This window comes from Archocentrus centrarchus, chromosome 2, assembly GCF_007364275.1.
Source record: "Archocentrus centrarchus isolate MPI-CPG fArcCen1 chromosome 2, fArcCen1, whole genome shotgun sequence".
Taxonomy (NCBI): Eukaryota; Metazoa; Chordata; class Actinopteri; order Cichliformes; family Cichlidae; genus Archocentrus; species Archocentrus centrarchus.
In genome coordinates this window covers 2,703,770-2,847,948 of record NC_044347.1, presented here as the reverse complement: position 1 = coordinate 2,847,948, position 144,179 = coordinate 2,703,770, and the positions used below count along the sequence as shown (strand labels likewise).

Here is a 144,179-nt window from a genome sequence, read left to right as displayed (position 1 = left end):
GCACTGTTGGCATCGATACTGTTGCATCTTGATTCAATATCAATTTTAGTATCAATATCTGAGTATTGATTTCTTGACAACCCTATTCTGGGTGTTTGGAAACAATTTTGATTGTCTCTATTAAACTGTGGTATTTATCTCTGTGGTATCTTGAAAAACCACTTTGAATGGTTTTTCAAGAACCTATCAGTCAAAAAAATAAACACAAAATTAATATGTTAAAACTTCAGCTCAAATTATCTCCAACAAACACAGTGAGATTTTATTCTGTGTAATTCTCCTGCTTCAAACAGTAAATTTAACCAACCTGCTGTACATGTTCACAAACCTCTTGAAAAGTAACAGTGAGCACATGAACATCACATTCAGTTACAGCTTACATGGATGGAGAAAAGTCGAACTGTGGCTCGATGAACTCATCACTTAGAGACAGACAGCCGGACTCTGGGTCAACAATCGTCTGGTCTATGCTGTAAGTTGAAAAGGGAGGCGAGCAGGAACTCTGAGCGAGTCTGACAGACACACAGAGAGAGACATTTATTAGTGATCATCCACAGAAGCTTTTCTTCTCTGCTCCTCCCTGATCCTGGTTCTGTTGGAGCTCTCTTCCTGTTAAAAGGGAGTTCCTCCTACCCAGTGTCACCAAATGCTGCTCATAATGGGATATCTGATCGTTGGCTTTCTTTCTAATATTCTACAGCTTTACCTTACAGTACAAAGTTAGATAGCTGTCATTGTACCTTGTGTTGCACAGAAAATGAGTTAAAGCTGTTTTAGAAATGTAATGGTGCTCTTGTGTCTCGGTGGGGCAAAAAGACCATAATGAGAATCTGATTTTTCCTCATCTACATGTTTTCCTGCATTATGAGGACCTCTTGGGTGAGAGTCCGGAGTTTCTGTATATTTTAAGCTTTGTGTGTGAATAATGATGCAGCAGTGATGTGAGTGCTGAGCTGTGACATGGAGAAGAGTCATGGACAGTTAGAGATGGTCATCTCACCTCTGAGCTTTGGTCTGGCTCTCATGTTCCCCACACAGAGTGGTTTTAGAGGGAGGGACTCCCTCCTCTCTGTCCTCACACTGATCCATGCTGCTGAATTCACACCAGCTCACACACACTTTCTACCTTCACCTGCAGAGGAAACACACATCATTCATGGTCACAACCTGCAGCCCACACATGATGCATTCACTGACACACACTGATTTTCTTTGAATGGAAGCTTCAGTTCATTAATATTCACTCAATTCAGAGGATTTGTCTTCAAACACAAGAGTGATCCAAAGTTTGTCCTGAAATCAGAGCTGAACATCTGCTCCAAACATTCCAGAAACAAAGAGGAAAGTTCCTTTAAAGGAGGAAACAAAGCAAACTTTCATTTCCTGCAAACAGAAGAAGAAGTTCGACACTCACAGGCTCGATCACATGATCTGTTTGCAGGGACGAATCATTATTTTTTATGTTTGTATTTTTAATATCACACTGAAGATTTCTGAATGTTTGACTTGGTCTCATTCCTCCAACACTTTAATGTAACAAAGGAGAGTCCACATGCACACACAGAGCTGCAGAGCTCACTTCCTGTAGTGAGATTAAAGAATGTTTACTGTCTACGTACATACTAAAAAGATTTGTTTGTTATAAATTGTTCCATTTCCTCTTTTTCAGACAAAAATATAAAGGGACTGAACAACATCTGTAACATCTGCACTTTGACTCAAATTATGTCTGAGTACACATACAAGTTAATAACTGCTATTTGGTGTTATTTTATAAATAAATATAACAATATTGTACATATTATGTACATGATTAGGGGTGTGACTAAAGAATATTTTGGTAGTAATGTAATCTATCAATTATTTTATCGATTAGTCAATGATTATTTCAATCTTACCTCACCTGTTCAAGCCTGCCCACCTGTTAACATCACCTTGTCTCTTATCACAATAAAAATAATGACCCATAAAAATATAAGTTTGATACAATGTATTTTTAACATTAATTAGATCAGGCTATGTTCTTCTTTGTTGGTAGAATCAAGAAGAATTTACTGTCATTATACGTCAAGACATGAAATTACATTCCAGAACATTCATCCAAGAGCACAGACAAAACACACACACAGGGGAGATAAGTGTCTGCGGCCCAAGGGCGCCGCCGATTTAAGCAGGAAGGAAGGCTCAGGATAAACATGTTGTTATTTATGTTTTTTCCACTGGTCTCATTTTGTTTCCGTCATTAAGCTGCTGCAAACTGCTGTCATTTCCAGTCACGCTGCTTTAGCCTTTTCTAGCTTCCTCCATGCTGTGTCAGCACTCCTGCAGCATCACATGATGAACACCACAGAACAACCTTTAGCTTCATTTACAGTTTCTCAATTGCCAAAACACATTTCTTGAAAGCATCCCTCCATGTCTCTAAACTGTAAACACAAAACTCAATTTTCAAACTACTTTCACAAAAACCTCTGACTGAAAAACCAAACTACTGCCTCAAAACAGTTCAAACAATGTTGTCAGATCAGAGCCGGAGTCTATCAAAATGAAAAATACCACTGAACAGTCATTACACACAACATAAAGAAAGAAAACAACAACAATCAGATCAAGTCTTTAGAAATAATCTTTACTGTTCACAAAAATGCTTCTACTCCTCTTCCTCTTCTTCTTCCTCTCTGATTGTTTCTGTCCATAGTGAAATCTCAACAACCAGGGCTCCTTGTACTGGCTTATATTGGTTTCTTACATCATCAGCCACATGTGTGATTAATTTTGAGTTGTTGTGTTTAAGTTGAGACAGCTGTGCTTTCACCGAGTTTCACTTTTGCTACCTGTGCTTATGAAACCCAAGTGCATCATAGTGCAAAATGTGTTTTAGTCAGTGAAAATGTGTTTGAAAGTTGTGTCTAACAAGGTGAAACAAGGTGCTTAAGGTTCTGCCAAAAATGTGACCATTTCAATAAATGGGTTCAGGGCTCTGAGCATTTGGTTCAGACAACAGGGTTTAATGTTTTGGCAGTTGAGAAAAACTAATGTATCAGCTCTTTACCATCTGTTGTCTCCTGGGACTAAATCAGTCTCCTACACTTTAATGTAACAAAGACAAGAGTCCATACTTCCTGTAGTGAGATAAAATGTTTAGTTTGGTTCAGTCTCTACATGTGAAAAATGTTTGTTATAAATTGTTCCATTTTTCCCTTTTCAGACAGAAATAACAACATGAACATCATCTGTAACATCTGCACTTTGCTGCATCTGCACAAATCTGCACAAATTATGTCTGTTTTGAATGAATGAAGTTTTATTGCCATGTGGGTGAACAAGTTCACACATTGGAAATTGCAGTTACAGAACACCATCCAAGAATACACAAACACAACACACATAGGTTTATAGATACAACAGATTTTTGGTGTATGTATACTACTTTACACTAATATTATCTAAATACTTTAATACTCATGGGTTGGGGGAGGGGTGGGGTAATGTTTTGTTTTTTTCAATTCAGTTATTGTTGTTTTAACGGTTTCATCATCTGACTTCTATTCAAATAAAAGTGTGTGTGGTATATAACTGTATATAACTGTATATAACCGTATATAACTGTATATAACCGTGTATAACTGTATATAACCGTGTATAACTGTATATAACCGTATATAACCGTATATAACTGGTTTGAGCTGTTCAGACTGAGTAGCGTCTTCTTTGTCTCGGTGGAGTCAAATGTCTTGCTGTTGGAGCTGCGCAGCAGTTTGTGGTTAAGTATTTTTAAGCAGATGCCTGCATGCTGAATCTTTAAGCTGCATTTATAATAAGCTAAATAATGATTTTATAAGCTCTGTAACCTCTCTCTCTGAATCCTGCAGTACGAATATAAAGACCCGGAGCTCAGATTCTCTCCAGCGGCTCTCCAGCCGAGCTCAGCCCGCATTCAGTTCGTCAGTAAGCGGAAGAGCAGCGGCTCCTTTCCAGCTGTGAGTCCGTTACCGTGAACTATGGAGCGGCAGATTTGTGCTGTTTCTAAGCTGCACACAGCTGATGTTAGCCAGGAAAACATTACAGACTGATTTATTACCTTCACACGGAGACGATCAGAATCAGCAGGAGAAACACGGACGTGAAAGTGAAAGTAAACTTTGAGGGGAAAGGAAACACCCAGAGAAGCGTTTGAGGCAGAGGTGGGAAGTAACGGAGTACAAACACTTCGTTACTGTACTTAAACTATATAATCTATGCATCATTTATAGCGCTGTAAAAGCGCCTTGAGGAGACTGTTCATGTGATTGGGCGCTATATAAATAAAATTGAATTGAAGTGTATCAGGGGTTAAAGTGAGTGCAGATGTCCGTGAGTTGTGTTCCCGGTACTTCAGCATCTAGTTAGCGCTATAGAAGAGAAGCATAAGTGTTGCAACTAATTTTGAAATGCTGAACAAATCTGAACAAATATCAGCAAACACACAAACTGTTTGTGTGCAGTTTGTCACACAGTGTGTCTGCGAGCTAATGGACCAGCTGCTGTTTCCCAGAATGAGAGAAAAGTTCACTCAGATGGAAGAAAGAGGAAGCAGAGAGGTTAGATGTAAAGGGAAGGACTCAGGCACAGCTGATAAACTATAAACTGAAAATTTTAAATCAGATATTGATCTGTGTATGACGTTTCTATGTTTATGTAATAATTCAAGTGGTTGTTGCGACCTTGAAAGATCCCTTTTAATCTTATTTGTATTTTCAATTATTTAGTTGGCAGTAACAGATTTAAACAATAGGTAAATATTTTACGTTTCTATTTTATTTTGATGTTATGCCAAATATTACTGTGATTAATGTTGCTACTATGGGGTCAGAGTTCAGGATGTGATGTCATCAACTATTGTGAGGTTGGTGAGCGGTGCGACCTCTGGTGAATGTTTTTTTTGTTACTTTCTCTCGTTCATCTGTGCTCATGTTTGTGCCTGCTTTGTGGAGCCATTCAGAGAATCGGGAATAAAAAAAGTTGCTGAACTGAAGATGGAATCCTGTCTTTTTAAGAGGGCAACATGGTCACCAAATGTAATTAGGTACCTTGGACTGATGGTAGATAAGAACATTAAAAATCTGTATAAACAATTATTTGGCATTACATAAGATAGTAGAAAACTTACAAAAATGGAAAAACTTACCAATTACTTTAATTGGCAGAATAAACTGCATTAAGATGAGTATACTACCTAGGTTGCAGTATTTCTTCCAGTCACTACCAATTCCAGTACCTCGCAGTAAACATAAGAACATCCATATGGAATGGTAAACCCCCCCAAGGATCTCATTAGAAAAACTTATGTGGGATTATAAATATGGTGGTCTTAAGCTATCGAATTTGGAAAAGTATTATTTAGCTGCTCAAATAAGATTTTTTTCCTTTTACTTTGAGAAAGAAAATGTAACATCCTGGATTAGCATGATGTTAAAGAAAGTTCACCTGTGGATTTTTTCTATAAATGGACCCCCACAAGTATCTCTAACAAAGCAGATAACTCTGTTTCAATTCATTTGATTAATATGTGGCATAGAGCACGCAAAGCTATTGGACTAGAGAACATTAGTTCACCTCTCACACCTTTGGAACAGAATGGACTCATACCTGTCTCAATGGACAGCGGGGCTCCAGAACAGGGGTGTCAGAAAGGGGTCTGCTGTTTGGAGGACTGTTATGGGGACGGGTCTCTGATGTCCTTTGAGGACATGAGGAAGAAGTATGATCTATCCAGTAGGAACCTTTTCTTCTATCTCCAGTTGAGATCCTTTCTTAAAACTTCTTTGGGTCCAAATATGGCCCTCCTCCTTTAAGCGACCTAAAAAAACTGCTTCATGAAGGGAACTCGCCTCATTTTATTTCAAAGATGTATTCTGTCTTAATGTGTACTGTTTCAAAGCCAGGGTTACACAAGTCAAGGGAGAGATGGGAGACCGACTTACATGAAGCAAGTGATCCAGAACTATGGTCTGAATTATGTCAAAAATGTGAAAATGTAACCATTAATAGTAGATACAGGTTGACCATCACAATTTTCTCCATCAAACCTATATTACGCCACAAAAAAAAAAAATATATATATATAAATACAAACCACAGTTATTGCATCTATGTTTTAGATGAGGCATTCAAATGAAATTCAATTCAATTCAATTTTATTTATATTGCACCAAATCACAACAAACTGTCGCCTCAAGGCGCTTTGTATTGTGGGTAAAGACCCTACAATAATACAGAGAAAACCCAACAGTCAAAACGACCCCCTATGAGCAGCACTTGGTGACAGTGGAAAGGAAAAACTCCCTTTTAACAGGAAGAAACCTCCAGCAGAACCAGGCTCAGGGAGGGGCAGTCATCTGCCGCGACCGGTTGGGCTGAGGGGAGAGAAAGACTTGCTGTGGAAGAGAGCCAGAGATTAATAACAATTATTGATTAAATGCAGAGTGGAGTATAAACAAAGTAAATAAGGTGAATGAGAAACAGTGCATTATGTGAACGCCCCAGCAGACTAGGCCTATAGCAGCATAACTAAGGGATGGTTCAGGGTCACCTGATCCAGCCCTAACTATAAGCTTTATCAAAAAGGAAAGTTTTAAGCCTAATCTTAAAAATAGAGAGGGTGTCTGGGTGATATGGTACTATGAGGTCTTTGAGATAAGATGGGGCCTGATTATTCAAGACCTTGTATGTGAGGAGAAGAATTTTAAATTCTATTCTAGATTTAACAGGGAGCCAATGAAGAGAAGCCAATATGGGAGAAATCTGCTCTCTCTTTCTAGTCCCTGTCAGTACTCTAGCTGCAGCATTTTGGATCAGCTGAAGGCTTTTCAGGGAGCTTTTAGGACAGCCTGATAATAATGAATTACAATAGTCCAGCCTAGAAGTAATAAATGCATGAATGAGCTTTTCAGCATCACTCTGAGAAAGGATGTTTCTAATTTTAGAAATATTGCACAAATGCAAAAAAGCGGTCCTACATATTTGTTTAATATGTGCACTGAAGGACATATCCTGGTCAAAAATGACTCCAAGATTTCTCACAGTGTTACTGGAGGCCAAAGTAATGCCATCCAGAGTAAGTATCTGGTTTGACACCATGTTTCTAAGATTTGTGGGGCCGAGAACAAGAATTTCAGTTTTATCTGAATTTAGAAGCAGGAAATTAGAGGTCATCCAGGCCTTAATGTCTTTAAGACATTCCTGCAGTTTAACTAATTGATGTGTGTCATCTGGCTTCATTGATAGGTAAAGCTGAGTATCATCTGCATAACAATGAAAATTGATGCAATGCTTTCTAATAATACTGCCTAAGGGAAGCCTGTATAATGTAAATAGAATTGGTCCTAGCACAGAACCCTGTGGAACTCCATAATTAACCTTAGTGTGTGAAGAAGACTCCCCATTTACATGAACAAATTGGAGTCTATGAGATAAATATGATTCAAACCACTGCAGTGCAGTACCTTTAATACCTATAGTATGCTCTAATCTCTGTAATAAAATGTTATGGTCAACAGTATCAAAAGCTGCACTGAGGTCCAACAGGACAAGAACAGAGATGAGTCCACTGTCAGAGGCTGTAAGAAGATCATTTGTAACCTTCACTAATGCTGTTTCTGTACTGTGATGAATTCTGAAACCTGACTGAAACTCTTCAAATAAACCGTTCCTCTGCAGATGATCAGTTAGCTGTTTTACAACTACTCTTTCAAGAGTCTTTGAGAGAAAAGGAAGGTTGGAGATTGGCCTATAATTAGCTAAGACAGCTGGGTCAGTGATGGCTTTTTAAGCAGAGGTTTAATTACAGCCACCTTGAAGGTCTGTGGTACATAGCCAACTAATAAAGACTGATTGATCATTTTTAAGATTGAAGCATCAATAATTGGAAAGACTTCTTTGAACAGTCTAGTAGGAATGGGATCTAACAAACATGTTGCTGGTTTGGAGGAAGTAACTATTGAAGTTAACTCTGAAAGATCAACTGGAGCAAAAGAGTCTAAACAAATACCAGCAGTGCTGAAAGCAGCCAAACATGAATAATCTTTGAGATGGTTATGAATAATTTTTTCTCTAATGTCTAAAATTTTATTTGTAAAGAAATCCATGTAGTCACTACTAGTTAAAGTGAAAGGAATACTCAACTCTACAGAGCTCTGACTCTTTGTCAGCCTGGCTACAGTGCTGAAAAGAAACCTGGGGTTGTTCTTATTTTCTTCAATTAATGATGAGTAGTAAGATGTCCTAGCTTTACGAAGGGCTTTTTTATAGAGCAACAAACTCTTTTTCTAAATGAGCATCTTCTAATTTAGTGAGACGCCATTCCCTCTCCAGCTTTCGGGTTATCTGCTTTAAGCTGTGCGTTTGTGAATTATACCACGGAGTCAGGCACTTCTGATTTGAAGCTTTCCTTTTCAGAGGAGCCACAGTATCCAAAGTTATACGCAGTGAGGATGTAAAACTATTGACGAGATAATCGACCTCACTGGGAGCAGAGTTTAGGTAGCTGCTCTGCACTGTGTTGGCACTGAAGAGCATAACAATGAAGGAATTAGATCCTTAAACTTAGTTACAGCACTTTCAGAAAGACTTCTACTGTAATAAAACTTATTCCCCACTGCTGTGTAATCCATTAAAGTAAATGTAAATGTTACTAAGAAATGATCAGACAGGAGGGGGCTTTCAGGGAATACTGTTAGGTCTTCAGTTTCTATGCCATATGTTAGGACAAGATCCAGAGTATGATTAGAATAGAATAGAATAGAATAGAATAGAATAGAATAGAATAGAATAGAATAGAATGCCTTTATTGTCATTATACAGGATGTACAATGAGATTGGAGGGCCACTCCTGTTCAGTGCCATGCAACAGAAAATCAAACTCTCTAAAATAAAAATAAAAATATTATAATCTAGTATAATCAATATAATCAAGAAATATACAGAAAATAAACAATGTATAAAATATACAAAAAATAGAATGTATAAAAATATATACATACATTCATTGGTGCATCTGTACATTGTAAGAAAAGTAAATAAGTGTATACATATAATAATGAAGATGATGAATATTGCACTTGGTGAATGAATATTGCACTAGTGAATGAATACTTGATATTTCACAATATAGGAATGTTAGATATTGTTCAGTATGAATGATATAATATTGCACAGAGACGTGGGTGTTGCACAGTTACGGTGGGTGAGTGTGTGAGTTCAGGGTGGTGATTACTCTGGTGAAGAAACTGTTCTTGAGTCTGTTTGTTGTGGCTTTGATGCACCTGTAGCGCCTGCCAGAGGGCAGCAGGTCAAACAGGTCAAAGCCAGGGTGTGAGCTGTCCTTGATGTTCCTGGCTCTGCTGATGCAGCGGGAGGTATAGACGTCCATCAGGGAGGGGAGAGGGCAGTCAACGATTCTTTGTGCTGTCTTGACTACCCTCTGAAGCCTGACCCTGTCTGCCTCAGTGCAGCTGCCGTACCATACTGTGATACAGTACGTCAGCAGGCTCTCAAAGGATGAGCGGTAGAAGGTCAGCAGCAGGTTTGAGTCCAAGTTGTTCTTCCTGAGCACCCTCAGGAAGTGAAGTCGCTGCTGAGCCTTCTTGATAACAGCTGTGATTAAAGTGGTGGGTGGGCTCCTTTACATTTTGAGAGAAGCCAATTGAATCTAACAATAGATTAAATGCAGTGTTGAGGCTGTCATTCTCAGCATCTACATGGATGTTAAAATCACCCACTATAATTATTTTATCTGAACTGAGCACTAAATCAGATAAAAAGTCTGAGAAATCAGACAGAAACTCTGAGTAGGGACCAGGTGGACGATAGATAATAACAAATAAAACAGGTTTTTGATTTTCCCAATTAGGATGGACAAGACTAAGAGTCAGGCTTTCAAAAGAATGAAAACTTTGTCTGGGTCTTTGATTAATTAATAAACTGGAATTGAAGATTGCAGCTACTCCTCCTCCTCGACCTGTGCTTCGAGCATTCTGACAGTTACTGTGACTCGGGGGTGTTGATTCATTTAAACTAACATATTCATCCTGCTGTAACCAGGTTTCTGTAAGGCAGAATAAATCAATACGTTGATCAATTATTAAATCATTTACTAATAGGGACTTGGAAGAGAGAGACCTAATGTTTAACAATCCACATTTAATTGTTTTATTCTTTGGTGCAGTTGATGAAGCTGTATTATTTATTGTTTTTGAATTTTTATGCTTAAATAGCTTTTTGCTGATTTTAGCTTTGGTTTTTGGTGGTCTGGGAGCAGGCACCGACTCTATGGGGATGGGGTTTTGGGGGGATGGCAGGAGGAGAGAAGCTGCAGAGAGGCGTGTAAGACTGCAACTCTGCTTCCTGGTCTCAACCCTGGGTAGTCAGTTTTTAGGAGGGTTAATAAATTTGGCCAGATTTCTAGAAATGAGAGCTGCTCCATCCAAAGTGGGATGGATGCCGTCTCTCCTAACAAGACCAGGTTTTCCCCAGAAACTTTGCCAATTATCTATGAAGCCCACATCATTTTTTGGACACCACTCAGACAGCCAGCGATTCAAGGAGAACATGCGGCTAAACATGTGGCATTGAAATGGGTTCATTCCTGCATAACACATGGAACTACACAAAGGTAAACACATTCTGGCAGGACTTCTCTGATATTATGCCAAAACTTATAGGGCTTTCATTTCCATCCAATCCTCAAATATGTTTATTAGGAGACTTTACAAATCTGGGTACACAATTAAGAAAATGTCAACAGAAGTTTCTGGAATTGGCTCTATGCGTAGCCAGAAAGTATTTAGCCATTAAATGGAGGTCTGATTCCTAACTGTTTGTCTTCTTGGATGGTGTTCTGTTAACTGTAATTTCCCCATTGTGGGATCAATAAAGTATCATCATCATCATCTATCTCCAGGTGGTTCTCAGGGATGAACAGCTGTGTTCCATTCGAAAAGATTACCTACTCTCTTAGAAGTGATTATAAAACCTTTGCTAAAATCTGGCAGCCTTATTTGACTTATGTGGGCACTGTGCCAGTGCCTGATATTGATGTTGTTTACGTTTTGTTAATGTTCTGTGAATTTAAAAACTTATAAAGTATTTGAAAACAAAAATATTGTTATTGTAGTGGCAAGCGAACCACCAAAAGTCCACTTGAGGGAATTTCCAACAGGGTGTGGCGAAAAGACTGAGGTCTGTGATGTCTGACACTTTCAATACTTTACCATTTAATGCTTAAAAACAGCTACAAAAACAGGGAATGCAGGGTTGAAAAACTGTGTGGCTTCCTCCTGGCTCTAATTCCCTACACCTGTGCCCCTAAAGCCTTCCTTTTATAGAGCAAGCATGCAATCTAAAACCTGTGCCCCCTAGTGCCCAAGTGACACCACTAAATACCAAAATTGGGGACAACACACCAGCCCCTAATTGTTACTGTAAAATAACATAATTCAGTGTTACACAAATAATGGAGCCAATTCCAGGTCTATAATATGTTCTCAGTCCATAATGTCCATATATTCAGTAACTCAAATAGAAATCTGAGTTCTAATCAGTTTTTATTCATACAGCTTCCAGTAGAAGACAAATCTTTGTGACAGGTCGCTGTTGTATGTTACATTTGGTCTGAATTTTAACAGACCGCACCAGTCCTTGTGTGTCAGGAAAGATCTGCAGTATCTTCCCCAACAACCAAGATCCTCCAGGGGCAGTGGAGTCAGCCACAATGACAATATCTCCTGCAGCAAGCTTCTGTTGTTTTGACCACTGTTGTCTTTCCTGTAACAGTGGTACATACTCTTTAATCCATTGATGCCAAAAGAGATCTGCAAGGAATTGAACTTGCCTCAGTAGTATAGTAATGTGGCACCATAAAACCATAAATCATGATTTATGACTGGCTGGAATTTAAAGAAGCAATGCACGTACATGTGAAGGCGCCTGCATTTGTGTCCGTGTGACCCCCACTCAAAGCCTTATACGCTGCAGTTTAGCGGGGGATTACTAAGGTGATTTTTAATTAAAATAGGTTTTTAAATGTACAGTGTACAATGAGGAGTGGTACAACGTCTTTTTCAAAGTTAAAACATGGATTGTAGGCAGTCCCGTCGCGAGATCTCAGTCTTAAGGGGGGCTTATGAAATCCAACGGGGGGGGGGCACCACTATTATTAGCTTGATTAGTGATCTGGCTTGGGTGGGTGGGCCAGGGTGGGCCCAAGCGTATCGGTGGGCGGGCACGGCCCCCTAGGGCCCGCCCATAGCAACGGGTCTGATCGTAGGACGTGTGATTAGCTGACACGGTGATTTTTTGTTGTTGTTCAGATGAATGCGCAAAGGATCATGGGAGTTCTCATTTCGGTGTTTATGTGTTTAGTTACAGAGTTATCAGTTATGTTTTGCTGCTCTCTCATCGATATTATTAGTTTGAGATGTGAATTACACACGTTGTCTGGTACGGAGGCTCGCTAGTAAAGGAACACAGTGACCGAGATGGCTGTAGCAGCTAATGGCCTAGGCTCACCATGACTGTTTTAGAGCACGCCTTTGCTTCGTGTCAATAAAGTTGCACCTTCCTATCTATGACCAGCGAGAGGATGTCAGAAAATTACAAAATTAACTCAAAATCTCTGGTGTTTCTTGTACTTGAGCCACAACCTTTGTGTTGCTGTGTTAGTGGATTGTGCAAACAGTTTTATTATGAAGAAAAAAACAACTCCTGATTGTATTATCAGATTCTGCATTATACAATGAACCTTTATTATGTATGCTTCATGATAGCTGTTAGGTTCCTTAAGCACACGTAGTGTATCAAACAGCAGCCATCTTGGTTGATTTATTATATGTTTCACCAATACCTCAAACATAGCGCAGAATGTGCACCTACTCAAACAGCTGTTTTACTCCCATATTCACCTATCTATTCATCTGTCCGTTTTAAGCAGGAATTAAACGTGTAGTCCTAGTTTCTGTTTTAGCACCGATGCTGTTTCACTGAGCTTGATAAAACCAGACAGTTTGGTGAAATCATAGCTGCAGACTCTCATCCTTTTCTGACCGTTCCACACAGCTTAGCCAAAACACGATTCAAAGTCACAGCAGAATATCACACAGGAGGAAATAATGTCTCAGTGACGTGTATAATCCTATTTTTGTGTAAGTCAAAACGATGCACCACTTTACCCATTAACCATGTTTCTGTTCTTTTTCATCATTAACAGAGGATCTTAGCTTGTTAGTGAAACATCTCTGCACAGTTTGTCTTCATCAGAATCAACTCAATAGACTACAGCAGAATAAAAGTTTTATTACAGGGTGTTGTTAAAACACATCAAATCGACTAACATGTTTAAATCAACTTACAAAAAAAAACTCCCACTCCTAAATAACCTTTTATAAAATAATAATGCTAACAGCCCCTGTGTCTGCATCATGCAAAAGGTTTAGGGTGTTGATAAATCAGATCATACAGACTAGCACATTTTTTTCATGTGTAAACTTTGTTTTTTTCTGTATCGTAGTCTGCATAGTGCACACAGGGCTAGCGTCAGTCAAGGATGGGCCCGACAGAACAAAGGATCATGGGAGTTCTCATTTTGGTGTTTGTGTGTTTAGTTACAATGTTGTCAATTATGTTTTGCGGCTCTCTCATCAATATTATTAGTTTGAGATGTGAATTATGCACATTGTCTGGTGTTGAGATTTGACCACCGTGACCGAGACGGTTGAAGCCGCTAATCACCTACGGTCACTGTGACTGCTGCAGAGCACGCCTGTGCTGTGTGTGAATAAAGTAGCAGTTCCTGCATCTGACCAGTAGGATGAGGCCTGGATTTCAAGAGTTGATTATAAGCTTGTCCCTGCAGAGTTTGCACAGTGTGGGGATTTTACAATGTTAGAAGTACGATCTGGTGGAAGTGTGTAACTCCCCTGTGGAGACGTGTCAGCTACACGCGGTCGTGCTCGACTTTGTGAAACTTACCGTCAAGTCTGTTCTAAACATGATTATTCAAAAACACAGAAGAGAGATTTGCGCAGGATGTGAAACCTCACAAAGAAGACACACCTGTGGGGCTCCTTTAGAGAGGCACTACTTTTTCAAGTATTATGATCACCTATCAAAGATTTTGGAATGGACATTTCATCCCTATATTGATACAAATTCTCCGTTTGGGAGGTTTCACCCCGGACACACACAGACTTATGGGCGCTACGGAGGCTTATCTCCATGAATTAAGAGAGGTCAAAGATACTGAACGTGCGCTTTTTGAAATGGATGACAGTGTTATTGGTGTCAAACGATCAGCTGTTGACCAGGTGTTAAACCAGAAGCATCATCTGTGGATTTAACTTCATTGTATGCATTTAAATCAAAACTGCATACTTTCTGGCTGATTTCGTCATTTGTACTTGATTTACTTAATTTATGTTATAAATTTTTAACTATTTTATGTCTATGAACATGTATTTTAACTATGTGATGTTTGTATTTCTGGTTTATATGCTTATATTCTGCTGATGCTTATCTTAGTCTGAACACCCATGAAAATAAGAGATTTTTAAGCTCAAGGGATCCTTTCCTTGCTAAAATATCACCTTAGTCTGATTTCACTATAGTGGACTTAATTATTTTTCACAGTATCATATCACTGTTTGTTGATGCACAAAGTCTGCAACAAGATGTTTTTAAAATAAAAGTTTGTAGTGCAGTAGTGATGAGACACAGCAGCGTTTTTTTACACAAATCTGCAAACTGTCTCCTGTCAAAGTATTGATCAGACACTTGATGGGTCGTATAGTTATGATCCATGCTACAAAGACCAAAACATAATGTAATTATATATTTTTGTGTTTCAAGCGTGTGTTACAGTCGTGTCATTGAGCTTAAAAGGAAAAAAGTCCACACAACTCTGCTCATAAACCCTAAAGGTGTTAAAGCATCTTTGTACTTCAGCACATCTGTTATCAACATTATTCTTAAAGATAATTACCCGTCTATTCATCTGAAGGTTGATCCATAAAGACTTTATATGTTCATATATCACACCAAGCATTTCACAAACTCCATGGTGGACACGCAGGACTAGTGAACGTGTAGACACACAAAGTATTTTGTGTGTCTCCACAGTTTGTATGTCTCTCCTATTGTGGTTTTAGTTTAAAGCAGCTGTACAAGAGAGAGAGAAAAGCAGCAACTATATTCTAACAGCACACTTGAAAGAAAGCTCAAAGTTTTACTCAAACCAGCGCTGCACCGCGCACAGCTACTATGAAATGGGTGAATATCAGTTAGGATTAACTATCAGGCTTTGTTTTGTGAGTAAAATCATTTGTACTGAATTATATTACTTAAAACTATGAGGTGAAATTAATACCATCACACAAGGTTGTGATGTTTATGTATCCAAAATTCAAAACATTCAGCGCTCTGAAAACATTATTGCAGCAGGTTCATTTATACACACTTTACAAGTTTGTCCCAATAAAGTTCACAGATTAAGCAAAATGGACTCTAAGCAGTTCAAAATCCCACAGACTGAAGGAGATAACTCAGAAAACCTCATCCACACAGATCAACAACTACCCACACTACTGCAAATCCTACCAACACCAACAGTAGTCCACCTGTTGTAACATCCCCCCCCCATCACACCCCACCAGACCAACAACACCACTTTCTCCCCCATCAGGTCTGTACTACGGTTTAATATTTTTCCCGAAAATGACATGAATCAAATCCCGGGAAAAGACGAGCCATTTCCCAGGAATCCCGGGAAAAAGTTTTTCTTTTTTACATTTTAATTAGGCCTTCTGTAGCCTGTGTCGGCCTTAACCTATTGTGATATTGTAGAGGTAGCTTTCCAGCTATGTCCTGTTATGGCCAGTAGGGGGCAACGTTAGCTTGATTAATGCAATAAAACCTACATCTCAGCATTCGAGTGCTCGAGCTATGCGGTGTTGTATCGTTCCTCAACACTCCCTTAACAAATATAATTCAAATATTTCTGCATTGTACATGGAATTATACCAAGATATTTTACAACTGCTGGTGCAAAACAATACGGTTCATCTCCACACAGCATTGATAAAGGCTCGGCCACTTACACTGTCGTGGCGACATCTGTTGCACTATATCTCCACAATGCACACCGTTCCTCCAGTGGAACGCTGTAATAGTCATTGAAAAGTTAACTACCGTACTACACTATAATATGACATAACACAGGGCCTTGAGTAATGCACTACGACTTGGTCATTCTGGCAACAGCAAATTTATAACACCGTGTCTAAGGGTTAAAGTAGGTTCGTTGTGATCAGGGGCGGGGTGGCCATAGGGAGGTTCAGGAGGTTTCCCGAACGGCCAGTCGTTTCTAGGCCGGATCGGCCGGTGATCAGAATTCTTTTTTTTAACCCAATTCAGCACAGCAGCGCTCGCGCGGGCACAGGTGCAGGCAGTGATGGTCGGTCACGAACGTTTCGGCTCTAAGAGCTGCTCTTTTTTCATCAGGAGGGGCTACAAACACAACAGCCCAGCAGTGTTAATTTTGTTGATGAAATATTTTCGTCATAGTTTTCGTCAACGGCCCTTTTTTTCATGACTAAAACGAGACGATAACTAAATAAAAACTACCTAAAATAATAAAAACAATGACGAAATTAACTGACACTTTCGTCAATGAATGGAAACGAGATGAAAATGCTTGGCGGGGACGACATCCAATCACAACTGATTTAATTTTGTGACAGGGCGGGACAAGTTAGGAAAACATCCAATCAAACGCACAGTTGCACAAATTTGCTCTAAACCCGGGAAGACCAAACTAGCCTGTGATTGGTCGATACTTCTGATAGAACTAAGTTATGTAAACAATGTCAGCAGGGAGAAAGAGAAGAGCCGATGTATGGACACATTTGTCCTTTGATGCTGTGACAAACAAATCGATGTGTAAACCATGTGGGGCGACTATCTCGGGTAAAAACACGACAAATCTTAAACATCTGCAAACCAGTCACCAGGGTTATTATAGTTAACGAAAACGAACGAAATAACGAAAACTGAAATTGAAAAAACATTGTCGTTAACTGAAATAAATAAAAACTATAATTAAAAGGAAAAAACGATAACTAATTAAAACTGAATTGTGAGTTTACAAAAATAACTAAAACTAACTGAAATTATCGTAAGCTGACTTTCATTTACTTGTTTTTTTTTTTTTAAGCCTTGTGGATTGATATGAAATCATTGTTTCCGCTCTCCGAGTTTAAGCTGGGAGCGCCACAGGACAACTGTGTGAGTGCGCATGTGCGTGCGCTCACCGCGCTGGTCCGCAAAGTAATGGCTGCGGTCTGCCGAGAAAGCGGCAGAGTCCCGTATGGAGGTTCTTTGAGTACAAACACCTGCACACGACCACAAGGTAATTAACACACACAATCCAGCTACACAAGCATAAATGTGGACATGAGGTCGGCAACTTCCGTAGGTTGTGTACAGAGGCTGCAAAGACCCTGCAGGTTTAATTAGCAGCATCTAACCAAGCTAGCTCCAAAACAGAAGCAGCTTCAGGTGGTGAGAACATCAGGATGCAGCTGGATTTGAGCTTTGACTCCTTCAAAGAGTTTGTTTTTGTCAAACACCACATGTAGCTGTTGTTAATCTGCTGCACTGATGCTGAACTTTATTGTGGAGTTTATTGTAGAATTTATTGAGTTTGGGAGTTCATGTTTTTCTTTGTTTCTCCCTGTTGATGTTCATGTGTGTCCTTAATATTACACACATTTAGCATGTCTTGTGAACAGTTGGTTGTTGAATATATTTCTTTAAACTGTATCTTTTGTCAAGTTTTCATTACACAACAGTCACTTTTGCGCCTTGAATCTTGCACCTGATCAGGTATGAAAATACTAAAACTAATACTGAAACTAACTGAAACTAAGCATGAAACCAAAAATAAAAACTAATAAAAACGAGAAAATCCACTCTGAAAACTAATTAAAACTAACTGAATTAAAGAAAAAAAAGTAAAAACTAACTAAAACTAAACTATAATGTAAAATCCAAAACTATTATAACCCTGCCAGTCACCCAGATCTCCATGCAAAGTGTGATGGTTTTCAGTTGTCTAGGGGTGCGAGCCAGGTATCTCTCCTGACATGTTAGATTTTTTTTTCTTTAACCCTCACAAAGGATGCAAAGCACAGCGTCTTAACACCCTCTAGCACTGAATAAAACAAAACACATTTAAAGGTACTTATGCACACAATGAGTATATTAAATACAGGAAAAAACACACAATCATTCAACACAGGTAACACAGTTCCCACATGCCCCACAGCTCAGCAGAGTCCTCCAGGTCATTCATTCACAAGAACAAAACCAAAACAAAATACACCCGTTCTCCCCAATGTCTCTCAGTTCGTTTCAACATAAACCCAAACAAAAGAAGCCCACTCCGGGTTTTACTCAGTTCTAGTTCATAAGCAAAAAGAAAGAGGAAAACAAACCAAATCCACTCCGGGTTATCCCTTAGTTGAGTTCAGTTCAAAACGGATGCAACAAAAGGCAAAGAAAGATCCCACTCCGGGTTGTCCGACATCCACAACAAGACAAGAAAGCACACTCCCGACTTCCTACAGGCAGCGTATACCAGCTGCTGCTGTCAACAGTTCAAAAACAAAAGAAATCCAGTGCGTCTGACCAGCTGGAGACTTACAACACCGCGGCACGTAGGAGAATGTCCGGTCCCGGGTCGTTCCCGTCAGATGATCCTGGCTGTTCCTTGCCGATAAAGTCCAGTCGTGAGGCTAAGCTACTCGCGGTGCCACTTAGCGAAGGCGAACTTTGCCGTGTGTTTGGCCGAGGTCGCGGATAACTCACATCCGTCTTCCATGCTCTCCCTCATCTACACTGAGCCCTGGCCCATAAGTAAAGTAGTATGGGCGGCGTTGGACGCTACAGCGCCAAAACTGTCTCATCCCATTGGTCAGCATCCAGAGGGTGTGTGGGTGAGTAAAAAAACAACAACACGGGTGGTCATAATTTAAGGGACAGCCATCCGGCTGTTAGAAAAGGTCAGCATTTTAATGTCCTGCAGGGTAAAGTGTTTTTCCCAGTTTGTGTTCAGAGAAAATCTCCACACCGCGGTGGATTATTTATAATCTTAGTCCTGAACACCGCCCTGTACCTTTCAGAGCGTCCTGCTGTAAAACGCTGGATTATCTCAGTAAGGTGGTGTTAATGATCAGGTGTGTGGGAAGCAGGTGAAACACTAATGTTAATATTATTAATAATATTCCATAACTTTGAATAAATGTTTATTTTTGTGTAAGTGTGTATAATGACTAATTCAAGGGAACTGAAGAAAAAGCATTTACATTTTACACCCTTTATATTGTAGCGATTCTCTTAGTTAGAGAGCGTGTTGATGTTGTGGGATTTCGGACTGTTCGGGAGGTTCGTGAAGGCAGCATGGAGAGAGAGAAAAGACCGAGAGCTTGCCTGTGTGTGTGTGTTGCTGTTCCGTTGTTGTAATTGTGGTTGGCGTGGCTGTGGCCTACAGCAGCCGTTTTTCTGGTAATAAAGACGACCTTTGTTGTGAACATCGCCGACTGTGGAAGTGTGTTTACAACGTTACATTGGTGTCAGAAGTCAAACTGCTAACCGTCGGCTAGCCCTGCTTCGGCTACCTCAGTTGACAGCCTGCGCTAACTATGGCAGCGCAGCGAGATGTGGCCGGGGCCCGCCCGAAGATCAAGAGAGAGGCTATGGACAGTGACTTTGGGGGCACGCTGGGTCCTGAGGGAGCGGACAGTGCCGGAGAGCGTTTGGCCCGCCTCAGACGGACTGCCGGAGGCCTGGCGGCTGCCGCTGGCTTTAGCCCATCGACTGCAGGAATATACGCGGGCGCGGAGACGCCCGCCCCGAACAGCGCGGGGCCCGTGCTTGGCGATAGTGGCGCCCGGCCCTGCCAGGCAAATGTGAAAACCCCCAAGTACTCCGGTAAGGCTGACTGGGAGGCCTTCCATGCTCAATTTGAACTGTTAGCGCATGCTGCGGCCTGGTCCACAGACACTAAAGCACTCCAGCTAGCCTTGTGCCTCACTGACGACGCTTTGGCATGCCTGCTGCTGCTTAGCCCAGCGGAGAGGGGTGACTACAGGGCTCTGGTTGGTGCTCTGCAGCGGCGGTTTGGGCAGTGTGGCCAGCCTGCTGTCCTGCGGTCCGAACTGACGAGTAGACGGAGACAACCGGGTGAGCCGCTTCGCGCTTTGGCTAATGACATTGAGATGCTAGCGAAGAAAGCATATGCCCACATGCCCATCGACGTGCAGAACGAGCTGGCCAGAGACCAGTTCATCCGCGCCATTATCCCTGGTGAGCTGCGCATCCAGACTCAACTTTCCCACCCCCGCAATCTGCACGAGGCCCTGGAGATGGCCTTGGAGAGGGAGGCCGTGGTGGCTTCTGCGGGGTGCGACCATAGCGAGTATGACCCGGTGGTGAGGGCTGCGGTGCCGGAGGCCCCGGGCCAGGGGGTGCCAGCTTGGGCGGCCGAATTGACCGAACTGGTTCGAGGCGTGTCTCTACAATCTTCACGCCGCGGTGCTCGTCCTCGCCGAGACCCTCCTGTTTGCTGGACGTGCGGACAGCTGGGCCACATCAGCGTGCGATGCCCAGACCGTGCCGGTGTTCAGGGAAACGCCTCAGGGCCTGCGTAGGCGGGACGGCGCAGGCCCCTTCTTCTGTGTCCCAATCCGCCGGGGCGCCGGTGGACAGAGCCCAACGGTACAGCTGGGGGTGCGGGGCTCAGCTCCCCCCAGAAGCAGACGACAGCACAGAGTCCGCGAGGGTGGTGGGCTGGACGCGTGCAGGGGATTTTTGTCACATCCCCATCACCCTGGCAGGGGCTCCGTGCACAGCTCTGGTCGACACTGGCTCCACTGCGACCTTGATGAGACCTGACGTGGTGCCGGTGGGAACCCAGTTGGAACCAACTACAGTAAAACTGCGTACAGTGACTGGTGAGTTAGCCCCAATGTTGGGAAAAGGACTGGTCCCTATTCAGGTGGGGGGCCTGGGAGTGAACTTGGAGGTGTGGGTGGCAGCGGTGCAGGACGTTTGCATATTAGGCCTGGACTTTCTGCGGGCCTCACAGAGTGTCTTAGACCTGGGGAATAACACGCTGACCTTTCCAGGGGGCCCCATGGTTGACCTGGTGCGCCCCGCACAGGCCCCGAACCTACACCCGCCAAAGTCGAGAGCAGCGGGGGTGCACCATGAGGCACACCTTCCGCCCCCGATCTACCCCCCTGCACCCCTGTCCCCTGACCCTGATTTAGCCACCGTGGTGGGTTCTCCTGCCTCAGACCAGCACACTGTAATGGGGGAGGGGGATAGACTGGCAGTAGTGAGGGACATATGGACACGTAGCTGCCAAGATTTAGATCATCCACAGCGGGAGGAGCTGTGGCAGGTGCTGCTGGAGTTCAAGGACATTTTTGCTCTGTCAGAAGACGAGGTAGGCTTAACTCACCTCCTGCAGCACGACATTGACACGGGAGATGCACGGCCTGTGAAGTCACGCCCTCGCCGCCTCCCCCTGGCGCATCAGGCTGCGTCTGATAGTGCGATCGGGGAGATGCTCAGGGCTGGCGTCATTGAACCCTCCGACAGCCCCTGGGCCTCGGGGGTTGTGATGGTTAAAAAGAAGAAGAGCCCCAAAATGAGATTCTGTGTCGATTTTAGGCCGTTGAACAGTGTGACTAAGAAAGACTCATACCCGCTGCCCCGCATCGATGAGTGCCTGGATTTGGTTTCCGGCTCTTCCTGGTTCTCCTCGCTGGACCTGCGTAGCGGGTATTGGCAAGTGCCCCTCAGCCCCGCAGCCAGACCAAAGACTGCTTTCAGCACAGGCAGGGGGCTGTGGCAATTCCGTGTTCTCTGCTTCGGCCTATGCAATGCGCCGGCCACGTTTGAAAGGTTGATGGAAAAGGTGCTGGCCGATATTCCCCGACAGGAATGTTTGGTCTACTTGGACGACATCCTGGTCCACGGAAGTTCCTTCGAGGCAGCTCTGGCATCCCTGCGGCAGATTCTACAGCGGATAGCGGCAGCGGGCCTGAAACTCCACCCTGATAAGTGCTGCTTTATGAGGAAAGAGCTGGAGTTCCTGGGACACAAAATCGGGGGTGAGGGTATCAGTACGCTGGAGGAGAAAGTGCAGGCGGTGAAGGACTGGCCAACCCCCACAAACTTGAAGGACTTAAAGAGCTTCCTTGGTCTGGCGTCCTACTACAGGCGGTTTGTAAGGGGGTTCTCCTGTATTGCTGCGCCCCTGTTCCGCCTGCAGAAAAAGGATAGTGACTTTGACTGGTCAGCAGGATGTGAACAGGCTTTTGAGCGGCTGAAAAACGCCCTAACAGAATCTCCCACCCTCGCCACCCCGGACCCCAGTCTGCCGTTTATTCTAGACACAGATGCCAGCGATGTCGGAATGGGGGCAGTGTTGAGCCAGGTGGGGCCAGCGGGGGAGAGAGTGGTGGCGTACTTCAGCAGAACCTTTAATAAGGCTGAACGACGCTACTGTGTGACGCGAAGGGAGCTCCTGGCCATAGTACGGGCAATAAGTCACTTCAGGTACTACCTTTGTGGCCTGCCCTTCACTGTCCGGTCAGACCATTCAGCCTTGCAGTGGCTAATGGCGTTTAAGGAGCCAGAGGGGCAGATTGCACGCTGGCTGGAGGAATTAGCGCCATACGTCTTCGAAGTGAAGTACCGAGCGGGGGCTCACCACGCCAACGCAGATGCCATGTCCCGCCGCCCCTGTGCTCCAGCTGGTTGCCGGTACTGCGAAAAGCGGGAAGCCCGGGAGGAGGAGCTCCGGGCTGGGGGAGAGCATGATTCCGGGTGTAGCGGAGGTGAGCTGGCCTGCAGAGTGGCACAGGTGATTGACCCACTCGAGTGGAGAGCGCAACAGGAGCAGGATGTTGACCTCCGGCCAGTGCTACAATGGGTGGAGTCTGGTCAAAGACCGCAGTGGAGCGGAGTGGCTGGATACTCACCTGCAACTAAAGGACTGTTTGTGAAATTTTCAGCTCTCCGAGTAAAGGACGGAGTGCTGCAGAGAGCCTGGAAGGAGCCAGCTACGGGGGAGGAGAGGTGGCAGGTGGTGGTCCCCAGGGCCCTGAGGGAGGCAGTTTTGAAGGCCTCCCACGGAACCGCCGGGGTGGGGCATTTTGGAGTTTCCAAAACCCTTCGGCGGCTCCGGCAGAGTTTCTACTGGGGGCAGCTCAGGAGGGATGTTGAGGACTTTTGCCGCCGGTGTGACCTCTGTGCAGCGCACAAGGGTCCCTCAGACCAGTCCCGGGCCCAGCTACAGCAGTTAGCAGTGGGAGCCCCGATGGAGAGAGTAGCAGTGGACGTGATGGGGCCTTTTCCACGCACAGACAGAGGAAATCGTTATGTCTTAGTTGCCATGGACTACTTCACAAAATGGCCGGAGGCATATGCCATACCCGACCAGGAGGCGGAGACGGTGGTCGACAGGCTGGTGGAGGGCATGTTTGCCAGGTTCGGGATGGCAGAAACCATTCACAGTGACCAGGGAAGGAACTTTGAGTCGGCTGTTTTCTCTGTCATGTGTGAGCGCTTAGGGATGCGAAAGACCCGGACGACACCGTTACACCCGCAGAGTGATGGGCTCGTCGAGCGCTTCAACAGGACCCTGGCGAAACAGCTGGCCATCCTCACTGCAGAGCACCAGCGTGATTGGGACATGCATCTCCCCCTTGTTTTGTTGGCGTATAGGTCCGCTGTGCAGGATTCCACCTTGTGTACGCCTGCCCTGCTCATGCTGGGGCGAGAGCTACGGACGCCAGCGGAGATGGCACTGGGGAGGCCTCCGGACGCTCCGGTAGTCGTACCGGGTCCGGAATACGCCAGGAGACTGCAGGACCGGCTGGAGTCGGCCCATGCTTTTGCCCGTGATCAGCTGGAGAAAGCGGGAATGAGACAGAAAAGGAATTATGACTTGAGGGTAAAAGGGAAAGACTTCAGGGCCGGTGACCTTGTGTGGGTGTACAGCCCGAGGAGGAAGAAAGGCCGGTGCCCTAAGCTGGACTGCCACTGGGTGGGGCCTTGTGTAGTGGTAGAGAAGCTGGGGGAAGTGGTGTACAGGGTTCAGCTGCCGACTAGGGGGAGACGAGTGGCCCTTCATAGAGACAGGCTGGCTCCATATAAGGGTGATGTGCGCCCGGTCCAGTCGACCCCCCTGAGAAATGAAACAGCCACAGCCCCAGACTCACTGACTGTGCCCCCTTCTACTGCCCCACAGCTTCCTCCACTTTTGCACCCCATCCCAGATCAAAAGCAGGGTGCTGCAGGACAGCAGACACAGCCCCAAGTGTCGTCTACAAGGGGGCTGCAGAGGCAGAGAAGACCCCCAGGTCACCTCAGAGACTTTGTACGGGATCCCTCGGGGCGAGGGATTTAGTGAGGGGGGGCAATGTAGCGATTCTCTTAGTTAGAGAGCGTGTTGATGTTGTGGGATTTCGGACTGTTCGGGAGGTTCGTGAAGGCAGCATGGAGAGAGAGAAAAGACCGAGAGCTTGCCTGTGTGTGTGTGTTGCTGTTCCGTTGTTGTAGTTGTGGTTGGCGTGGCTGTGGCCTACAGCAGCCGTTTTTCTGCTAATAAAGACGACCTTTGTTGTGAACATCGCCGACTGTGGAAGTGTGTTTACAACGTTACAATATTTTAGTCGACTGAATCGACTGTAGATTTAGTCGACTATATTCTTACGATAATTTCGTAAAACTAAAACTTGACAAAAACTATTCAGATACTAAATTATGACTAAAACTAAATCAAAATTTGTTGTCAAAATTAACACTGCAGACCAGCCAGCACACCATTAGGAGAGGTGAAGGGCGAGACACCAGCTAAGGGGAGAGTTGACGATCTTTTTTCCCCCTTTTGCTGCTCCGTTGTACGATCAGATAAAAGGCCTCTCCAAACCAAGCTCCCGGGCTGAATTTCAACCCCAGCCCGCTGCTGGTTGTAGAATAGAATAGAATAGAATGCCTTTATTGTCATTATACAGGATGTACAATGAGATTGGAAGGCCACTCCTGTTCAGTGCCATGTAACAGAAAATCAAACTCTCTGAAATATAAATATATTAAAAATATTTTAATCTAGTATGATCAATGAATCGTTTGTGAATCGTTTTTGAAAAACTGGCCAATCCTTATAGCCTAAAAAATCTACATTTTACTCAACTCCATTTTAAAAGCAAAATATATTAAAGTAATCTATTTCACGATACTTTCTTCACACATTTGGCCGAAGTTAAACAGATATTTCTTTATTGTTCAGGGCAGGCATATTTTATAGGCTATATAATGCAATATAACAATATATAATAATATAAAATTATATAATACAAAATACCTTAGGCTAAACACATTGCCTACGATTTCAACAAATTAAAGAGCAAAAAAGTATATACATACATTATACATTACATAGATTTGGCACTCTCATTATCTATTTTTGTAAAATGCCCCCAACAAAAAAAGTTTGTAGATATCATTGCCTGAATGCGCCTTGCTTCTGCTGAGTTACCGCATTACCATAAGTACTGTTGAACCGTCACCCCATCAATGTTACTGTATGACAACAAATTGACGCGCACAACTTTTTTCCCGGTTTCCCGTCTTAACATTTCCCAGGAAACGGTTCTGATCGCATTTCCCGGGAATCCCGGGTCCCGGGATTAAACCCTAGCCAGTACTACCCCCACATCACCCCATACCAGCAGTCCTTGCGCTTGATTTAAACCTCAATGCATGGCCTGGGCTCTGGAACCGGTCTCCTAGAGAGGGGGAACACCAGACTGGACTCCAGTCTGGAGTTGCCCTCAGTGTGAGGCAGCAAGCTGGGGGGGTATACTCGTATCCCCTCAGCTTGCTGCCTGTACGCCAGAGTGTGCACCGGTAGATGAGAGGGTTGCTTCCCTGCGCCTTTGGGCCACAGAACAGGTCCTGACTGTTGTTTTCGTTTATCCGTCAAATGACATCTCAGAGTATCCACCCTTTTTGCAGTCATTGGGTGGGGTGCTCAAGGGTGCTTAATGGAGGATAATGGAGGAGCAATATCAACATGAGATTATTAAACCAGTTGTAATATTGAGTTTCCATAGTCTGGGACTGAACTCTATCCTCAAAGATGATCATTCTTGCCCCCAGTGGGGTTTATCTAACACTACATCCAGAATCTGGGAGTGAAGAGGGTGTGATGTTTGTGACGGTGACCAACACCACATTGGCTGAGTTGCGACAAATGCTGGTTGAAGAATAGGATTCCATGTCCCAGCAGTGTGTGTCCAAGCTGGTGACCAGCATGAAACGGAGCTGCCAGGCTGTTGTGGCTTTGCGTGGTCTTAAATGAACAAATTGTTAACCCCTTAACTGGCAGCAAATAAAATCACCTGAAACAACTACATAACACCCTCTGGTTATTATTGGCTCTGAACAACCCATTTCATAGCCTATTAATCGGCTGCGTCTGGTCCGCGGGCCGAATGAAGTGCATTTATATGGCAGGCTAGACCCGCCCATTTTGACTGACACCTCATTCGGCCAATCATGTTAAGAAATGGGTTTCCCAGAGCCAATAATACTCAGAGGGCGTCACGTAGCTTTGTCAGGTGATTTGGTGCAGCCAGTTACATGATTGGCCGAATGACATGTCAATAAAAATGGGAGGGTCTAGCCTGCCATATAAAAGGGACTACAAATGGCCCGTCACCGGGCCCTTGCCAGTTAAGGGGCTACATTACCAGCATGTCTTGTTTCTTCAGACTTCAATCATTTAATCCAACAACCACCAAGCAGATTGAATAGCAGAATAAGCTGTTTGGCATTGGCAGACAAGATGTGGCAAGTTTTTCATGAGCAAGATACACATACTTAACTCTGCTGCTCAACTACCAAATGCATTTTCCTTGCAAATGTGGCTCCATTTAAGGGGAAATAAACAGGCTTTCCAACAGTATGAGAGTTATTGCCATGAAGCATTATTACAACAAAGAAATAATCCTCCAAACAAAAGTTTACAAATATAGAAAGAGCAGTACAACAGACTAACATACATGGAGACATGCTATAATTTCTTTTATAATTTTAATGATTTTGCTTTTGCAATAAAAATTAAGGTTTCTGTTTCAGGTAAAATGTGAAAAGGGGTGAAGAGCACAATTGACCCCCCCCTCCAAAAAAACATACAAACAAAAAAAACAATACTGACCCTATCTCTGTTTAACATTACAGAATATCCATTTATAATTTCTCTATATTAAGAGTAACAATGTGCACTCACAGCAGTAAAATTTACATCAGAAAAGATTAATACTCCTCAATATATTTGAAATGAATACAGTTTACAACTAACTGCAGCTCGCATGAACTGAATCATCTCAGCTGAAGTGAGCTTCAGAGAAACACAACATCCTGATATTCACTGTGAAGCTTTGAGTGGACAAAGACAGAAAAACAACATGTGGATCCTGGAATAATGGCAGCTTCCATCTTTAAAGGACTGAAGAGGAAGAAGTTTACAAGGAATCATTGAGAACAGTTTCAAACATCAACTGATTGAATCCATGAATGTGAAAACGTGTTTGTGAGTGAAAGAGACAGACATGTACAGACTGAACTATCTGTTCAACAGTCAGAGTGTTTCTCTAACAGGAGGACGCTCTTTACACTCAGCTCAGCACAGAGAGGCTGAGGAACCAGGAGACCCGAACCCAAACCCAGGATAAAGAGGTTCAGTGAATGTGGTGTTGAAGGTGTGGAGGTGGATCAGAGTGCCAGAGGAGACTCTGTAGAAGGACAGAGTGCCAGCAGGACAGTCCACATACACTGCTACTCTGTGAGAGATGGAGGAGGAGGAGGAGAAGTATGTGTATCTGTTATTGTGTCTGACACGCTGAGGACGACCATCATGGCAGTCATAACTCCAGGAATAATCATTGTGTCCAAACACATAGTCATTACTGTTTCCTTTCCTTCCAATTCTTCTGTAACTCACTGTTACATAAATGTCTCCTCTGCACTCGACCTCCCAGTAACAGCGACCAGTCAGACCATCTCTACACATCAGCTGTTCCCAAACATCAAACCTGTCTGGATGATCAGGATATGACTGAACCTCCTTCACACGTGTCACCTTCCTGTTGTTGTCAGACAGTTGTAGCCATTTGTTCACTGTGTTTGTGTCGATTGTGAGTTGACAGGAATCTGATGGAGAGAACAAACACAATCCAGCTGCAGTTATTGATCCATCATCTGTTCATTGATTGACACTTTGATGATGACTCCTGACATCAGAGATGTGAATGAGTGATGTGACAGTTTGAAGATGGTTGAATGTGTGCTGCTTTGTTTTCATCAATCACATTAAAAACACACTTACACTTCCTCAGACCTCCAACTCCAGCAGACTCCCCACTGAAAGGAGAAGAGGGGGGGGGGGTGTTAAGAACAGCACAGTCTCTTTCAGCATGCATACATGACATTACCTGGCACTCATAGATAGTTTTTTTCCCTCTATGATTGATTTTACCTGAATTAACATCAATAGTTACTTATGCCAAACCATGAACGTGTCTATTAAACCCCAGTTCTACAAGACTATTTAAAGAAATCCTACCATTAAGAAATGCTTTGATCTTTAATAAGTTCAATCTGTCTCAATCAATCTCTAATAATGGGATATGTTATGTATCACAGGCCCTTAAGGTGGCAGTAATTACACCATTACTTAAAAAGCCATAACTTAACCCAGCTGTCTTAGCTAGTTAAAGGTTAATATCAACCTTCCTTTTATTTTTTGAACTCTTGCAAGATGGCAGCATTGACCATATATTTTTTTGTAATTAAAGTTTTTATTGAATTTTACAACTTTAAAAGAACCATTAAAAAAAAAGGATTTACCATATATATAAAGTGGTATGCAAAAGTTTGGGCACCCCTGATAATTTACATGATTTATAAATCATTGATTGCTTGGATCAGCAATTTAAATTTAAATTTCATTTAAATCTATCATATAGCAGACGAACAGTGATATTTGAGAAATAAAATGAAGTGTATAGGATTTACAGAAAGTGTGCAATAATTATTTAAACAAATTTAGGCACATGCATAAGTTTGGGCACTCGTGTCATTTTATTGATTTGAATACCTTTATCACTAATTATTGGAACACAAAGTTTTGCATACCACTGTAGAGTATCAGTGAAAAGTTTGAACACATCTTCTCAATCAATATTTTTATTCTAAAAATTTTTTCCTACAATACAATACAAACTTAATATTGAAGTGTGCAAAGTTGTAATCAAAGCAAAAGGTGCCTACTTGGGAGAATCTAAAACCTAAAACATTTTGGGTTTTTTACGACATCATTCCTTTTCTGTTCCTTCATAGTCTGGATGACCTCAGTATTAATAATGTACAATGTAGGGAAAAAAAAGAAGAAAATAAAAACAATGAATGAGGAGGTGTTTCCAAACTTTTGACTGGTACTGCATATCTATCTAAGAATTTCCATTTTGTTCATGTAAATGGGGAGTCTTCTTCACACAGTAAAGTTAATCGTGGAGTTCCACAGGTTTCTGTTCAAGGACCAATTCTATTTACATTATAAATGTTTCCTTTGTTATTATTGATGGTATAATGATACTCAGCTTTACCTATCAATGAAGCCAGATGACACACATCAATTAGTTAAACTGCAGGAATGTCTTATTACAGTTGGACCTCAGTGCAACTTTGATACTGTTGACCATAACATTTTATTACAGAGATTAGAGCTTGCTATAGGTATTAAAGGTACTGCACTGCAGTGGTTTGAATCATATTTATCTCATAGACTCCAATTTGTTCATGTAAATGGGGAGTCTTCTTCACACACTAAGGTTAATTATGGAGTTCCACAGGGTTCTGTGCTAGGACCAATTCTATTTACATTATACATGCTTCCCTTAGGCAGTATTATTAGAAAGCATTGCATCAATTTTCATTGTTATGCAGATGATACTCAGCTTTACCTATCAATGAAGCCAGATGACGCACATCAATTAATTAAACTGCAGGAATGTCTTAAAGATATTAAGGCCTGGATGACCTCTAATTTCCTGCTTCTAAATTCAGATAAAACTGAAATTCTTGTACTCGGCCCCACAAATCTTAGAAACATGGTGTCTAACCAGATACTTACTCTAGATGGCACTTTGGCCTCCAGTAACACTGTGAGAAATCTTGGAGTCATTTTTGACCAGGATATGTCCTTCAATGCACATATTAAACAAATATGTAGGACCGCTTTTTTGTATTTGTGCAATATTTCTAAAATTAGAAACATCCTTTCTCAGAGTGATGCTGAAAAGCTCATTCATGCATTTATTACTTCTAGGCTGGACTATTGTAATTCATTATTATCAGGCTGTCCTAAAAGCTCCCTGAAAAGCCTTCAGCTGATCCAAAATGCTGCAGCTAGAGTACTGACAGGGACTAGAAAGAGAGAGCAGATTTCTCCCATATTGGCTTCTCTTCATTGGCTCCCTGTTAAATCTAGAATAGAATTTAAAATCCTTCTCCTCACATACAAGGTCTTGAATAATCAGGCACCATCTTATCTCAAAGACCTCATAGTACCATATCATTTTAATTTTAAATTGGAGGATCAGATCAGTACAGTGGTGAGATCTAGCTTCTTTCATTTGATGCAGCTGGCAAAAATAAAAAATATACTATCGAAGAAGCATTTTGAAGTTGTGATCCATGCTTTTATTACCACTAGACTGGATTACTGCAATGCTTTATATGTTGGTGTTAGCCAGTCTGCTCTAGACCGTATGCAGCTGGTTCAAAATGCTGCTGCACGCCTATTGACAGGATCGCAAAAGAGAGAGCATATTACCCCTGTTTTATCCTCACTGCACTGGCTGCCCGTGTATTTTAGAGTTCATTTTAAAATCCTTTTATTTGTTTTTAAGTCACTTCATGGCCTTGCCCCACTTTATCTTTCCGAGTTGCTGCACGTACATACCGCTTCCCGGTCACTCAGATCAGCTGATCGGCTCTTTCTGGATGTGCCGAGGACACAGCGGAGGCTCAGAGGAGACAGAGCCTTTGCTGTGGCAGCTCCAAAACTCTGGAACGCTTTGCCAATAGAGATTAAACAGGCCTCTTCGTTGGCCATGTTTAAGTCTGCTCTCAAGACCCACTTGTTTCGTTTGGCCTTTGATTAATAGGAGCGGCTGTCTATTGAAATTTGTAATTTATTTATTTCTAGGATAAATTATGCTTTTATTATTGGTTTTATTTGTGTGTATTATGTTATTGATTTATTGTTAGGGTAAATTATGCATTTTATAGTTGTTTTATTGGTGTGTATTATTTTATTGATCTATTGTTAGGATAAATTATGCATTGTATAGTTGTTTATTTGTGTAAATTTTTAAATCTTTTATCTTTGTAAATTTTAATTTTCTCTTGTCCAAGTGTGTTTTATGTACAGCACTTTGGTCAGTGGTTGCTGTTTTTAAAGTGCTTTATAAATAAACCTGGCTTAACACAAACACGGCACCTCTGTTTGAGACTAATCTAACATAAAGCAGTGATGTGCAGAGAGCCGCACACACAGAAAGGAAGCTTGAGAGATGCTGGGGGGGGGGGGGGGGGGGGGGGGGGGTCAGTTAGTGAGCCATGAATAATTGAATGGGCTTAATGGGAAGGGATATAAAAACTGAAACTGTTTGGTCGCTTTGCAATAGAGACCAGAAGGCTGAGCGTTCGTGTGTGTGCACATGTTCAGCTATGTTTCTGAGGACCAGTTTCAGTTTTGGATATCAGTGTGGACATTTTGCTGGTCCTCCCACATTCCTGCAGGCTGTTTGAGGGGAAAGCCTCAGCTTTGGGCTAAGTTTAGAGTCTGGTTTGGGTTGGAGTTATGCAGTTTGTCATTTTTAAGGTTAGAGTAAGGGGCTCCATGAGGCATTATTTCAGTGAATGTCCCCACAAAGAGAGCCATACAAACATGTATGCTGGCTGTGATGGTGCAGTTTATATGAGGCTCAAATGTCTTCTGAAGAAACATAAAGCAGTGACTCTGATTTCAGGGCGGAGTTTCATCACCCAGAAATACATTCAGGTGATTTTGTAAATGCTTTTTTGTGAAGACATTTTGTACTATTGTGTGTTTTAACAGGTGTCCAGTTATTTAGTGACTATGGTGATGGCACTCTGGGTGTAGGTGAAGGATGCAAAGGCCTCACTCACAGGTCTAAAGACCGGTCAGCAACTGGGAAACATGAGTATTCCCTAACTGGTTGAGTAGTTGTTGGATGTCACTGGATGAAATCAGTTACAAAGAAGCAAACATTAACTAACTATCACGCAAGAGTTCAACTTTAAAAAAAAAAAAAAAAGACACGTTCACCTTCAGAGTAAAAGTCGTGCCTAACCACTGAAGGAGCACGTCTCAAAAGGTGCGACTTTTACTTTGAAGGTGGACATTTCCCGTTTCCAGTTTGTCGCACTCTTCAGTTTCATCACTGCTTAGTGAGTAGTTGGGGAGTGTTTGCAGACAAGTTGTGTGAAAACTCTGGGTGATCACAGCAATCTGCTGGCAGCCAAAGCAATCGCCAAGAGGTTTTTGATGCAGTACTTTGGTCACCAACCAGTTTCTAGGCTCTCTCACTATGAGGCCCTAATACTTGGGCTCCACAGTGTGGCTCACAGCCAGGTATGCAAACACATGCAGGTACAGCTATTCTCTCGCTGTGTGGAGACAGCAGGGACTTTATTCCCAACTTCATCATGAGAAAGTAACACAGACTGTATCAGACAAACGTTTGCATTTCCGGTCAGTGCGGGAGCCGGCTTTTGATTGCGAGCGGTTTTTTCTTGGAAGTCGCAACAACAGGGCGGGAGGGGGGAACAGACACCCCACACGGTAGAGGGAGGGGCTCCTCCAATGCTCGCTCGGAGACCGGAAAGAGCCAGAGGAAGTTGCGCTTTACATAGAGGCTGCAGCCGGAATGGTGAGGAAAATAAATGAGAGAAAACGTAGAGGACAAAATAAAGTGTCTGCAGTTTGTCACACAGTGTGTCTGCGAGCTAAAAGAACAGCTGCTGTATTTTAGGGGAGAGCAAAGAATGAGCGATAACTTCACTCAGATGGAGAAAGATGTAAGAAAGAGGTAGAAACGTCCTCCAAGGAGCTACTTTTACTTTCTTACTTTGAGTAGATTTCAGAGCATGTACTTTTTTACTTTCACTTGAGTAGAGAAGTTGAACCAGTACTTCAACTTTTACCAGAGTAGTTTTTAACACAAGTACTTGTACTTAAGTACAGAATGTCAGTAATTTGGCCACCACTGCATATAAGTAATGGTTTGTGAACACATCGGCCGTGGCATTTCTTCCTTTCATAGTAGAAGTTGTTCATTTATAGTAACTTTGATATATTTATGGGAGTACTGAATTAAAATCTTTAAAAAGTAGTAAAATTTAGGGGATAGTATTCATAAACGCAAAACAGATGGGAAAAGACGGGAAAAGATGGGGTGGCTGTAGCTCAGTAGGTAGAGCAGGTCACCTATTGATTGGAAGGTCAGCGGTTCGATTCCTGGCTACTCCAGGCTACATGCCAATAGGCTTTGGCATTTGGCATGTAGATTTGGGCAAGATTAAGCAACTTAATCCCAAGTTGCTCTCCGACCGTCCCGTCGGAGTATGAATGTGTGTGAATGTTAGCTAATTAAAAGCACTTAGCTTAGTAAACATGGAAGTGCATGAATGAATGGGAGTGCATGGGTGAATGTAAAACATGTTGTATAAGCGCTTTGAGTGCTCAGACTGAGTAGAAAAGCGCTATATAAGAACTAGACCATTTACCATTACCATGGAAGACAGCAAAGGTCTCGGTCACAAGGTGCCTGCTACTTTGGCGTGCCACCCCTGCTACTCCAAAGCAATTTGAAAGCCCTGAACTATAGGCGAGTCTGAGGGGAGCGAAGCTGAAGGCAAGGGAGCGACTAACAGGACCCCAGGGGAAGGAGCAGAGGGGACCGAAGCTAAAACTGAGAGAAGCTACGGCGGGAGCTGGGGGAACTAAAAGTGCAGGGGCTGAAAGAGCTGAAGGGAGCGGAGGGGACTGAGGGGCTCGAAGGGACTGAAGCTAAAGGGGCCGACGGTACTGAGGGAACTGGGGCTAGGGGAACTGAAGGGACCGGAGGGCCTGAAACTGAGGGAATTAACGTAACTGGGGCTGGGTGGACTGAGGGAGCCAGAGGGCGCTGAGGGAGCTACAGGGCAGGCAGAGGAGGGAGCAGGAGCTAGGGTCTCTGATGCAGAAGCTGAGGGCTCTGAGGCGGGATGAAGTGACTCAGACTGTGGGTGAGTAGTGGCTAGTGGGGCTGAAGGTGCAGACACAGATGCAAATGAGCAGGCTGACGAGGTTGAGGCTGAAGACTGTGGTATTTGTGGGATGCACTCAGCAGGGCACGCAGCTGTCTCCTCTGATGGCTGGGGCTGCTTAAGAGGGCTTCCTGACATCCTGTGAAACAGACCTGGACCAATCCTTGGTTGCCCTCACCCGCGGAAACAAAACAGGAACAGAAGCGGGCCGGTCCACGGCCGCTCCTTCCTGCGAGACAGAAACTGGTGCAGGGCGATTAATGGGTACCTCTGAATGAATGGTCTCAGTTACAAAGTCTCTAATTAGTTCAGGCAGAGAATTCAAAAGCCAAGGGAAACTGGACACCAGTTCCTGTAAACTGGGGGAAATTATTCTCCTCCTTGGGATTGTTTAGCCAATCAACGTAGAAATCAAAAACATAGTCATGGACAGCCTGTTTCAATCTAATGTCCACAAACTTCCTCCAGCTGGTTCCTCCCAGGGCCAGGTGAGCGCTGATGTACTGCGGCTTTCGAATGGTAAATGGTAAATGGACTAGTTCTTATATAGCGCTTTTCTACTCAATCAGAGCACTCAAAGCGCTTATACAACCTGTTTGCATTCACCCATGCACTCCCATTCATACAAGCACTTCCATCATTAATTAAGCTAAGTGCTTTTTTAATTAACTAGCATTCACACACATTCATACTCCGACAGAACGGTCGGAGAGCAACTTAGGGTTAAGTATCTTGCCCAAGGATACATTGGCATGTAGCCTGGAGTAGCCAGGATTCGAACCACTGACCTTCCGATCAGTAGGTGACCTGCTCTACCTACTGAGCTACAGCCACCCACTTCGAAGTGAGCCGTGGCTCCCACATCAACACTCCCGGCCAGAATGACTCGCGGTCCACGGGGTCCATACTGGGTTTGGGTCCTACTGTCATGGCTGGGTGCTGGCAAGGCAGGGAGGACCCCAGTGCAGGACACGGCAAGTTTGTAGGGAAGATTCATTGAAAACGTCAATAAATACAAAACAGCAAACTTGAAACTCAAAAACTCAAAGACAAAACACACAGGCAAAAACTGATGAGGACCCAAACACCGAACTAAACAACACTGAGACTTAAATACACAGATGGAACGAGGGGGAGAGGAAAACAGCTGAGCACAACAGGTGAAAAGAATAAGACTAATAACACAGGAAGTAAAACATAACACAAAACACAGGGACAATACTAAACATAACAGACGCAGACCTAACACAGAAAACTTGACAAAGGCAACATACACAACGAAACAACAAAGGAAACCAAACCGCACACTCAAATAACAATATAACTATAAACTATAAGAAACACTAAGAAACATAACCTGAAAGTACAACAAAAGAACACTACACAAAAGAAACTCAAAACACTGGGCCACCGGCCCAGGACCATGACACTTACTCGTGGTTCCTAGGATACTTAAGAGTAGAAGATTAGGCTTAAAACTTTCCTTTATTCAATTCAATTCAATTCAATTTTATTTATATAGCGCCAAATCACAACAAACAGTCGCCTCAAGGCGCTTTGTATTGTGGGTAAAGACCCTACAATAATACAGAGAAAACCCAACAGTCAAAACGACCCCCTATGAGCAGCACTTGGCGACAGTGGAAAGGAAAAACTCCCTTTTAACAGGAAGAAACCTCCAGCAGAACCAGGCTCAGGGAGGGGCAGTCATCTGCCGCGACCGGTTGGGCTGAGGGGAGAGAAAGACATGCTGTGGAAGAGAGCCAGAGATTAATATCAATTAATGATTAAATGCAGAGTGGAGTATAAACAAAGTAAATAAGGTGAATGAGAAACAGTGCATTATGTGAACCCCCCAGCAGACTAGGCCTATAGCAGCATAACTAAGGGATGGTTCAGGGTCACCTGATCCAGCCCTAACTATAAGCTTGATCATAAAGGAAAGTTTTAAGCCTAATCTTAAAAATAGAGAGGGTGTCTGTCTCCCGAATCCAAGCTGGGAGCTGGTTCCACAGAAGAGGCGCCTGAAAGCTGAAGGCTCTGCCTCCCATTCTACTCTTAAGTATCCTAGGAACCACAAGTAAGCCAGCAGTCTGAGAGTGAAGTGCTCTGTTGGGGTGATATGGTACTATGAGGTCTTTGAGATAAGATGGGGCCTGATTATTCAAGACCTTGTATGTGAGGAGAAGAATTTTAAATTCTATTCTAGATTTAACAGGGAGCCAATGAAGAGAAGCCAATATGGGAGAAATCTGCTCTCTCTTTCTAGTCCCTGTCAGTACTCTAGCTGCAGCATTTTGGATCAGCTGAAGGCTTTTCAGAAAGCTTTTAGGACAGCCTGATAATAATGAATTACAATAATCCAGCCTAGAAGTAATAAATGCATGAATTAGCTTTTCAGCATCACTCTGAGAAAGGATGTTTCTAATTTTAGAAATATTGCGCAAATGCAAAAAAGCGGTCCTACATATTTGTTTAATATGTGCATTGAAGGACATATCCTGGTCAATAATGACTCCAAGATTTCTCACAGTGTTACTGGAGGCCAAAGTAATGCCATCCAGAGTAAGTATCTGGTTAGACACCATGTTTCTAAGATTTGTGGGGCCGAGAACAAGAATTTCAGTTTTATCTGAATTTAGAAGCAGGAAATTAGAGGTCATCCAGGCCTTAATATCTTTAAGACATTCCTGCAGTTTAACTAATTGATGTGCGTCATCTGGCTTCATTGATAGGTAAAGCTGAGTATCATCTGCATAACAATGAAAATTGATGCAGTGCTTTCTAATAATACTGCCTAAGGGAAGCATGTATAATGTAAATAAAATTGGTCCTAGCACAGAACCCTGTGGAACTCCATAATTAACCTTAGTGTGTGAAGAAGACTCCCCATTTACATGAACAAATTGGAGTCTATGAGATAAACATGATTCAAACCACTGCAGTGCAGTACCTTTAATACCTATAGCAAGCTCTTATCTCTGTAATAAAATGTTATGGTCAACAGTATCAAAGCTGCACTGAGGTCCAACAGGACAAGAACAGAGATGAGTCCACTGTCAGAGGCTCTAAGAAGATCATTTGTAACCTTCACTAATGCTGTTTCTGTACTGTGATGAATTCTGAAACCTGACTGAAACTCTTCAAATAATCCGTTCCTCTGCAGATGATCAGTTAGCTGTTTTACAACTACTCTTTCAAGAATCTTTGAGAGAAAAGGAAGGTTGGAGATTGGCCTATAATTAGCTAAGACAGCTGGGTCAGTGATGGCTTTTTAAGTAGAGGTTTAATTACAGCCACCTTGAAGGTCTGTGGTACATAGCCAACTAATAAAGACTGATTGATCATTTTTAAGATTGAAGCATCAATAATTGGAAAGACTTCTTTGAACAGTCTAGTAGGAATGGGATCTAACAAACATGTTGCTGGTTTGGAGGAAGTAACTATTGAAGTTAACTCTGAAAGATCAACTGGAGCCAAAGAGTCTAAACAAATACCAGCAGTGCTGAAAGCAGCCGAACATGAAGAATAATCTTTGAGATGGTTATGAATAATTTTTTCTCTAATGTCTAAAATGTTATTTGTAAAGAAATCCATGAAGTCACTACTAGTTAACGTGAAAGGAATACTCGGCTCTACAGAGCTCTGACTCTTTGTCAGCCTGGCTACAGTGCTGAAAACAAACCTGGGGTTGTTCTTATTTTCTTCAATTAATGATGAATAGTAAGATGTCCTAGCTTTACGGAGGGCTTTTTTATAGAGCAACAAACTCTTTTTCCAGGCTAAATGAGCATCTTCTAATTTAGTGAGACGCCATTCCCTCTCCAGCTTTCGGGTTATCTGCTTTAAGCTGTGCATTTGTGAATTATACCACGGAGTCAGGCACTTCTGATTTGAAGCTTTCCTTTTCAGAGGAGCCACAGTATCCAAAGTTATACGCAGTGAGGATGTAAAACTATTGACGAGATAATCGACCTCACTGGGAGCAGAGTTTAGGTAGCTGCTCTGCACTGTGTTGGCACTGAAGAGCATAACAATGAAGGAATTAGATCCTTAAACTTAGTTACAGCACTTTCAGAAAGACTTCTACTGTAATTAAACTTATTCCCCGCTGCTGTGTAGAAGAAGAAGAAGAAGAAGAAACAGCCTTTATTGTCCCACAGAGGGGAAATTTGGGTGTAACAGCAGCCGCAGTTATTATAAATATAAATAAAGATATAATAATTCACACTATTAAGAAAAGAATATATATAAAATCAACAAACAATATTAACCTTAATACTACTAATAATAATAACACTATATACAATGTACATGATGTGCCTGTGTGTTGAACCTTAACAGGCCGGACTATTTACAGTATATTATATATTATCCTACATTGTGTAGGCTATTGTGGTTTTTGTTGGGAGCAGTGATGGTTATAAAGTCTTACAGCTGCTGGGAGGAAGGATCTGCGGTAACGCTCCTTTGTGCATTTAGGATGCAGCAGTCTGTCACTGAAGGAGCTCTCCAGCTCAGCAACAGTTTCATGCATGGGATGGGAGACCTTGTCCATCAGTGATGTTATTTTGGTCAGAGTCCTTCTGTCTCCCACCACTTGCACTGAGTCGAGAGGACATCCTAGGACAGAGCTGGCTTTCCTGATGAGCTTGTCTATCCTCTTCCTCTCAGCTGTAGACAAGCTGCTGCTCCAACATACTGCTGCATAGAAGATGGCTGATGCCACCACAGAGTCATAGAAGGTCTTCAGGAGTGTCCCCTGCACTCCAAAAGACCTCAGCCTTCTCAGCAGGTAGAGTCTGCTCTGACCCTTCCTGTAGAGCACATCAGTGTTATGAGTCCAGTCCAGTTTATTGTTTAGGTGAACACCCAGGTACTTATAAGAGTCCACTATCTCAATGTCCACTCCCTGGATGTTCACCGGTGTCCGTGTGGTGGGTCTGCGCCTGCGGAAATCCACCACCAGCTCCTTGGTTTTAGCGGCGTTGATCAGGAGGTGGTTCCGCTGGCACCAGTCCACAAAGTCCTGAGTCCACTGTCTGTACTCTGAGTCATCCTCACCTGTGATGAGGCCAACTATGGCAGAGTCGTCAGAGAACTTCTGCAGATGGCAGCGTGAGGAGTTGATGGAGAAGTCTGCAGTGTAGAGGGTGAAGAGGAACGGTGCCAGCACAGTTCCCTGTGGGGCCCCCGTACTGCAGACCAGCCTGTCAGAGACACAGCCCTGTGTCCTCACGTACTGTGGGCGGTCAGTGAGGTAGTCCAGTATCCACTCGGAGATGTGGTGGTCCACTCCTGACAGTTCCAGCTTGTCTCTCAGAAGTCCTGGCTGGATGGTGTTAAAAGCACTGGAGAAATCAAAGAACATGATCCTCACAGTGCTTCCAGGCTTCTCCAGGTGGGTCAGAGCTCGGTGCAGGAGGTAGATGATGGCGTCATCCACCCCGATGCCAGGCCGGTAGGCAAACTGCAGCGGGTCCAACGAAGACGACACCATGAGGCGTAGATGGTTGAGGACCAGCCTCTCGAGGGTCTTCATTAGATGCGATGTCAGGGCTACCGGCCTGTAGTTGCTAAGATCCTTTGGATGTTTGGTCTTTGGTACCGGTACCACACAGGAGGTCTTCCACAGTTGTGGTACTTTCCCCAGCTTCAAGCTCAGGTGTAATCCATTAAAGTAAATGTAAATGTTACTTAGAAATGATCAGACAGGAGGGGGCTTTCAGGGAATACTGTTAAGTCTTCAGTTTCTATGCCATATGTTAGGACAAGATCCAGAGTATGATTAAAGTGGTGGGTGGGCTCCTTTACATTTTGAGAGAAGCCAATTGAATCTAACAATAGATTAAATGCAGTGTTGAGGCTGTCATTCTCAGCATCTACATGGATGTTAAAATCACCCACTATAATTATTTTATCTGAACTGAGCACTAAATCAGATAAAAAGTCTGAGAAATCAGACAGAAACTCTGAGTAGGGACCAGGTGGACGATAGATAATAACAAATAAAACAGCTTTTTGATTTTCCCAATTAGGATGGACAAGACTAAGAGTCAGGCTTTCAAAGAATGAAAACTTTGTCTGGGTCTTTGATTAATTAATAAGCTGGAATTGAAGATTGCAGCTAATCCTCCTCCTCGACCTGTGCTTCGAGCATTCTGACAGTTACTGTGACTCGGGGGTGTTGATTCATTTAAACTAACATATTCATCCTGCTGTAACCAGGTTTCTGTAAGGCAGAATAAATCAATACGTTGATCAATTATTAAATCATTTACTAATAGGGACTTGGAAGAGAGAGACCTAATGTTTAACAATCCACATTTAATTGTTTTATTTTTTGGTGCAGTTGATGAAGCTGTATTATTTATTGTTTTTGAATTTTTATGCTTAAATAGCTTTTTGCTGATTTTAGCTTTGGTTTTTGGTGGTCTGGGAGCAGGCACCGACTCTATGGGGATGGGGTTTTGGGGGGATGGCAGGAGGAGAGAAGCTGCAGAGAGGCGTGTAAGACTGCAACTCTGCTTCCTGGTCTCAACCCTGGGTAGTCAGGTTTTAGGAGGGTTAATAAATTTGGCCAGATTTCTAGAAATGAGAGCTGCTCCATCCAAAGTGGGATGGATGCCGGCTCTCCTAACAAGACCAGGTTTTCCCCAGAAACTTTGCCAATTATCTATGAAGCCCACGTCATTTTTTGGACACCACTCAGACAGCCAGCGATTCAAGGAGAACATGCGGCTAAACATGTCGCTCCTGGTCTGATTGGGGAGGGGCCCAGAGAAAACTACAGAGTCCGACATCGTTTTTGCAAAGTTACACACCGAGTCAATATTAATTTTAGTGACCTCCGATTGGCGTAACCGGGTGTCATTACTGCCGACGTGAATAACGATCTTACCAAATCTACGATTAGCCTTAGCCAGCAGTTTCAAATTTCCATGAATGTCGCCTGCTCTGGCCCCTGGAAGACATTTGACTATGGTCGCCGGTGTCTCTAGCTTCACGTTTCTCAAAACAGAGTCGCCAATAACCAGAGTTTGTTCCTCGGCGGGTGTGTCGCCGAGTGGAGAAAAACGGTTAGAGACGTGAGGCTTCTGCTTAGGACTACGCTTCCTCCTCACCGTCACCCAGCTGGCCTGTTTTCCCTGCTGCTCGGGATCTGCTGGGGGGGAGCTAACGGCGGCTAAGCTACCATGGTCCGCACCCGCTACAGGGGCCTGGTAGATGTAGGATTTTCCAGGGTGCGGAGCCGAGTCTCCAGTTCAGAAAGCCTGGCCTCCAGAGCTACAAACAGACTACATTTATTACAAGTACCATTACTGCTAAAGGAGGCCGAGGAGTAACTAAACATGTGACACCCAGAGCAGGAAAGTGCAGCAGAGACAGGAGAAGAAGCCATGCTGGTAGTGAGTCGGCTAAGGGCTAAGCTACTAGCTGAGCTAAGCTAGCGAATTTCTAAAAACAAATAAAGTGAATAATGTGAATAAGGTGATTCAGCAAAGAGTATGCTATTTAATGTAGGTGAAGATTACACTAAAATATGTTATTATTCAGATAAATCGAGTTATACAGATATAACAGCTAACAGACAGCAAAACACTGCGCTCCGAAACAGGAACAGGAAGTGATACAATACCGCAGTGAGAGCCAACACCAAGTGACACATGTGATAAAGCTTATAGTTAGGGCTGGATCAGGTGACCCTGAACCCTCCCTTAGTTATGCTACTATAGGCCTAGGCTGCTGGGGGGGTTCCCATAATGCACTGTTTGTTTTCATTCACCTTATTTACTTTGTTTATACTGCACTCTGTATTTAATCATTAATTGTTATTAATCTCTGGCTCTCTTCCACAGCATGTCTGTTTTTCTCCCCCCCCCTCAGCAGATGACCCCCCCTCCCTGAGCCTGGTTCTGATGGAGGTTTCTTCCTGTTAAAAGGGAGTTTTTCCTTTCCACTGTCACCAAGTGCTGCTCATAGGGGGTCGTTTAGACTGTTGGGTTTTCTCTGTATTATTGTAGGGTCTTTATCCACAATACAAAGCACCTTGAGGCGACAGTTTGTTGTGATTTGGCGCTATATAAATAAAATTAAATTGAATTAAATTGAAATTGTCACTATGCTATAACTCTGATTGACTACTACACAAAGTGGCCAGAGGTTGCTTTCACTTCTACCGTTACCACCACAGCAATCACCACGTTCCTGACATATTGTTTTCCAGGTTTGGAAATCCCACAGAGGTCATAAGTGATAATGGGACATAATTCACATCAGGTGAGTTTACAGAATTCCTGGCAGTGAGATACATCACACATAGGAAAGTGTATATTACCCTCAACAAATGGTGCTGTGGAACGTGGAATCGTGTGCTTAAAGAAACACTTCTCACAGCAGAGCAGGAGAGGAAGCCATGACAACCGTTCATACAGGAATTCCTGCTCAAATATCGTGCCACCCCACACAGCACTACAGGGGTGTCACCTTATGAACTCATGTTCAACAGAAGGAGGCGCACAAAAGTGAACATTGGCCCAGCCAGTAAAGTCACACCTCTGCCAGAAGAGCAACTGTGTGATTGTGTTGCCTCCAGACAGAAAGCATCAAAAACTTGCACATATGCAAAGCGAGGTGCAAAAGTACCAAGAATTAGGAAGGGAAGTCAAGTTCATGTGAGCATGCCCTTTCATGTTAAAAAAGGACTGTCAAAATTCCATGCACCTACCAGGGTGATGAAGAAAGTGAATGAAACCTCCTCAAATAACCAATAGTAAATTGTATACTTAGTTCCTTTGTTTTCAAAAAAAATACATGTGTTCCTGTTACTTTAGATGAATTCATGAAAAATGCCAAATACAGCACAGTTTGACAGGCATAAAACATTATTTTTGTACCAAAAAGGCGATTCCCCCCTCAAAAAAACAGCTGAAAACTCAGCATATCCCTGACTGATGTGCAGCATGTCATTAAAAATTTGAGGAAACTAAACAAACAAGGACAAAAAAAAAAAAGTGGTAGATCAAAAAAATAAATACTATCAGATTTTGATTAACCACACAATACCATCTGGAAAGCATGTGATTGGCCAAGGCTTCATTTGCCAGCATGATAATGATCCACAACACGCTGGCAATGTAATAAAGCTGGGTGAAGCCTATCCCAGCTCACACTGAGTTCACCTGTTGCTCACAGGGTTAACACAAAAAGACAATCATTCACACACACAGCCAATTCTGAATCGTCAGTTAACTACAGTACCCTGATAGAACCCACACAGAGAAAACATGCAAACTATGCTTCCCCTAGATGCCTATATATATATATATATATATATATATATATATATATATATATATATATATATATATATATATATATATATATATATATATATATATATATATATATATTATGGAATGCCATTTAGGAAATTATTATATATACATATTAAAATAAGAGTCTGAATATATTGAATGAAAGTCTGAATATATACAATGAACTCTGAATATATTGAATGAAAGCTGTGGTCACGGAAGCGCCATCTAGTGTTTTCGTTACGTAAAGCACATAATGTCGCTACAAGAAGCGGCACTATGAGTCAATCTGCAGTTCATCTTCACTGTTTCATCGTGGAAGACCAAATGCAGCGAACCTCTCAGGTCAGACAGCTCCTGCATGCAAGCTAACATTACGCAGAACATGCACAGGCACCCTCCACAACAACAGGCCCTGTCTAGAATCTGAGATGTGGATGTGGAAGGCATGTTCTGCTTATTGTTAGCTTGATACGCAGGAGCTGTCTGACCTGAGAGATTCACTGAATAAAACTCTTCATCAGTAGCATGATTAGGAACACTGCTGCTAGCATTATGTTGGCCAGTTCATGCATTTGTCAGGGTGTTAATTAGCTACTCATTATTTAGGATTTCTGCCATTAAATTCCCTGCAGATTGACTCATAGTGCCATTTCTTGTAGCGACATTATGTGCTTTACGTAACGAAAACACTAGATGGCGAAAGAGCTTCCGTGACGTCAGTTTTCATTCAATATATTCAGACTTTAATTCAATATATTCAGAGTTCATTCCATATATTCAAGTTTCATTCTATATATTCAGACTCTCATCTTAATATATATATATATATATATATATATATATATATATATATATATATATATATATATATTCCATTAACATTCGACGCCCGGTCCCGGGCCTTTGAAGCAGCATCTCGAAGTTTACAGCCAAATTTCTCCAATACCGCTTAACTTACACACACATGCAACACATCAAAACAGAGCCACGTCTCTCCTCTTTCCAACCATATATACCATTCCCAGGTACAACAATCACAGCATATACACCACAGGGTATTTGTAACTAATACCCGAAACTAGAATTTTGACGATCGTTACCTTTTGAAGCCTCTCTCGCGTCCAAATGATCTTAATTCCCCACAAATTTGGCATCATTCTGTCCATAACAGTCCAGTGAATATAATCCAATACATCCATGAGGTCCAAAACACGAGTCGTATCCACAAGGGCACCAAAACAGATCCTAAACTTTTCTTGAAAAAAGTAAAGACACTTTTTTGCTGACTCTCTCTCATATAGCCGCTGCATTCACTGTTAACACGGCTCAAAACGGCAGCCCTGAGTGTTAGCCTTTGATTAACACCTAACTCAGTGCTTCTCAATTATTTTCTGTTACGCCCCCCCTAGCAAGAAGAAAACTATTCGCGCCCCCCACTCCCCACTGTGACTATCCATCTCTGCATAACATTTTATCCTTATTAACATTAAAGAAAAAAAGAAAGACATATGGTCAAACTTACAAAGAATAACTTTATTAAATCGTGTTTTAAGTCTGCAACAGAAAAGATTTTAAGTGCATCATTGCCTGAAATTAAAAATAAATAAATCCTTGTTTAAACTGTAAACATGTTTGACCAACTAGACACAGCAAACACACCGGTCTTTCCTCTTCTCCAACTGTAGTGACAGTGAAGCCAAGCGCTAAATACGCTTCGTCGTATTTCCTCGTCTTAGCTTTCGGGTGACTTTCTTTTGTCTCATTATCTTTGTCTCTCTCCGCTTTTCTTTTCATCCCTGTTAAAAACTTTTTCATGTTGGGGGTGGTTATGTTGAATAACGGAGGCTATAGGCAGAACGCAGTCGGAGCTTTCTGTTGACTCAACACTGCTAACCAAGGCAAACCTGTTGTCTTGTAAGGGGCTCGACACACGGGGAGCGACGTCGCTCGCTCTCCATTCATTTCCTATGGAGCTTGTGCGATGAGGCGACAATCGCTTGCCCTCCTCCAGCTAAGCGACCGGCGACGTTCGTGCATGTGAAATTTCGAGCTCGTACACGTAGACGTGCACACGCGACCAGGCGACGCGACACAACAAAGTTGGAAAATGTTCTACTTTTGTCGCTGTCGCGTGGCACTAAACCAATCAGCAAGAGTTTCATTGACTGACCAATGAGTGAAGAGTATGCTACACGCTGCAGTCTGCAACCACTTTCAGCAGGAAGGAAAGCATCGTTTTAGCTGTGTTTGACTTTCCTATATTATATGACACTTCACGCAGTGATTATCGAGTTAAACATAAAAGGCAGCCATATGAGAACGTGTTGGTGCAAGACTAACGTTAAACAGACGGATAGAGAGGACTTTTGTGCTAATATAGGATGAACGCGAGGTTGTCTTTTTCTTTTGTAGAGGAGACTTAACAGCAAGATTTCTGTCAGTTCCAATAAAATCTTCAGACTCCTCATCTTTATTGCCGTGTCTGACACGGACTGCTTTGAAAATGTCTAAATCCCTCCAGTTTCATAACCAATCACATTTCTTGGAGACGAGTGACGTAAGAGCGCGATTCGCAAAGCTGCCGTCGCTATCGCGTCCCGTGTGTTCGGTTTCACCCCAGTGGCGATGCGACCCATTCGTCGCTGTCGTTTGTCGCTCACCGTGTGTCGAGCCCATAAGTCGTAAAATGTTGCACTGTCGCAAACGTGACAGAAGTAACAATGACAGCGCCACTGCCGCCTACTGTAGTGGATGCGCAATTACACTTTATACTAGTACGGCCCCCCAAAAAAAAGCCTGTTCCCCAGGGTCACACGCGCCCCCCCAGGTATCGCACCGCGCCCCCCAAAGGGGGCGCACCCCACTATTTGAGAACCACTGACCTAACTTGACCAACTGGGACACTGTGACGGCTGTCTGTACCGAGGGACAGCCAATGAGTGTCACAGACACTCATTGTCCCTCCTAACTTTTTTTTCGCTCACAGATCCAACAAATCAGCTCACAGAATAAAAATGACGCTACAAACGTGTAGCCAATGAAGTTCTGAACACGCAGATGTGTAATTTAAGGGTATTTCTTGTGGTAGGTAATTTTGAGCACCGTGCGTAAAAGAGTTCAGTCATTACAGGATTTCTGTGCGCTCGTGCGTAAAAGTGCGCTATTGCTGTTTTATGTGTGCTATTGCTGTTTTGATGGGTTTTTAGTTCAGAACAATGCCAAAACACAAAGAAAAGAACAGAAAAAGGCTAAAGTGCCATGAAAAAAACTCCAGTCAAGTGTGCAGCATGCAAAATGCCTTATGTGTGTTGACTACTACAGTGACTGGCACAGAGAAAACAACATGTAAAATCATAATGTGCCAATAAATATGTAAATAGTGAAAATATTTGTGTGTTTATTGAAAAGTTTGTTGGCTAGAGCCCTGGTTTGGACCACTTTCTATAATGCACACGATGAGTTTACTCTTTATTGCTTTTTATGATAAAATATGAATTTCTAAAACAGGGAGAGTGGCTTTTGCTCTATATTCTAATTCCTCTAATTGTAAGCTTTCATTAGAGCCCTCATTGATGTCTGTAGGATGAAGCATTCAAAGGTTATTGCATTTTCAGGGTTGTCCAAAGTGTCCGTTTGTACTGTCCAAAAATGTCACTCTGAAAAACGCACAACCTATACCATATGAAATATGCTGTAAAATGCTCATTTTTACAGCTATTGTTTTCAAATTTGAAATGGGAATAGCCAAGACCTTATTCTTTGTAGTCATGGTGTGTTTTAGTCCATAAGTACCAAATTCACCTGTCTACACTCTTGTTTCTTTTTTTTTAATCTAGGCGAGAAAAAAAATCTTCAAATCTGTCTGTTCCAAACAGTATAACTTTCTGATAGTTACACTTAGAGAAAATCTTACTTTTGTATTAAAAAATACAGAATGTTACCTTTACAAAATGCCCAAGCCTTTTCACATAGTCCTAAGGGTTTAGGAAAAGCTTTAACTTAAACATTTGAGTACATTTTTAGGCGTTTTTGACAAAAAAACCCCGGAATGTTAAAGATATATATATATATATATATATATATATATATATATATACAATCAAATAATTAAAAACAGGCCACTTGACAATTCTATTGCATAGATTTTAAATGGCCATCACTGCAAAAGTCTGAATCCTGACCTGAACATTTCCAGTTTACTCTTCACTCCTGAGTCCTGCAGGTCGTTGTTACTCAGGTCCAGCTCTCTCAGACTAGAGGACTGTGAGCTGAGAACTGAGGACAGAGCTGCACAGCTTCCCTCTGAGAGGTTACAGCCACTCAGTCTGAAAAAAAAAAAAGTTATTTGTGATCAAATAAAATCACCTCTAATTTTGAACTTTGACAAGAAAAATGCACGACTCGTTAACTGTGAATACTAGTGCATAACAATACAAAGTTAAATGTGGAACAAACATACAACAATTTAGATTTGTCCAGTAACAAAACAATATTTCTATATCTAAATAGAAACCAGTGATGAGCTGGTAGCTTTAGTGATACTAATTCAGTAGCCTTTGCCACAGGCATATAGTTGTCACTTGTCACTTTCCTAATTCTCAGACCTGTAATTATTGTTGCTAAAAAAAAAAGCTTACTATAATACTTGTTTATCACAAACTGGACCTTAGTGCAGCCCCTCAGTTTATCTTCTGGTTGAAACAAACTGCCTTTTCTCTTTCTCTTTTAAGACCTAAAGGCCCATTTTCTTTTGATTTCAGAAAGCATGTTGAGAAACTGTTGCTCATGACTGGAAGCGGAATCTCCTCATATCTATTTGTATATTTTAGAGTCTAATTCTGGAACAAACATCCACAGAAAAAATGATTATAACAGGATGTCTCTGTTTAGCAAATATGGCATTCATTACCTTCTTAGTGTGGGGTATAATATTGGATTTAGTCTTTCAAATGCTAGCATTCAATTAATAATCATGTGATTCTGTAACTGTATGGTTTCTCTGTAAAGGCCAACACTCATTACATTTTTTTTTTTTTTTGATTGTGCATGCCTGATTTTTGTTAAGTAGATTCAATACTTTACAAATAAAGTGATGATCACATATTTACTTACAGAGCTTTGTTGGATGCTTCAACCACTGGCAGCAGCCTCAGCAGAGCCTCCTCTGAAGCAGAGTATTTCTTCAGGTCAAACACATCCAGATCTTTTTCTGATGACAGTAAGACCTGATCTGACCACTGAGCAGGAGACAGTTTATCTGTGGAGAGACTTCCTGATCTCAGGGACTGTTGGATCTCCTCCACTAGAGAACCATCATTCAGTTCATTCAGACAGTGGAACAGGTTGATGCTTTTCTCTGCAGACAGATTTTCACTGAGCTTCTCCTTGATGTACTGGACTGTTTCCTGATTGGTCTGTGAGCTACTTCCTGTCTGTGTCAGCAGGCCTCGTAGGAGACTCTGATTGGTCTGCAGTGAAAGACCCAGGAGGAAGCGGAGGAACAAGTCCAGGTGTCCATTTGGACTCTGTAAGGCCTTGTTCACAGCACTCTGGTAGAAGGATTTCTCTGCAGATTCTCCTGTTTCAGACTTCTGGGAGGTTGTTTGTTGTTCTTCCAGCAGATTGAGTCCAGAGTTGATGAAGGTCAGATGGACATGAAGAGCAGCCAGAAACTCCTGAACACTCAGATGGATGAAGCAGAACACCTTGTCCTGGTACAGCCCTCTCTCCTCTTTAAAGATCTGTGTGAACACTCCTGAGTACACTGAGGCTGCTCTGATATCGATGCCACACTCTGTCAGGTCTGATTCATAGAAGATCAGGTTTCCTTTCTGCAGCTGATCCAAAGCCAGTTTTCCCAGAGACTCAATCATCTTTCTGCTCTCTGGACTCCAGTGTGGATCTGTCTCAGCTCCTCCATCATACTTGACCTTCTTCACTTTGGCCTGAACCACCAGGAAGTGGATGTACATCTCAGTCAGGGTCTTGGGCAGCTGTCCTCCCTCTCTGGTCTTCAGCTCCAGAACTGTAGCAGTGATCCAGCAGTAGACTGGGATGTGGCACATGATGTGGAGGCTTCGTGATGTCTCGATGTGGGAGATGATCCTGCTGGCCTGCTCCTCATCTCTGAATCTCTTCCTGAAGTACTCCTCCTTCTGTGGGTCAGTGAACCCTCTGATCTCTGTCACCATGTCAACACACTGAGCAGGGATCTGATTGGCTGCTGCAGGTCGTGTGGTTATCCAGAGGTGAGCAGAGGGAAGCAGGTTCCCCCTGATGAGGTTTGTCAGCAGCACATCCACTGAGGTGGACTTTCTAGGGTCAGTCAGGATTGTAGTTTTGTGGAAGTCCAGAGGAAGTCGACACTCATCCAGACCATCAAAGATGAACACAACCTGGAAGTGTTCAAAGCTGCAGATTCCTGCTTCTTTGGTTTCAGTGAAGAAGTGATGAACAAGTTCCACCAAGCTGAACTTTTCCTCTTTCAGCACATTCAGCTCTCTGAAAGTCAATGGAAACATGAACTGGATGTCCTGGTTGGCTTTGTATTCAGCCCAGTCGAGGGTGTATTTCTGTGTTAGGACTGTTTTCCCAATGCCAGCCACTCCCTTTGTCAGCACTGTTCTGATTGGTTCATCTCTTCCAGGTGAGCCTTTAAAGATGTCTTCTTGTCTGATTGTTGTTTCTGGTCTGTCTGGTTTCCTGGATGCTGCTTCAATCTGTCTGACCTCATGTTCCTCATTGACCTCTGCAGCCCCTCCCTCTGTGATGTAGAGCTCTGTGTAGATCTGATTCAGGAGGGTTGGGTTTCCTGCTTTAGCGATGCCCTCAAACACACACTGGAACTTCTTCTTCAGAGCAGATTTAAGTTCACGTCGACAAACTGCAGAACGACGTTCTGAATGAATAAAGAACATCGGTTAATGTTTTACCAAATAGATGTGACTATTTCATCTCCATAAAGAATGCCTGTTTGAATCCATGCTGTTTAATCTCTTTAAACTTCAGTAAATGTCTCATTCATCCAGCAGCTTCAATCTTTAGAGAAATCCTCTTACTGCTCTGCAGACGCTCAGCCAGCTCCTCCTGCTTCATTCTCCTCAGGAAGTCCACTGTGATCTTCACTAATGCCTCTCTGCTGCTCCTCCTCTGCTCTTCATCCTCCCTCTCTAAGCATTCTGGGTAATCTGGACTCAGGATCTTCTGGATCTTCTTCAGCTCGTCCTTCACAAAAGTGATGACGTTGTCCTCCAGCAGCTGGAACAGAAAACTTTATGAATGAGCCAATCAGACTGAAATCATGGAGCCAAACATCAGATCCATGTTGGACACACTGACAATCCACTGGTCTCCAAAGAGCAGCATGGAGATGACTGTGAGCAGAATAGATGTAACAGTAGTTGTTGTACATGTACAGACCTGAAATATGGAGTCCAGCTGTGTTTGATGCTGCTGGGCAGACTGACCACTGGGTCCCTCTGAGCTCTGCTGGTCCACTCTGTGGAGGAACCATCAACAATTAACTAACAATGGGAAAGATTTATATTGCCTATAAAAAGTATTCAACTCTTTGGATGTTTTTTCTTTTTATTGCTTTTATGAACTGAATCATGGTTAATATAATTAAAATATCTTGACATGGATTAAAAAACAACTTTATACATAAGAGAAAATAAATAAAAACAAACACACCAAAGGTGCGATGGTCATAATTACATCTTTTGAGCTAAATGACAATGGATAAATCAATCCATTTACATTATGTGAACAGACAAAAGCTGTATTTAGAGCAGAAACTATAGACTGCAGGTTTAAATTAGCTCCAATTACAAATTTAAACTCTCAAGAACAAACAGCCTACCTTTAACAGTAAAACTTATATAACAAGAAATTTGCCAGTATATCATATGGTTTGACCAGATTAAAGACCTCAATGTTATGCTACCAATCAGTTTGATGGAGACTCAAGTTTACCTATAGACACCTGTTCTGTCAGCTGTTTAACACCTGCTAAACTGCCCACTTTAAATGGTGATCATTACAGTTTAACCAATATTATGTAATGTAGGATTTTTTAGTACAAAATAAGCAAATGTGCCTCATCTCTGGTCAGCTCAGACAACTGTTGAAGGATTGTTTTTACTCTAAGAGTAACTTCAAAATTGATGATGTGACTTAAAAGGATGGATTGATGGACACAGAGCAGCAGATCACTCAGGATGGAAAGAGGCCAAAGCTTGATGAAGGAAACTGGTTGGTGTCATTAGTTTCCAGTAGACTCTAAGTGAATGCTGTTTTTTTCACCATGAATCACATGTGTCATAGTAAGTTTAGAGCACTTAGAGCTGATCAGTGTCTGCAGTACCTACCACCAATTTCACTGAGAAAACAACAAAGTCACAAATCACCAGTTCATACTAAATGCACATCTGTGTCAATATAATCTATAAGAAACATTACAGAGCAATGTTTTGGTTAAAAAATAAACATATTTCCCAGGTAGGCGCTGTCCTCAATATGCCACCAAGTCACTCAGATAAATACTCAAATACTTGTCACAATGACTTGTGACATTAGTTTGCATAAAATAAGCAAATATGCTTCTCTTTCCTCAGTTCAGTTCAGCTGCTGGATTTGTTCAGCTCATGTGGATCCTAAAGAGTAACTTGTTTGATTTAAAATTCATAGACAGAATTTACAGTGGTGGAAGTTGTTGTGATGTGTGACAATTTGCACCTATGGCCCCTCCAACCACCACATTCACACTTAGGTTAAGTGTCTTGCCCAGGGACACAAGGACAGCATGTCCTCAGACGGGGACTCGAACCAATAACCCTCCAGTTGCAAGATGAGCACCTACCCACTGTGCCACTGCCATCCTAAGTAACCATGGTGGGAACATTTCTCTTTTCATCAGTGCTTTTTATTTCAGGAAAGAACCGGCCCATCTAATTGTTGATTGGTGATCTCTGCCACTCTGTTGGCTGTGTCATCATATAAACCCATGTGCAGTGTTTAGGGTATCTGCAGCTGGTCAGTCTCTTGAAATGGAGCTGCAGTGAGAGTGCAGTGAACCTGATGGAAATTATTTGTCACTGTTGGTATTTTGGTGCAGAGTAGTCTGCACATTTGACCTGATAGACTCAACAGTGCTTCCAGAGTAACGCCAGCCCTGCCTTTGGTAATGGTTTGGTGTGTGTCATTCACTCTGTCAGTCATGCTCTGTTCTGTGTCTCTACCCACAGCTCTTCAAATAGCACACATAATTTTCTCAGTCTTTTTCTTTACTATTAATTTGCAGCTTTGTGTAAGTGGAGTTGTTTAACTCTCTTAACAGAGACCTCTTTATTGTCTCTTGAACAGAGACTCCATCACTAATCTGTTTGAATTCATTCCCTTATCATCTGCAGAAAATGACACTAAATACTTTTTTACTTGTCATCGTGAGGTTGTGCTTGTGGCTCACCTTGCTGAGCAGTCAAAAGCCTGACCTGAAGCTAGTGTGGCCAACAGATTGAATCCTGTTTTTGGCAACTTGAGATTTTTGTTAAAAAAATGTCTTAGTGATGGTTTCAATTCTCTAAATGTAATGTTAACAAAACTCCAGACTAATCATATCTCTAGAAATGCCAAGTTTTGCTTCTAAATTTTTTTAAATCTTACGAATCTGCGACTAGATGCTGAAAAAAATAAAAATCACCAGTTAACAGAACAACCAGGTAAAATGGAACATTGGAACACTGGCACCAGTTTAATTTAGTGATCAGAAAGCTCAAAATGCTGCTCCTGATAATTCAAATTTAGATGACAAACAAGCTTGGTACAAACTATATCTTAACTTCTCATCTAAACCTCAAATTATTCTAATGAAAACAAATTCTTTGAGCTGATGTTAAACATGATGGAGAATTTATTCAGAAACACTGAGTCAGGAACAACATTTAGACACACATTACCTCTCTGCAGGAGGAGAACCATGTCTTTGTCTTTCTTTAAAACCAATACCAATCTCCTTTGAATCATCACTCTTTATGGACACACAGCTGCAGTCAGATGCAGAAGAAGCCCGTCTCTGAAGAAGTCTGAAAAAGAAATTCAGCCTCATTGAAATGCAAATTTTCTGTAAAATTCACTTCATAATTTACTAATAAAAAAGGGAACCAGGATCTGTATTGCCTCAGAAAACTGTCTTTTAATATTGACCTGCTGACATTGTTTTATCTGCTTTTATTGAACTGGTTTTATCCTTTTGCTTGGTGGCCTGGTTCAGTAATCTGTCTTAAAAATAAGAATGTTACCTCTCTGTACGAAGAAGATGTCTTTGTCTTTCTTTAAAACCAATACCAATCTCCTTTGAATCATCACTCTTTATGGACACACAGCTGGGGTCAGATGCAGAAGAAGCCCATCTCTGAGGAAGTCTGAAAAAGAAATTCAGCCTCATTGAAATGCAAATTTTCTGTAAAATTCACTTCGTACTTTACTTAAATGAAAGACAGAAGAAAATACAAAAAGAAAATCAACAGTAATCAAAAATATGAGGGATCAAATTCACAAAAAAAATATTGAAAACTCAAAACATTTCTCCTCTAAAATAGAGGACTCAGATTAAATACTGAGGAGCCCTCCCTGTGTCAGGCTTTATAAACTCAGTATTAAATGTTGGTGTTCTCCAGAACATTATACGGGGCCCTTTTCCAGGAAGTGGTTTGGAACCCTAAAATGAGGAAACTCAGGTTTTCAGTTCCAGAAAGAGCTAACTCCAACTCTGAGTCAGTTACCATGGTAACAGACTCTGTGACCCTAACCTGGCAGGTTTTATCTCTCTGACTCCGCCCCTCCTGCTGCACCTGAACCACCTGTCTGACACTCCCATTCATTTCCTCCTTCATAAAGTGGCTGTCAGAGCGTCAGAGGAGAGAATTCATCTGCAGACGTTTATGTTTCTATGAGCTCTGAAATCCCAGTTAGACGTTAGTTTGTTATTTTGTAACATGAAGCTGTAAGGACGGAGACAGCGATGATGTCACGCATTTATAATGAGGCAGCTGCAGCTGTCAGACTGTCAGTCAGTTCCTCTGAAACATTTACTGTAGTTACTGCAGCATCACTGTTACATCACACTGATCTGGATGAAGCTGCTGACACAGAACACACTGATCACTGATCAATGATCAATCATTGATCGTGTTGGAAAAGCTCACTGATGGAAAAATGTCTGATCCTGGAGATGATGGGAATGTTTGAGTGAAGATGAGGCTGAAATGATGAAGACTTCAAACTGAACTAAATGGATTTAAAGTGACTGAAATCAACATTTTAAAGTTCTGCTGTCTGAAATTCAGAGTATGAATCTCCACATATTTTCACTGAAAATCACCTAAATCACCAATTTGCCCAATGGGATCATAGCCTCCATAACACATCAGCAAACTATGTCTGAGTCCACCTACACAGCAGGAGGAATCCAAAGTGGATCAAGATCAGGATTCAGACCAGATACAGTGGCTTGCAAAAGTATTCATACCCCTTGAACTTTTCCATATTTTGTCACATTGCAACCACAAACATATTTCACTGGAATTTAACGTGAAAGACCAACACAAAGTGGTATCCAGTAGGCTGTAAGTAAATGCTGTTTTTTTCACCATGAATCACATGTGTCATAGTAAGTTTAGAGCACTTAGAACTGATCAGTGTCTGCAGTATCTACCACCGATTTCACTGAGAAAACAAGAAAGTCACAAATCACCAGTTCATACTAAATGCACATCTGTGTCAATATAATCTATAAGAAACATTACAGAGCAATGTTTTGGTTAAAAAATAAACATGTTTATTGGAACTGGCTGATTAGACCAGTGTTTTTCAACCAGTGTGCCGCGTGGGAGATCGTCAGGTGTGCCGTGGGAAATTATCCAGTTTCACCTAATATGCCAGGAGTGTCTGTGCTGTAGTAGTGACTGGAGCATAATCATGTAATACTTTTCCATATCACTAGACTAGATAGCAGCAGGTAACGAATTGCATTTACACAGAGACAAGAGAATTAAGCCGCGCTTCCATAAGGAACGACTCACCGCGGGTCGACTCGCCTCGCCGCGATTTGACAGCATCTCCATTCAGGTGACCTTTGCCGGGCCTTTTTCCGTACTCACTCATCCAAGGTTCTAAGCGATCCGAGGCGATACAAAAATATGACGCGGAGTACAGCATGCCACTGATTGGCCAGGGAGTATCGTCACTAGTGGAGGTATGAGAGCGACTCCTTCACCACAATCGTTTTTAAAACCCGACAGCAAGAAACTGGAGGCACACAAAGCATCGGTTGAATGCTCAGACCGACAGTTTGCAGCAGTAGTTCTGCAACATGAGAGCATCTGAAACGCACACACAGCATACATATTTTATACTTAACAATGAAAACCTTCATCCATTAAAACATTGTACGGGGACTTATGCATGATGATGATAAACTGGCATTAGCTGTGAGCTTGCCTCTATCTCGTGTATTGTTGTGTTGTGTTATTCCTGCTAACAGAATGCTTTTGGACAGTTTGCAAAACACTGAAGTTTTCTACTATCAGACCACATTGTTGTGGCATTTGTTATGTTCAAGCTGTGTTTTTGAAGTGGACATGTTAAGTGCACTTTTTATTTGAAAGAAGATATATATTATATGATAAAGTTCTTTTTTGTGTTTGATTCCTATTCAAGACACTTTGATAAGAATGACTATATTGTTAATATAGGCTACAGAGTATCATTTTTTAACATTTTTGGCTGGTGGTGTGCCTCGTGATTTTTTCAATGAAAAAATGTACCTTGGCTCAAAAAAGGTTGAAAAACACTGGATTAGACTCAAACCTGTGTACCTGTGTACCTCAGTAATATAGTTCCCATGTAGGCGCTGTCCTCAATATGCCACCAAGTCACTCAGATAAATACTCAAATACTTGTCACAATGACTTGTGACATTAGTTTGCATAAAATAAGCAAATATGCTTCTCTTTCCTCAGTTCAGTTCAGCTGCTGGATTTGTTCAGCTCATGTGGATCCTAAAGAGTAACTTATTTGATTTAAAATTCATAGACAGAATTTACAGGATTTAAAGTGATGGAAGTTGTTGTGATGATCAGTCTGAGAATGGAAACATGGCAAAATATCAAGTAATAGTAATGCCTTAGACTTATACAGCGCGTTTCAAGGTACTCAAAGACACTTTACAATTCCATGCACTATTCATTCACACTCGGTGGTGGTAAGCTACTAATGTAGACAGAATGTGACAATTTGCACCTATGGCCCCTCCAACCACCACATTCACACTTAGGTTAAGTGTCTTGCCCAGGGACACAACGACAGCATGTCCTCAGACGGGGACTCGAACCAATAACCCTCCAGTTGCAAGATGAGCACCTACCCACTGTGCCACTGCCATCCTAAGTAACCATGGTGGGAACATTTCTCTTTTCATCAGTGCTTTTTATTTCAGGAAAGAACCGGCCCATCTAATTGTTGATTGGTGATCTCTGCCACTCTGTTGGCTGTGTCATCATATAAACCCATGTGCAGTGTTTAGGGTATCTGCAGCTGGTCAGTCTCTTGAAATGGAGCTGCAGTGAGAGTGCAGTGAACCTGATGGAAATTATTTGTCACTGTTGGTATTTTGGTGCAGAGTAGTCTGCACATTTGACCTGATAGACTCAACAGTGCTTCCAGAGTAACGCCAGCCCTGCCTTTGGTAATGGTTTGGTGTGTGTCATTCACTCTGTCAGTCATGCTCTATTCTGTGTCTCTACCCACAGCTCTTCAAATAGCACACATAATTTTCTCAGTCTTTTTCTTTACTATTAATTTGCAGCTTTGTGTAAGTGGAGTTGTTTAACTCTCTTAACAGAGACCTCTTTATTGTCTCTTGAACAGAGACTCCATGACTAATCTGTTTGAATTCATTCCCTTATCATCTGCAGAAAATGACACTAAATACTTTTTTACTTGTCATCGTGAGGTTGTGCTTGTGGCTCACCTTGCTGAGCAGTCAAAAGCCTGACCTGAAGCTAGTGTGGCCAACAGATTGAATCTTGTTTTTGGCAACTTGAGATTTTTGTTAAAAAAATGTCTTAGTGATGGTTTCAATTCTCTAAATGTAATGTTAACAAAACTCCAGACTAATCATATCTCTAGAAATGCCAAGTTTTGCTTCTAAATTTTTTTAAATCTTACGAATCTGCGACTAGATGCTGAAAAAAATAAAAATCACCAGTTAACAGAACAACCAGGTAAAATGGAACATTGGAACACTGGCACCAGTTTAATTTAGTGATCAGAAAGCTCAAAATGCTGCTCCTGATAATTCAAATTTAGATGACAAACAAGCTTGGTACAAACTATATCTTAACTTCTCATCTAAACCTCAAATTATTCTAATGAAAACAAATTCTTTGAGCTGATGTTAAACATGATGGAGAATTTATTCAGAAACACTGAGTCAGGAACAACATTTAGACACACATTACCTCTCTGCAGGAGGAGAACCATGTCTTTGTCTTTCTTTAAAACCAATACCAATCTCCTTTGAATCATCACTCTTTATGGACACACAGCTGCAGTCAGATGCAGAAGAAGCCCGTCTCTGAAGAAGTCTGAAAAAGAAATTCAGCCTCATTGAAATGCAAATTTTCTGTAAAATTCACTTCATAATTTACTAATAAAAAAGGGAACCAGGATCTGTATTGCCTCAGAAAACTGTCTTTTAATATTGACCTGCTGACATTGTTTTATCTGCTTTTATTGAACTGGTTTTATCCTTTTGCTTGGTGGCCTGGTTCAGTAATCTGTCTTAAAAATAAGAATGTTACCTCTCTGTACGAAGAAGATGTCTTTGTCTTTCTTTAAAACCAATACCAATCTCCTTTGAATCATCACTCTTTATGGACACACAGCTGGGGTCAGATGCAGAAGAAGCCCATCTCTGAGGAAGTCTGAAAAAGAAATTCAGCCTCATTGAAATGCAAATTTTCTGTAAAATTCACTTCGTACTTTACTTAAATGAAAGACAGAAGAAAATACAAAAAGAAAATCAACAGTAATCAAAAATATGAGGGATCAAATTCACAAAAAAAATATTGAAAACTCAAAACATTTCTCCTCTAAAATAGAGGACTCAGATTAAATACTGAGGAGCCCTCCCTGTGTCAGGCTTTATAAACTCAGTATTAAATGTTGGTGTTCTCCAGAACATTATACGGGGCCCTTTTCCAGGAAGTGGTTTGGAACCCTAAAATGAGGAAACTCAGGTTTTCAGTTCCAGAAAGAGCTAACTCCAACTCTGAGTCAGTTACCATGGTAACAGACTCTGTGACCCTAACCTGGCAGGTTTTATCTCTCTGACTCCGCCCCTCCTGCTGCACCTGAACCACCTGTCTGACACTCCCATTCATTTCCTCCTTCATAAAGTGGCTGTCAGAGCGTCAGAGGAGAGAATTCATCTGCAGACGTTTATGTTTCTATGAGCTCTGAAATCCCAGTTAGACGTTAGTTTGTTATTTTGTAACATGAAGCTGTAAGGACGGAGACAGCGATGATGTCACGCATTTATAATGAGGCAGCTGCAGCTGTCAGACTGTCAGTCAGTTCCTCTGAAACATTTACTGTAGTTACTGCAGCATCACTGTTACATCACACTGATCTGGATGAAGCTGCTGACACAGAACACACTGATCACTGATCAATGATCAATCATTGATCGTGTTGGAAAAGCTCACTGATGGAAAAATGTCTGATCCTGGAGATGATGGGAATGTTTGAGTGAAGATGAGGCTGAAATGATGAAGACTTCAAACTGAACTAAATGGATTTAAAGTGACTGAAATCAACATTTTAAAGTTCTGCTGTCTGAAATTCAGAGTATGAATCTCCACATATTTTCACTGAAAATCACCTAAATCACCAATTTGCCCAATGGGATCATAGCCTCCATAACACATCAGCAAACTATGTCTGAGTCCACCTGCACAGCAGGAGGAATCCAAAGTGGATCAAGATCAGGATTAAAGTCTTCAAACATTTTGAATAATTTATTATTATTATCATCATCATCATCATCAGTATATTTCAAAAGGAGGCTTAAAAAGAAAAAAAAAACACTTAATATAATACATACTTTTTGTAAAATTCATTTAAATTCATCAGTCAGGAAGAACATGCACACACACAACTACTTATCTGACATTTTACCCTGTAAAACAGGATCAGACTCTGATGATATTCTGAGAATTACTCACTCTGTTCACACGTCTTTGTTTAAAGTCAGCACTGAATGTTGGTGTGCTTTTCCTGAACATCCTACAGCTCAGCTGTTAGCTTTCAGGTTTTTAAGTTGGAACACTTTGTAAAAATGTATCAGTTTAAGAGTCTCCAAGAGGAACTGAATGATCATAATTCACATGCAAACAAACTGAGTTACCCACTACACCACAGAGTCACAGCATGAGCAGCTCACTAATGCAGGAAAAAATTAAAATGTGCTCCAATGACAAAATGAAAGTCTGCTGTTGATGTACAACTTAAAGAGAACCTGATGGAACTGAACAAACAGATCAGTGATCTGTACAAACTCAAACATTATGACAGCAGCTCAAAATCAGCTCAAGTCTTTGTGGATCACATCAGAATACATCAATCAAAAAAGTTCTCATATAGAAAAGAAAAGAACAAGACTCAAGAAATTATGGCTGATTTATGTGAGGTTTTAATAAGATCATCCAGACACCAGTTTACCATCAAGTTACTAAATCTGATCTAGAATCAGGAATGTGGCACCAACGAGGAATTCATCAGGAATCCTAAAGAAGGTAAATCTGTTGCTGCATGGGCACCGTGGAGACCAGCATCACATTGAACCAATCAGAGTGAACTACAGTCCAAACAAATCCACTGAATACCCCCTTCCCCCACACACACACACACAGAGGACAGATGTATCCATGACATCATTATCTGATTATGGGAGAACTCTTTTCTTGCAGATATTCCAGGTTCTGCTTCCCAACTCTGCTTTAATGTTCCTGAGTTGTCTTTGCAAAGCAGGTTATTTTCTGACTTTTTATTGTAAAACCATTGAAAATGTCCATTATTCCTGTCAAACTTTGCTTTTGTGCATTTTAGAATGATTTGTTGCCCCAAAGTAGCTAAATATTCTTGGTGTTTTGACTGAAAATTATGCAATATTTGAGAAGATTCTTGAAACCTCAGCAAAGTCTTTAAACTCTTTAAACACTTTAAACATTTTTGATCTGAACAATTAAATAAAGATTTGACCAAATTAAATTTTTGTCAAATCAATTTATTGCTATTTATTCTTTTAATTGAACGTTTTTACCATTTTTATACACAATTTCTAAGAGAAAACAGCTTGAAAAAAGCTTAAAACCTAAATGAAAACTACTAGTTACTGGCATTATATGGGAAAATGACAAATTTGTCTGAATCCTAAAAGCACAGATTTGGAATAAAAATATATATTTTTAGTTAGTTTACATGTGCAGAACTAGAAAAACACAGTTTAAACCCAAAGACAAGACCAAAGTGGAAATTTGTTACCTGGTGTAATCTGATCCAATCATAGCATTTACTGATAGCTGATGGTCTCTTACAGCCACAGCAGACATTTCACTGAGTTACTATTAATATTAAGGATTCGATCCTAGTAACAGTTTCACATGGAAGTGGAAAAAAAAAACAGGGCAGTTTTCCAAGTTTTTAATGAATGTAAAGTTTTATCATTAAAGGCAAACAGGTGGTAATAAATGTCTCAGCTTTTATAGATTTAAATTAATTTGGTATCATGTTAGGAGGATAAACTATTTAAATAAGGTTGATAGATTGTGTTGGCACAAAATAAGCCGCTATGAAAAGATCCAAAATGTCCTCTATTCCAGGTTTTTATGGTGGAATAGTTCGGAAAATGTTATCCTCCTGTCCTCCTCCACCTCCTGTCAAATATGGATGGTTATGGTAAAAAGAAATGCATAATGAAAAATCATTTGGTTGTTATCAGGTATTAAACGTATTTAAATATGTCCTCAAATCAAAAACAACACCTGCTATTTTACACTGTAATTATTTATTTAACAAAAACTAAACTAAAATGCAGAAACTGTGTTAAAAACTACTGTGACAGGAGATTAATGTTGCTTCTGAACTGCTGTGAGTGTTGGAGAAAATCTCGTAGACAAAGCCTTTGTGAGTAATGTAGTTTATTACAAAAGGAACAATGTCTTTATGTTCATCATCCTGTTAACGAACGGGAGAGGAGGCTCAATCTTCCTGCTCATCAGACAAAAGGGTCACAAGAGTTTTATAGCTTCATCTGCACACCCACATCTTGGTTTACATCAAACATGATATCATATGGAGAATCTGGCTTCAACTAATTTTCACGTGTATGTGAGACACTCAGCATGTAAACATTTCCATATCTGGCTAATGTCGCACAAGAAGGGCCTCAGCATCTAAACATACAGGATCTTAACATACACCTCCTTATATAGACCAGACATAAGGGGGAGAAGGAAAGAGAGACAGGGCCTCACAACTAAGGAAAAAGAGGCCTCAAATGTAATGTGTTTTAGAGTAGTATAAAACCTCTATATGAAGTATCAAACATGTAAAACATCAGATACTACAAACCTAAGTACACCTTCCTGCTTCCACAGGAATTAGGATAGCAGCCAGGTGCTGCTTGTCATGGTCCTGGGCTTTTTGCCCAGTGTTCTGAGTTATTGTAGGGTTTGCTGTTGTGTAATTTTCCTTTGTGTTTCAGTTTTGAGTATTTAGTTTCTGTTCATGCTTTTTGGATTTTTCCTCAGTGTTTGCCTCCCTGTGTCTTTGTTTCCCTGTTGACACACTTCCTGTTTTATTTTGCCAGCCTTTGTCCTGCGTGCCCTGTTTCTGGTTTAGCTTCCTCTGTCTTGGTAGGTAAGTAAGTAAAATTTATTTATAAAGCACCTTTCTAGATAAAATCACAAAGTGCTTTACAGCAATTAAAAGAAAACATTGATACACAATAAAACACACACAAACCACTAGTTAGAAGCAAGCCTGTACAAATGAGTCTTGAGCTGTTCTTTAAATGATTCAATAGAGTCCACAGATCTCAGGTGTGATGGTAGTGCATTCCACAATTTAGGAGCTGCAACCTCGAAAGCACAGTCTCCCTTAGTTTTTAGCTTAGAGCGAGGAACCACCAACAGATTTTGGTCAGAAGACCTCAGCAGTCTGTGCGTTATGTAAGAGCTCACTAATGTATTCAGGCATTTGACCATGCAGAGCTCTGAAAGTGATCACCAAGATCTTAAACTGGGATCTGAACTTTATGGGAAGCCAGTGCAGAGATGACAAGATAGGTGTCACATGAGACCACTTAGGGGATCCTTTAAGTAGCCTGGCAGCAGCATTTTGGACCAACTGGAGGTGATCCAAAGACGATTTGCTGAGACCAATGTATAAAGAATTACAGTAGTCCAACCGAGAGGAGACAAAAGCATGAACAATAATTTCCAATTCCGGCTTGGACACCATTCGACTGAGGCGGGCAACATTTCGCAAATGGAAAAAGCAGAATCACACAAGGCTATTAACATGTTTCTCAAAGCTAAGAGCTTGGTCAAATGTAACTCCTAGGTTTCTGACATTTGACTGAAACATTGATGATAAAAAACCAAGATTGTTTATCACAGTGGGAACAAAGCTATCGGGTGCACAGACAAGAACTTCAGTTTTCCCGGCATTAAGTGAAAGGTAGTTAGCAGCCATCCAGTTCCTTACAGCCTCAACACAGTTCTGAAGAATAGATAGTTTTTTAACATTCTGTGGAGAAAAGGAGATATACAGCTGAATATCATCAGCGTAACAATGATATGAGACCTCTTTAAATGTGCCCAAAATGCCTCTGAGAGGTAGTAAATACAAAGTGAACAAGATAGGACCCAACACAGAGCCTTGGGGCACACCACAGGACAAAGCAGCAGATGAGGATGTAAAACTATCAGCAGCCACTGAGAAGCTTCTGTCTGAGAGGTAAGAGCGGAACCAATCTAAGGCTGATCCAGAGATGCCCACCCATGTCCTTAACCTGTCAATTAAAATGTTGTGATCTACTGTGTCAAATGCTGCCGATAAGTCCAGGAGTACAAGAACAGAGTATTCACCTGCATCCCTTTTCATTAGAATATCGTTAGAGACTCTTAGGAGAGCAGTTTCAGTGGAGTGCAGGTTACGAAATCCAGACTGAAACTTATCGAGTATGTTATATTTAGCTAACATAACATTTAGCTGTTTGAACACAACTTTTTCTAAGACTTTTGATACAAAAGAAAGCTTTGAAATTGGTCTAAAATTTTGAGGAAGTGAAGGATCAGCATCAGGTTTTTTCAATAGGGGATGAATAACAGCTTGTTTAAAATATCGGGGGACAGAGCCAGTAACCAGTGACCTGTTAATTATTGTTAACACACATGGCCCAATGGTGCAAAAAATTTTCTTAAATAAAAATGTCGGTAAAACATCAATGGAGCTAGAGGAGGGTTTCATGCTATCAACCACACTAGGAGGTCTTTTAATGATATTGGTGAAAAGTTTGAAGATTGAAGGCCGAGTGGGAAGTAAGGCAGAAGAAGATACAGAGGGATTTATGTTTGCTCTAATATTGTTAACTTTACCAATAAAAAAGGATAAAAAGTTTTCACAGTCTTCATTAGACTGAATGGGTGAAGTAGGAGAAGCAGGTGTAACAATCTGTTTGATTGTGTCAAATAGCGTTTTTGGATTTCGTCTACTGTTAGAAATCAGCCGAGAGAAATAAGCAGCTCTTGCATCTTTCACCATGTTATTAAAAGAAAATATAAGTTCCTTTAAGTGAATTAGGTGGACTTGGAGCTTTGTTGATTTCCATAGACGCTCCACTTTCCAACAGCTACGTTTCAAAAAGCGAATACTGTCGTCCATCCAAGGGGAGGATCTGTTAAACGTAGCCTTCCTCATTTTAAAAGGAGCTATTCTATCTAAAATAGAGAGACACTGATGGTTAAAAGAGTCTACTAAAAGATTTACATCATTTGAAGTAGAAACCTCCTCATGATTAAAAGCAGCAGTAAATTTATCTGCAGAAAGGTGATTGAAAATGCGTGAACAAAACACATGAGGCACAGATAGATAATCAAAATTAAGAGACAAATTAAAAAGAACACAAACATGATCAGAGATAAAAATATCCTCAGAATAAAGAGAATCAATATTAAAACCAAGACTAAAAACAAGATCTAAAACATGTCCTTTGTTATGTGTAGGGCAAGACACATGTTGGGACAGATTAAAAGATTCCATCAGATTGATAAATTTTTCAGCATATTTATCTGCAGTATCATCAACGTGAAAGTTAAAATCTCCAATAATAAGGAGTCTTGCTAGTTTCAATGTGGAGGACAAAAATCACTAAATTCCTTCAAGAAGGATGTCCCTGGGCCAGGTGGACGGTAGATTAAAACATAATAAAATTAATTATCTCTTCCAACCTTTAAGATCTGCGACTCAAAAGATGAAAAAGTTTCCGAGCTCACCCCACGGCACATAAAGCTGCTCTTAAAAACTGCAGCCAGTCCTCCACCGCGTCCTGAGGAGCGAGGGGAGCTGAAGAATCTGTATTTAGTAGGACACAGTTCTATAAGCGGAGTGTGATCCATCTCCCTCTGCCAGGTTTCAGTCAGAAACAGGAAATCCAAATCCTTGGACAGAATATAGTCATTCAAAATAAAAGACTTATTTGAAACGGAGCGCACATTCATGAGCGCCATCCTGAGAGGAGTTGAAGCTGGAGACCCTACTGAAGACAGCCGGGGTAAGGAGCGCAGGACAAGCCCAGGACAAGTTGATCCACTGTGCCTATAAAGTTCACTAACCACCGGAGAGGCTACCACAGCCGCAGGACAGTCCGGAAAAACTTGGCGAAGACAATACGTCCTCCCGCGTTTAGTTCAGAAGTGGAAAAGAATCGTAACTCCAGGCACCAGGAGATGTCAGGCTGAACATAAAGGAGGGTCGATATTTTCCAGCAATTCCCCGCTTCCAGAACAACCGCAGTCTCACCTAGACTCCGGCTCTACATCCCCTCTTCCTCCACCTACGTCCACCGAGGCTCCATCAACATTAAAATAAAAACAAAAGCAACAGCTGATCGACCGCCGGCAAGGCCAAACACAGGCGCCATCTTGGATATCATAGCTAACAGTACGGTGCTCCTCTGTCCCACATTTCTGAATTTCGTCCATTAGTTTGTATATTATGGCTCCTGAAAGCCCCGTATATACACTCCATGTTTTCCCTGAGTTTACCAGCAGAATAAAGCTGAGTATTTGAGGTCAGTCCTGTCTCGTGAGTCCTGCACTGGGCTCCCATCCTGCCTGCTACACAGTATTATATGACACTGCTAATCAAATGCACTTGATTAACTGATCTTCGGTGAGAGTGAAACCTTTATAAAAGCAGAGATTTGGGCAATTTGCAGGTCTGGGGCATGTGTGTTAACAGAAGGAGAGAAGGAAAGACATCAGCATCATCCTAGAGAAGTTAACTGTTGCTGCCCATCAATCTAGAAACGGCTATAGGGCCATTTCCACAGATTATTTAGATAATTTCATTTCAGACTGTGAAGGTAAAATATATTTTAGAACCTACTAATAAACAGAGTACAACAAACAACAATACCTCACACAACTAAATGACTGAATTATTGCATAAGAAGAGCATTATGGGAAAGTTACAAATGACCTTTGGATAAAATGTGGTATTATTTATGCTAAAAAAAAGGAGGTATAAAAATAGTGCTTGCTGTGAAACAGACTGAACCACTCACTGAGTGCATTTACAAACTGAGCTCACAGCTAGCTACAACAAAATAAGAAAAGTTAAAGTTAATGATCTGGTCCACGTCTGCCTGCAGCCTGTCTCTCATCCACACTGCTCCGCCTCAGTCTGCGGCTCTTCACGTCCTCTGGTTTTCAGGCCTGATTCTGTGGCTGATTTCACTCTTTGTTTGCTCAGATTGGTTCTCCACACTCTGGACTCTGCTCAGTTCAGCTACACTTCCCCCGCTGCTCTGCACAGCCAGGAACACACCTGGTTCTACATGTGTCTGTGACCTGCTGTGTCACAACCTATTCAGCCTGCAGTAATTATCCATCTTTATCTAACTGCAGTCTGCTAACTGCTGTGTTAATTGCAACAGAAGGCTAATGTGGCTATTGGGAAATTGTCAATAGTTAAACAGCTAACTGCCAGCCAGGTTAGCATTTATGAAAACTGTGAGGTTTTATTCTGTGTAATTCTCCTGCTTCAAACTGTCCAGTAAATTTAACTAACCTGCTGTACATGTTCACAAAGCTCATGAAAACTAACAATGAACACATGAACATCAGGACTCAGTTACAGCTTACATGGATAGAATGGACAGTGGTGGCTCGATTAACTCATCACTTCTCAGGCATAGGTAAGGACGCATCTGGGAGGTGGTGTAACGATGAAATGGAGGCGAGCAGGAACTCGGAGTGAATCTAACAAACACAGAGAGAGAGACGTTTGTTAGTCATCATCCACAGAAGCTTTTCTCCTCTTTCTCCTCACATGGCTGCTCCTCCCTGATCCTGGTTCTGTTGGAGCTCTCTTCCTGTTAAAATGGAGTTCTTCCTCCCCACTGTCACCAAATGCTGCTTATAATGAAGCATCTGATTGTTGGCTTCTCTATGTTGTACAGCTTTACCTTACAGTAGGGCGAATAGGCCATAATGAGATTCTGACTGTTCATGATTTTTCCTCGTCTACATGTTTGCCTGCATTATGAGGACCTCTTGGGTGAGAGTCCGGAGTTCCTGTATATTTTAAGCTCTGAGTGTGAATAATGATGCAGCAGTGATGTGAGTGCTGAGCTGTGACATGGAGAAGAGTCATGGACAGTTAGAGATGGTCATCTCACCTCTGAGCTTTGGTCTGGCTCTCATGTTCCCCACACAGAGTGGTTTTAGAGGGAGGGACTCCCTCCTCTCTGTCCTCACACTGATCCATGCTGCTGAATTCACACCAGCTCACACACACTTTCTACCTTCACCTGCAGAGGAAACACACACCATTCATGGTCACAACCTGCAGCCCACACATGAGGCATTCACTGACACACACTGATTTTCTTTGAATGGAAGCTTCAGTTCATTAATATTCAGGCAGTTCAGCACTCTAAGATCAGGATTAATGTGGACAGCCAAGCAGAGCTGCTACTAACATTACTGTCATTTTATTTTGAAAACACTGACAGGAAACAGCAGCACACTGCTGTGTGTGACTCCAATGGACAGACAACAGTTTTCTTCCATTAAATAAAAACACCCTGTTTTCAGAAGAATTCTATCAAACATCATCTGCTCATCAAACTGATTCCAGTCAATCAATAATCTATAATCATGTGGATTTGTCTTCAAACACAAGAGTGATCCAAAGTTTGTCCTGAAATCAGAGCTGAACATCTGCTCCAAACATTCCAGAAACAAAGAGGAAAGTTCCTTTAAAGGAGGAAACAAAGCAAACTTACAGTTTCTGCAGACAGAGCAGAAGAAGAAGAAGAAGATCCACAGCTCCACACTCAAAGCTTCCTCACAGGCTCGATCACATGATCTGTTTCCAGGAATGAGTCAGCACTTCAACTGCAGAGAGACACCAGAGTTTCACAATAAGAGTTCTTTGTTTTTAATCTAATTTAACATCACACTGATGATTTCTGAGTGTCTGACTTGGTCTCATTCCTCCCACACTTTAATATAAAAAAGGAGAGTCCACATGTACACACAGAGCTGCAGAGCTCACTTCCTGTAATGAGGTTAAAGATTGTTTATCTATCTAAATACTAAAAATACTTTTGTTATAAATTGTTAACCCTTTTCAGACAGAAATATAAAGAGACTGAATAACATCTGTAACAAATGCACTTTGACTCAATTTATGTCTGAGTACAAATACAAGTCAACAACTGCTATTTGAGGTTATTATACAGACTATAAATACAGTTTTGTACACATTATGTATATGATTGTAACACTAGTAATATTTTCAAAATACTTAATGCTCATCAAGAGGGAGAGAAAAAAGCTAAATTGTATTATTTTCAACGTCTCATTAAATTAAAAGTGTGACTGGTTTAACTGGTTTTCAGCTGTTCACACTGATCTAAGTTTAACGTAACTCTGGTTGGTCTAACTGGTTGGGAAGTGTACCTGTGTTAAATCTATGAAGCAGGTACACCTCTCTGACACATCCCGTCCACGCAGCCCACAGCTATTGTGACTGTCTTATTCAGTATCGTCAACGCCTGCTGTGCTCTTCGGGCAACTTTGTCACGCAGGTTTTGAATGGAAAGAAGTGGAAAACCTGAGAAAACCTAAACTGGGGGGTTGACCGTAACAAAGACCGAGGACCCTGGAGGGGAACATGCTGCATTTTATGTTATTTATTTTTAATCGTTGCTGGCACCGCATGTAAAACACGGGACATTAACACACAAGACTTCAGTCACTGTAACATGACTGCTCCGTCTGGGTGGAGTCAACATGACTTCCTGTTGGAGCAGAGCCAACAGTTTGTGACGCAGTAGTTTTAATCGGAGTTCTGCATATTAAATCAATATCTATGCTACATCTGTAATAAATAATGACTTTATAAAGTCTGACATAACCGCTGTACCCACTCTACCCACAGTGTTAATAACACACTGAAGATCCGAGTCTCTGCAGCGGCTCTCCGGCCGAGCTCAGGCCGCATTCAGTGCGTCAGTGAGCGGGAGAGCAGCGGCTCCTCTCCGCCTCCTCCACTGATGGAGCTGCCTTCAGCCGTCAGTAGCTCAGCTGCTGCTGATGATCACGCACACTTACAGTGACACAAAGTCAAATGGTGCACACACTCAGCCTCGGTGCTCCAGCTGTGAGTCCGTTACCGTGAAAGAAGGAAGGAAACAAACTAGAGGTGCATTTAAGGACAGCTCCAAAATCCAGACCATCAGAAACGGATCCGTTTGGACTTCGAGTGTCGTTGGAAACATCTTCCCACAGACCAACGTCACTGTCCTGTTATTGACCACTGCGGTATTATGGACGGAACTCGGGGGTCCATGCCCACCTAATAAAGTCACTGTGGCGCCTCAACTCTACAGATACACTTTGTAAGTTATACCCGCTAATTCATACAATTTGGTAATGAAACACGTAAGCACCCATATAACCGACTGCAGTGCGAGATCAGTTTAATAACTCGGTTCACAGTAGTTTAGTGCTTCTGCAGCTTGATGAGGAGGTCAGACTTTGGGCAGTGCCCCTCATGTCTCTCTGAAACTAAAAAGCTTGTGCAGCTAGTTTTAAAACATGATCCTGTTCTAAAAATTGCAAAAAACAAATGAAGTGTGCTGTGAGGATATTTGCGCTCAGTCAGCTGTGGTGAGTTGTTCACTGATCCATTTCTGCACCGCCAGAAGAGTCTCCTGTTTGTCTCCTGCTTTGCGTTTCTAAACTGTGACCGTGGTTACATTTCTTGGTAACACACTATGCTTGTGTGGTTGTAAACATGCAGTTTGTTTTCTGGAATAGCAAAGCGTCTTCAGCCGAAACAAAGTTGGACGCCCGTCCAGTTCATGTGTTCCTGCTGACCTGCTCACCACATCTACCCTGCACAGAGGAAGCAGTATCGATCCGAAAATGCATGGTGTGATGCATTTAGGTGCACCTCGGAAACTCCCAAATCCCTTCTCAAACAGCTGGAATGTTTTCAAAAGTTGTGTCGGCTGTGTTGTTTCATGCACGTTTTATTTCTTCTCCTGATGTTAATTAAAATGATTAAAATGTTTCTGTGCTCTGTACATGCTTGGATAAGCCAATGTAAACATATGTAAAAGGCTCCGTTATGCAGAAGTCAATACAGTAATACAGCAATATACTGTGAAACCACCAGTCTTTTTTTTTTTTTAATAAAATACTGTGATATAAAACTTTGGTCACAGAGTAAAAGCAGGGTTTGTCTTAGCTTGTTTCAAAAGGATACACAAATCCAATTTTTTCCATTTCTGATCTAAAACTGGTGATAAACCTGCATCCTTCATGGTGAGGAACAGACTGGGAATCATACTTTATGTGTAAGGAATCACTCAACTTAAACAGCTTTCCCAATTTTGACTAAATTAATCCAAGAATGGAAATGTACTGACCTGTTTGTATTCAAATAAATGACAGCAGGCTCAGGATAAATACAATGAAAAATACAAAAATTGGTGTTATTTGTGTTTTTTCCATTACATTTGCTTCTCCTGTTCAGGGTCATGGGGAGGGGGGCTGGAGCCTATCCCAGCTGACATAAGGCCAGAGGCAGGGTACACCCTATACAGGTCACCAGGGCTAACACAGAGAGACAGACAACCACTCACACTCATGGACAGTTTAGATCAGTGATCCTCAAATCCAGGCCTCATCATGGCCCAGTGTCCTGCAGGTTTTAGATGTGTCCCTGATCCAACACACCTGAATCAAATGGCTGAATTACCTATGAGGGGCCGTTAGGGACATTATTACTGAAACGCCTTCCTGTTTAGCCAAAACGACTTCCTGTTTACACAAAATCCGCTCACACATACAACTGAAACGCTCTCACACACTACTGAAATGCTCTCACATACACGTGTTTCAGTGCGTTTCAGTAATAATGTCCCTAACGGCCCCTCATACTCGAGGCCTGGAGTTGAGGATCCCTGCTTTAGAGTGACCAATTAACCTAACCCCAGTAAGTGCATTTCTTTGGACTGTGGGGGGAAACTGGAGTACCCAGAGAGAACCCACTCAGACACGGGGAGAACATGCAAACTCCACACAGAGAGAGAAGGCCAAGGTGGAATCAAACCCAGGCCTTCTAACTGTAAGGCAGCAATGCTAACCACCACGCCACCGTGCCGCCTGTTTTTTTTTTCATGGGGGAAAAATATGAATACTCTGACTGGTTCAAAGTCAGAGTCATTAAGCTGCTGCAAACTGCTGTCATTTCCAGTCACGCTGCTTTAGCCTTTTCCAGCTTCCTCCATGCTGCCGTCACATGATGAACAACACAGAACAACCTTTAGCTTCATTTACTCTATCAGCTCTTTACCATCTGTTGTCTCCTGGGACTAAATCAGTCTCCTACACTTTAATGTAACAAATACAAGAGTCCATATTTCCTGTAGTGAGATTAATGTTTAGTTTGGTTCAGTATCTATATGTGAAAAATATCTGTTATAAATTGTTTCATTTCCCCTTTTCAGACAGAAATATAAAGAGATTGAATAACATCTGTGACATCTGCACTTTGACTCAAATTATGTCTGAGTACAGATACAAGCCAGAAACTGTTACTTGGTGTATAACAGTACTGTACACATTATTATTATGTATACTACTTTAACATGAATATGATCTAAATACTTTAACACTTATCAAGGAAAGAAGGCAAAATAATTATTGTTTTAACTGTTTCATTCTGACTTCTCAAAAGTGTGTCTGGTGTATAACTGGTCTTAACTGGTTTGAGCTGTTCACACTTGTTCACACTAAGATGTCTTTTTGTCTCTGTGGAGTCAAAATGGCTTCCTGTTGGCGCTGCGCCAGCAGTTTGTGGCGCAGTATTTTTGAGCAGATGCCTGCATGCTGAATCTTTGAGCTGCATCTGCAATAGGCTAAGCAATGATTTTATAACCTCCGCTGTGACCTCCCGCTCTGAATCCTGCGGAACGAATAAAAAACTCCCGAAGATCCGAGTCTCTGCAGCGGCTCTCCGGCCGAGCTCAGGCCGCATTCAGTGCGTCAGTGAGCGGCAGAGCAGCGGCTCCTGTCCGCCTCCCCAATATACTGATGATGGAGGCAGGAAAGCTGCCTTCAGCCATCAGTGAGTTGGACCCACAGTAACAACGACTCTGAGCTCAGGTGCTGACCATCAACTAACTCTGATCCGATCTGATTCACGGACTCTGATCACACACACACGCTAAAACACGGCACTAAAATGGCGGAAACACAGACACACAACCTCGGTCTCGTTGGTCCAGCTGTGACTCCGTTACCGTGAACTGTGGAGCGGCAGATTTGTGCTGTTTTTAAGCTGCACACAGCTGATGTTAGCCAGGAAAACATTACAGACCGATTTATTACCTTCACACGGCGCTTCACACGGAGGCGATCACATTTAGTCCCGAGGAACACGAAGGACGCGAAAGCGAAAGTAAACTTTGAGTGGAAGGAAACACCCAGAGAAGCGTTTGAGGCAGAGGTGGGAAGTAACGGAGTACAAATGCTTAGATACTTAAACCATATACTTCATGTGTCATTTATAGCGCTGTACTCAGAGGTTAAAGTGTACAGATGTCCGTAAGTTGAGGTCGCGGTACTCTAGCATCTAGTTAGCTTTAGAAGAGGAGCATAAAGGGAGTAACGTGTTCTAGCGGCTAATTTCAAATGCAACGTTTGTGTGCAGTTTGTCACACAGTGTGTGTCTGTGAGCTAAGGTGCAGCCGCTGTTTCCAGAGTGAGAGAGAAGCTTACTCAGAGATGCAGAAAGAGGACAGGAGAGGTTATATAAGTAAGGACTGCTCAGAGACAGCTGATAAAACTGGACATTTAAATGTCCTCATTTTAAATCACATATTGATCTGTGTGTGATGTTTCTATTCCAACATAATAATTCTATTATTATAATATAGCACGAGGTTCAATTAGCTTTGCACAAAAATAGAAAGAAACGTCCTCCAAAGAGTTACTTTTACTTTCTTACTTTGAGTACATTTCAGAGCCTGTACTTTTTACTTTTACCTGAGTAGAGAAGGTGATTCAGTACTTTTACTGGAGTATTTTTAGCACAAGTATCTGTACTTCTACTTAAGTAAAGAATGTCTGTACCTTTGACCCCTTCAAAGTCAGGAGCAGCAGAAACTGAACAACAGCACTGTGTATATTGACAAACATGGTACAGTAACTTTATTAATACAGGTATGATCAGGACACAGTTGTGTTCTCCTTGATCGAGCTGTTCAGAAATACACACAGGTCTCAGCAGAGATCTCTGGTTTTAGCTTCTGTCTATTAAAGCAGCTCTTCTCTGGATGGATGCTGCTCCACCTGTCTCTGCTCCACCTGTCTCTGCTCCACCTGTCTCTGTGAGCACCTGTCTCTGCTCCACCTGTCTCTGTGAGCACCTGTCTCTGCTCCACCTGTCTCTGCTCCACCTGTCTCTGCTCCACCTGTCTCTGTGAGCACCTGTCTCTGCTCCACCTGTCTCTGTGAGCACCTGTCTCTGCTCCACCTGTCTCTGTGAACACCTGTCTCTGCTCCACCTGTCTCTGTGAGCACCTGTGTGAGCAGGAGCACAGCTCTATCAGTCTCTAACAGATGAGTTCACTTTGATATCTGAGTGCACTGATGCTCCTTCAAACTGTAAATCCTGTGTTTATCTTTGTTGTGCGTTACTCACTCTGCTCGTTTTGATCCTCTATTTTGTGCTGTTATTGGTAGAATGCAGCTCATTATTCAAATTATTGCCCTTGATCGGAAGGTCGGCGGTTCGATTCCTGGCTGCTCCAGGCTGCATGCAAATGTATCCTTGGGCAAGATACTTAACCCCACGTTGCTCTCCGACACAAGCATTGGAGTATGAATGTTAGATAATAAAAGCACTTAGCTTAGATAATCATGGAAGTGCTTGTATGAATGGGGTAAATGTAAACCCTTTGTATAAGTGCTTTCAGTGCTCAAAACAGAGTAGAAAAGCGGTATATAAGAACTAGTCCATTTACCGTCTTTGCACACATAAATCTGTGTTTGCTGTGCATATCAGAACTTCCTGCTACCAACAGCAGATTCAAATGATTGCAGCTTCAGGCTCATTTGCTCTCTTAGTTAAAGTTTTAATTGTTTCATGACATAAAGTCTTGTACGAAGAAATCAGCATGAAATCATTCCACCTTAAAAGCTGTCAGTTTACATGTTGATGAATCAAACTGAGAGGATCTTCAGAGCAGCTCAGAGTGTGAAAGTTAAAGTTTGGATCTCTGTTAGAGCTCAGCTCTTCTTACAGTCACTGAGCTTCATGCAGTGACCCTGAGGACACCTGAGCTCCTCTGACTCCTGCACTTAATGATCACACACTGATACAGGTTTGATTACAGCAGCACAACTCTGAGTCCTACACAAAAGCAGGCTGCCTCCTCCTTCCTCTCTGCAGCCACGTCTCACATTTTTGTACCTTCCTGAGTAAACTGGTTTGACTGGGATCATCGTCAGACTTCATAACTGGATAATTTTACTGAACGTCAGTATCTGGAGTGCTGTCAGTATAATTCAGACAGCATCTTTCTCTCCTGATGTTCAGATGTGTTATTCCTGTTTATAACAGCTTTTTATGAATTAAAACAATAAAAATGTTATTTTAGGGAGGAGAGTAAGAACCTTTTCACCAGGAGCAGAAACACCTGGATCAGCATGTTGATGCTTTTTGTGAAGACTGATATCAAGTCAGCTCCAAAAAGACCAGATTATCTGTTTTTAATATTTATTCAGCTGTTTCCTGAAAACCAGCTGACTGTTCAAAGTTTGAAGACTAGAAATAAAAACAAATATCTGATCTGTTTTTTTCTGATGAGCACTGAGAGTGTTTTTAAGAGATCAGCTGAACAGTCTGTTGATTAATCAGTAATATTGTATTTACAGGTGTACAGTTCTTAAACAGGGTGAATTAAGGATAATTAAGGCATAGGGTCAAACAGGAGAAATTAAAATGTATATTCTTTGGATAATAAATAAATCCTGTAATTATTCTGCCCCTTCATCCTCTGCCCCACAGCTGCATGAACTTTAATCAGTCAAAGTATTTAGAGCTGGTTTCATTTCAGGTATAATGTTCATTTAACATGTTCAGCTCCAGGTTCTCTCTGTTCATAGAAACAGCAGACAGAGGGAGGACAGGGGGTCCCAGTGGACTTTGTACATTATTTATTATAGACTTGTTATAGATGTAGCTTAGATCCAGATTTATATCTAAGCTATATGATTAAAAATCCTGTGTCACAAACTGTCGGCTCGCCTCCAGCAGACTGTTCACACCAATACAAAGAGAGGACGGCTGGTGCGCCATCAGGAGTGGCTGGATTAGACTGATTATATCAAACTTACAGGCGTCTGTTAATCACTCAAAAACACTTAAAGGTGATTACATATCAGTCACAGTTTTTACTTAAATAGAAGAACATGTTGGAACATGTTAAAAACACATTTCTCCTTTTTCATGACAGATATTTGAACATTTTATTAGTCTTACAAAATATTATATCCATGTATAATAAATGCTTTGTACAAAAATAGGTAATGCTTTCTTTTAAGGCCCACCCAATTTATATTGAATGTGCAAAACCAACAAGTATTTGGTTTTGATAAAAGAATAATGTCTCTGAGGTCTTTAACGTGACCTAAACAGCTTGAAACTCTGGAGAACAGCAGATCCTCAGTTATTACAGATGATTCAGTGTTGCTGCTGAATTCAGCAAATACAGAGACTTTTTTGTTTTCCTGAAGAGAGCAACGGGCCTGCATAAACACAGTGATCAATTCAATTCAATTTTATTTATATAGCGCCAAATCACAACAAACTGTCGCCTCAAGGCGCTTTGTATTGTGGGTAAAGACCCTACAATAATACAGAGAAAACCCAACAGTCTAAACGACCCCCTATGAGCAGCACTTGGCGACAGTGGAAAGGAAAAACTCCCTTTAACAGGAAGAAACCTCCAGCAGAACCAGGCTCAGGGAGGGGGTGGGGGTCATCTGCTGTGACCGGTTGGGCTGAGGGGAGAGAAAGACATGCTGTGGAAGAGAGCCAGAGATTAATATCAATTAATGATTAAATGCAGAGTGGAGTATAAACAAAGTAAATAAGGTGAATGAGAAACAGTGCATTATGGGAACCCCCCAGCAGACTAGGCCTATAGCAGCATAACTAAGGGAGGGTTCAGGGTCACCTGATCCAGCCCTAACTATAAGCTTGATCATAAAGGAAAGTTTTAAGCCTAATCTTAAAAATAGAGAGGGTGTCTGTCTCCTGAATCCAAGCTGGAAGCTGGTTCCACAGAAGAGGGGCCTGAAAGCTGAAGGCTCTGCCTCCCATTCTACTCTTAAGTATCCTAGGAACCACAAGTAAGCCAGCAGTCTGAGAGAGAAGTGCTCTGTTGGGGTGATATGGTACTATGAGGTCTTTGAGATAAGATGGGGCCTGATTATTCAGACCTTGTATGTGAGGAGAAGGATTTTAAATTCTATTCTAGATTTAACAGGGAGCCAATGAAGAGAAGCCAATATGGGAGAAATCTGCTCTCTCTTTCTAGTCCCTGTCAGTACTCTAGCTGCAGCATTTTGGATCAGCTGAAGGCTTTTCAGAAAGCTTTTAGGACAGCCTGATAATAATGAATTACAATAGTCCAGCCTAGAAGTAATAAATGCATGAATTAACTTTTCAGCATCACTCTGAGAAAGGATGTTTCTAATTTTAGAAATATTGCGCAAATGCAAAAAAGCGGTCCTACATATTTGTTTAATATGTGCATTGAAGGACATATCCTGGTCAAAAATGACTCCAAGATTTCTCACAGTGTTACTGGAGGCCAAAGTAATGCCATCCAGAGTAAGTATCTGGTTAGACACCATGTTTCTAAGATTTGTGGGGCCGAGAACAAGAATTTCAGTTTTATCTGAATTTAGAAGCAGGAAATTAGAGGTCATCCAGTTCTTAATATCTTTAAAACATTCCTGCAGTTTAACTAATTGATGTGTGTCATCTGGCTTCATTGATAGGTAAAGCTGAGTATCATCTGCATAACAATGAAAATTGATGCAGTGCTTTCTAATAATACTGCCTAAGGGAAGCATGTATAATGTAAATAGAATTGGTTCTAGCACAGAACCCTGTGGAACTCCATAATTAACCTTAGTGTGTGAAGAAGACTCCCCATTTACATGAACAAATTGGAGTCTATGAGATAAATATGATTCAAACCAGTGCAGTGCAGTACCTTTAATACCTATAGTATGCTCTAATCTCTGTAATAAAATGTTATGGTCAACAGTATCAAAACCTGCACTGAGGTCCAACAGGACAAGAACAGAGATGAGTCCACTGTCAGAGGCTCTAACACTAGAACTACCAGACTCCTGCCAAATGGCAGTTATACCTTTAAATCCCAAGGTGCTGCCAAATGGCAGCTGTGAATTGTGTCATGCAAATGAGGCCAGCACAACTAGACACTACACGACCCCCTTTCATTTGTAAATGCAGCCATTACCTGCCAGACCTGGAGGTTCAAGCACAGACCTTAGGGGGAGGGGTATGCTTGAGACAGACAGAATACTTTATTGATCCCAAAGGGAAATTACTACTGTTACAGCTGCAACCGTTTCATTTAAACGAGTAAACCTAAAACACAATAACATACACTAAAGGCATAAAAGTATAAAGACTAAAGAGATATTTTGACTATATACACATCTAAATCTATACACATATGAAAATTGTGAGTGCAAAAATTTTTAAATAGGTGTCATTATATATATATGCACAGTCCTTTTTTGTACAATGTATAAGTGTATGTACAATGTACAATGTATATAGTGTATGTACAATGTATATGGAAATTTAAACAATTTTATGTACAATTGAATACTGATAAGTGAATGACACTGATGAACCACAATGTCACCTATTAAGGGAGGAGTTATAGAGTCTGATGGCCACAGGTAGAAATGACCTCCTGTGGCGTTCTGTGGTGCATTTTGGTGGGATGAGTCTTGCACTGAATGTGCTCCTGTGTCCCATCACTGTGTTGTAGAGTGGTTGGGAGCCATTGTTCATAATGGCCTGCAGCTTAGACAGCATCCTCCTCTCCGACACTGCCATAAGCGAATCCAGCTCCACTCCCACCACATCACTGGCTTTGTGGATCAGTTTATTGAGTCTGTTGGCGTCTGCCGCCCTCAGTCTGCTGCCCCAGCATGCAACAGCATAGAGGATGGCACTCGCCACCACAGACTCATAGAAGATCCTGAGCATAGTCTGGCAGATGTTGAAGGACCTCAGGCGTCTCAGAAAATAGAGACGACTTTGGCCCTTCCTGTATAGGGCATCAGTGTTCTTAGCCCAGTCCAGTTTGTTGTCAATGTGTACTCCCAGATATTGTAGTCCTCAACGGTGTCCACACTGACCCCTCCGATGGACATAGGGGCCACCGGTGCCTTGTCTTTCCTCAAGTCCACCACCAGTTCCTTTGTCTTTGTCACGTTGAGCTCTAGATGGTTCCGCTTGCACCATGTGACAAAGTCCTTCACTGTCCTCCTGTACTCATCCTCATCACCCCTGCTGATACATCCAACTATTGCAGAGTCATCAGAAAACTTTTGAAGATGGCAGGTCTCTGAGCAGTAGCTGAAGTCTGTGGTGTAGAGGGTGAAGAGGAAGGGAGAGAGGACAGTCCCTTGTGGGGCTCCAGTGTTGCTAACTACTCTGTCAGACACACAGTGCTGCAGCCGTACATACTGTGGTCTGCCAGTCAGGTAGTCAACAATCCAGGACACAAGGGGGACATCTACCTGCATCGCTGTCAACTTATCACCCAGAAGAGCAGGCTGAATGGTGTTGAATGCACTTGAGAAGTCAAAGAACATGACCCTCACAGTGCTGGCCGGCTTATCCAGGTGAGCGTAGACTCGGTTTAGCAGGTAGATAATGGCATCCTCAACTCCCAGGCGGGGCTGGGAGGCGAACTGGAGGGGGTCCAGAAATGACTGGACCATGGGCCGGAGCTGATCCAGGACAAGCCTCTCCATGGTCTTCATTATGTGGGAAGTCAGTGCCACTGGCCTGTAATCCTTGACGTCACTGGGTCGCGTCATCTTCGGGACCGGAACGATGCAAGATGTCTTCCACATCACAGGGACCCTCTGAAGATCCAGGCTCATATTGAAGACATGGTGCAGTACTCCACAAAGCTGGGTGGCACAGGCTTTAAGCACCCTGGGGGAGACCCCGTCAGGGCCTGCAGCCTTGTTTTTGTGGAGTCTCTTAAGTTGTCTTCTCACCTGGTCAGCAGTGAGACTAACTGTAGAGGTGGCGGGTGGGGGAGGGGTGGAGACGTCAAGAGGGCCATCACAGGAAGGAAGCAGGCTATTGTGAAGTGTGGGGGTGGGTGGGGGTGGAGTGGACTTCTGGAGACCGGCAGCAGAGCTGTCTGGACGAGGGAGGACAGAGCCTGCAGTGTCAAACCTGTTAAAGAACAGATTTAGCTCATTGGCCCTGTCCACACTGCCCTCCATTCCCCTGTTGTTGCTGGTCCTGAAGCCAGTGATGGTTCTTATTCCACTCCATACCTCCCTCATGTTGTTCTGCTGGAGTTTCAGCTCCAGCTTCCTCCTATAATTGTTTTTAGCCTCCCTAATTGTTGTTTTGAGTTCCCTCTGGATCGTTCTCACCTCCTCCCTGTTGCCAGCCCTGAAGGCCTTCTTCTTATTGTTGAGAAGTGCTTTAATGTCCTTTGTTACCCACGGCTTGTTGTTTGGGTAGCATTTTACAATCCTGGTAGGAACAATGGTGTCCACACAGAAGTTAATGTAGTCTGTGATGCATTCTGTGAGCCTGTCGATGTCCTGTCCATGAGGCTCACAGAGTGCCGGCCAGTCTGTCACCTCAAAGCAGTCCTGCAGTGCTTCATAAGTGTTGTCAGACCATCCCTTAATTGACCGTGTGGTCACAGGCTGACTTTTCACCAGTGGCACATAGCGGGAGCTGAGCTTCACCAAGTTGTGGTCTGACCTCCCTAGAGGGGGGAGGGGGGAGCAGCTGTATGCATCCTTAACATTAGCATACAGCAGGTCCAGTGTTCTCTCCTCTCTGGTGGGACAGTTCACGTACTGGGTGAAGTTTGAGAGTGTCTTTTCCATGGTGACATGATTGAAGTCACCTGAAATTGCAATAAAGGCAGTTGGGTGTTGAGTTTGTAAACACGCTAATGTTGAGTGAATGACGTCACACGCCGACGTCGGGTTGGCAGAGGGGGGGACGTAAACAGCCACAATAATAACATGGGAGAACTCCCTTGGTAAATAATATGGCCTCAGTCCCACAGCCAACAGCTCGATATCCGGGCAACCCACACGTTCCTTGATGGTAATGTGGCCAGGGTTACACCAGCGGTTATTAACTAGAACAGCTAGCCCTCCTCCTCTGCGCTTACCGCTCTCAGTGTAGCTCCGGTCAGCTCGAATAGTTTGAAAACCATCAATGGAAACATTGTCATCTGGAATATCCTGGTGTAGCCATGTCTCTGAAAAGCAAATTAGGCTGCATTCCCGATACTCTCTCTGACTCCTGACTAACGCTGTAAGCTCGTCCATCTTGTTAGCCAGCGATCTTACGTTGCCCATGATGAGAGAGGGGAGACGCGGCTTATATCCCGTCTTCTCCATAAGTCTCCGACGCTTGGCCCTTGCTTTTCCTGTGCGCTGTTTTGTTCCTCCTCTGCATCCTCGGTGTGTCCGTCTCCAAAGTTCTTCAGGAGTGTTAGTTGTTCTGGTTGTTATGCCGGCCGGCTTTAGCGCGATCAGCTGATCCCGGTTGTAAACAAAGCGGACATGTTGCTGAGCAACGGCGGACCAGGAAAGTGAAAGAAGCACTTTCACGACGAAAAGACAGACCAAAACCCTCTCTGCTCTCATGTTTTGAGAGGGCATGGGTTCACTAAGTTACCCTATCTATATAAATAAATATTACGATGTTAAAGAAAAGAAAAGAACAAAAATCGATAAACACAAACGGAGCGCTGTAACGGGCAGCATGCACATTTCCGCGCATGCGCACCTATCAGAGCAGAGCCTAGAAGTCTGAAATGCCTGAGACATCTCTCCTGAGTAGGGACTAGAAGGGGCTTTCAAAATGCACTGTATTGTTTCACTCATCACATTTACTGTATCATATAAACTTTTGACCATTTCATACATTTTTACATGCCCTTTATTCAGCATCGGTCAACAAGACAAAGTAGGCTTCCTATTGCCATGTACTGTAAGGAAATTCTAACTGTAAATATCTGTAAAACTATTATAAATCATTTGTGTTCCGTAGCCCATACACAAATGCCCTTGTGTAAAGCTGCCATTAACTTTAGAGTGTAAGTTTTTATTTGATAGTGTTTTGGCTTATTTTCAAATAATATTAATTTATTTTTTTATTTTGAAGTGTTGAACTGCCATACTTAGAACTCCATATATGTATATATAAGTTCTATGTGATTGTTATGTTATGTTTTTTAGGAATACTTTATCTCAGTATTGATGGACAGTTGTATATGACTATAAAAGGACTGAAGACGACCAAAATATTTATCCAGCACATTTTTATTGGTATATTTGTTACAGATTGTCTGAACACATCTGGCACTGCCGCAACATCTCCTTTCTGCATTTTCCACATGTCAACTTGTTGCAATAAACACAACGCTTAGTGGCATGGTTATTCTTGCAGCAACCCTTCACCTGGCACAATGCCCTTTTCCCTGTGTCAGGTGAGAGTGGTTGCTGCTGAAGGTTTTCCTTATGCACCTCCTTGGCTGCCATATGAGACTGTGCAAGCTCTCTTGCAAGCTTCACCAAGAAGTCTGTCCATCTCTCTTTGACCCCAGTGCATGCTTGGTAAAGCACATGTGCATTCAGTGCTGCAATGTCAATAAAGTTGTAAAACACAGCGACTGGCCAACGCCGTGTTCCTGAACGCACAGTGTACTTTCGCACCATCTGGTCCATGACATCCCACCACATTTCAGGTTGTTGTAGTCGGTGACTGTGTTTGGGTTTTTTTTCCGGGTATCCCCAGTCTCCACCACACTGTGCATGCTACTGAGGATGCAGACAGTCTTTCTCCGTTTGGGTGCGTAAATGGTCAGTGTGGCACCAGAGGTTGAAAACACCTGTGTGCTGAATTCCTCACGGGCCAAAGTCTTTTTGGCGGAGTCTGGAAGCTCACGGCGAACCTTGTTTACTGTGCCAAGGAGTGTGGTCTTCCGGCTGAGCAGTCGTTGTGCTAGTGACAATGATGTAAAAAAATTGTCTGTGGTAACGGTTCTTCCTTTGTCCATAAATGGTTCCATAAGCTTCATCACCACATTTTCTGATAGTTTTTCCCCCGTGGGACGACTGGGGTCTTTGCCAAGATATGGGATGATGTTGCATACATACTTGGATTTCAGGTCACATGCCACCCAGAACTTTATGCCAAACTTGTCAGGTTTTGTAGCAATGTACTGCAGGAAACAGCAACGGGTCTTAGCTGGAAAAGTTGCTCATCTATGGTGATGTGCCTTCCTGGGTTGTAAGAGGTAATGCAGTTGGTAACAAAAGACCCCCAAATGTCAGAGACTGCAGCAAACCGATCATTTGCAACTCATTCATTGCGTGTGTCCTTGTCATCGAAGCGTAGGTGCCGCATGATGTCCTGGAAGCGGTTTCGGGCCATAATCTTGCTGATTGCGGGCACTCCCAGTGTTGCTGACCATACATCATGCAGGCGGACAATCCCTCGCAGGATGAGGATTGCAATGAACTCCTTTAGTTCAGGGAGGGCCATGAACCAGTTTCCCTGCTGTGTCTGGCGTGCATGCTGGACAGTCCACTCCTGAATGGTCCGAAGCATTTCCAGAGTGATGAAACAGAGGAAACTCTGTAAGCGACTCGACACCTTTCTTCTGGCCAAAGCAGTTGGCTCTCCATCTGTGGCATAACAATCAATTGGGCTGTGATGCAGAGGCCTTCTGATCTGTTCCTCACGCCACACTGTGCCGTCTTTTGCCGTCTCTGTCAGCCAGTCATGTGTGTCCATGCGACCTCTCTTTTGGAGGTGGCGAAGTTTCCTCATCTACAGGGTGACCATGTTGAGATTTGATTAGTGAAATGTTGAAATAATGTGCAATCGCAAAGATATTCGTCTCTTCCTAAACGCAACAAACGGCAAACGAAAATAGGAAATTTAGGAAATCTTACCAGAAGAATTTTCAGAGTCGGAATTTAGCACAAGGGTTATTTTATCTCCATTGGAGTCACAGGGGTTGACATGGTTGAGGATCATGTCCAAAGCTTGCTGTGTGCCGTAAACCTTGGCATCTTTGCTTCTCAGTCAACAGAGTAGGTGAAATATGTGTTGTGACCTGGCTTTTTATACACCTGGCGACCCTGAGTCATCATTGGTCATCATTGGTAACCCATCCCCACCCCCCCACCCATCCCACACACATTCCAATCTACTGGCCCCGTGTACATAACAAAGGTGGCCTAATGAGATGTAAAACTGCCATTTGGCAGCGCTTGGTAGAAAAAGGAGTAGAGGGAAAATGCTGGTAGTTCTAGTGCTAAGAAGGTCATTGGTAACCTTCACTAATGCTGTTTCTGTACTGTGATGAATTCTGAAACCTGACTGAAACTCTTCAAATAAACCGTTCCTCTGCAGATGATCAGTTAGCTGTTTTACAACTACTCTTTCAAGAATCTTTGAGAGAAAAGGAAGGTTGGAGATTGGCCTATAATTAGCTAAGACAGCTGGGTCAGTGATGGTTTTTTAAGTAGAGGTTTAATTACAGCCACCTTGAAGGTCTGTGGTACATAGCCAACTAATAAAGACTGATTGATCATTTTTAAGATTGAAGCATCAATAATTGGAAAGACTTCTTTGAACAGTCTAGTAGGAATGGGATCTAACAAACATGTTGCTGGTTTGGAGGAAGTAACTATTGAAGTTAACTCTGAAAGATCAACTGGAGCGAAAGGGTTGGAAATTTAGAGGAGGATTCAAAGAACTGTTTCTGGAGGAAGTTCTCAGAGCTGCTCCTGAGCTATTTAAAGCTCATCGTGGAAACACTGATTTTAAACTCCAACAGCATGGACTCGCATGGAAAAGTGTCTGACATTAACATTAACATCACACAGCTTAGACTTAATACTTGAATGATCATAAAAAGTAGTAGTGCAGTTTTTACTACAGGAATTTCAGGTCAGATCATGAATTAAGACATGACCTGAACTCTATTAAAAACCTGTACAGGTTTTTAATAGAGTTCGAGAATCACAGTGCATTCTGGGTAGTTGACACCATGTTGCTGTTCAGCAAAACCATAACAAAGCTGGACACAGAAATAAGGAGGATGACCTAAGAAAAATAAATTATGTAAAGCATGAAAAATCATCAGTGGCTGATATTATAAGTTCATTCTTTTTTCCGCTCCTTTTCATTCATGAGGTTTAGTTTCTTTTTTAGTTTTAATAAGAATTATTTATATGTTGATTGAATGAAATAAAAATAAAACTGAAATAAAAATAAAAAGCAGTGATACTTTTACGTTACAAAGAGAGCTTATGGACTGCAGAGCAGTGAGGCCTAATTTATGAGGTGAATCATCACAGATTTGTTCATTCTGACTATATTTTAATAACCACTCCATCACTGTGTGCTGTGGTCCTGGGCTGCTGGCCCGGTGATTTTGTGTTTCTTGTATGAAGTTGTGTTTTGTTGTGTTTTCTGGTTGTGTTTCTTAGTTTTTCTTACAGTTTAGATTCTCAGATTGTTGTTTTGTATTATTGTATTTCATGCTGTTTTCTCTCTGTTCCTCTCTTCCTGTCTTTGTTTTCTTCAGTGTGTCTGTCTCCCTGTGTGTTGGCCCTTTGTCCCATGTTTTGTGTTGAGCTGCACTTCCTGTTTTTCTGAGTGTGTTTAGGTTCCCGTCTTATCGGGTTCACTTCCTGTTTTATTTTGGCGGTTCTTGTCCTGTGTGCTTTGTGTTTAGTTTTACTTGATTTGTGTCATTTTGTTCACCTGTGTATTTAAGGTCTCAGTGTGGGTTAATTCTTTGTTGTGTCTTCTGTGTTCCTCCGAACTGTGTGTTTCCCTGTTTAGCATTTTTTTCCTTTTCTCCAGGCTTGGTTGAGTTTTGTATCCTATGAGAATATTTCAGGTATAAAGCTGTCTCACACTCTAGTTTGTCTCTCTTGCTCTGTACTGGGGTCCAACCCTGCTCCCCACCCAGCCTAACTGTGACACTGTGATTATTGTGTTCCCCTTTAATGAGTTAACAGAACATGATTTGTGACTTTCATGTGTTTTGAAACTGAGCTTTTAGGAGACCTGGAATGTAAATGTGGCTCTAATTTGGACCCTATAATGGCCGAGGGTGGCTGACATGTTACTGCTCCTGTTTGTGTATGTTTTAAAATGTTTGCAACATCAACACAAGAAATCATGTGTCAGTATTTTGTGATATTTTACCTTTTCTGTGGCCAACCTTTATCTGAAGTGAGTGTTGGCTGTTGCATCAGTTTACCTGCTGTCAGTGAAGCATCCACATGTATTTACTGTAGTGGAGGCTGTGAAACATTGTGAATAAAGACTGATATGAGTTAATGAGTCAGTGAAGCTCACCTCTGATGACAGTTGTTGTAGCCTATAAACTCTCATAAGATGTGCCAGTTTGATCAAACTTCTCTGATTATGAGGTTGCAGCGTTGATCCTCCAATCTCTTTGTACATTCTGTATAATGACAATAAAGACATTCTATTCTATTCTATTCTGATCCATATGGACACAGAGAATGGTCTCTCGTGTTCTCTTAGTTTCTCAAAATCAGTTTGTGTGAGCACCTGCACATCAAATGGCTTCATGCTCACATTCAGGTGTAGGACTCAGTCACTGAGCCGTGGCTCTGTGATGCCTGCAGATACTGCAGGTATTTGCATCTCTGTGTATTTGTATCTCTTGCTGGTCTCTTTTTCTTGCAGCTCTCTGGTTGGTATTTAGATATGCTGGGATTAGACTGCATTATAGTACAGATTCAAAGTACAAAATAAATGTTTCAGGCCATGCATTGTTTTTATAAAGTATTTATTGAAATGTATTATGTGATACTTAAAGTATTTTGTTTTCTTTCAGTAATTGTTCATAGGACTCTAATCATGCTGTGTATCAAGTTTATCATTCAGCTTAAAGTATTTCAGTGTAAAGCTTTGATAGGAGAACAGTGAGTTATAATGAGTATGCATTAATATGTAACCTAAACAATATCGTGTCTCCTGCATGACGGTCTGTGCATTTCACATTAGTTTTCATTTGTTTTCCTTTTTCCCTCTTTTTCTTTCTCTGAGTAGCTGTTACTGACAGATTAAGTGTTTTGTTATATAATTGTATAACAAAAAAAAATTGTTATATAATTTTTTTTAAATTTGGATTTTTTTTTATGTCTATTGGGAATGGAGCAATAGTATAGTCAGGCAATGTGCAATCCCATGTGCATTAAAGTACTATATATATTTTGTTACACTTATATAACACTGTGTATGACTGACCTCATCTCCCATTCATTCTGGACTTACAGTTTTTCTCAATTGCCAAGACACATTTCTTGAAACCATCCCTCCATGTCTCCAAACTCTAAACACAAAACTCAGTTTTCAAACTACTTTCACGAAACCTCTGACTCTTCCTGCAAAACCAAACTATTGCCTCAAAACAGCTCAAACAGTGCTTGAAAGCAAACAGTGCTGTCAGATCAGAGCCCGAGTCAATCAAAATGAAAAACACTACTGAACAGTCACAAAAATCAGATCATAAAGTCTTTCGAAATAATCTTTACTGTTCACAAAATGCTTTTTCAAAACAAAACTCCTGTTTAGCAATTGTGTATATATATATATATATATATATTATATATATATATATATATATTAGGGGTGGGACTTTAACGCGTTAATTTCGATAAATTAATTACGGGGAAAATAACGAATTTAAAATTTTAACGCATTTTAAATCGCACTTTGCATCGTGGAACATTTCTCAGTGCACGAGTTCCAGGCATACAGATTATATCGACGCACGATGTCAAAAATTCAGGGGCCGCATCCTGAAAAGGACTCGGCCCACGTAGACCGGGTCCTTCGCAGGCCCACGAAGACCCCAAAGGCCGGAAGTGAGCAGCTAACCTTCATATCAGCGTCACCTGCCCTCACCTCTGCGTAGCTCATGTCGCCTAGCAACCGTTAGTGCAAAGCACAGCTGTGTAAAAGTAGCTGGTTAAACGGAGAACAAACCTTTTCTCTTTTTTGTGGTTTGATTTTAAATCTTTAATTCAAATAAGCTGTTAAAACAACATTTCGGACTTCCGGTTGAGCGATGTAGGGAATGGCAGCATAGTTCGTAGCTCCCGCCAGTCGAGGACAATTAACCCTCCTCCCTTAACTAATTACAAACCAAATTCAAATTGATGATTGATTCAAATGGATGAGTGGGGGAACCCATCAGAAAAGCCGAAAAAATCCGAAAACGCAGGAAAAGAAGCAAGGTTTCGTAATGGAGGCAAGCAGGGCACTGCATGAAAAGAGGCATATTTGTCCCCGTATACTGACGCGGGCACCGCTGGTAAACGTCAGCTTTCGTCAGCATACGGGGATGCGCATTTTCGTTCGCCTGACACGGATATGGTCATTTATGAACCACCAGAATCAGCGGGGGGTAGAGGTACGGGGGGAGCCGGCAGGCGGGAGGTGTTAACGTCTCTACTTTACATATGAACAGCAGCGCTGCAAGCCGAAGCAGCGGCAACAGACCCACGTGGCTTCTCAGTGATTGGATGAAAAAAAATAACACCGCAATTCATTATTCACATGTGATTGGTTGGTAGATCTGTCCCCATTGGCCTTTATAAGTCAGGCCTGTGTAAGCCCCTCCCTAATAAATATAACCCAGTAATAAAAATTATTTTTAATATTATTTCTGCGATATGTTGTATTCATGCCATGCTAATAACCTCAACTAAAGGGAATTCAATTAAGAGAAAAATTGAGACACAAGTTTGAATTTTTTTATTTTATTCATAAAGCAATACGCACATACACACATCATATAATCATTATATATATAATCATATATATATATATATATATTTAATAAACAAACAAAAAAACATTATGACATATGATGCTTTGCTACTTCTGGGCCATGTGGTGGTGGCTTTCTCTCAGAGCATGGTCCAGCATACAAACACTTATGGTGCACAGTGTTGTATTTAGGGTGAGCTTCTAGTCTGTCTTGCAGTTTGGCTCAGAGGTCACTGAGCTCCTGGCTGGGGAAGCTTGGGGGTCTTAATCCAGCCCGACACGCCCTCTGAGTAGCAGTGGTCTAGGGTCCTCTCTCCTCTGGTGGGGCAGTCGATGTGTTGAATCAATTCCGGTATCAGCTTTTTCAAGTTTGCACTGTTAAGTCCCCAGCTACGATGAGAGCAGCATCACGCTGGTTAGCCTGATAGGTGGAAATAGCCTCATGTAGCTCGGATAGTGCAGTGTTTGTGTCCGCCTGAGGTGGAAGATAGACGGCGCTGAAGATGACCGAAGTGAACTCGCGGGGCAGGTAGTGGGGGCGGCATTTCAGGGTTAGGAGCTCCAGGTTAGGTGAACATGATTGTTTCAGAGGGACAACATTCCTACTGTCACACCAGTTGTTATTAATCATTAGGCACACACCTCCTCCTCTTGATTTTCCAGACTCCCTCGTTCTGTCCGTGCGATGAACACTGAAGAACTCCGACGGCTCTACGGCGTGGTCCGGTATGAGGGGGGTCAGCCATGTCTCCGTGAGACAGATGATGTTGCAGTCCCTTATGTCCCTCTGAAACTGTATCCTGGCCCTGAGTTCGTCCAGCTTGTTATCCAGTGACTGGACATTAGCCAACAGGATGCTCGGCAGTGGTGTTTGGTGCGCTCTGCGCCTCAGCCTCTCTCTTACGCCGGCTCTTTTCCCTCGGGGCCTTGTCCGTGACCTGGGTGCTCCGCGCCGTCCTTTGTTTGAGCTGGCCCACTGGAAACGCTGGATCTCCCGAGGCCAAGTCGGGTCGGGAGAAAAGGTGTCAGAATACAGCCAGAGTGCTGTATTCTGATATTAAAAAGAGTCTGTCTGTCATACGTGATATGACACAGAGCAGGCGGAATTATAAAGTCGAGAATTAAAGCTAAACCTAATATATACAAACAAAGCATAGGAGCAGGTACGACGGCTGCTGACCTCACCGGCGCCATCTTGTAAACCTATTTAATTATTTAATAGTATTTAATTTTAATAATAATTAAAAACTATCACTTTTTCAAATGTTAACACCAATTATCAAATCCCTACACAAACTTTTACTTCTCTTTAAAGCGAGTTAAACTTAATTTGTTAATCACACACCACTCTGCTCTTCAGAGGACAAAAGGGACAAAACCTTTCTCAACAGGGGCAAACACACATACACACACAGACACACACAAAGACACACACACACACACACACACACACACACACACACACACACACACCCACACACACACACACAGACACACACAGACACACACACACACACAGACACACACACACAGACACCCAAGAACATACACAGACATGAGAAGGAGGGGATGAAAAGCTCCCTCTCACACAGTGCACACACACCACTTACACACAAGCTCAAGTCGACTTCATTCATACAATAGCATGCTTTACTAATGCTGCTTCTTTCCTTTTATTTCTTTTATTTCTATCTTTTCCTACCTTTTAATTTATGCTACCTTTAATGAGGTGTAGATTCAAGTAGAAAGGCTGCATCATACATGTTCGTCAACGATGTAAGAGTGGGAACCTTCTCTATTGAATTTCTCCCTACACCCCCAGTTTTTATTCCTTTATAAAACTGACCTATTAAAACAATTCTAATATTTTCTTAGGCTTTAGGCCTGCCTAACGCAGCCTCCAAAAGAGGGCTTCTCTCCAAATAATGCGGCTTTTTCTTTCCCTACCTTTATCCTTATTCCTTTTCATCATTACTCATTTACACTTTTCTCTTTTACATCTTATTTCTTCTTTACAGGGGCTGCTTTTAAAATTTATTCTGAATAAGAAAAGGACTTTTACACCCAAATTACCTGCTTTTAATCTTAAGAATAAACTGAGGGAACTCTAAACCATACTTCCCTGTCAGGGGGCTGCTTTTACAATTTATTCTGAAGCAAAAGAACTTCTGGACCCAAATTACTTGTTCGTCTGTTTTAGAATAAGTTGAGGGACCTCAAAACCCTACTTCCCTATTTTGTTTTTTTTTGGGGGGGGGGGGGGGGGGGGGGGGCAGCTTTTACAGTTAATCTTAAATCAAAGGACTTCAAACCCAAACTGCTTGCTTTTATGATCCAAAATTAATTGAGGGGCCTCAAAACCCTGCATTCCGGACTTTTAAGGGTTGGCTGATTTATGTGGCGTGTTCTGAGACTCGGTCCCTCTAAACCATTACATGGTTGCTTTCATATTCCAAAACAGACCACAAGGACCTCTAAACCTGTTAAACCCTGAGGATGGGCATTTCTCAGTGAGGTGATCAATCCTCACCTGGGCTTTCACCTCCATCACCCGTGTCCCTTTTTCTTTTAATTCTTATTTTACTTTATTCTTAACTTACTTTTTTCTTTCACTTTTTTATTTGACTTCGTTCTTCTGACGTCAAAATTATACATCATAGACACAATTTCCAACTTAATTTAGTATTCTTCAATCAGCAGATATTTTAGATAAATGGGATCTGCTTACCCACTTTTTTTTTATAGAGGCCTCTGTAGCTGTCCGTTGTGTCTAAATGTATTTTAATCCTGCCTTTTACATTGGGTCACCAAATTGTAGTATTTTTAAAAATTAAGCTTCTCTTCATTTAATAAAAGGTGCAGGAGGCGCTCAATTAATCTCCAATTGCGTTTATTTTCCATACCAAAAGAATGAAGTCAAAACACAGGGGCCTGTTAATTACTCTGGAATAACCTTAATTAACTCATCTTACTGTTACTAATAAGCTTGCCCTCCCATTTTTCACTTCTTCATTTTATCTCTATTTCTTCTCTTTTACTTCACTTTACCTATTTTTCTCATGCATGTATTTACTTTAACTTCTACTCTTTTTACATCTTATCTCTCTTTCCTTAACACTGTTTCTCTCTCTCTCCCTTTTTTTTTATAACCTCACAAATACTTAACAATTTAAAACGAAGGATAACTACAACACACACAAAAACAAAAATCCTCCAACACAGGTGCTTTTTCTGTGTGAGCTGGAATGAAACAAAAACACACTCACTTCACAAGGTGGCTCCCGGCCGTGGAGTTCCCAGAAGCTGACCGCGTGCTGTTAGCCCACAAGCATTACTCAGTTCGATGACGCCAAAAAATGTTGTTTCTTGATCTTGATACCATGATGTTGTGTTTGAAGAAATCCTTCCCTGACACAGTCTCAATGAATAACATAAGGTTTATTTACAAAAAAGACAATGTCAAAACAGACGCTTGATACATCTGGGTGAGGACAGCCAATTGATCCAAACTCAGTTAAGAAAGGAGATCACAGAGGTAATATAGTGTTGGTCAAAACCCCCACATTCCTAACTTCCCATATATGGCTATAAGGAACAGCTTCAACCCTATAGCTGGACATATGGTCAACTCCTTATATGGAAGCAAGAGAGCCTACAAGGGGTCCTCTGTGCATTCCTTTGTGCTGATGCCAAACCTTTACGTTCATCCCAAGTAACCCTTTTTTGCTCAAATCACTACAGGCCTTAAGGAAACCATACATACATACATATATAGGGTTTAACATAACAGTACAGACACCACAAGCGTTTGTGTTTAGAGAAAATCTCCACACCGCGGAGGATTAGCCTTTCCTAATCTTAGTCCTGAACACTGCCCTGTACCTTTCAGAGCGTCCTGCTGTAAAACGCTGGATTATCTCAGTGAGGTGGTGTTAATGATCAGGTGTGTGGGAAGCAGGTGAAACACTAATGTTAATATTATTAATAATATTCCATAACTTTGAATAAATGTTTAATTTTGTGTAAGTGTGTATAATGATTAATTCAAGGGAACTGAAGAAAAAGCATTTACATTTTACACCCTTTATATTTTAGTCGACTGAATCGACTGTAGATTTAGTCGACTGTATTCTTACGACAATTTCGTCGACTAAAACTAAATCAAAATTTGCTGTCAAAATTAACACTGGTTATTGTGTTGGTTTTTGTTAACTATAACAACCCTGATTCACATCAGTGACCAAACGGCCTGTTAGTGTCTATTCCCCCAAGCAATGTGCAAAACAGCAACATTTATGTACAACTTCATAATGTATGTGATGCATAAAATGCTACAGCAAATGAAGTTTGCAGAAGATTTTTAACATTTACCAACCATGTGCTGTAAATTAAAGAATACAAAATAATTTATACTGTTCATAAGCATTACAGTGTCAATCTGGCTGGGCCCAAGGAGCAGACTTACGCAACGTGTAGTAATGAAGGGGGGGGGCAGCCACAGCCACAGCCACAGCTGAGCCTAAATACACAGCCCTCAGATGAGCAGATTGCACTCGGTGAAGGCAGAGCGCCACCCCACAGGTGGAGAGGAAGCTCAACTTGTCCACTAGTGATGGGAATTCTGGCTCTTTTCAGAGGCTCTTTTGACTCCAAAGTGGCTTCTCAGATTTTTTTTTTAAATGTGTGTAAAATGAATTACTAATGTTAAAACATACATTATATCCAATGTTTATTTATATACTCAACATAGAATAGAGTGCTCCAAATATAAATTATAAAAAAAAAAAGGGTGGTAGCCAGGGGCCTGTGAGAGGCTGGTCCTGTTTCTCCTTCCTGATATGAGCTGCCCTGTTTAGTTCTTCTAATTGCACTGATGGATAAGCAGTTCATATGTCTGTGCAGGTTGGCTTTGGAGCCTGCTTGCAGTCTACGCTCTGCCTATCATGTGTGTTCTGTCAGTTTTTCCTTACTGTGTACCTTCTATGTAAAGGGGGTGGCAGTGGCGCGGTGGGCAGGTGCTCACCTTGCAACTGGAGGGTTGCTGGTTCAAGTCCCTGTTTGAGGGCATGCTGTCATTGTGTCCCTGGGCAAGACACTTAACCCACATTGCCCAAGTGTGAATGTGGTTGTGTGTTTGGTGGTGGTCAGAGGCGCCGTAGGTGCAAATTGGCAGCCATGCCTCTGTCAGCTACATTAGTAGCTTACCACCACCAGGTATGATTGAGGTGTGTGTAACCCACATTTAAATAGGGCTTTAATAAAAAATGCCCTTGACCCTCATAAACATTAAAAATGCTTTTGGTTTAACAGTTATGTTTTATTTATGGTCGATTTTTGTTATAATCAGTAGCTGAAAGAAAAAAAACACATGCATCGCTTTAGCCAATGGGCTGCTGCCTAGTGGCGCATTGCCCCGCCCACCACTTCCTTCGCGGGGGGCGGGCTTTCCTCTGTCTTTCCGGCTGCGACTCCGATGCTGAGCGAGCTGTTAAGGAAAAGGGAGACAGAGATTCATTGAAAAAAGAGCACAAAAAGCGATATATAGTAAGTAGTTAGCAACGTTACCAATGCTAAGCATGATTTTGTGCATATAAACTGCTGGAGTGATGCATTGAGCTCACGAATGTTAACTCGATCGGTTCCCTCTGTATTTCTGGTTGTAGAGAGTCAGAGGTCGGAGGCGGCGCCATTTTGTGTTGCGCTGTCCTCTCGTGAGATCGGTGAGCAAATTATTTTACTTGTTCCTGGCTTATTTGCAATTTTGAGTTCAGTGTGAGTAAAGTATTTTAAAATTTATCAAAGAAAAAGGTTTACAATAGTAAGTTCTGTTTTTTTATTAAGAATGTGATTGAGATTGTAAATATTTAATCTTTTGAGCCTGAAGAAACAGTTACTCATTGTACTTCATGACGCTGTCGTTGACAGGTCAGGTTTTTTTTTTCTTTTCCTTGCTTTGTTTTGTTTGTGATGTGATGGCGAGCCAATCCCACAGACGAGCCAGACAACTTCTTCCCGTGCTGCCCTGCACAGTGCGGTAGGCCAGCTGCGACAAGGATCTCTGCCACACCATTCTGCACCTGCTGTCCTCTTTCACACACACACACATACACTGACGTTCCCCTGGACTTTTAGACGCTTTAAGGACTTCTACGGACTCAGCACACTCCCACAGGCAGGAAGCGGACCTGGTATGGACAGATTGGAAACACCCCTCCAAAATAAGGTGCTGTTGCATACAGCTGGTGAGATCGAAGCAGTGTGATATTTGTTATTGGAATAGTTTTGTTTTGAACTAAAGCCTAAGTTGTGAATTTAGAAGGGTTGCACCTGGGAAAATTTTGAAAGTGACTGTGATTGTAAAATAAGATTACTGGTACCGAAGAGAAACTTTTATTTAAAATTTATTTTATTTGTTACAATATATTTTCTTTAAAATACACAAGCCGGCAACTTTTCAAAACCATAACCTGTGTTCGAGTCTCATTCTTTTCACACCTCCTTCCTGTAGCCGAACCTTCTGGCCCAAATCAATTAAGCTTCCTTACCTTAAGTCTTGGAAGGAAAATCCTGAGGTGAGATTTCTCTATAAGTAACTTAGGTGGTTACAATTGGCGAGCCAGCCAGCCAGGAGGAGATATTGTGAACTGCATGAGACTCATTTTGTTAAACATTTCAGAAATAAACAGTCAAGCCAAAATCTGGTAAAATGGAAATTGTAGTTAAAGAGTCAGTTAAAATCCCTAACTCAGTAATCATAAGTGGACTTACCAACAGTGAACTTGATGAAGAAGTAGCAACTTACCTTTCAAACACGGGTCAGTTAACCGCCACATCCGTATCGATGATCCGCATTCTGAGTTTCATCAGCAGATGATAGCTGAGTTCAGTCATGTCAGTGCCATGAATACCTTAAATCCCCTTTTGCCACTTACTGTCCACTGCTCTGCTCAGCCTGAAATCACATTTGAAATTAAGAGTTTATCTGAGGTGTACGAAGCAAATGTGCGGAATGTCACTAGGACATATATGAAACATCTATCTGAGATGGCCAGTCTGAGTGGACACTCGCTGGAGGATGTGCTCAAAGAGGGGTTAGCCAATCTAACTGTGTCCTCTCAATCCTCTCAGCTGCCAGTTTCTGCCCCGGCTAGTAGCAGTGAAACAGGCTCACATACACAGGGTGACTGTTCCCCAAATAAACCCCCTGCTGATTCTTCACAATGTGATGATCCGACCCCAGCCTCAAACCAAAACCTGACCGATCTTAACTTACCAACACAACTCCATCCCACACTTGATCTTAATCCACCAAGTGTTCAGCGAGTTGTGGTTGAACACGTAGTGCGCAGTAATGAAGTGCCTTCACACTCACCCATGCCAAGTAGGTGTAGAGCCTTCTCCGGACGCATTCCCCGCCCACAAAATGAAGCAGATTATGATACATGGCGCACCAGTATTGAAGTTCTTATGAGTGACCCAGCGGTTCCTGACCTAAACTGCACACAGAGAATACTTGACAGCCTTTTACCGCCTGCTGCAGACATTCCCAAGCATTTAGGCCCACATGCCAAACCCTCTGAGTACCTGAAAATGCTAGATTCTGCTTATGGAGCTGTCGAAGATGGCGATGAGCTCTTTGCACGATTTATGAACACACTTCAGAATGAAGGGGAAGGACCATCTGCCTATTTGCACAGATTACATGGTGGTCTGACAAAAGCCATGCGGCGTGGGGGTGTCAGGGCATCAGAGTTGACAAGCAGTTGTTAAGGCAGTTCCTTCGAGGCTGCTGGGAGGACAGTCTTATCAACGACCTCCAGTTAGGACAAAAAAAAAGAGAGTCCACCTTCTTTTTCAGAACTACTTTTACTTTTACGAACCGAAGAAGATAAGCAAGCGGCAAAAGTCAGCCGTATGAGACAACACCTTGGTCAGAACAAACCTGCTTCAAGTAATCCAAAGCAGCGGGTCATGTCAAACACACAAACAGCGAGCACCAATAAATCAGACTTTGATGTGTTACAGAAACAAATAGCTGATTTGAGTGCGCAGCTGAACAGTTGGAAAACGGAAAATAGGAAACCAAAGTGTCAGACAACTAATTCCAAAGTCGAAGCCCGTCCAATGGGGAAGAAGGCTTCAGCCACACAGAGCCTTGCCAAAACCAATGCAAAACCCCGTCCTTGGTATTGCTTTCACTGTGGCGAGGACGGCCACATTGCCTCTTCGTGCGAAAATGAACCAAACCCGTCCTTAGTTGCAACAAAGAGAAAACTGTTGAAAGAAAAACAAGCCAGTTGGGAACTTTTAAACAGAGCCAGTGATGCATCCCATTTAAACTGATCCCAGCCTCCAGTGCGGGACAAGTGGGGGCTTCAGGAAACAATTCTCGTCCCAAACCACGAGAGGTCTCTCTAAAGAAAGCTGAGTCAAAACCACAGTCTGTTAACCTTCCAAAGGGGTTGGTGGGATCCAGAACCTCTGCTATTGTCATTATTGCTGATAAAGAGGTGAGCTGTCTTTTAGATACAGGATCGCAAGTGACGACAGTACCTCAGAGGTTTTATGAACAGCACCTCTCCGACTTACCTATAAAACCACTGGGTGATCTCCTAGATGTAGAGGGCGCTAATGGCCAAGCTGTCCCTTATTTAGGCTATATAGAACTCTCCATCACTTTCCCAAAGGAATTTGTGGGTTCAGACATCAGTGTCAACACACTGGCATTAGTCATTCCTCCTTTGCGAGCTGAAGCACAAGAGCAAGTGCTGATAGGCACAAACACTTTAGACACGCTTTATACTGACTTTCATGAATCCAGAGCAAGCTTTCAGCCGGTTCCTTATGGTTATCGAGCACTCCTCAAAATTCTTGAGATGCGCCAGAAAACATTCAGTAATTGCAGTCTTGGGTGTGCAAGATATAAAGCTAAACATCCAACTATAGTGGGAGCAGGACAGACAGCAGTTTTGGAAGCCTCAGCGTACATTCCCAGTGCCAGCACAGAGAAGTGTGCGGTTATTGAACAGTCATCAGACTCTTCCTTACCCAGTGGTCTGCTTGTGTTGACTGGTCTTGTAAACCTACCAGCAAAGCAGCCTTGTAAACTGCCAGTTGTTGTAAAAAATGAGACAGATCACGACATTGTTGTCCCTTCAGGCCGTGTGCTAGCCGACATTAATGCCGTAACCCGAATCCTTCATAAAGAGCAAACAGAGGTGTCAAACCCTGCAGATCAGCCAAAAGGTCCTACTCAATCTGGAAATATTCATTTTGAGTTTGGAAGTAATTTGCCTGCTGAGTGGAAAGAACGTGTCACAAAATTGCTCAATTCAATGCCTGAAGTGTTTTCACAGCATGAGCTGGATTTTGGGCACACAGACAAAGTACAGCATCACATAAAGCTCAGTGATGAGACCCCATTCAAATCCAGACCCTGACCAATACATCCCCACGATGTGGAGGCTGTAAGAAAACACCTCCAAGAACTACTCGATGCAGGGGTAATACGGGAATCTGAATCCCCGTTTGCATCTCCAATCGTAGTTGTCAGAAAGAAGGATGGGTCAGTTCGTTTATGCATCGATTACAGGAGGCTAAACCTCCAGACCATAAAAGATGCATACGCACTCCCCAATCTGGAGGAAGCATTCTCGGCTCTGGCAGGATCAAAATGGTTCTCGGTCCTGGATCTCAAGTTGGGATACTACCAGATCGAAATGTCAGAGTCAGACAAACAGAAAACAGCCTTTGTGTGTCCCTTGGGGTTCTGGGAGTTTAATAGGATGCCCCAAGGGATTACCAATGCACCCTCCACATTTCAAAGACTCATGGAGAGGTGTATGGGTCCGCTGAACCTCAAGGAAGTCCTCGTCTTTATTGACGATCTCATTATTTTCTCGTCATCCCTCGAAGAGCATGAGCAGCGCCTGAAAAGAGTCTTGTTGAGGTTAAAAGAGTTTGGGTTGAAATTGGCACCTGAGAAATGTAGATTTTTCCAGAACTCTGTTAAGTATCTCGGCCATATAGTATCAGAGCGTGGTGTTGAAACAGATACAGAGAAAATCAAAGCCCTAACAACCTGGCCCATTCCTACCACCCTTAAGGAGCTAAGGTCGTTTTTGGGTTTTGCTGGGTATTATCGGCGATTTATCCAGGGCTACTCCAACATTGTAAGGCCGTTGAATGAACTAACCGCTGGTTATCCACCATTAAAAAAGGGGAAGGCAAAGTCCCCCAAGCAACAAAGCTCTGTATACCACAACCCGAAAGAACCGTTTGGCCAGAGATGGACTCCAAAGTGCCAAGAAGCATTTGAACAGATCATTTGCAAACTTACCTCAGCCCCAGTGTTGGGCTTTGCAGACCCCAAACTCCCGTATATCCTCCATACCGATGCTAGTACCATTGGCCTTGGTGCAGCTTTGTACCAGCTTCAGGATGGACAGTTGAGGGCCATAGCATTCGCTAGCAGAGGACTTTCAAAAAGCGAAATGAAATATCCAGCCCACAAGTTGGAATTCTTGGCCCTGAAGTGGGCCGTTACTGAAAAGTTCTCAGACTACCTGTACGGTACAACTTTTACGGTAGTGACTGACAGTAATCCGCTGACGTACATCTTAACATCTGCAAAGCTAGACGCGACGAGTTACGGTTGGCTGTCAGCTCTGTCCACTTTTTCATTCCAACTCCAATACAGGGCTGGTAAGCAAAACGTAGATGCGGATGCATTATCTCGTCGGTCTCATGGCAGTCCAGGTGATGACCCCATTTCACAGAAAGAAACTGAAAGAATCCGACAATTTGCTCTTACTCACCTTAGTAGTGATGAGACTGAAACAGTCCCTAGAGAAATCATACAGGCTATCTGTGACAGGCACACAGTTACAACTGTAAGCCATGGTTCAGAGTCACACACCTGTCCAAGTTTCGCTCTAGTTGAGTCTTTAGCGCTACATGCTACTGCTGTCCCTGACACTTTTGAGGAGGAATACTCAGGTGGTCTTCCTCTTGTTCCACCTATTACAGAGGAGGAACTCAGATGGAAGCAGAGGTTAGACCCTGCTCTTGATGCTGTAATCACTCAGTTAGAAACTGGTCAGACTCCACCTTCCAGTCTTAGAACAGAACTACCCGAGCTACCTCTGCTACTGCGTGAACTCAATCGTTTTGAACTTCAAAACGGAGTTCTCTATCGCAGACGACAAAATGGTCCAGATATCTCCTTTCAACTTGTGTTACCTGAGGAGCTGAGACCCATGGTTTTCCAACACCTCCATAACAACATGGGGCACCTGGGAGTTGACCGTACTATCGATTTAGTCCGGACCAGGTTTTATTGGCCAAAGATGCAGGTATCAGTTGAGAAAATGATCAGTACATGTGAGCGTTGTGTCCGCCGGAAGTGTAGACCTGAAAGGGCAGCCCCTCTTGTGAACATTCAGGCAAGTAGGCCCCTTGAGTTAGTCTGTATGGATTATCTATCTATTGAACCAGACCAGTCTAACACAAAAGATATACTAGTTATTACTGATCACTTCACTAAGTTTGCAGTGGCTGTCCCTACACCAAACCAGCGCGCCCGTACTGTTGCAAAAGCTCTCTGGGAGAACTTTATTGTTCATTATGGTGTCCCAGACAAACTCTTAAGTGATCAAGGCCCAGATTTTGAATCAAAGACAATAAGTGAACTATGCGGGATCACTGGCATGAAAAAGATACGCACAACACCGTATCACCCCAGAGCCAATCCTGTTGAAAGGTTCAATAGGACACTTCTCCAAATGCTTGGTACTCTAAGTGACAATGAAAAGTTGCATTGGAAAGAGTATGTAAAACCTCTAGTACATGCATATAACTGTACCAAGAATGACGTGACAGGCTATTCACTGTATGAACTCATGTTTGGAAGGCAGCCAAAGCTTCCCATTGACCTAGTATTTGGCTTGCCTGTTAATGCTCAGAAGAAGTCACACTCACAGTATGTCAGTGATCTGAAGCATAGATTGGAGGAAAGTTTTAAGATTGCAACCTCAAACGCACAAAAGAACGCTGAGCGTAATAAAACACGCTTCGACAAACAAGTGGTTGACTCAACTCTCGAAGTGGGTGACAGAGTCCTCGTTCGTAATGTCAGACTGAGAGGAAAGCATAAGCTGGCAAACAGATGGGAGAATGATGTTCATGTGGTCCTGAAGAAAGCAGGTGAACTACCGGTCTATACAGTTAAACCGGAAGGGAAAGAGAGACCAGTCCGAACACTACACCGAGACTTGCTTCTCCCTTGCAATTTTGTACCCACCGCAGATCTAACAGAAAGAAGTTCCCAGAAGCCGCAGACTAAGCGCAAGACAAGGCAAACTGTTGTCGAGGAGGATGAGAGTGACTATGAATCAGAGTCAGAGTACTCACCGATACCTACCTGGATACCCGTGTCCTCTTTTCCTTCTGCCAAACCACCTGAAATGTCGCCAACTCTTGTTGTACCCACCGAACATGTCAACTTAACTGAACAATTCCCTAACACCGAATGTGACAATCCTACCGGATGTGACAATCCTACCGAATGTAACAATCCTACCGAATGTGACAATCCAACAGACAGAGACAAACAAACGGAGAAGATCAAGGAATGTGAAAACTCACCTGATGGTGCAAGCTTACCTGAACCTGGATCTGTGGAAAATGATATTCAAGTTGAGGATCCTATGGAGGAAAACCAGCAGACTAGTGAACAAGTTCTGCCAAATGGAAATGTGACACTGTCAGAGTGTCTCAGTGAACAGGAAACAGTTATTGTTGAGCAACCTAGTTCATCTGGTTCATCACTTAGCTCTCAAGAAACTCAAGACGTCCCTCGTCGATCTCAAAGGTCACATCAGAGACCAGAAAGGTTGCAGTATTCAACATTAGGTAACCCCTTACTGCATGTTGTTAATGCAGTGTTTAATAGCCTAAATGAAGCTATTGCAAACTCTATGCAACAGCTTAACCATTCGAATGCACAGGGACGTGCATACCATCAAAGTGGGGAGGGTGTGTAACCCACATTTAAATAGGGCTTTAATAAAAAATGCCCTTGACCCTCATAAACATTAAAAATGCTTTTGGTTTAACAGTTATGTTTTATTTATGGTCGATTTTTGTTATAATCAGTAGCTGAAAGAAAAAAAACACATGCATCGCTTTAGCCAATGGGCTGCTGCCTAGTGGCGCATTGCCCCGCCCACCACTTCCTTCGCGGGGGGCGGGCTTTCCTCTGTCTTTCCGGCTGCGACTCCGATGCTGAGCGAGCTGTTAAGGAAAAGGGAGACGGAGATTCATTGAAAAAAGAGCACAAAAAGCGATATATAGTAAGTAGTTAGCAACGTTACCAATGCTAAGCATGATTTTGTGCATATAAACTGCTGGAGTGATGCATTGAGCTCACGAATGTTAACTCGATCGGTTCCCTCTGTATTTCTGGTTGTAGAGAGTCAGAGGTCGGAGGCGGCGCCATTTTGTGTTGCGCTGTCCTCTCGTGAGATCGGTGAGCAAATTATTTTACTTGTTCCTGGCTTATTTGCAATTTTTGAGTTCAGTGTGAGTAAAGTATTTTAAAATTTATCAAAGAAAAAGGTTTACAATAGTAAGTTCTGTTTTTTATTAAGAATGTGATTGAGATTGTAAATATTTAATCTTTTGAGCCTGAAGAAACAGTTACTCATTGTACTTCATGACGCTGTCGTTGACAGGTCAGGTTTTTTTTTTCTTTTCCTTGGTTTGTTTTATTTGTGATGTGATGGCGAGCCAATCCCACAGACGAGCCAGACAACTTCTTCCCGTGCTGCCCTGCACAGTGCGGTAGGCCAGCTGCGACAAGGATCTCTGCCACACCATTCTGCACCTGCTGTCCTCTTTCACACACACACACATACACTGACGTTCCCCTGGACTTTTAGACGCTTTAAGGACTTCTACGGACTCAGCACACTCCCACAGGCAGGAAGCGGACCTGGTATGGACAGATTGGAAACACCCCTCCAAAATAAGGTTCTGTTGCATACAGCTGGTGAGATCGAAGCAGTGTGATATTTGTTATTGGAATAGTTTTGTTTTGAACTAAAGCCTAAGTTGTGAATTTAGAAGGGTGCACCCGGGAAAATTTTGAAAGTGACTGTGATTGTAAAATAAGATTACTGGTACCGAAGAGAAACTTTTATTTAAAATTTATTTTATTTGTTACAATATATTTTCTTTAAAATACACAAGCCGGCAACTTTTCAAAACCATAACCTGTGTTCGAGTCTCATTCTTTTCACACCTCCTTCCTGTGGCCGAACCTTCTGGCCCAAATCAATTAAGCTTCCTTACCTTAAGTCTTGGAAGGAAAATCCTGAGGTGAGATTTCTCTATAAGTAACTTAGGTGGTTACATGTGCATGAAATTGTAAAGCGTCTTTGAGTGTCTAGAAAAGCAGTACATAAGACTAATGTATTATTATTATTATTATTATTAAAGTGCAACTTCCTCTTCCTCTTTCCAGTCTCTGAGCGAACTTTGCAGGAGTCTGTCCCTTGATCTGTGTGAACTCATTGTGTTGTGTGTATGTGCTCTCCCTCTCTGTTACTCAGTGTAGACACACAGATGCTGCCACACGTCTTAACTGATCATGTGCAGATTCAAAAAAAAAACAAAACAAATAAAAATGGCTCACAATCAGGAGCCAGCTCTTAGAGCTGGATGGTTCATGACCAACCCATCACTACTACCCACTCATCCACCTGAAAGAGAGAAACCAAAACACACTCTGATACGCTAAACATGGGGAAAGAGGGCTCTTTACTGTGGTTATTATAGATGAGAGAAATCACACTATGTACTGTAAGTCAGGGACACAGTTTATTTTAAAGCTTATTATCATTAAAATATATTAAGACCATTATGTGTAGAATATTATAAATAAAACTACTTAACAGTAATAAAGAGCTTTAATTCTTTTTATTTTTAACCCTCTTACACCTAAGGCTGAATATGTACGCCTGGACTTTTCTACTTATTTGGACTATAAAAAGGCATGAAAAGGTCCTGTGAGTAAGTGCTTTTGCCCCTTTGTTCAGAACTCTTTGAATTTTTAATATCTGACAGTTATTCATAATTATTTACATGTTAAAGACTGTATCAATAGCTTTAATTGAAGAAAAAACAAAAATCTGAAATTGATTTTAGAGCTTTTTTTCTGGAAAACACACTGCAATTGAATAAAACAACAGATTTGACACACAAGATGTAAAATTTGAACAGAATAAAACATATTTACAATAGTAAAATACAAGAAAAAAAACTATGTACAGGTGCTCTTTCCACCTTTTCCTCAGACACAATCCATACATTCTTTCCTACTGATGGTACTGCCAGTGATAGTTCATATCTTTATTATCTTTATTATTTATTATCTTTATTAGATAGGAACTGTGGAATAGTGGAATAATAAACTGAGATGGCCATTCAACCTAGATATGACTTGGAAGCTTACACTATGAAGGCATACAGAAAATGCATGTGGCGTATTTTGCCATGCGTTCTTTTATGCACACAAACTTACTGCCATAGGGCACTAAAAAGTGATCACGCAAATCAAGCTTTTACTTACACATACATTTACAACCTATATAAAGTAATAACAAAGCTAAACTCTCTCCATATATATATATATATATATATATATATATGGGGTTGGTACCCAATCTTGGTGTCTGGGGATGATGAAATCTCCCCTGTCCTGGCTCCCCCTTGCAGTACCATGTGTGTTGTACCTCATCAATCTCTAGCTGAGACAGCAATTGCTTCCTTTGTATGTTGGAACATAGAGCTACAAGTTGTTTTGATGTCAGTTTGGCTGTTGGGTTTCGAAGAATCCATAGGTTCCACATCTTCTTCATGTAACCCCTTATTCCAACAGTTCCCGATTCTCATCTTGTCTCCATTTATGCGTAACCTTATAGTTCCAGTAGCCCACTTATCATCAGTGTGCCCCGGTTCCTCAACACTGGATGCAGACCTTGTTAATCCCGGCAACATCTGGTATGGCTTCAGTCTCGCACATATTCTAAGATAAGCTTGGTTAGCATGGGGGGGGGTCTAGCCTGGGCTCCAGTAATGGATGTAAGGTCTCCTGCTCCAAAGACAGTAATGTTCCCACTACACCATCCAACTACAATCTCTGGCTCTCTTCTACACTGTGTCTTTTGTCCTGTCTCCCTTCTCTCACCCCCAACTTGTCATTCTGACCCCCCCTCCCTGAGCCTGGTTCTGCTGGAGGTTTCTTCCTGTTAAAGGGAGTTTTTCCTTCCCACTGTCACCAAGTGCTGCTCATAGGGGGTCGTTTAGACTGTTGGATTTTCTCTGTAGTTATATTGGGGTCTTTACCTTACAATATAAAACACATTGAGGTGACTGTTTTGGCAGTACATAAGTAAATCTAATTGAAATTGAATTGAATCTATGAATCAGGAAAACACGTTTCTGAATCAAAGACGTACAGACTGAACTACTGTTCAACGGTCAGTGTTTCTCGTACAGGAGGACGCCTTTAGGACTCAACTTTTCACACAAATACTGTGGAATCAGAAAACACTCTAAACCCAGGATAAAGAGGTTCAGTGAATGTGGTGTTGAAGGTGTGGAGGTGGATCAGAGTGTCAGAGGAGACTCTGTAGAAGGACAGAGTGCCAGCAGGATAGTCCACATACACTGCTACTCTGTTAGAGACAGAGGAGGAGGGGGAGAAACACGTTAATCTGTTATTGTGCCAGACCGAATGAGGACCATCATCGTCAGAGCATCTTAGACTCCAGGACTGATTATTCCATCCAAACACACAGTCATTACTCTCTCCTTTCCTGCTGATTCTTCTGCCAGTCACTGATATTTCAACCCCTCCTCTCCACTCGACCTCCCAGTAACAGCGACCAGTCACAACATTTCTACACAGCAGCTGGGGCCAGTAATCAAACCTGTCTGGATGATCAGGATATGACTGAACCTCCTCCACACGTGTCACCTTCCTGTTGTTGTCAGACAATTTGAGTTCCTTGTGTACTGTGTTTGTGTCGATTGTGAGTTGACAGGAATCTGATGGAGAGAACAAACACAATCCAGCTGCAGTTATTGATCCATCATCTGTTCATTGATTGACACTTTGATGATGACTCCTGACATCAGAGATGTGAATGAGTGATGTGACAGTTTGAAGATGGTTGAATGTGTGCTGCTTTGTTTTCATCAATCACATTAAAAACACACTTACACTTCCTCAGACCTGGGATCAGCCATCGCACTCCAACAGGCTCCACCCTGAAAGGAGGAGGGGGGGGGTCAGAGCAGCACAGTCTCTGTCAGCATGCACACATGGACATTACATCCCTCTCATACACACACTGTTACACACTGATAAAGGAACAGCACAACATTTTCACAAATAAAACTTCCATTCAACACTCTGGCTTCCTCTCACAGTCCAAAGATATACAGTTAGTGGAGTTAGATTAACTGTCGATTCTAAATTGCCTACAGGTGTGAATGGCTGTTAGTTTCTCTGTTTTAGCAGCACAACAGACTGGGGACCTGTCCAGGTGTACCCTGCCTCTTGCTCTATGGCAGCTGAGATAGGCTCCTCAGTGCAAATCACATGGAAGCCTCCTTGGAGTTTCCTATAAAGCACCTGAAAAACTATCAGACTGCGAGGAACAAGATTCTTTGGTCTGATGAAACCAAGACTGAACTGCATTGCCTCAATTCTAAATGTTATTTCTGAAGGAAGGCACAACGCTTACATCAGAGAGCAACTTGGGGTTCAGTATCTTGCCCAAGGATACTTTGGCATGCAGCCTAGAATTGAACCATCAACCTTCCAAATAGTAGAGGACCTGCTCAACCTCTTGAGCCACAGCCACTTGGGGTGGCTGTGGCTCAAGAGGTTGAGCTGTGAAAAACATACTTCTGGAGGAGGAGGTTGTTCTCAGTGGGTACTATGTACCCCAATCATCCAGTCAGACAGCTGGCAAAGTGTACATTAGCAGAAGTGAACATGTCCAAAATTGCCAGAGCACTTTTGCAAATATTGGCCAACTTGATAAATTAACCATATACCTAAATTCTGCACAATTTATGGCCACACCACCCTGAACATGCCTGATCTCAGAAACCAAGCAGGGTCAGATCTGGTCACTTTTGGATGGGAGACCATCAGGTACCGTAAGCTTTTGGGGTGGCTGTAGCTCCAGAGGTAGAATGGGTCATCTACAAATCTGAAGGTTAGTGGTTCAATTGCATGCCAAAGTGCTTTTGGGCAGGATACTGAACCCCAAGTTGTTGTCTGATCTGTTCATTGGAGTGTGAATGTTAGAAAGCACTTAGGTATAGAACAAAGTGCTGGGAGAATGAGGCACGATATATAGAGTGCTTTTGAGTGCTCAAAATCATGTTTACAGATATTTTTCTAGATACATAAATGTCCTAACTGAATCCCTCAAAACTGTAAAGGACAAGCAGTTGCAAAAAAAACTTTCTAACTACATATTCTCTTTTGCACAATTTGCATGTCCATCAAAATAAAAAAAATAGTGTGACTGTTTTGGCACTTTGTGATCAAAGTTCTCTGTGTCCCAGGAACTTATACAGAAAAGCCACAAAGTAAAACTATTTTTTTAATACCACCAGTGGAGCTGTGATAGGCCTTAGGGGAAAAAAATACAATTCCCAGCAAAATGACATCACTTCCTGCTCTCGTAGTTAATGGCTCCCATGAAAGCCGTGTGATAGTTTATGCTGGCAATGTGATGATGGATATTCCTATGACAGAAGTGCTGTGAGCAGCTGATCGACTTCATAAAGCACCTGGATTATTTTGTTCTTGTTGTGTGTGGTTATTACTTGATTTGTGTTATATGTAAGTTGAAGGGAAATTTGCATGTGTGCTTAGATTAGTGCTAGATTTACAAATAATGATGTATAAGTTGTATGATTATGTAATATGTATATATATTAATGAGTAAGTAGTTGATTATTTGTTCACATGCAAGACTTTAATAGCAGGACATAAAAGGGTTGAACTGCAAGGTGTCTGTTGCTTTGTTCAGTTTGTTTATGGCTTGAAGCAGAAACCCAGGAAACAAGAGAAAGGGGTTGGAAGATCACAAGGCTGGATTGCGACCAGAGGTTGGAAACAGTAGATAACCCCCTGACAGCTGTAAAACCGAAGAAAATGCAGGGACAAAGAGGGCACCAGACTTCGTGAACCAATGTGCGAATTGTAGTCGCAGTCAGGGAGATGATGTCCTGGTCTGGAGCTTTGTATTTTCACTTTTTCTTTTGATGGGAAAATAAACGCAATTTGAGATTAATTGAGTGCCTCCTGCACTTTTCACTAAACAGACACCTGAGTTCAATTTTATAATTACTACAAAGTGTAACTGCTCCAATTTTATATACAAAAAGAATTGCTCTCTTTTTGGTTGCAGTTCTGCCATTAAAAACAGATAGACAAATTTGATTGTGGTGTAAAACTAGGCTAAACATGTAAATGTATGCAAAGACCATGGCATAGAAAATGTTTCAAGCTCTGTCCTCTATCAGACATTTTTTCCATACCTGAGAGTGTCCAGTCTCCAGTGTGGATCATTCAGTCTGACCAACAGCAGCTTCATTCCTGAGTCTCCTGGATGATTGTAGCTCAGGTCCAGCTCTCTCAGATGGGAGGGGTTGGAGGTCAGAGCTGAGGCCAGAGAAGTACAGCCTTCCTCTGTGATGAGACAGCCTGACAGACTGCAGACACAAAAATCACAAAATTCTCAGTACAGCACTGGTAGCCTGAGTACATATTAGCATAACTAAGGGATGCTTCAGGGTAACCCGATCCAACACTAACTAGAAATTTTATAAAAATAAATGCTGGAAGCATAATCTGTGTCTCCTGAATCCAAATTGGAAGCTGGATCCACAAGGGATGTGCCAGATAGCCGGCTACTTTTAGAAACTCTAGCAACCACAAATCAACCTGCAGTATGAGAGCAAAGAGCTATTTTAGAATATGAAGCCTTTAAGATGTGATGGGCCTGATCATGCAGGACTTCATATGTGAGAAGATTCTGGATTTAGTTTTACATGGAGCCGATGAAAAGACACTAATATGGGTGAATTATAGTCTCAGCCAAAAGTTTTTAAAGTTTCAAGTTTTCTGGTTTTCACAAAGTTTGGTCCTTCAGTGTTTTTAGATCTTTTTGTCAAATATTTCTATGGTATATTGAAATATAATGACAAACATTTCATAAGTTTCAAAGGCTTTTATTACCTAAAGTTTATGCAAAGAGTCAATATTTGCAGTGTTGCCCTTTCCCTTTCAAGACCTCTGCAATTCACCCTGGCATCCTGTCAACTTCTTGGCCAAATCCTGACTGATAGCAACCCCTCCTTACATAAGCAATTCTTGGTATTTGTCAGAATCTGTGGGATTTTGTTTGTTAAGCTGCCTAGTGAAGATTGACCATGATGGGATTAAGATCTAGGGAGTTTCCTGGCCATAAATAAAGGGCTTTATGAGAGAAATTACTTTACTCCAGTCCTCAGAAGTCCAATCCCTGTACTTTTTGCAGAAGATCACATTGTCTTTTATGTTTTTCATGGAAAGAAGTGGCTTCTTTCCTGCCCTTCTTGACACCAGGCCTGCCGGCCTGGTGTATTTGTCTCACCAGAAATGTACAAGTGTGTACAGTTCTTGTGGTGGAAGGAAGCCTATGAACAGCTTCAGGATTGTTTTGAGTTTATAGACTGGTTCATTTTTGAAAATCTATACACTTCTGCAGTGCTGTTTTACATCAAAGCCTGTAACAAGAACAAACCATCGATCACCAGGAAGATTCTACTCCTACTAAGGTTCCAAACAAAGCCTTTAAATCAGGGTAACCAGAACAGTACAGTGCTGCAATGATGGCATTTAAGAAATGCAAAGGCAGAATACAAGACAAGGATTGAGGGACATTTTGACAAACATCATCCCCGCTGGGTGCAGCAGGAAAAACAACCTGTTCTTAAAAACTTGTAAGATAAAAGAACTGATCATTGACTTCAGGAAGAACAGGAAAGACCACCTCCCTCTACAGGTAAATGGTAAAACAGTGTAGCAAGTCGCTTTCTGTAAATTGCTGAGCACAGTAATCACATCAGACATCTCGTGGACTCAGAACATCAACTAACTGGTCAAGAAGGCACACCAGTGTCTCTATTTCCTAAGAAGCCTCAGGAAGATCAGCTTGTCACAGCAGACACTCCATTGAGTGTCCTGACACATGGCATCCTGGTGTGGCTTGGGAACAGCTCAGCAGCTGGCAAAAAAGCTCTTCAAAGAGTAATCAATGTGGGGCGAAAGATTACCAACTCACCCTTACCTGCCTGGGGGAAATCATCAGGTTTAACCGTCAGACCAAACTATCCTGAAATTTCATTGTATATAAAATGACAGTAAAGAAACTTTAGGCCTTGAAGCCCTTTTCATGCAAAGCAATGAGGACTGCATGTGTTTCCTTGAAGTTAATTATAAAAAGAGAGAGAACAATGATTTCAAGAACCGCCCTCCTTTTAAAGCTAGTCAGAGTGATCTCCAGCCTTGTCCCCATCAACACTCTCGCCTGTGTTAAGAAGAATATCACTGAAATAATGTCAGCAGGTACTTTTGTAGCAGGGCTGAAATAAAGTGAAAATGGTTTTGGGGGGTGGATTTAGTTTATTTTCATGGTAAAGATGGACTTCGTAATTATTTGCAATTCATTCTAGAATCTTCATAATATTCTAGACTATATGCAAATTCAAACAGTTCATGCATTTATTACAGAATAATTTATTATTCTGCAATAAATGCATAAACTGTGTTTTCAGCATTACTCAGAGGAGTATTGCTGAAAACACAGTTCAGGATATTTCTAATTTTAGCAGGAATGATTAGAGGAAGAACGACAGACAGTCCGATGGTTTTTTTTTTTTAATGTAAATGCTAAATGTCTGTGTAGATTCTCAGTCATCCAGGTCATAGTAGTCTCTGGAGCTTGAAAAAGGCGACTGGACTTCTTTTTGTTTCTTGAAGACGTTTCACCTCTCATCCGAAATGCTAAAGGACATGAGTCCATTGTAATTCAGAGTCTAACAATCCACCCAAAGTTTGATAAAATGATAAAGTGTTACCAGTTTTATAAAGGTTGGTTGCTTGCAAAATAATGTAATTTAGGATGTAAATGATCTTCAGTGGAAAAGTATGAATATTGACCTGAGAGTTTCCAGTGTACAGTGAGGATGCCCCAGTCCATCAGACAGATGCTTTATGCCTGAATCCTGCAGGTCATTGTTACTCAGGTCCAGATCTCGCAGACTAGAGGACTGGGAACTGAGAACTGCAAACAGATCTTCACAGCTTCTCTCTGAGAGGTTACAGCTATTTAGTCTGAAAAATTACAACACTGGTGTTAAAGTGTATTCATAGTTCAGTGAGGAGTTACTAGATCTGGCAGTATTGAATCTTGTTTCAGGGCTGGCTGGAATCCTTTTCACTTTATATTAAACAATTCAGAAATGTGGCAGTTTACTGTGACTTAAGGCCTTTACACACCAGATGCATAATTTCCGTGCTAATGTTTTGTGCATTAAAAATTTTTCGGACTTGCCTGTTCTTAACGCAGCCATTCACACTGACCGCAGATCAAGTTAGATTTTTCTGACTTTTGCAAGTGAACAAACAGATCTGACCAGTCAGAGTGCTGTATTTAGCAACATGTGAGCTCAATACACAGTGATGTGGGAACAGCAAAATAATACAGCTACCTCAGACACAGCTACACGCTGCTCCCGGTCAGTCGGTTCTCTGAAATTATTCTGTCTCCTCACATGAGATCCCAACTCTGCCAACAAGAGCTCAAACTGCCCACTGATATCCTGAAATATGCACGAAAGCGGCTGTGGTGCAGCTTCAAAACTCTCCCTGTTGCTGCTTTCTTATGAGTTGGATGAACCCAGAATCTCGGTTTCTTCCTTCTCTTGTTTCCAAATATCAGGATCTCATTACATCATCTCTTAAGATTGACTGCATTTTTTTCACAGTGTGTTTTTGAGGACAATTTATTTGTAAAAACACAGCACGCCAGTATGTGTATGTAGGTTACATGACAAGTCCGCATCCGAAAGATTCGGAATTTTGTGTTGTTTTTACAAAATGTGTTCAGTGTGTAATGGCCTTTAGATTTAAATAGTAAAACAAAGATACAACAACACATGAATGAAGTTGACTTAAATATCTGCAATTCTTGTTGCTTAAAAGTATTAACTGATGAAAAACAAAATATCACTTGACCTGAGTGTTACTATTTTACAGTGTGAATTCTTCATTTCAGTACACAGAAGCTTCACTCCCGAATCCTGCAGGTTGTTGTGACTCAGATCCAGGTCTCTCAGACAACAAGACTCAGAGCTGAGAACTGAGGAGAGAGCTTTACAGCTTCTCTCTGACAGATTACAGCCACTCAGTCTGAAAGAGAAACAACAAAAGATATTTATGATCAAATTATTTTTAATGTTGAACCAAGATAAGAAAAACAAATGCAGTGTTGTGCAAAAGTCTTGAGTCACCCCTGACATAGTTATATTTTGCAAGGAAAATGGGAACTGAGTGCAGTGATTTATTAAACTGTGGAAACAGGCATGTATGTTTGTACAGGCTTAACATGCTTCAAAGTAAGTATTATGAACACTTTCATTCTTCAGCACAATCCAAACTCTTGTAGCCCTTTGAGACCTATAATAGAACAAGTCTGGCAGATCATATCGTTACAGTTATACATGCTGTAGTAACATCCTGTGGAATATTACAACTCACATACAGCAATAGAACCTTCAGAACTCTAATTATAATAATATGTATGAATGTAATCAATAGATGTAAGGTACATGCTAATGCACACGATAAAGGGCGTAGAGTACATGTTATTGTTAATGCTTTATACATGATTTTTGTGAACCCATTAGAGCAGAGATCCTCAAATCCAGGCCTCGAGGTCCGGTATCCTGCAGGTCTTAGATGTGTCTCTGCTTCAACACACCTGAGTCAAATATAGAAGTCATTAGCAGGACTCTGGAGAACTTGACTGCATACTGAGGAGGTAATTCAGCCATTTGATTCAGGTGTGTTGGATCAGGGACACCTCTAAAACCTGCAGGACACTGGACCTCAAGGTCTGGATTTGAGGATCCCTGCATTACAGGAAGGATGCAGCATTCTGGGACACATTGAATCCATCACATATAAGTGTAAATCCTCTGTTTTTATATGCAAAAAAAATTTATTGCTCTATGTGGTTTCAATTTTTCCAGCATTTAAAAGCAGTCGGCAGTCTGGACCGCCGGCAATCTGGCAGGTCACATGGATTTAACAATTTCTTTAGTCTTCAGGAATCATTCTCCAGAATTCTTAAAGGAAATTTCAAAGCTCTTCTTTGGATGTTGACTGCCTTCCCTTTCATTCGAACACAGTGCTTCAATAATGTTGAGATCTGGGCTCTGGACAGGCCAATTCCTGACTAGTGTTTCATTGTGTGTTTTTCTTACCAGGTATGCTTTTACTGCATTGGCAGTGTGTTTGGGATTGTTGTCATGATAATAAAAAAACAAACAAACAAACAAAGGCGCTTGTCATGGTCCTGGGTCATGTGCCCAGCGTTTTGTGTTTAGATTTGTTTTTGCAGAGTTTTGTTATGTCCTAGTTTATTATGGTTTACATTTTGATTTCCTAGTTCCCTTTGTCCCTATGTCTCCCCTGTGTCTGTATTCTTGTGTCTGTTTTGTCCTTTTGTCATATCCCTCACCTCCTGTGTTTTCGTATTGAGTTTTATTCCCAGTGTTGTCTAGTCTGCGTCTCTGTCCCGTGTCTGTGTCTCTTTGTTTGTTTCCCCATGCCTTGGTCCATCTTTAGTTTCTTATGTGTGCCAGTGCCCCATGTTACTCTAAGTCTGCATATCCCTTGTTAGGTGTTTCCTGTCTGGTGTTCCCTGTGTGTTGTGTTTAGCTTAGATTCTGTTCACCTGTACCCTGTGTTCCCCAGCTGTTTCTTGTCTTTCATTATTACCTCTTGTGTGTATTTAAGCCCCTGTGTATGTTTTACTCTCAGTTGCGTCGTCCCTCATGGAGGTGTGGTTTTGTCTTGGTCTCCTGTCAGTTTGCGTTTCGTTTCAGTTACGCTCCTCTGTGTTTGTTTTTCATTATCTATAATAAAGCTAACTTTTAAGTTCAGCTTTGCCTCGGACTTCTGCATTTGGATCCTCCGTTCCCACATGACAGCGCTGCCAATCAGATGCTTTACAGATCAGTATTATGCTTGGGGATACTCTGGCAGCCAGGAATTCAACCACCAACATTCTAATTAATAATGGCCTGTTCTGCTTCCAGAGGTGTCTGTTTATTGCAGCCTTTGAGAAACATGGGATTTGTACCACTCTGATTTTTTACATTCAGTTATTATTGACGTGCATATTTTCCATCTTTACTTCACAATAACTAAACTGAAAGTGGGAAAAGTGCTTAGGAATTAAAGCCAGTTTCCTTAAATGCACACTCTTTTTCAAAGGCTCAATAATTAGAAAAACTAATATAATTTTAAGAAGAAGAATATTTTTAATACTTGGGTGGAAATCCTTTGCAGTCAATGACTGCCTGAAGTATAGAAACCATAAATATTGCCAAACACTGTTTCCACACACACACAAAACACGCTCTCTCACTATAACTTATATTGTAACTACAGCACACAGTTGAAGAACAGTGACCTGTTACTTTACTACTAGTAACTTAAGCTAACCTGAGTATTCAAAAGCCTCTTCTTGTTACAAATTAAAACAGCTGTGATCAAGTGCGTTATCAAAAGAGTGTGCTGGAGCGCCTTGTGTGTGTGCGTGTGGGGGGTTTGACAGGAGGGGAGGTGAAGGAGCACAGGGGCACCTAATCAGCACCATGCCATATTCACAGCTGTTAAATACAGAAAATGCTGACTAGAGAAATAATTTGTAACTTCACTAAAAAAAAAAAAAAAAAAAAACTCAATTCACTGTGCCATTGGTTAAGGACCATAGCACAGTGATTTCCGGAATAATACCGTGATAGGATGCCACCTGTGCAAAAAGCCCAGTTGTGAAATTTTTTCACTACCAAATATTCCACAGTCAGCTGTTGGTGGTATTAAAACAAAGTAGAAGTGAATGACAGCAACTCAGCCACAAAGTGGTAGGTCATGTAAAATCATAGAGCAGGGTCACTAGATGTTGAGGTGCACAGTGCACAGAGGTTGTCGACGTTCTAAAGAGTCAATAGCTACAGACCTCAAAACTTGATGATTTGACCTGGAGTATCAATACGACCAGCATTTACAGGAAGGCCCAACAGAGACTGCATTTCCTGAGGGTTCTTAGGAGCAACTATCTGACCCAGAATCTGCTGGTGTCCTTCTACCGTTGCTGTGTAGAGAGCATCCTGACCTACTGTCTGTGCGTGTGGTTCAACAGCTGCACAGCAGCAGACAGGAAAACACTCCAGCGAATCATCAACACGGCTCAAAAGATCATAGGCTGTCCCCTGCCCTCCCTCCAGGAACTGTTCAATGCCCGCTGCCAGAGGAGGGCACAGAACATCCTCCAGGACCCCTCACACCCTGGACACTCCTTGTTTCAGCTACTGCCATCAGGCAGACGTTTCAGGACAATGAAGGCCAGAACAAACAGACTGAGGAACAGCTTTTATGCCAGGGCTATCATTGAACTGAACTCTGTGTGGTTTGGACAGTGATGTGGGGTGGTAGTGCTGACTGTGTGCGTGCGTTGGTGTGTGTATTGGGGCTAGATTCATCTTAATTTACTATTGTGCACTGTATTTTAGTAATCATTTTTATCACTCATATTTTTATTATTTTATTATTTATTGTCTGAGGCACCTAAAAGGAATGCATTTTAAATTTCGTTGTGCAACTTCTGTGTACAATGACAATAAAGATTCTGATTGATTGACTGATTGATCTGATTTCTTGTGGCCTTCAGGTTAGCTCAGGAACAGTGGGTAGAGACTTCATGGAATAGGCCTCCATTGCTGAGCAGCTGCACCAAGCCTTCCATCACCAAGCACAAAGCATCAGATGCAATGATGTAAAGCATGCTGCCACTGGACAGTAGAGACGTGTTCGCTCATGTTTCTCCATCTTGCAATCTGGTGGCCAAATCTTGTTGTTTCGTGGTTGGAAGAAGAATGGTATATCTTTGACTGCATTGTGCTAAGTGTAAAGTTAGGTGGAAGGGTATAGTGCTGTTTTTTTTTTCCAGGAGTTGGGCTCAGCCCCTTAATTCTGCTGAAAGGAATTGTCAATGCTTCAGCATACCAAGACAGTGTGGACAATTTCATGTTCCAAACTCTGTGGAACAGTTTGGGGATGGCCCCTTCCTGTTCCAACATGACTGCACACCAGTGCACAAAGCAGCTCCATAAAGACATGGATGAGCCAGTTTGGTGTGGAAGAACTTGACTGGCCTCTCCTCTGATAGAACAGCTTTGGGATGAAGTAGAGCCAGGCCTTCCCATCCAACATCAGTGTCTGACCTCACAAACGCACTTCTGGAAAAATGGTCAAAAATTCCCATAAACACTCCTAAACCTGTGGAAAGCCTTCCCAGAAGAGTTGAAGCTGTTGTGGCATCAAGGGGTAGTCTGACATCACATTAAACCTTATGGATTAAGAATGGAATGTCACTCAAGTTCATATGCGTATGAAGGCAGATGAGCAAACCTAACAACTGGTTGTGCCATCTTTGGCAGTGAGAACTACAGTAAAATACTTGTAATACCTGGCAATGATTGTTTCACCTACCTACCCACCTACCTACCTTCATCGTATAAAAACATCATTTTGTATTTTATTTGGGCTATCTTTGCTAATAGTAAATGTTGTTTGATGATCTGAAACATGCAAATTTTATAAATATATATCTTTCAATAAAATAAAAAACAAAACAAAAAAATAAGAAAACGAGCAGGTGTAGACATGCTTTTTCAAGGCTTTTTAATAGTATTATGTTATATAAAATATATGTTATATATTATAAATTGAGATTAGTAAATAAAATAATAAAAAATCTTCTCTGTGAATCGCCACCTTATTGTGGTGGAAGAGTTTGTGTATCCCAATGATCTAAGGAGCTATGTTGTCCAGGGGCTTATCCCCCTGGTAGGGTCTCCCCATGGCAAATTGGTCCTGGGGGAGGGGCCAGACAAAGAGCAGCTCAGAAGACGCCTATGGAGATTCCAACACGAGAACTGTTTACCCTGACCGGGATAGGGTTACCAGGGCCCCATCCTGAAGCCAGGCCTGGGAAGGGAGCTTGAGGGAGAGCGTCTTGAGGGAGAGAGCCCGTGGTGCCCGGCCAGGCGCAGCTCATAGAGACAACATGGGCCCGCCCACCTGTAGGCCCACCACCCGAAGAAGCCGTCGTAGGGGTCGGGTGCAGTGTGTGCCGGGCAGTGACCAAGGGCGGAGGCATGGAATGTCACCTTTCTGGTGGGGAAGGAGCCTGAGCTAGAGCATAAGGTTGAGAGATACTGGCTAGATATAGTCAATTCAATTTTTTAAGTTTTCAATTCAATTTTATTTATATAGCGCCAAATCACAACAGTCCCCTCAAGGCGCTTTGTATTGTGGGTGAAGACAATAATAATAATACAGAGAAAACCCAACAGTCAAAATGACCCCCTATGAGCAGCACTTGGTGACAGTGGGAAGGAAAAACTCCCTTTTAACAGGAAGAAACCTCCAGCAGAACCAGGCTCAGGGAGGGGCAGTCTTCTGCTGTGACCGGTTGGACTGAGGGGAGAGAAAAAAAGACATGCTGTGGAAGAGAGCCAGAGATTAATAATAACTAACGATTAAATGCAGAGTGAAGTATAAAGAAAGTAAATAAGGTGATTGAAAAGAAACAGTGCATTATGTGAACCCCCAGCAGCCTAGGCCTATAGCAGCATAACTAAGGGAGGGTCCAGGGTCACCTGATCCAGCCCTAACTATAAGCTTGATCATAAAGGAAAGTTTTAAGCCTAATCTTAAAAATAGAGAGGGTGTCTGTCTCCTGAATCCAAGCTGGAAGCTGGTTCCACAGAAGAGGGGCCTGAAAGCTGAAGGCTCTGCCTCCCATTCTACTCTTAAGTATCCGAGGAACCACAAGTAAGCCAGCAGTCTGAGAGTGAAGTGCTCTGTTGGGGTGATATGGTACTATGAGGTCTTTGAGATAAGATGGGGCCTGATTATTCAAAACCTTGTAGGTGAGGAGAAGAATTTTAAATTCTATTCTAGATTTAACAGGGAGCCAATGAAGAGAAGCCAATATAAGAGAAATCTGCTCTCTCTTTCTAGTCCCTGTCAGTACTCTAGCTGCAGCAGTTGGGCTCACCTCAACCCATGGCCTGGGTTCTGGAACCAGTCTCCCGGAGAGGAGCTGGACTCTGTTCCAGTCTGGAGTTGCCCTCGATGAGAGGCGGCGAGCTGGTGTGGGTGTTCTTGTATCCCCCCTGCCTGCACATTGGAGTTTTCACCGGTAGACGAGAGGGTTGCTTCCCTGCACCTTCAGGCCGTGGAACGGGTCCTGACTGTTGTTTACATTTATGTACCAAATGATTCAGAGTACCCACCCTTTTTGGAGTTGCTGGGTGAGGTGCTCCATCCGGTGACTCTATCGTCCTGCTGGGAGACTTCAATGCTCATGTGGGCAATGACAATTACACCTGGAGGGGCTTGATTGGGAAGAATGGCCTGCCCAATCTGAACCCAAATGGTGTCTTGTTATTGGACTTCTGTGCAAACCACAGTTTGTCCATAATGAACAATATGTTCGAACATAAGGTTGTCCATAAGTGCACATGGCTCCAGGACACCCTAGGTTGCAGGTCAATTTTGCAATCGTATCACCAGATCTGCGGGCATATGTTCTGGAGAACAGCTGAGGTGTCAACTGATCACCACCTGGTGGTGAGTTGGATCAGGCGGGAGGGGAAGATGCTGGACAGACCTGGCACACCTAAATGTATTGTGAGGGTGCGTTCATGTTGTGACACCTGGCAAAAGCCATAGTCCTCGAGATCTTCAACTCCCACATCTGGCAGAACTTTGACAGCATTTAGAGGGAGGCTGAAGACACTAAGGAATACTTAGGGAGGTCCTCGAATACTTCGAGGACCTCCCTAATCCCACTGACACACCTTCTGTAGTGGAAGCAGAGTCCAGAGACAAGGGGGATCACTCACCCATCACTGGGGGTGAGGTCACTGAGGTGGTTAAAGAAATCCTTGGTGGCAGGACCCCTGGGGTGGACGAAATTCACCTCGAATTCCTGAAAGCTCTAGTTGTTGTAGGGCGGTCTTGGTTGACACGCCTCTGCAACATTGTGTGGAGATCTGGGGTGGTGGCATTGGATTGGCAGGCCAGAGTGGTGGTCCCCATCTTTAAGAAGGGAGACTGGAGAGTGTGCTCCAACTTTCGGGTGATCACACTCCTCAGCCTCCCCGGTAAAGTCTATTCCAGGGTGCTAGAAAGGATGGTCTGCCCGTTAGTCGAACTTTGGATCCAGGAGGAACAATTTGGTTCCTCCTGAGTATCCTGTGGGAGTATAGGGTATCTGGCCCATTGCTGTTGACCATTAATTCCCTGTACAACCGCAGTGAGAGCTTGGTCTGTATAGCCGGCAACAAGTCGGCCTTTGTCATCGATTCTGTTCATAATTTTTGTGGACAGTATTTATAGGCATAGCTAAGTGGCGAAAGGCTTCTGCCTTGGTGGCCTCAGAATCTCATCACTGCTCTTTGCGGATGATGCAGTTCTGTTGGCTTCATAAGAAGGTGGCCTCCAGCTTGCAGTGGAACAGTTTGCACCCGAGTGTGAAGCAGGTGGCATGAAAATCAGCACCTCTAAGTCTGAGGCAATGGTTCTCAGCCAGAAAAGGGTGGAGTTCCCTCTCCGGCTCAGGGACGAGTTCCTGCCTCAGGTGGAGGAGTTTAAGTATCTTGGGGTCTTGTTCTCAAGTGACGAGAGAAAGGAGGCGGGCTGAGTCTGCAGTGATGCAGACGCTACACCAGTCTGTCGTGGTAAAGAGGGAGCTGAGTGTAAAAGCAAAGCTGTTGATTTACCGGTTGATCTACGTTCCTACCCTCCCATGAGCTATGGTTAGTAACCGAAAGAATAAGATCGCGAATACAAGCGGCAGAAGTGAGCTTCCTCCAAAGGGTGGCTGGCCTCTCTTAGAGATAAGGTGAGGAGTGCGGCCAACCGGGAGGGGCTCATGGTAGAGCCAATGCTCTTCCACATCGAGAGGAGCCAGTTGAGGTGGCTTGGGCATCTGATTAGGATGCCTCCTGGGCCCCTCTTGGGTGAGATGTTCTGGGCATGTCCTACTGGGAGGAGGCCCCGGCATAGACACAGGACACACTGGAGAGATTATATCTCTCAGCTGGCCTGGGAACGCCTTGGGGTCCCTCCGGATTAGCTAGTGGAGGTGGCTGGGGACAGAGAAGCCTGGGCTTCTCTGCTTAGGCTCCTTCCCCTGTGACCCAGCCCCGGATAATCGGAAGAGAATGGATGGATGGATATTTTTGGTGACAGAGAAATAATGAGACGTTTTTTCTTTAAAATTATGGATCTTGAAGTGGGTTTGATATGTGACATTTAGTGTGAAAGGGATGATGGCATGATCATTTGTAATGACTGAATAGATTATTACATCTCTTATGTTTTGCATAAGCGTGTTACTGAACATAAAATAATTCGATATGGGTGAAGGACAGAAAAGTTAGTAGTATATTCTCTAGATGAAGGGTTGTTATCAAGTTCATAATGATTCATATATTGTTTTATTATGATTGTAGAATTCTTGAACTACTAGGTGAAATTAAACAGAAGCAGAATCTCAAGTCTTTGTTGTGATCAAACAAAGCTGCTTGATGAAGGATTGATGACAGCATTGAAGTTTTCAGCAACAATTAAAATTGTTGAATTACTCAATGAATTTTTTTTTTTTTTAGAAGAAATATGGTCAGTGTTAGGGCAGTAGATGTTGATTACTAAGTGTTGAATGTTTAGGAATACACACATAATAATAAATCTTCCATCTAGGTCAATGACAGATGTGTTAACTATATTTATTGTGTTTCTTTCCTTAACTTGTTGAGTTCTTCATATTTATAATGTTCCAGAAGTTTTGTTTGAATGGGATTCTAGGTGGTGAACTTGATGAAAAATAGTCTGTTTTACAGTGTCCAGTGTCAAGTTTTAGCTTGAGTTTTTATGAAGTAGCACATCAGTGTAATGGGGTTGTACTGTTTGTTTTAATGTTTTATTTTCTGCCATGATCAAGCACTGTCGCCAACTCCTCAGTATGGAAAGTAGCTATTGGCTGTCCTAAAAGTCACTAGAAGTTGCTAGGTGATGTCATCACCTAATTTGCATAATTGGTTATTTGCATGTAGTTGCAATTGAGGCTGTAGGAGAGAGGAATAACAGCTTTGGAGAGACAAAAAGTGAAGAAAAACACCCTAAATATGTTTAGAACTACTAGGGCTGGGGAACATGGACCAAAATAATATCTCAATATTTTTTAGCCAAATGGTGATATACAAACTATATCTTGATCTGTTTTTCTTCCCAAAGGTATAAACAAAAAGGCACTTCAGAGTCAAAGCTACATGTCCCAAATGTCACACAGACACTTTTATTAACATTCAGCTGTAGATGTACATGAGAAATTGCTCAAAAATAAACCACTGACATATTTAAATAATAATGTAGACTTCACCACAGTGCTTCCTCCTGTGTAAGAGAACAAACATGTGAACAGACTGAATGAACAAACTTCCATCCTTCAGTCAGCAGGATTTCAGCCAGCTCACTAAATCCATAGAAATATATGCTGACGTATCACAGCAACGGACTCACTCGCTCAATGTGGCGTCGTACACACCGTCTGCATTGTGAAGACAACAACAGACCAACTTCAGCTATTTAAGTCACATGACTCATGGTACATACCAACAGCCAGGTACTCTTGGGGGTCTGGGCAATGCCAAAGCATCTGAATGATGCAGTAAGAAGGCTGTATGTACATAAAACACGGTGATAGTGGAGGATTTCAGGTTAACAAAAAACTCTCCAAAAGTTGCCGACGTCACCGGGAAAACTCGGTAGATTTGTCGCTAGTCGCTTTTTGGAAAAAAAAAGTCACTAGGGGGGTCTGAAAAGCCGTTAAATCTAGCGACAAAGTCGCTAAGTGGGCAACACTGTGACCAAGACACTCACTGTTTTACAGGTGGTTTGGAGGGATTTTTTAAAACTTTTCAAGCGCTTCCATATAGCTGTGTACAGATTTGCTTTTGTTCTGTGTTAGCATCTGGGGAAAATGGTGGGTTCCAGTGTACCCAGCAGATACACATATACACACACGCACACAACTGAAATGAATTGGATTCCAGGACTGAGCAAAGCTCTTTTACTTCATCATTTATTGTGATCAGTAAGTACAGTTTGTTGTTTATAGGTGCCAGTACACTGACTTCAGTTTTTTTGGTTTGCACATGGGCAGTGTCGGTGTTTGAAATCTTTTTTCGTTTGTATGGTTTTAGTGTGTCTTGTTGAGTTGTCATGTTTGGGTCCATTCTATAGTAGTTGTAACAGTAATCATTCTAATCCTACATGTGGATATTTTTTCCAGTATATATTCACTGTTCCAGTGGTTGTCAAAAGGATTTGATGTAGTATACACTACATACAAGTTTCTTTACTTGTCGAATTATGAATCTGTTTTTATCAGTGACTGAGTGCCACACGATGAACTGACACCTAGATCACCTGATTATTTTTTTAATTCTTTTTTTTTTTTTTAAAGTGAAAGTAATCTGATCTAGATGCTGGACTTGCAGGCTACTTGAATGTAACATGGGAAACCCCATTTAAATTCACAAAATGAAAGTTCTTTTAGTATGTATGTGAAATGACAATGTTCAAATGAGCTAAAACATCTACCACGGGCAGGGTTTGTTATGCCAGGCAACACTTGTGCTAAGAAGAATCAACATTTTAAAAATGAAGGGATTAGCACATATTTACTTACAATGCTTTGTTGGAGGCTTTGACCACTGGCAGCAGCCTCAGCAAAGCCTCCTCTGAAGCAGAGTATTTCTTCAGGTCAAACACATCCAGATCTTCTTCTGATGACAGTAAGATGAAGACCAGAGCTGACCACTGAGCAGGAGACAGTTTATCTGTGGAGAGACTTCCTGATCTGAGGTACCATTGGATCTCCTCCACTAGAGAACGATCATTCAGTTCATTCAGACAGTGCAACAGGTTGATGCTTTTCTCTGCAGACAGATTCTCACTGATCTTCTCCTTGATGTACTGGACTGTTTCCTGATTGGTCTGTGAGCTACTTCCTGTCTGTGTCAGCAGGCCTTGTAGGAGACTCTGATTGGTCTGTAGTGAAAGACCCAGGAGGAAGCGGAGGAACAAGTCCAGGTGTCCATTTGGACTCTGCAAGGCCTTGTTTACAGCACTCTGGCGGAGATAATTGATATTTTTTTTATTTTTAAATCTGGAGGTTGCTGGTTGTTCTTCCAGCAGATTGAGTCCAGAGTTGATGAAGGTCAGATGGACATGAAGAGCAGCCAGAAACTCCTGAACACTCAGATGGATGAAGCAGAACACCTTGTCCTGGTACAGCCCTCTCTCCTCTTTAAAGATCTGTGTGAACACTCCTGAGTACAATGAGGCTGCTCTGATATCGATGCCACACTCTGTCAGGTCTGATTCATAGAAGATCAGGTTTCCTTTCTGCAGCTCCTCAAAAGCCAGTTTTCCCAGAGACTCAATCATCTTCCTGCTCTCTGGACTCCAGTGTGGATCTGTCTCAGCTCCTCCATCATACTTGACCTTCTTCACTTTGGCCTGAACCACCAGGAAGTGGATGTACATCTCAGTCAGGGTCTTGGGCAGCTCTCCTTCCTTTTTGGTTTCCAGCACATCCTCCAGAACTGTAGCAGTGATCCAGCAGAAGACTGGGATATGGCACATCATGTGGAGGCTTCGTGATGTCTTGATGTGGAAGATGATCCTGCTGGCCTGCTTCTCATCTCTGAATTTCTTCCTGAAGTACTCCTCCTTCTGTGGATCAGTGAACCCTCTGACCTCTGTCACCCTGCCAACACACTCAGGAGGGATCTGATTGGCTGCTGCAGGTCGTGTGGTTATCCAGAGGTGAGCAGAGGGAAGCAGGTTCCCCCTGATGAGGTTTGTCAGCAGCACATCCACTGAGGTGGACTTTCTAGGGTCAGTCAGGATTGTAGTTTTGTGGAAGTCCAGAGGAAGTCGACACTCATCCAGACCATCAAAGATGAACACAACCTGGAAGTCTTCCAGGCTGCAGATTCCTGCTTCTTTGGATCCAGTAAAGAAGTGATGAACAAGTTCCACCAAGCTGAACTTTTCCTCTTTCAGCACATTCAGCTCTCTGAAAGTCAATGGAAACATGAACTGGATGTCCTGGTTGGCTTTGTCTTCAGCCCAGTCGAGGGTGTATTTCTGTGTTAGGACTGTTTTCCCAATGCCAGCCACTCCCTTTGTCAGCACTGTTCTGATTGGTTCATCTCTTCCAGGTGAGCCTTTAAAGATGTCTTCTTGTCTGATTGTTGTTTCTGCTCTGTCTGGTTTCCTGGATGCTGTTTCAATCTGTCTGACCTCATGTTCATCATTGACCTCTGCAGCCCCTCCCTCTGTGATGTAGAGCTCTGTGTAGATCTGATTCAGGAGGGTTGGGTTTCCTGCTTTAGGGATGCCCTCAAACACACACTGGAACTTCTTCTTCAGAGCAGATTTAAGTTCATGTTGATAAACTGCAGCAAAGGTTTCTGAATGACAAAGCAATACAGAATATTAGTTCATGTTTTATTAAGTTTACAATGCAATCTCATTCCACTAAAAATGTATGTTTCTGTCATGTAACAGCTATGTGGCAGGCAGGAAAGATGGCCCCAACACAGGATATGCCAGATAGAGGTAAAATGTCAAACAGATTTATTGGCTGGCAGAGCAAACAAGCCAGGGCTGGACAAGACCAGAGGCACAGAATGCACAACAAAAATAAAACAAAACCAAAATATAAGACTCCAAACAGGAGTCAAGATAGGTCACGGGGTCTGATGGGAACCCCTCAGCAGAAAACAGATAGTTCAGGGGCCTACCGCAGTGCGGCGGCGATGTGATGTGGCATGAGGCAGACCGCACTCCCAGCAGTGGCAGCGACAACGTGGCATGGCAGGGGTCGACTGCGCTCCCAACAGCAGAGACGGATGACCTCAGGCAGGTGGCTGCGTGGCATGCTGCGGTGACTCCCCAGAGCTCTAGCTGGCCTACACTCTCCTGAGCCCTGGATGGTCAAAGACTTGAAACACTTGGAAGACTCAGGATGTTCGGACTGAGCAGGACTCCCTGGTGGCTCGGACTGGGCAGGAACCCCTGACGGCTCGGGCTCTGGTTTGGGACCCCCTGGTGGCTCGGACTGAGCGGGACCCTGACGCCTCAGACTGAGCAGGCCAAGGCTGCGGTGCAGGGCGCACAGCTGTCTCCCTGGACAGCTGGGGCTGCTTATGGGATTGTTTGGGTGTGTCTAGTGGTGATGAGGATGATGGCAACAAGGGCTCTGACTGGGAAACTAGGGGCTCTACTGCAGCTGACGGGAGGGACTGGGGCTGAGACAGGGAAGCTGCTGAGGCTGACACTAGGGGTGCTGACTGAAGCTGAGGGACTGCTGCAGCTAACAGAGACTGAGGGAAGGCTGGAGCTACAGCCGACTGAGGCTGAGAGAAAGCGAACACTGGGGGAATTAAGGGGACCAAAACTAGCGGGCTAACCAAGGGAGTTGACTGGGACTGGACGGATGCTGGAGCTATAGCTGACAGGGACCAGGGGAGAGCTACTGGAGCTGACTGGGACAGAGCTACAGCTGACTGAGACAGAGGCTGAAGAGGCACTGCAGGCGATGCTGAAGACTGTGGTTGCTTGGAGACTGCTGCAGCAGGCTGTGGCAGCAGGGGCTCTGCTGCAGGCGACAGAGACTGAAGCTGGGACGGAGACTTGAGAGTGGCTGAAGCAGGTGTGGATGGCTGAAGGTGAAGGGTGGTGACCAAAAAGTCCTTTACTAACGTGTGTAAGGAATCCAGAGGCCATGGAAAGCCAGCACTCGGCCCTTGAAGCTTGGCTGCAATGGTTTTTTGTTCTTCCTCACACGGGTCAGACAACAGTTCTAGACACAGAGTGTCCACTCTCCGAATGATAATTTTTTTCTTCTCCTCAAACAGGGCGAGAGCAGCAGAGTCCATAGCTTCACGATATGAAATTTTTTCATGGGTGTCCATATGAGCCTTGTTAACAACAGTTTGTGGTTTTATAGTTCCCTCTGAGGCAAAAACAGAATGACTCACTGTGTAGGTGGGCTGTGATTGCCATTTCTGCTGTGGAAAGCAATGCTCCTTCCCCACTGAAGCTGGCTGAGGAAATGGCGGTGCAGATGGTGTGGAAATCCATGGTGGCGGCGTGGAAGTCAGCAGCTTTATACTGCACGCCGCCGGAGATGAGCCTCTCCACCGTTGCTGGGAATCTAGCTGCCCACCCTCCGGGACAGGCTGAGGCAGCAATGAAGCGGGTGAGTTGAGTGGCCAGGGACCCCTATATCCCAGGTACCGGGAAAATGCTTCCTCCTGTGTCATCCCACTCGGCTCAGGAGAAAACTCCCTCTGCTGCTGCTGGGAATTCTTCTTCCTTCGTCCCTGTGTAGATTTCTGAGTAGAAGAGGGGCGTGCGAGCGGAGATGCAGGTGAGGGAGCAGCTGGAGCCAAAAACTATCCGCCCACTCGACAAACCTGTGGCTTAGGCTCGGGAGGTGAGCGGCGTTGTTGGGGACCCTTCCAATATGCAGGTCCTCCCAGAACCACGTGAGAGCCGCTGTACATCTCCGTATCTGCGTAGTCCATTCTGGTCGCATCGTTCTGTCATGTAACGGCTGGAGGACCCCAACACAGGATATGCCAGACAGAGGTAAAATATCAAACAGCTTTCTTGGCTGGTAGAGCAAACACAAGGCAGGGCTGGACAGGACCAGAGGCACAGAATGCAGAACAAAAATAAACTCAACTAGAATCTCCAGAAAACAGGGTAATCAAACAGAAAGCACACAGCGAGGGAAACATTAGGCAAAGATGCAGACTTGACACTGGAAAACACAAGGAACTAGGAAGCCACACAAACAAAACAGAACTATACAAAAAGAACATAACGCTGGGCCATCGACCCAGGACCATGACAGTTGCATGTCAACCCATCACCTGAGACATTAGTAAATGTCTCATTTATCCAGCAGCTTCAATCTTTAGAGAAATCCTCTTACTGTTCTGTAGATGCTCAGCCAGCTCCTCCTGCTTCATTCTTCTCAGGAAGTCCAGTGTGATCTTCACAAATGCCTCTTTGCTGCTCCTCCTGTGCTCTCCATCCTCACTTTCCAACGCTTCCTCATCTTCACTCTGACTCTCTGAACGTTCTGGGTAATCTGGACTCAGAAGCTTCTGGATCTTCTTCAGCTCGTTATTCACAAAGGCAATGATGTTGTCCTCCAGCAGCTGGAACAGAATACTTTATGAATGACCCAGTCAGACTGAAATCATGGAGCCAAACATCAGATCCATGTTGGACACACTGACAATCCACTGGTCTCCAAAGAGCAGCATGGAGATGACTGAAAGAACAGATGTAACAGTAGTTGTTGTACATGTACAGACCATAAATATGGAGTCCAGCTGTGTTTGATGCTGCTGGGCAGACTGACCACTGGGTCCCTCTAAACTCTGCTGGTCCACTCTGTGGAGGAACCATCAAGAATGAGTTCAAGCAAAGAATAAAGATTAACTAAGTGCCATTTTGACATACACTGTGACTCCCCATGACTCCCTGTAGTTGTAAAAGTTTACTAGTCCTTCAGAGACTTCCACTAAGAATCTAAGTGTTTTGCTTTGAATTTGAGTGCTTGCAGTGTTCTACTTATACAAACTTATGCACTACGTGGGACGTTTAAAACAAGTTATACTTCATTAAGGTCTTATTTTTACCTATATAAAGAGAAAAGAGAGAAAAGGGTTGCATCTGTAACCCCCCCCCAAAAAAAAAACAAACAAACAAAAAAAACAAAAACAAAAACCCAAAAACACAGGAAACAGCAATTGAAATTCAATTCAATTTTATTCATATAGCGCTAAATCAGAACAAACTGTCATGGTCCTGGACTGGAGGGCCAGTGTTTTGAGTTCTTTTTTGATGCATTTTTCTTATTTTTGTAAAATTAAAACTGGAGGTGTGTGTTGATGACATTATTCTGAAGAGAGTGTACCAGGCCATGCAGGAGAGAGATTAAAAAGTGTTCCACCAAGAATCAGAATCAACTTATTGTCATCACAAGCCATAAATGTAACGAAAAGGAGTTCCAGAACAACCATTCAAAAAGACAAACAAATCAGACAAACACAGGGAGATCAGTGTCTGCAGCCGTGCAGCCATCAGAGGCGCTGGGAAGACAAGGTGAAGGGAGCCAGCTGAGGTGAGTGAGTCCAGGTTATTTGTGGATCTCTTCATGACATTGGGTGGTGGTGCTGTCACTTGGTGTTGGCTGTCACTTGGTGTTGGCTCTCACTGCGGTATTGTATCACTTCCTGCTCCTGTTTCGGAGCACAGTGTTTTGCTGTCTGTTAGCTGTTATATCTGTATAACTCGATTTATCTGGATAATAACATATTTTAGTGTAATCTTCACCTACTTAAATAGCATACTCTTTGCTGAATCACCTGTATTCACATTACTCACTTTATTTGTTTTTAGAAATTCGCTAGCTTAGCTCAGCTAGTAGCTTAGCCCTTAGCCGACTCACTACCAGCATGGCTTCTTCTCCTGTCCCTCCTGCACTTTCCTGCTCTGGGTGTCACATGTTTAGTTACTCCTCGGCCTCCTTTAGCAGTAACGGTACTTGTAATAAATGTAGTCTGTTTGTAGCTCTGGAGGCCAGGCTTTCTGAACTGGAGACTCGGCTCCGCACCTTGGAAAATCCTACATCTAGCCAGGCCCCTGTAGCGGGTGCGGACCATGGTAGCTTAGCCGCCGTTAGCTCCCCCCCAGCAGATCCCGAGCAGCAGGGAAAACAGGCCAGCTGGGTGACGGTGAGGAGGAAGCGTAGTCCTAAGCAGAAGCCCCGGGTACACCACCAACCTGTTCACGTCTCTAACCGTTTTTCTCCACTCGGCGACACACCCGCCGAGGAACAAACTCTGGTTATTGGTGACTCTGTTTTGCGAAACGTGAAGCTAGAGACACCGGCGACCATAGTCAAATGTCTTCCAGGGGCCAGAGCAGGCGACATTCATGGAAATTTGAAACTGCTGGCTAAGGCTAATCGTAGATTTGGTAAGATCGTTATTCACGTCGGCAGTAATGACACCCGGTTACGCCAATCGGAGGTCACTAAAATTAATATTGACTCGGTGTGTAACTTTGCAAAAACGATGTCGGACTCTGTAGTTTTCTCTGGGCCCCTCCCCAATCAGACCAGGAGCCACATGTTTAGCCGCATGTTCTCCTTGAATCGCTGGCTGTCTGAGTGGTGTCCAAAAAATGACGTGGACTTCATAGATAATTGGGAAAGTTTCTGGGGAAAACCTGGTCTTGTTAGGAGAGACGGCATCCATCCCACTTTGGATGGAGCAGCTCTCATTTCTAGAAATCTGGCCACATTTATTAACCCTCCTAAAAACTGACTACCCAGGGTTGAGACCAGGAAGCAGAGTTGCAGTCTTACACGCCTCTCTGCCGCTTCTCTCCTCCTGCCATCCCCCCAAAACCCCATCCCCATAGAGTCGGTGCCTGCTCCCAGACCACCAAAAACCAAAGCTAAAATCAGCAAAAAGCTATTTAAGCATAAAAATTCAAAAACAATAAATAATACAGCTTCATCAACTGCACCAAAGAATAAAACAATTAAATGTGGATTGTTAAACATTAGGTCTCTCTCTTCCAAGTCCCTATTAGTAAATGATTTAATAATTGATCAACGTATTGATTCATCCTGCCTTACAGAAACCTGGTTACAGCAGGATGAATATGTTAGTTTAAATGAATCAACACCCCCGAGTCACAGTAACTGTCAGAATGCTCGAAGCACAGGTCGAGGAGGAGGATTAGCTGCAATCTTCAATTCCAGCTTATTAATTAATCAAAGACCCAGACAAAGTTTTCATTCTTTTGAAAGCCTGACTCTTAGTCTTGTCCATCCTAATTGGGAAAATCAAAAACCTGTTTTATTTGTTATTATCTATCGTCCACCTGGTCCTTACTCAGAGTTTCTGTCTGATTTCTCAGACTTTTTATCTGATTTAGTGCTCAGTTCAGATAAAATAATTATAGTGGGTGATTTTAACATCCATGTAGATGCTGAGAATGACAGCCTCAACACTGCATTTAATCTATTGTTAGATTCAATTGGCTTCTCTCAAAATGTAAAGGAGCCCACCCACCACTTTAATCATACTCTGGATCTTGTCCTAACATATGGCATAGAAACTGAAGACTTAACAGTATTCCCTGAAAGCCCCCTCCTGTCTGATCATTTCTTAGTAACATTTACATTTACTTTAATGGATTACACAGCAGTGGGGAATAAGTTTTATTACAGTAGAAGTCTTTCTGAAAGTGCTGTAACTAAGTTTAAGGATCTAATTCCTTCATTTTTATGCTCTTCAGTGCCAACACAGTGCAGAGCAGCTACCTAAACTCTGCTCCCAGTGAGGTCGATTATCTCGTCAATAGTTTTACATCCTCACTGCGTATAACTTTGGATACTGTGGCTCCTCTGAAAAGGAAAGCTTCAAATCAGAAGTGCCTGACTCCGTGGTATAATTCACAAACGCACAGCTTAAAGCAGATAACCCGAAAGCTGGAGAGGGAATGGCGTCTCACTAAATTAGAAGATGCTCATTTAGCCTGGAAAAAGAGTTTGTTGCTCTATAAAAAAGCCCTCCGTAAAGCTAGGACATCTTACTACTCATCATTAATTGAAGAAAATAAGAACAACCCCAGGTTTCTTTTCAGCACTGTAGCCAGGCTGACAAAGAGTCAGAGCTCTGTAGAGCCGAGTATTCCTTTCACGTTAACTAGTAGTGACTTCATGGATTTCTTTACAAATAAAATTTTAGACATTAAAGAAAAATTATTCATAACCATCTCAAATATTATTCTTCATGTTCGGCTGCTTTCAGCACTGCTGGTATTTGTTTAGACTCTTTTGCTCCAGTTGATCTTTCAGAGTTAACTTAAATAGTTACTTCCTCCAAACCAGCAACATGTTTATTAGATCCCATTCCTACTAGACTGTTCAAAGAAGTCTTTCCAATTATTGATGCTTCAATCTTAAAAATGATCAATCAGTCTTTATTAGTTGGCTATGTACCACAGACCTTCAAGGTGGCTGTAATTAAACCTCTGCTTAAAAAGCCATCACTGACCCAGCTGTCTTAGCTAATTATAGGCCAATCTCCAACCTTCCTTTTCTCTCAAAGATTCTTGACAGAGTAGTTGTAAAACAGCTATCTGATCATCTGCAGAGGAACGGTTTATTTGAAGAGTTTCAGTCAGGTTTCAGAATTCATCACAGTACAGAAACAGCATTAGTGAAGGTTACAAATGATCTTCTTACAGCCTCTGACAGTGGACTCATCTCTGTTCTTGTCCTGTTGGACCTCAGTGCAGCTTTTGATACTGTTGACCATAACATTTTATTACAGAGATTAGAGCTTGCTATAGGTATTAAAGGTACTGCACTGCAGTGGTTTGAATCATATTTATCTCATAGACTCCAATTTGTTCATGTAAATGGGGAGTCTTCTTCACACACTAAGGTTAATTATGGAGTTCCACAGGGTTCTGTGCTAGGACCAATTTTATTTACATTATACATGCTTCCCTTAGGCAGTATTATTAGAAAGCACTGCATCAATTTTCATTGTTATGCAGATGATACTCAGCTTTACCTATCAATGAAGCCAAATGACACACATCAATTAGTTAAACTGCAGGAATGTCAGACACCCTCTCTATTTTTAAGATTAGGCTTAAAACTTTCCTTTATGATAAAGCTTATAGTTAGGGCTGGATCAGGTGACCCTGAACCCTCCCTTAGTTATGCTGCTATAGGCCTAGACTGCTGGGGGGTTCACATAATGCACTGTTTCTCATTCACCTTATTTACTTTGTTTATACTCCACTCTGCATTTAATCATTAATTGATATTAATCTCTGGCTCTCTTCCACAGCATGTCTTTCTCTCCCCTCAGCCCAACCGGTCGCGGCAGATGACTGCCCCTCCCTGAGCCTGGTTCTGCTGGAGGTTTCTTCCTGTTAAAAGGGAGTTTTTCCTTCCCACTGTCACCAAGTGCTGCTCATAGGGGGTCGTTTTGACTGTTGGGTTTTCTCTGTATTATTGTAGGGTCTTTACCCACAATACAAAGTGCCTTGAGGCGACAGTTTGTTGTGATTTGGCGCTATATAAATAAAATTGAATTGAAATTGAAATTGAGCCTTCCAGCTGTCCTTGACTAAACATTTCCTGATAAGAGGTGGAATAATGTTCATTAGTAGCCAGGCTGCTGGGATACCAGATCACACAGGTCACAAGAGAAGGGACAGGCAGGGGAGGAGCATCTGTTTACATAACTCCAGGACATAATGAGTTTCCCAGCTGTCCCAAGGTCAGGTAGGGGGACCAAATTCCAGATAAATATTATTTTGGTACAGACTGTTGCTGATAACTTTGCTGACAGCCTTAACAGTCTTACTAGGCACTCTCAATGGCAAAAACTACAATAATCCAAATTTCATGGTTCAATTCTTGCCGCCGAACAGGAACAGACATTTCTCCAAAAGTCTGAGTTTGTACTGCTCTGCACGTACCCCACTTCAAACCTCCACGGTATCCCCCATGTCCAATCAGAAGAGATCCTGTTATCCATGATCCATGCTGGGTATTTTCCACTCATGCAGACGGTTCTCCTTTTCCCAGTCTCATGGAGAAAATTTGATTCAATTGTATTGAGAGACCAGCTGATCTTAATTTCCAGTTTGGAGCATGTGTAGACAGAGGCTCTTAAAGCACAGCGAAGCTGCAAAGCAGGCTAAAATATGAGGGAAGCATGCACCTCAGTCAAGAGCCAGAAAAGGAAAAAAAACAGTGATTATGAAATTTCTTCATCACAGGAAAAAAAGTGATCTCTTCTGAGAATTTTTTTTTTTTTTTTTGAGAGGACCCATTCCACTTCTTCAGTTTTCTTTTTTTAAATTGTACACAAATTGTATTTGGTATGTTTGTCTGTCTGTTGAACAAAATTACAGCAAATCTACCACTCTAACTCATACCAAATTTGCACGAAAGATTTGCCAGTGACACCTAGGTCACCTGGTAATTTTTTTTTTTTTTTGCAATAATTGCCTCAAAGTCAGGGGTCATGTTTATCTCAAAATCTATTATTTGTGAGCAATGTCATCTAGAATGCTCAAATTCACACCATGCATGCATGTACTCAAAATCTTGGATGAGTTCAAATCTTGGTGACCTTGAGCTAAAGGTCAAGATCAGAGGTCAATTTGGTTTAAAAGTGAAACTAATCTGATCTAGACGCTGGACTTGCAGGCTACTTTAATTTAATGTGGAAAACTCTGTTTAAAGCTAAAACTTCTACCAGGGGCAGGGTTTGTTATGCCCGGCACTACTTGTGTAAGTAGAATCAAGATTTTTTGGGTTGTGTTTCTTAGTTTTTCTCACTGTTTGGGTTTTCCGTTTGTTGTAGTTTGGAATGCTGTTTTGGTTACAGTTTTTTGCATTTCATTCTGGTTTTCCTTTGTGTATTTCTCTCCCGTGTCTTGGCCCTTGTTCCATGATTTGTGTTTAGCTTTAGAGTTTAGTTCTTCCTGTGTTTTCCTTAGTGTCCCTCCCCTGTGCTGGGGAGTCTCTTGTGTCTGTCTTCTCCGTGTTGTCAGCCTGTGTGTTCAAGTAGGTTTCTGTTTAGTCATATGTTTAGTTACTTCCTGTTTTATTTTGCCAGTCTCGTGTCCCCTGTACTTTGTGTTTAGTGCTGCTTCCCCTTGGTTTGTCTCTGAAATTATGTTCAGCCATGATTCCACTTGTTGTTACTCCTCTCATTAGCCCTTGTTTATTACTTGTCTGTTTTTGTCTTGGCCCTTTGCGGTGTGCTCATCAATGTAGTCGCTCCTGTTCCATGTATGTCAACTTCCTGCTGTGTGCTTTGTGTTTCATTTTTTTTCAGTTTTCATCTAGCTGGCTCCTGTGCATTTTTTTTTCATTTAATTCAGTTAATAAAAGTTTAACATAGCCTCGAGTGTCTTGCGTTGGGGTCCTCTGCGTTGCCTGCTGCAGCCTCACGGTGCTTTATATTGTAAGGTTAAAAAACCCTACAATAATGCTGAGAAAACCCAATAGCCAAAACGACCCCTTATGGCGACAGTGGAAAGGAAAAACTCCCTCTTCACAGGAAGAAACCCCCAGCAGAACCAGGCTGAGGGAGGGGCAGTCATCTGCCAAGACCAGTTGGGGCTGAGGGGAGAGAGACAGGGCAAGAGACACACTGTGGAAGAGAGCCAGCGATTAATAATAACTAAGAAACACTCAATCCATCATAGGACCCTCCCCCTCCCCCTCCAGCCCCTAACTATAAGCTTCATCATAAAGGAAAGTTTTAAGCCTAATCTTAAAAATGGAGAGGGTGTCTGTCTCCCCAGTCCAAATTGGGAACCACAAGTAACCCAGCAGTCTGAGAGAGAAGTGCTCTGTTGGGGTGATATGGGACTATGAGGTCTTTGAGATAAGATGGGGCCTGATTATTCAAGACCTTGTATGTGAGGAGAAGGATTTTAAATTCTATTCTAGATTTAACAGGGAGCCAATGAAGAGAAGCCAATATGGGAGAAATCTGCTCTCTCTTTCTAGTCCCTGTCAGTACTCTAGCTGCAGCATTTTGGATCAGCTGAAGACTTTTCCGGGAGCTTTTAGGACCGCCTGATAATAATGAATTACAATAATCCAGCCTAGAAGTAATAAATGCATGAATGAGCTTTTCAGCATCAGTCTGAGAAAGGATGTTTCTAATTTTAGAAATATTGCGCAAATGCAAAAAAGCGGTCCTACATATTTGTTTAATATGTGCATTGAAGGACATATCCTGGTCAAAAATGACTCCAAGATTTCTCACAGTGTTACTGGAGGCCAAAGTAATGCCATCCAGAGTAAGTATCTGGCTTGACACCATGTTTCTAAGATTTGTGGGGCCGAGTGCAAGAATTTCAGTTTTATCTGAATTTAGAAGCAGGAAATTAGAGGTCATCCAGGCCTTAATGTCTTTAAGACATTCCTGCAGTTTAATTAATTGATGTGTGTCATCTGGCTTCATTGATAGGTAAAGCTGAGTATCATCTGCATAACAATGAAAATTGATGCAGTGCTTTCTAATAATACTGCCTAAGGGAAGCATGTATAATGTAAATAAAATTGGTCCTAGCACAGAACCCTGTGGAACTCCATAATTAACCTTAGTGTGTGAAGAAGACTCCCCATTTACATGAACAAATTGGAGTCTATGAGATAAATATGATTCAAACCACTGCAGTGCAGTACCTTTACTACCTATAGCAAGCTCTAATCTCTGTAATAAAATGTTATGGTCAACATTATCAAAGCTGCACTGAGGTCCAACAGGACAAGAACAGAGATGAGTCCACTGTCAGAGGCTGTAAGAAGATCATTTGTAACCTTCACTAATGCTGTTTCTGTACTGTGATGAATTCTGAAACCTGACTGAAACTCTTCAAATAATCCGTTCCTCTGCAGATGATCAGTTAGCTGTTTTACAACTACTCTTTCAAGAATCTTTGAGAGAAAAGGAAGGTTGGAGATTGGCCTATAATTAGCTAAGACAGCTGGGTCAGTGATGCTTTTTAAATAGAGGTTTAATTACAGCCACCTTGAAGGTCTGTGGTACATAGCCAACTAATAAAGACTGATTGATCATTTTTAAGATAGAAGCATCAATAATTGGAAAGACTTCTTTGAACAGTCTAGTAGGAATGGGATCTAATAAACATGTTGCTGGTTTGGAGGAAGTAACTATTGAAGTTAACTCTGAAAGATCAACTGGAGCAAAAATATCTTAACAAGTACCAGCACTACTATTACTAGCCATCAAAGTGACCAAGGAATGAACACCTGCGAATGCAAAATTTAATTATTTGCTCTGATTATGTTTTTTCTAGAGTGTAACATTAAATATAATTCTATACTGTTTAGAGCCCAGGAAACAGGCAGTTAATTTAAATTAGACACCAAGCTAACAGCGATCAAAGAGTTCATGTCACTAACAGCTCACCTCTCTGCTGCAGGGGGTTGTTGCTTTTTAAAATCAATGAGCCAGTCATGCGACTGTTCACTCTTTAAGGATACACAGCTTGGTCCAGGTTCAGCAGGTCTCCCATAAATTCTGTTAGAGAAAAAAAAATGTGTTTTTCATTTCCAGCCACAGAAACAGAGGAAGACTTAGAATACCTTCATCATCTTAGAGAAACTGGTTTGCAGGCTGAACATGAGCAAAAGTAAGCTCCAAACTAGTGCTGGCAGTGTAAAAACAGAGTGCCACCCATAGGTAATTTGCACTATACAGCTCTATGAATGGTCCTACTATCCATCCACCCATCCATCCATCCTCTTCTGCTTATCCTGTTCAGGGTCACAAGGGAGGTGGAGCCTATCCCAGCTGTCATAAGGTGATAGACAGGGTACACCCTGTACATTTTATAGAATAAAGAAATTTCTCACTCACTGACTTCCTTTGAGATGCAGATTAGAATCCAGGAAACAAGATGAAGAAGATCGTTTAAATCAGACACCAAAGTGGCACCTATCAATGAGATAATGTCACTAACAGCTCACCTCTCTGCTGCAGGGAGTTGTTGCTTTTTAAAATCAATGAGCCAGTCATGCGAATGTTCACTCTTTAAGGACGCACAGCTTGGTTCAGGTCCAGGTGCAGGTTTGCATTTAGGTTTACGTTTTTTCCTGTGAATAATGATGCAGCAGTGATGTGAGTGCTGAGCTGTGACATGGAGAAGAGTCATGGACAGTTAGAGATGGTCATCTCACCTCTGAGCTTTGGTCTGGCTCTCATGTTCCCCACACAGAGTGGTTTTAGAGGGAGGGACTCCCTCCTCTCTGTCCTCACACTGATCCATGCTGCTGAATTCACATCAGCTCACACACACTTTCTACCTTCACCTGCAGAGGAAACACACATCATTCATGTGTACAACCTGCAGCCCACACATGATGCATTCACTGACACACACTGATTTACTTTGAATGGAAGCTTCAGTTCATTAATATTCAGTCAATTCAGCACTCTAAGATCAGGATTAATGTGGACAGCCAACCAGAGCTGCTACTAACATTACTGTCATTTTATTTTGAAAAGGCTGACAGGAAACAGCAGCACACTGCTGTGTGTGACTTCAACAGACAGACAACAGTTTTCTTGCAAGAAATAAAAACACCGTTTTCTGAAGAAATCTATCAAACATCATCTGCTCATCAAACTGTTTGATTCCAGTCAATCAATAATCTATAATCATGTGGATTTGTCTTCAACACAAGAGTGATCCAAAGTTTGTCCTGAAATCAGAGCTGAACATCTGCTCCAAACATTCCAGAAACAAAGAACGAAGTTCCTTTAAAAGAGGAAACAAAGCAAACTTACAGTTTCTGCAGACAGAGCAGAAGAAGAAGAAGAAGATCCACAGCTCCACACTCAAAGCTTCCTCACAGGCTCAATCACATGATCTGTTTCCAGGAATGAATCAGCACTTCAACTGAAGAGAGACACCAGAGTTTCACAATAAGATTTTTTATTTTATTTTTTATGTTTGTATTTTTAATATCACTCTGAAGATTTCTGAATGTTTGACTTGGTCTCATTCCTCCAACACTTTAATGTAACAAAGGAGAGTCCACATGCACACACAGAGCTGCAGAGCTCACTTCCTGTAGTGAGATTAAAGAATGTTTACTGTCTACGTACATACTAAAAAGATTTGTTTGTTATAAATTGTTCCATTTCCTCGTTTTCAGACAAAAATATAAAGGGACTGAACAACATCTGTAATATCTGCACTTTGACTCAAATTATGTCTGAGTACACATACAAGTTAATAACTATTTGGTGTTATTTTATCAACAATATTGTACACATTATGTACATGATTAGAGGTGCAACTAAAGATTATTTTGGTAGTCATTATTTTATTGATTAATCAATGATTATTTCAATCTTAACTCACCTGTTCAAGTCTGCCCACCTGTTAACATCACCTTGTTCTCTTATCACAATTAAAATAATGACCCATAAAAATACGAGTTTGAATCTAATCAGATGTATTTTTAACATTAATGTGACCATCACAATAAATATCAAATAAACAATGCATATTAAGGTAAATGCAATTTTTATTTTTAAATTAAAATATAATGTGCAAATAAATAAAAATGGCCTCTGTCCAAAAGTTCAAATAATAATTCCGTGCAAAACAGCTGAAAAGTTTACAGATGATTCAGTTCATACAGAGGTTTACTATTCAGAATGAACGCTGATATTCATATGAGGAAAAAATAGGAGCCAGCATAGCTCCTATTTTAGCATAGCTCCTTATTGTCCTTCACTCGTTAGCTAACATCACTGAAATGGTGGTGCTTAGCAAACATTATCCATGAGAGCTTGTTTCCAACAGGTAAACTAACAGAAACATTATTGTACAAACATTAACAGCTATCAGCGACGCACTAACGTAGCCATCCAGCTTGCGGCTCAGGTCCAACAGGTACTGAGTCTGAGTCTGTACGGCTCTGCATAGCTCATCTGTCTGGTTGTGCAGTCGTGCCAAACTGCTGCCCAGATTCTCTTAATTTCCTGGTAAATCAGGTATCCTTCAAGGCCAGACAGAAGAGATCCCGTTACCAAAAAACTGAATATGTAAACATCTTCCATGTCCTCAACAGACAGTGCTGAGAGGCACACAGGTCTCCACACTCCATGAGTCAATGCTGTATCCGACCGGGTCTGTTCCACTAGAATATGCGGGCTCCCCTTTCCCCTCTCATAGTGGAGAAAATATGATCAGTGGTGTTGAGGGCCCAGTTTGCCAAATCCATGTTGATTCTTAGTTGGTCGATGTGAAACAGAGGCTCTCACAGCAAGCAGCACAGCAGGGAAGAGGGCAGGAGAGAGAGAAAGATGTGACCATCTCCATCGAGAGCAGGAAGAGAAAAGCATGGTATTGTTTTTATTGGCAGACAGTGGAGGCAATACTGCCCCAATATCTTCCTGTAGTGTATTGCAATTACAAAAACAAAATCACATGATAAGTGGAACAAAATGGGTTTAAAAGTCCGACTCTTCGACGATGAAATTTCACAGACAAATTTTTGTAGTCGACATCATTGATTACATCAAAGAATCGTTGCAGCGCTACATAAGATTGTAATATTTTTAAATGCTGAAATACTCATTAAGGGGAAGAGGAAAAAACCTAAATTGTAATTACTATTTTCAATGGTCTCATCATTTGACTTCTACTTAAATTAAAAGTGTGACTTATTTAACTGGTTTAAGCTGTTCCGATTGATCTAAATTTAACATAATAACTGTGGCTGGTCTAACTGAGGAATTTAACTGTGTTAAATCTATAAAGCAGGTACATTGTCACTGCTGCTCCCTCTCTGACACGTTGCATCCACACAGCCCACAACTATTGTAACTGACTCATCCAAAACTATAATAACCTTGTCCTGAACTAACTAATATGGTGTCTGTCTTTATGATACAATCTTGGGTTTAAGAGTGAAAGTGGAAATAATTTGGGGAGAGAGTTGTGATGTGAATGTGTTTGTAACTGTGCTCATGTCACCAGTGGCTTTTTATTCATTCATTCTTATTTAGAAATAACAGCTTTGCCACAGTGCTGAGCTTCAGATGGTTTCTTTTGTTTGAAATGATTTCCGCTGATTTAGAAAATACCCTTTCACAGAGCACAGATGAACACCTTATTAGGAGAGACCAGCTCAAAATGTTGATCTCCTCTTTCTGGCTGGTTCTGTCACCAAAAAAGAAGCAGCTCAAATATATTGCAAACCAATGTGCAATAGTCCCTCATACCACAAACTGTGAGGGGGGATCCATTGTGTTTTGCTGCCTTTTACATTTAGAATCGCAAATCATTTCCTGACTCAGTCATGTGGTACAGCTGGCTTGCGAGGATTTGAACGTCACCAACACAAGCCTCGATACTCGCTTCACAAAAGTCTCCCTCAATTACTCGATACACGCTTCAAAGCCTCGACACAGAACGACACATCTCTACTAGTAAGTTTTATGATTTCCATTCAGCTCTTTTCTCTTTTTCATGTTTCCCAGCAAATAAAGCTGATGTTGAACTTATTCCTGGCTCACTTGAGTCCTTCTTGCCACAGCAGGTACAGGACAGAATACATGCCAAGTTCTGTTCATGGTTTCAGTATATATTGTATTTCCTGAGTCCCAATGTAATTCTGATTCCCTTATGTTTCTGTGTCTGGTTAATGTTCTCTGTGTTAAGTTGTTGCGTGTCTAGTTAGCCTCAGTGTTAAGCTCTTTGTTCTCTTTTAGGTTTGGCTTTGTGTTTACTATTTATTCTCAGGCCCCTTTAGTCTTAGTTATCTGGGTTCTGTTCTTGGTTCTACATTATTGTTCTATTCCCTGTTTAGTTATCACGCTTCCCCAACGTTCCCCATTAGATGGTGTTAGTTCCTTTTCATGTCCAGTTGGTCCCAGTCTCATCTCTGTCCTCACTGTCTCTATGGTTGTCTGGTTCCCTGTTCAGTTGTGTCAGCCTAAACTTGTCTCCATAGTTCCCTGCCTACTCCCGTTGGTTAGTTGTTGTTCCCTTTTGTGTTCACATTCTGTCTTCTCACATGTGTATAGCTTATCTTCTGCCTGTGTCAGTACGTCTGTCTTAGTCCTGGCCTCAGTATTTCCGGTCTTATTTTGATAGTCTCTTGTCTTTTCTGTTTGTGTTTAGTTCTACATCCATTGTCTCATCTTCAGTGACAAGCCCCAGCTGTGCTCCCACCTGTTTCCTCTCCCCTCGTGACCCCATGTGTACTGTCTTCCTTTGTTCTTCATCACATCGTCCCTCTGAACTGTGGGCACTGTTTATTCCTTGACTCCTGGATTGTGAGTTCAAGGTTCTTGCTTCGCCTGAGTTTTCTGTATTGTGACGCTTCAAAAATCTTCAGTATTTAATCTGCTTTTGAGTTCAGTTCCTGTCTTCCAAATCCTGCCTGCCACAAAGCTGTTTCAGCTTTATATTCACTACATGGAGTCATGACGCTGCAGCCCAGCACACACAGTGCATTTAGACACACACTGATTGACTTTGACTGGAAGCTTCAGTCCCTTCGTATTCACTAATTTCAACGTGTCTGAACATGTTGAATTAATTTGAATTAAATTAATATGTTTGCAGAGAACTGCACACACACACACACACACACACACACACACACACACACACACACACACACACACACACACACACACTGAAGGCCGCATGATGGTGATCATAAATCAGAATATTAATAAAAATAAAAGGAACTCTAAAATAAAAAACAAAACAAAAACTGCTGCCTTCAAGTTAATCTGTCTCTGAGATATGAGAGAACACTGAAAAAACAGAAGGAGGCCAAACACTTGCAAAAACTAGCATCACAAAGATCATTTTTTCCAACCTCAAAAAAGCATTTGAGGACATTACTGGAACACATTGCTTTACCTTCAGTAAGGCACACGCAGCTTTGCCCACAGATGATGCAGGAGGTGAGGTTAAATGTTAAAACAACAAAACAATTTTTATTTAGAAAAGAAAGGAAAAATATGACAAGCACACAAGGACTAAGGAATACAGGATCCGAACCAGCAGCTGGGGGGACAGAGACCAGTGCAACATAAAGACAAGATTTTGGGGCAATTCTGATTGAGTGAAATCAGGAACTTTGGAGATGAATTATTTGTTGGTTGCTGGATGATTTACAGAAAACATTTCTAAAACTGTTTTACCTGCAGTTCTTGTGTGTGATATTCTGAGGGCAGAAAGCTCAGTTTGCTTTTCTCTGCTTCTCTCAGTTTAATCATACATTATACTGACAAAACTATTTGCTCATCTGCCTTCAAACACACATGAACTTGAGTGAAATCTAATTCTTAATCCAAAGAGTTTAAAATGAAGTGCAGAAGCCAAACCCTGACAATATACCTGGACATTTTTCTTTTAAAAGAGTTTTTATTATTTTATCTGTCTCTAATGTTAATTCTAATGGTAATTCTATTTTATATGCAAGGCGGGAACTAATTATTGAGAGAACAAACTGGCTTTTTCCCCCTCAAAAATATAAATATAATAATTTACCTACTTTTTAACAAAAGTTAACTTGTCATGACTTTTATTTCCACTGGCAATGGGAAGTGAAGTTCAGATGCTTTTAACACACACGTATAATTGAGCTCAGGCAGAAAGGTATTTAGTGGGTCATGATGCAACATGTTTAAACCGGCATATAGTACGCTTGGAAAGAATTCCATAAATGTTATCTCATTTTGAGCAGAGGTGGAACTCTTTGCAGCTATTCCAGCCTCAGCTCTTCTTGAAAGACTTTCCTCAAGGTTTAAGAGTGTTTGTGGAAATTTTCAGATAAGACAGCCCACATCAGAGAAGTTCTTCCACAACTCATCCATGTCTTTATGGAGCTGCTTTGTGCACTGGTGTGCAGCCATGTTGGAACAGGAAGGGGTCATCCCCAAACTGTTCCCACAAAATCGGGAGCATCAAACTGTCCCAAATGTCTTGGTACGTGGAAGGATTAAGAGGGGCCGAGCCCAAATCCTGAAAAACACCCCCACACCATAACCCCACCACCACCACCAAACTATGCACTTGGCACAATGCAGTCAGACTGCTGCAGAACTGTATGTGTGAACACTTGCACATAAACGTTTAATTATTCCAGAAGCTGAATGCAGAGTGTGAAAATATTCAGTGTAGTTCAGAAATCCATCAAACCCTCACAGCAGATATTTCCTTGAAAGCACCAATGATTATAAATGATCAGATTAGTTAGGATTCATTTACTGTCAATCAGTTATGCAGTTCATCATCTGATGGGTGCAGCTCTGCAGTCAATCATCTATATTTGCTATATTTTCTTCATGTGGAATGCAGCCAGACAGACAGTCACGCAAAACACTGAATCCTGGAACCATGTTAGTAGTAGTACAGACTAAGAAGAACTTTATTTAGTGATAGCAACACAAGGGAAGCCAGTGATTTATCAAGGAATAAATGAACAATTAATCAGACATCAGCTGTCCAAACATTCCAGAAACAAAGAGGAAAGTTCCTGAAGACAAAACGTTAAAGGAGGAAACAAAGCAAACTTACAGTTTCTGCAGAAGAAGAAGCTCCGCTCCACAACTTATTCCAGGAAGCAGCTGTAGCTAAAAACTCTGGGTTTATTAACCCTAAAATAAGGGAAACTTTTCCAGGAAGAGAGCTAACTCCAACTCTGAGTCAGTTAGTGGGATAACAGACTCTGTGACCCTAACCTGGCAGGTTTTATCCAACAACCTCTGAGTGTCTCTCTGACTCCGCCCCTCCTGTTGGACCTGAACCACCTGTCTGACACACTGATTCATTTCCTCACTGTCAGAGCATCAGAGGAGCGAATTCATCTGCAGACGTTTATGTTTCTACAAGCACTGAAATCCCAGTTAGACGTTAGTTTGTTATTTTTGTAACATGAAGCTTTTACAGTCATTCACTCGTCAACAGGCTGTAACGACGGAGACAGCGATGATGTCACAGATTTTTTTTATGATGCACATCAATTAGTTAAACTGCAGGAATGTCTTAAAGACATTAAGGCCTGGATGACCTCCAATTTCCTGCTTCTAACTTCAGATCAAACTGAAAAAAGTGCTTAGTTTAAAAAATGATTGAAGAGATATTCTGAGTTT

General features: G+C 42.1%; 2 protein-coding genes, 2 long non-coding RNA genes and 1 pseudogene across 4 annotated transcripts; 1 reads left to right on the top strand and 4 right to left on the bottom strand.

Annotated features, from left to right (window-relative positions):
• Positions 1-40,194: 40,194 nt before the first annotated feature.
• On the bottom strand, positions 40,195-40,835 carry LOC115791677 (uncharacterized; annotated as a pseudogene).
• A 22,072-nt stretch (positions 40,836-62,907) lies between these two features.
• On the bottom strand, positions 62,908-67,880 carry LOC115791283 (uncharacterized). Its single transcript, XM_030745483.1, has 2 exons — positions 67,855-67,880; positions 62,908-67,435 (listed from the first exon to the last, which is right to left on the bottom strand). The coding sequence occupies exon 2, from the start codon at positions 65,211-65,213 to the stop codon at positions 63,453-63,455; it is 1,761 nt and encodes a 586-aa protein (XP_030601343.1). The 5' UTR covers positions 65,214-67,435; positions 67,855-67,880; the 3' UTR covers positions 62,908-63,452.
• Positions 67,881-67,924: 44 nt separating this feature from the next.
• LOC115791722 (uncharacterized) lies at positions 67,925-73,186 on the bottom strand. Its single transcript, XR_004020978.1, has 3 exons — positions 73,085-73,186; positions 68,464-68,575; positions 67,925-67,986 (listed from the first exon to the last, which is right to left on the bottom strand). It is a non-coding gene; the product is annotated as an uncharacterized LOC115791722 (long non-coding RNA).
• Positions 73,187-102,035: 28,849 nt separating this feature from the next.
• Positions 102,036-103,211, top strand: LOC115791727 (uncharacterized). Its single transcript, XR_004020979.1, has 3 exons — positions 102,036-102,217; positions 102,337-102,393; positions 102,599-103,211. It is a non-coding gene; the product is annotated as an uncharacterized LOC115791727 (long non-coding RNA).
• Positions 103,212-104,591: 1,380 nt separating this feature from the next.
• LOC115791222 (NLR family CARD domain-containing protein 3-like) lies at positions 104,592-127,793 on the bottom strand. Its single transcript, XM_030745382.1, has 7 exons — positions 127,770-127,793; positions 127,382-127,610; positions 123,056-124,832; positions 111,160-111,333; positions 108,495-108,668; positions 106,153-106,199; positions 104,592-105,977 (listed from the first exon to the last, which is right to left on the bottom strand). The coding sequence occupies exons 1-7, from the start codon at positions 127,770-127,772 to the stop codon at positions 105,451-105,453; spliced, it is 2,931 nt and encodes a 976-aa protein (XP_030601242.1). The 5' UTR covers positions 127,773-127,793; the 3' UTR covers positions 104,592-105,450.
• Between the last annotated feature and the right edge of the window lie 16,386 nt (positions 127,794-144,179).

Bases quoted from the DNA above. Each gene is read 5' to 3' on its own strand.
- LOC115791283 (XM_030745483.1), bottom strand. From the start codon at position 65,213: ATGGAATCTTTTAATCTGTCCCAACATGTGTCTTGCCCTACACATAAC.
- LOC115791222 (XM_030745382.1), bottom strand. The intron at 124,833-127,381 runs GTAAGAGGATTT...CCTTTGCTGCAG, and splicing joins GGCTGAGCATCTACAGAACA to TTTATCAACATGAACTTAAA. The intron at 108,669-111,159 runs GTCAATATTCAT...TTGTGTCTGCAG, and splicing joins TGTACACTGGAAACTCTCAG to TCTGTCAGGCTGTCTCATCA.